The 131,307-nt window shown below is 45.7% G+C and overlaps 2 protein-coding genes, 1 non-coding gene and 1 pseudogene across 4 annotated transcripts; 3 read left to right on the top strand and 1 right to left on the bottom strand.

Moving 5' to 3' along the window:
- The first annotated feature begins 33,824 nt into the window (after positions 1-33,824).
- Positions 33,825-89,316, top strand: SMARCAL1 (SWI/SNF related, matrix associated, actin dependent regulator of chromatin, subfamily a like 1). Of its 2 annotated transcripts, XR_004350681.1 has the most exons (19): positions 33,826-34,044; positions 35,147-35,183; positions 35,578-36,446; positions 37,030-37,080; positions 40,200-40,445; positions 42,796-42,846; positions 47,364-47,550; positions 51,112-51,262; positions 52,884-53,042; positions 54,769-54,834; positions 61,229-61,369; positions 67,021-67,239; positions 72,964-73,034; positions 76,284-76,386; positions 79,527-79,709; positions 80,835-80,935; positions 81,900-81,996; positions 85,354-85,702; positions 88,207-89,316. XR_004350681.1 is itself a non-coding variant. In XM_032637136.1 (18 exons), the coding sequence occupies exons 3-18, from the start codon at positions 35,636-35,638 to the stop codon at positions 85,570-85,572; spliced, it is 2,856 nt and encodes a 951-aa protein (XP_032493027.1). In that variant the 5' UTR covers positions 33,825-34,044; positions 35,147-35,183; positions 35,578-35,635; the 3' UTR covers positions 85,573-86,227. The 2 variants fall into 2 exon arrangements, 1 of the variants encoding a protein (XP_032493027.1); XM_032637136.1 differs by lacking the exon at positions 88,207-89,316 and having other exon boundaries at positions 33,825-34,044; positions 85,354-86,227.
- Positions 62,555-65,617, bottom strand: LOC116756555 (annotated as a pseudogene).
- A 14,657-nt stretch (positions 89,317-103,973) lies between the features above and the next one.
- Positions 103,974-106,428, top strand: RPL37A (ribosomal protein L37a). The gene is made up of 4 exons (XM_032638541.1): positions 103,974-104,054; positions 104,452-104,580; positions 105,154-105,236; positions 106,302-106,428. Exons 1-4 carry the CDS (start codon positions 104,052-104,054, stop codon positions 106,363-106,365), a joined length of 279 nt encoding a protein of 92 aa, XP_032494432.1. The 5' UTR covers positions 103,974-104,051; the 3' UTR covers positions 106,366-106,428.
- Positions 106,429-122,570: 16,142 nt separating this feature from the next.
- Positions 122,571-122,643, top strand: TRNAE-CUC. Its single transcript has one exon. It is a non-coding gene; the product is annotated as a tRNA-Glu (tRNA).
- The last annotated feature ends 8,664 nt before the right edge of the window (positions 122,644-131,307 follow it).

Genomic DNA, 131,307 nt, shown 5'->3' with positions numbered 1-131,307 from the left:
CCAGCACTTGGCTCCGGCTTGGTCCTCGCGACCCCCCCAAAACCATATATAAATATATCTCTTATAAAAGGCGAGAGGAAGCAAATCAGATTCCAGGCTGCTGCCAGGTGTTGTCTTCCGCCGTTGCTCAGCACCCGCCCGCCGCGACTGCTGCCCCCCTACACACACCCCGGCTCAGTTCCCAAAGGGGTGGTGCTGGAAGGGAGGTGGCAGGCGGTGGGCTGACCGTCCGAGGTCTGGAAACAGGGTTCCTGGAGCAGAGAAGGCTTCAGCTACCTCCGCCGCCGCAGCCGCCGCCGTGCATTCAGCACCCCGGGCGAGTGGACAGCTCCCACCCAGACCCTGAGCGTCACGCAAGTGGGGGCCTGACGCAGACGCCGGGGAGGGATTGAGGGAAAGAGGCGAGAGGGAGAGGGCTATAGAGGAGGAGGGAAAAACTGTTCGAGGCAAGGAGATGGGGAGAGATCAAGCGAAAGGGAAGGAAGGAGAAGGAGGGATTTAGGAAGGAAGGGAGGAGGGAGCAAAGTGGTGAAAGAGCGAGAAAGGCAAGCGGGGTAGAGAGGAGCGTTCGTGTACGAACTCGTGCATTTCCCCCCGCTGGAGAGTCTCCGTGTGGACGGGACCGCTGTAGAATTTCTTCCCTCTGTACACTTCCACGGCCCCCCTCAACGCACATACACAGAGACGTCTACGTCTCAACCAGAGTCTGTTTCCCTGCTCATAGAAACATTTTAAGCAGATATCAGTCTGCGAGCTTTGAAAGAGATACATTTTTGTGACTCTTGCACTGATGCTGGAACTTGATGGAGACTAAGTCCCTCATGACTAGGAACTCATGAGAAGAAAATATTTCTAACAGGGAGAGGGATGCTAACACATTTTTGCCAGTTTCTTCTAGAATTTAAGCTCCAAAGGACGGGATTTTTTTTTTTTTTTTTTTTTTGTCTATTTAAATCTTATGTGCCTAGGTCAGAGGTAGCATGTGGCAGGTACTTAATACATATTTTTTGAATGGATTATGATCACCATCACCAAAGTCATCATTACTCCAAGCCATAGACCTCTTTCAATTTTAGTCATAAGAATCCAGAGCAATATTACAGGCTCATCTTAACGAACATCTCCAACCTCCCCTCTATTTGAGACTTTCACTGAGCCACTGATAAGAGGTAATTTGAAATGGATGTTAATTTCCTCTCTTATTTCTACTTCTGACTCATGTCATCCTACTCCATCCTTCTCAGTGAGTTGCTAGTGAATAGAAAAGTGTCCCTAAATGTGAAGAAAAAGAAAATTTAAAGTGGTCTGTACAAAATACTCACTATTTGCAGCTGTAGACCAGCTGTAGACTGGCCATTTAAAACTTAGGATTTCTTTCTTGCCTTTCCTCATAACTGCTCCCCCAACACCCCCCCACATACACACACCTCCAAGGCCATAGACTTGGATAAGCTATCCCAATGAGTCATCTACACTCCTTTAAAAATGTTGGAGCCATAGACAGAGTAGCCTGCAAAAATGTCTGCTCCAAAATATCATTGGCATGAAGTTCAGCCCTATGAATCATAAGAACACTACCCCTTTGCGGCCATCTCCTTCAATGATTCATTCCTACAAGATCTAAGGAGTAAGGACTTAAGTGTGGGTCTTGGTTAACCCAGGGTGTTTGCTTGTTTGAACCATGCCTCAGCACCCACCATGGATGCTGACACCTGGCCCAAGGTGAGTGGTTGGAAAAGGATGGTGATGCTGTTAATAACTACAAAATAATATGTATTTTATTGATATGAGTATGACCACTGTGTTGCAAAACTTTTTTCTTTGCTTAAAAATAGTCCATCTGCTCTCAAAGAAAATTCTCTGTGCTCCACATTACCCTGTGCTTGCCGAGGGAACTGTGTGAATTACACTCTGTAATAATGATCTCATTATATATGCATCTCCCTTCACATGACTCAGAGCTCCTTGAAGGCAAGAATCAGTATTTATATCTGAATCATCAGCACATAATATAGCGCCAAAATCTGGTGGATGATCGAGAAAATGAACACTGAATGAATGAATGGCCTTTTTATTTCAATGAAGCTACTGTATTTCTCTTCTTCATCTTAGACACACACATGTGAATGCTCTCATACGTGACTGAATATCTGCTTTACCTAAAATTGAGTTTCAGGGTTTTATGCCAATAAAATACTAGTTCCAAGTGTGTCATGCAAGTAAATTGGGGCAGGAGATAGAAAAGCCATATGAAGCTTGTGTTCAGAGTCACTGAAAGGGGTGATATCCATAAGAAGACTATTTTTTTCCAACCCTTCCACTGAGAGCAAAAAGATTTCTAGAAATAGAAAGTTGCTAAGGATGGGAAGCAACAACAGGACTGTCTTCAAAAAACCTGGAAAGCTTGAAATTTCTGTTTTGAATATAATGTAAATCTTGAAAAGTGCCTCACTGAGTCAGATTCCTCTTATCCTGATGATAAAACAGTTGTTGTGAGCCCCCAAGAATAAAAGTCAGAGATCAATGGGTCTCCATTTAAGCATTCAAAAAATATTTACTAAACCCCAATCACAGGCAAGGAGTTGTATTGGAAGATGTGGGGAACACAAAAACAAATTGGTTGGAATTGCATCCTGTAGGATCTAGTACTATAAATATGTACACAATCATAATATAAGTTATAAAATAATAAATGTTACAAAGGTAGTAAAAGTTTTGGAGTGTTTAGAATAAGGAGATAATTAATGCTTACACCTTGGCAGCAATTAGGAAATGTGGGAGGAGGTGGAGATGCCAGAGCTCCAGGAAAGCCTTTTCTAAGAAGTGACATTTGGGACTTCCCGGGTGGTGCAGTGGTTAAGAGTCTGCCTGCCTGCCTGCCAATGCAGGGGACACGGGTTTGATCCCTGGTCCGGTAAGATCCCACATGCCGCAGAGCAACTAAGCCTGTCCTCCACAACTACTGAGCCTGTGCTCTAGAGCCCGCGAGCCACGACTACTGAGCCTGTGCGCCACAACTACTGAAGCCCTCGCGCCTATAGCCGGTTCTCCACAAGAGAAGCCACCACAATGAGAAGCCCGCGCACCGCAACGAAGAGTAGCCCCCGCTCACCGCAACTAGAGAAAGCCTGCGCGCAGCAGCAAAGACCCGACGCAGCCAAAACATAAAATAAATAAAATAAAATAAGAAGAAGTGACATTTGAACTGAGTTAATATGTAGCATTCAGAGGAGGGAAGTATATTTCTGGCAATGGGAGTGCTGAATACTTTAGTTCTTCCATTTGTCTAGAGTGGAAGGTGCTTGAAGGTAAGTAGCTGGAGGTAAGGTCAGAAAGGTAGGCTGAAACCAGATTACAGAAGGCGCTGAACTACTCTGGGAGAAGATTTATTCATTGACCAGGCACTTGTTTTAATGGTTTTAAAGATTTGGAGCTGAAGGTGAATGGCAGAAATAAACTTTATCTCTGAGCAGGTTAATTAACTGGATGGGATTTCACTGCTAACAGGTGAGAAGCAATCAATATTTTTCATTTCACGCCAGAAAGTTCTCAGCTCCTTAACAGATTTATTCTTTTAAATGAGGTTGTTTTCAGATATATTTCATTACCTAGAGATGCTGGGGTCATATGAATTAGAAGAGTAGAAGAATCAGGGGGTCCAAGGAATAGTCTTCAGGAGGAAATATTAGGAGATGCGGAGTTTCAGAAAAGACTCATTATGGAGGCCATTGCACTTGTTTCACCACCCAGGGGAGCCCTAAACGGATCCCATCTAGTAGTTACTGTTTCTTTTCCTAGACAGAGAGTACTCAGGGTAGAAGGCATTTTACAGAGGCTGGGGGGGGAAAGAGAAATCCAGAAAGATTAGGTGACTCTGTGCCTAAGATTCCATAGCAAAGTAATCGTCAGACAAGGACTACAGAACTTATACATCTTCTAATCCTCAATACAGTTTGCTTTCCACTAATTCACAGTTGACTCTGTTTTTGCGGTACGCGGGCCTCTCACTGTTGTGGCCTCTTCCGTTGCGGAACACTGGCTCAGCGGCCATGGCTCACGGGCCCAGCCACTCCGCAGCATGTGGGATCCTCCTGGGCCGGGGCACGAACCCGCATCCCCTGCATCTTCAGGCGGACTCTCAACCACTGCGCCACCAGGGAAGCCCCACAGCTGACTCTCTTTAAGCATATAGTTCCTCAAGAATACTTGCAGAATTACTGTCGTCATGCAGATTACTAATAGCTACCATATACTGAGCCACACACATTTGCATACGTACTTATTAAAAATAACAATTCTTATGTGCCACTCCAAGTCTACTGAATATGAATTTCTTAGGGAGCAACCCGAGAATCTTCATTTTAACAAGCATCTTGCCCGAGTGATTTTTTTGATCCTCAAAACTCCTTAAGTGGTAGGTATTTTCCACATTTTTTGGACGAGAAAATCGAGGCTCAGTGAAATTAAGTCTAAAGTTAAATACAGTTGGTGAACACCAAAGCTGAGATTCTAACAGAGGCCTCTCTCAACCCAAAGTGCATGCTCTTCTTATGCTGGAACTCTGCCTTTTAAATTAAATTCCCGGGTGCCACACAGAATTCCCACACAGTTATTATCTGTCTGTCATACTGTGTCCCATGTCAAAAATAGTTCAAAACTCAGGCTAAGGTGTGGTAGGCAGCTTCTAAAAGGGGTTCTAATGCTCCCCGCCTTCTGGTATTCATGCCCTTGTATAAATGCCTCCTTTGGAGTGTGGGCTGGACTTAGTGACTTGTTTCTAATAAATAGAATACAGTCAAAGTGATGGGATGTCACTGCAGAGATCAGGTTACAAACGACTGTGACTTCCATCTTGCTCTCATTCTCCCTCTGGCTCTTCTCACCTGCTCACTCTGATGGAAATCAGATGCTGTGTTGTGAGCTGCACTACGGAGAGGCCCACGTGGCAAGGAACTGAGGGCAGACGGCCTCCAGCCAACGGCCAGCAAGGAACCAAGGCCCTTAGTCCAACAGCCCACGAGGAACTGATTGCCAACAATCACATGAGTGGGCTTGGAATCAAATCCTTCCCCAGTTGAGCCTTGAGCTTGGCTGGCATCTTATTTGCAGCCTCATGAAAGAACCTGAGCCGGAGGACCCAGCTGAGCTGTGCCTGGATTCCTGACCTATGGAACTGTGAGATAAATGTAGTTGTTTTAAGCCCTCTGTACGTTATCACAACCCTCACTCCCAGCACATATATAGAGACATCTACCTCTCAACCACAGTCCATTTCTCTGCGTGTAAGCATTTTGAGTCAATTGTCACCTTCAAGCCTTGGGAACGATAAAGTTTGGGGAATCTCTCATTGAACCTGGGGACTTGGCGGAGACTAAATCTCTCACGACTAAGAACTCACGCGAAGGAAATGCTTCCAACAGGGAGTGACATGCTAGCATCATGTCCTTCCGTTTCCTCTTCTAGAATTTAAGCTCCGTGGGGCAGGGGTTTTTTGCTTTGTTTAGTTTTGGTCCATTTTGATCCCATGGGACGGCACGTAGTAGGTGCTCAATACATATTTGCCAAATGAATTATGACCACCCCCACCATGAACATAGTCACTGTTACTGCAAGCTCTTTCAGTTGTGGACTGTAAGAATCTAGAGCAATATTACAGCCCCATCTTAACCAATATCCCAGCCTCCTTATCCAAACTTTCACTGAGACACTATTAAGGAATAATTCGAAATGGATTTTAATTTCCTCTCTTATTTCTGCTCCTGACTCATGTCACTTTACCCTATTCCTCTCAAGGAGTTTCTAGTGAGCAGAAAAGTGTCCCCAAATGTGAGAAACAGATTAAGTTTTGGAGTAATTTGTTACACAGCAACTGGTAACTCATACATAGGGCACTGAGAACATCAGTCACTGTGCCTGTGTTTCTGTGCCCCGAGGCACTCTGCTCTGACCTCAGATGAAGAGTTTGATCATTCACAGGACAATGCAAGTGTACACGTGAGAGGTCGCCAGGCAAAAGAAGTACTTTGGCGTGCTTAATTTGTGGGCTGAACTTAAGACCTAGGAGAGTTCCTCTCAAGCCTTAGTGTGCCTTAAAGATCAGCTTGGGTGGTTGTTTAAAGTGCAGATTTCCTGGGTAGACTCTCATTTCCAGAGATTCTAACTTAGTATGTCTAGTATGGCACTTGGGATATGCCTTTTTGTCTAGTTCCTCTTGAGCTCCATTGCGGAGAATACTGGCTTAGAAGACAAAGCTCAGAGCCAGGACTTCACCCTCCCACCATCAGCCGTCACATGAGCAGAGCTGGCCATTCCCCTGCTCTGAGTTGATATTCTTCTCCAGACAGGAGTGAGTAAAGAGCAAGTTCCAAATCAATTTCAGAAAGAGGCAACACAGTGATATGGAAAAGGTGCTGAGAAGAGATTTGCGCATTTACCCCTGGAGTCTGGACCATTCCTGGTGACGGGAATTCAGTAGGAAGCAAGACAGATGAAGGTTTTGCTCTCACAATGTCCACATCCTAGTGTGGAAAACAGATAAGTAGGCAAATAAATAAAACAGGTAATTTCGTATGGTGATAAGTGCTATAACGAAACTAAACAGGTTAATGTGACAGGGAATGATGCACTAGCACGTGTATTGACTGGAGGGAAATAGATGGTGAGGGCAGGGAAGACTTCCTGAATTTAGACCAAAGAGGTGAAAAGGAACTAATGATGTAAAGATCTGTGGTAGAATATTCCAATCAGAGAAGTCAGCAAGCAGAGAGCTTCAGGTGGAAATGATGTAGCGTGTTAGGGGAGCAGAGAGAAGGCCAGTGTGACCGGAGACTAGGGAATGCGGGGAGGGGTGATGGAAAATGAAATCGGAGAGGAGGACAAGAATCATAGCATGTAGAGTCCTGTAACAATGGTGAAAGAGACTGAATTTAATTCTAAGTGAGTTGGGACGCCACTGAAGGATTTTAAGTAATGGATGTCTATTTTTTAAAAGGTCACTCTGGTTGCTGAGTAGGGAGTGGATTGGAGGTCTACCATTTCTTGAACACTTACAATAGGCCAGACACTGTGCCAAAAATTTTATAGACTTTATCTCATTTGATCTGCACAACAAACTTATGGGTTAGATACTACAGTTTTTCTTATTTTATAGAAGAGGGAACTGAGGCTCAGACAGTTAAGTAACTTGCCCAAGGTCAAACAGCTAGTATGTGGCTATGGTGGCTAACACCAGTGGTCACCAAGATTTCCGATTCTCCTGACTGAGGGATCAAAACCAAGTCTTCCTGAACCACAAGTCAGTATCCTTAACTACTGGGCAATACTGCTTCTCCCTACCTCATTATCCATGAAGACCTCTTAGATAAAGTTATGACCTTGAAAAGATGAGAGAAAGAGGATCTAAGAAAAAAATGTAATCCTTATGAGGACAATTACTAGAGGAATAAAAGTAGAAAATCATGCCTGTCTTTCCTTTTCTTACTATGTCAATTTAAAAAAATAAAGAGGAGAATTTCTTAGAAAAATATTTATAGTTAGGGTATCCAGGTTTTTTGCTCATGACCAGGGAATTAATTGTGGCTACTCCTCATTGAAAATAATTTTGCAGCCCATCTCTAGGGAAGCATAAATGGAAATGCTCTCTACTTTGGAATAAAGGCTCCAAGCTATGGCCCTTCTAATTGCAAGCAGGACAGAATCTCCATTTGGGCCACTGTCCCCTGTGTGGTCTCTTTCTTGCTTCAGTAAAGACCATTTGTTAATTTAAGACTGTTTATTAATCTAAACCACCTTCCCTTTCAGCTTTCCATCACCCATCATTCTCAAATCCCAAGGATTGACAGTCTCTGTATCTAAGTTAGGAAAGAACCCACGTAATGAGGCCAGTGTCCCCATATCTAAAGGCGATTGTGTAATAAATTATAGTCTCCCACGGTTACTAGGAAACCTGAGTTTAAAGAGATTACATTGGTAACCAAGATGCTAAAATGACCCCATTTTCTTGACTTAAAAATATAATACTTTCTATCAGAAAAATAAAGGGAAAAGAAAAAAGGATTGACCAAGAAGATAGCAGCTATTACCCACATATTCATATACCTATGGATGAGAACACAGAGTGTCCGGTCTTATCCACATTCCCAAACATGTCTACAAACTGGGAACAGCTATGAGAGGATTTGCTAATTAGCCTCATGTTTACACATTTTTGGTCAACTGTAATTACTTGTTTATTAGAACAGAGGCTTCCGTGTTTATTGCAGTCATTATAGTCTGTCAGTAAGAGGTAATGTTCCTGAATTTCACAAGTACGTGTGAATTGTACAAATCTCGCCAGCCCTAGCTAGGACTCACTCTCAATGATCAGCTCAGAGAAGATAATTCTCAAGGAGGCACAGAATTTTATTTCAGCTAATAAGGAGTTATCTTGCCCAACAGAACTGCAAACATTCCCCTAAGCAAGGAATCTGCAGCAAGCGCCTTCTTACTTGGCACTAATCCATTCATCTCTTCAACAATGTTAGGCACTTACTTCACAAGCCTATAATGTAGGGATCAGTGGTCCCATTTTCTAGATAAGGAAACTAAGACCCAGAGAGGTCAGGTCACTTGCACTGAGGGGCATGCCTAAGATCCATATCCAGGCCTTTCCGTCTACAAAGTCCATGTTTTGTTCATTCTCCACACACACGTACCACTCATGTGGACTAGGTGAGTTTTTCTGGGGTACATAACTGCAGGGGTGTATATAAAAGGAATTGCTGGATGACAGGACCAGGACCAGCAGGTAGTCTTGAGACTAGAAAAGGAGAGGTATGACAGCATGTTAAGGTAGGGGAGCTGGTGTTGGGAAGAGGTTGTATTGTTTGCTGAGGAAGTTAGAAAACACAATGAGTAGCTGGGAATTTGGAAGACCGAACTTCATTTGTCTGGCTGTTGTCGATGAGGGTTGGACAACCAGGACATTAATTAGGTCTTTGATCACATTTAATCCTTTTTACTTTTGCAGATGCTTGGGGAGGGACAGAGTTGCTGCTTTGCACTGAGTGGCCTCTGGCTGTGTCAGCACAAGGTGTTGGGATCATTGCAATCATAATGGGAATAGTCAACTGTTGCTGAGAGTTGATTCTGTGGAGACACCATGTGAAATGATTTACCTTCATTTTCTCATTTAACCTTTATACCACTTCTCAAGGTTAGTTCTATTTTTGTTTGCGGATGAGGAAACAGGCACAGAGAGGTTAAGTGGCCATGATCACACGACTTCCAGAATCAGGACTCAGTGTCCCACCGCTATCTGGACCAACAGAATTCTTAGACACATCCATGCACTACATATCTTCCATCGCTCTAGCCCCAGTTTATGAGAACGCATGCTGGATTTCAAGAGGCAACTTTGTGTTTTCATACTTTTTTATACTGAGGTATTTACTTTTTTTTTTTTTTTTTTTTTTTTTTTTTTTTTTTCGGTACGCGGGCCTCTCACTGCTGTGGCCTCTCCCGCTGCGGAGCACAGGCTCCGGACGCACAGGCTCAGCGGCCATGGCTCACGGGTCCAGCCGCTCCGCGGCATGTGGGATCCTCCCGGACCGGGGCACGAACCCGTGTCCCCTGCATCGGCAGGCGGACTCTCAACCACTGCGCCACCAGGGAAGCCCTGAGGTATTTACTTATACACACTCAAGTGCACAAATCTTAAGTGGATAGTAAATACGGTTCCTGAACCCAATTCCAACATGTGTGTGTGAGTTTGTGTGTGTGAGTGTGTGTGTCTAGGTTTCCCCATACCAACAAGTGATTCTCTGACACCAATAGGGTGTCTGAGAATACAACTCAATTTTAACATTATCTACCCAAAGATGGCATCAGATGTCACAGGTGAAGGGCTCAGTCCCACAAGACAGCCTTCAGATGCCAGTCACAAGTCCAGGTTGTTACCTGTACTTTTGACCAACTGGCAATAAATCAGAGGTTCCCACAATCCCCTCCTCAGGTTCAATTAATTTGCCAGTGTTGTTCAGAGAGCTCAGGAAAACCCATTTACTCACTAGATTACCAGTTTATTGTAAAAGGATATTAAAGGATACGAATCAATGGCCAAAGATGCACAGAGTGAGGTATGTGGGAAGGGGCATGCAGCTCCCATGCCCTCTTCGAGAGCACCACTCCCCCAATATCTCCATCTGTTCACCAGCCTGGAAGCTCTCCAAACGCTGTCTTTTTTGGGTCTTAATGGCGGCTTCATAACAAAATCATGATTGACTAAATCATTGGCCAGTGGCAATCGATTCAACCTCAAGGTCCTCTCCCCTACCCAGAAATCAGGGGATGGGACTAAAAGTTCCAACCCTCTAATCACTTGGTTTGTTCTCCAGGCAACCAGCTCCCACACTTGGATGAGATCCAAAAGTCACGTTTTCTGAAGTGTTTTCAGGAACTGCGGACAAGAGACCAAATACTATCCCCTTGCTCTTATCACTCAGGAAATTCCAAGGGTTTGGGGAGCTGTGAGCCAGGAAATGTAGATGATGACCAAATACCTGTGAGAAATATCTCATATTTCATATCTCATCTGAATGCCCAAACATATATTTTTCCTATAAATCACAATATCGCAGATAGCTTAAGGGAGTTTGACGCAGTTAGATACCCATGTAACAACGTTCTATGTCAATAAACGCATCTGATCTGAAAATGCAGCAATGATAAATATTGCAGGATGTGCAGGTACGAGTTTTTTTAACTCCAGATGACATTATTTAGAACATAATATTGTAGCATGCACATGGATGGTTTTACATTACATCTTCTTGCTATGATTTATAGAACTCAAGTCTCCTTTATTTTGGAAGGTATGTGAATCCAGATGTTCAAGGTATATGAGGTACAAGGTGACATAAACCAGGATGCCATGGGGGGCTTTCTATGTGTTTATATTAATTCCACTTCACACGATATTACAGATAAACTTTTGTGCTATCCACATAGGGGAGACTTGACATGTCCTGTGAATTCCCCAGGAGAAAGAAGGTATATAAATTCAAGGTTTTATTATTGCTACATATGTATCTAAAAAATCAATATTTCTATCTGTTTAGCCATCGATCTACATGTACACAACGAGTAGCCATTTAAAACAGGCTTTTTGAAAGCCACGTTGCATTAAGTGGGCTCTCTGTTAAAATAGGTTACATGTATGTACATGGCTAAAGGTTACAGGGTGTGGGTATCATTGTACACTATAAACTGGGAGAGTTTGTGGTATAAATATAGATTATTTTTCTATTTAGGACTGTGTATGTATCTGTACGTCTCAGATGCCCATAGCTCCATGCATAATCACATGTCACTCGAACGAGATGATATGTTACCAAAGAGGATTGGTCAGTGGAGGATTTTGTCCACATGAAGAACAAAAGCCCTCATGTTCTGGAGCCAGATGTGGGGTGGACACATCAGAGGCAGATCCAGAGGATCCTGGGGGATCTTCGGCTGAGACCACCTCTCCCTTTGTCTCAGCCTAGCTCTGAGCCGGCAACTGCCCTCTCAGGACAACTGAGAAGATTCCGTCTATCATGTCCACTGCCTCACTGCAGACTTCTTGAATATTTAATAATACCATTTGCCTTCCTAGAAAAAGAGCTCAGAGAAGCCTGTGCAGTCATGGGTACCAGCAGTGGGCAGCGAGGCTGTGGCTGACACGGAGCAGGGTGGCTATTCATTCCCCTCCAGGAGCATCTCCAAATTGAAAACCCCGACAGATGGCTCTGGATTGAGGATGTGGCAGAGAGGAGAGACCACGTGGGTGGTGTCAGGCGCCAGTCAGGAGCCTTGGAAAGGAGGAGGAAGTGCTGAGTTAGTATCAAGTGACCGGGGCATATGCAGTGAGAGGGAAACCATCAAGTGACCAGGGCATATGCAGTTGAGAGGGAAACCAGAGACTTATTTTCCACTCACCCATAAAAACCTGGCTCAAATTCAGGCTACCACAGAGTATTTCATAGAATGGTAAACCAGAATGAACCACCTTGCTCTTCCGATCCCAAGCAAACATTTTACAGACTGGGAAACTGAGGCCCAGATTGTAACCAATCTCTGAAGTCATCTAGCTGATTAGTGGCCAAGCTGTTTATATAATCCAAGACTCTGCTTCCATTTTTGGAATGATTAGGTTATGCTGCGATAACAAACAGCACCACGTTTTCAGTTTCTTAACACACTGGAAGTTTATTTGATCTTCTCTCCAAGTCAGTACCAGTCCTGGTGACTCTGCAGGGCAGCTGCCTTCATGTAGTGGCTCAGCGGTCTAGGCTGCTTTAGTCTCATGGCACCCCCATGTCAACACGTGCTCCCGTGATTGAAGCGGCAGAGGAATCGGGCACTGAACACAGCATGCCAGCTCTAAAACGTGTCAGCGCAGGAGTACCTTGTCACTTGCAGTCACAATCCATTGGCAACCCTATCCACAAGACCCTGCCCGATTGCAAAGAGAGATGGTGGATATAGTTTTCCATATATCCAGGAAGGGGAAAAGAATCAGAAATCTTGGTGACCACTGGTATTAGCCACCATAGCCACATACCAGCTGTTTGACCTTGGGCAAGTTACTTAACTGTCTGAGCCTCACTTCCCTCTTTTTTAAAACGGGAAAAATAGTATCTAACCCATGAGTTTGTTGTGCAGATAAATGAGATAAAGCACATAAAGTGTTTGGCACAGTGTCTGGCATACTATAAGTGTTCAAGAAATGGTAGGCACACACAGACCTACTGGAGAACGGACTTGAGGATATGGGGAGGGGGAAGGGTGAGCTGTGACAAAGCGAGAGAGAGGCATGGACATATATGCAATAACAAACGTAAGGTAGATAGCTAGTGGGAAGCAGCCGCATAGCACAGGGAGATCAGCTCGGTGCTTTGTGACCACCTGGAGGGGTGGGAAAGGGAGAGTGGGAGGGAGGGAGATGCAAGAGGGAAGAGATATGGGGACATATGTATATGTATAGCTGATTCACTTTGTTATAAAGCAGAAACTAACACACCATTGTAAAGCAATTATACCCCAATAAAGATGTTTAAAAAAAAAGAAAAGAAATGGTAGGCACCGTTAAAAATATTGCATGGTTAGCACACTTTCTACTTGCTTAGACAAGAGGGTAAAGAGGTTGGCAGAGATTGGGAGGAGAGAGGGAGAATAACTCTTAAATCCATCATTTTAACAATTAGGCTTCCCAATAAGGCTAGGTCCTAAGGAACAGGTGTGAGTGGCTATTCTTTAGGCTCACAGAATATCAGGTGTGATCCAGGCACAGCACACCCTGGTGTGACCACCTGGCATGAGTGGATCTTGCACCTGCCACCTGCCTGTTATAACAGGTTCCTTGGGAGGTCAGGACAGCACACTCAGAGACTTTCTAATGAAGATACTATATACAGATGTGTAGGTGAGATTAAGGGAACCAGTGGGGAGTGTTGAGTCACCTTTAGGCCTGAGGACACAGGGAGGGAATAGTGTTATGGAGTCTAAATGAATGTGCACCGTGGAAGGGGAACCACCCAACAGAAGCGCTAGTGGGAGATAAACACTCCCAGACCATGACAAAACCGGGAGAAATCAGGAGGAATAAATAACCAAATCTCTCTCTCTTCCCTCCTTTTCGTCTCCTGAAGTCACCAGTCATTGACCAAAGCCAATTGGAAGCCAGAGGACAAGGGTGCCTGGTGGTCCACAGGGCTCAGCTCCAGGGCAGAGAAGTCATCCAGGGTTGGGGACGCACAGCACTCCTGTACCCCAGCTCTCCCTCTCTCCGCACCAATCTTAACTGCGGCCTCCTCCTCTCCCTTTCCCCTTCTCTGCTCTCTTGCTTTCACTTTGCCAGGTTGACTGAGCATTTCCTTAGGTGAAAAGTGCTGCTTGGATGGAGGTCATTAAAGCCACAGGACTTCTAACCACAACATGGAATAAGCAGTTCACAGGAGCCAGCCCAGAGTGTTCCTAGACGGTCCCATTATAGCAGCCTACTGCGGCTACTGCTATTTTGAGTCAAAGTACAAACACAATTCTTGCCTCTCTAGTCTGTCAGTGAGAGGAATGGCGTAGTGGACAGCTGGGGTTTTGTTTGTTTGTTTTGTTTTTGCTGCCTAGCTTCTACTCATCTCATCTTGATTACCATTCCCAGTTCTCTCTGGGGTGTTACCCTTTCTTCCCCCAGTCTCAGCTCACGTCTTCAGGTAGAGCTGACTTGTTCCTGGCTCAGAGGTGGAACATGTGACCTAGACTTCAACCAATCACTGCATCTAATTCTCCCATACACAGTAACTGGTTCAGGGATGGACAAGTAATGCAGTCAGAACAATAAGATATAGTAAGATTTTGTTAGAAATGCTGGAACTAAGACTGTTGATGAATTCCAGATAGAACACTGTAGAAGATATTATGGTTGACTCTCCAGTAGCCATTGCACCCAAGATGATTTTCTAAGCAAGAGTTTCTCAACCTTAGCACCACTGACGTTTTGGACCAGATAGTTCTTTGTTGTGGGGAGCTGCATCAAAGATGATTAGCAGGGCTTCCCTGGTGGCGGAGTGGTTGAGAGTCCGCCTGCCGATGCAGCGGACACGGGTTCATGCCCTGGTCCGGGAGGATCCCGCATGCCGTGGAGCGGCTGGGCCCGTGAGCCATGGCCGCTGAGCCTGCGCGTCCGGAGCCTGCACGTCGGAGCCTGCGCGTCCGGAGCCTGTGCTCCGCAACGGGAGAGGCCACAACAGTGAGAGGCCCGCGTACCGCAAAAAAAAAAAAAAAAAAAAAAAAAGATGATTAGCAGCATCCCTGTCCTCCGCCCACTAGATGCCAGTAGCACGCCTCACTTTATTTATGACAACCAAAAATGTCTTTGGATATTGTCAAATGGCCAATGTGATACATCTTCCCAGGTTGAAAACCACTGACCTAAGCTAACATGGTAATTTTATTCCATGTGTCAGTGGTTGGTTGAGGAATGGGCAAGTGAAGCAATTCTGCACCATAACACAGGAGAAGAAGTCTTCTAGGGGACATTTCTTCTTTCTGAAGAAAGAGCTGTAGGAAGAGGTAGTTTTCCTTCTTTTCCTGCACCTTGTAATGTCTAATTATGACACTTGAAATTTCAATAGCCATTATGTGACCATGAGGGCTCTTCTTCTAGAAAAAGAATTGATACTAGAAATGAAGGAGTAGAAAAAACTTGGCTCCTTGATGACATTGTTGAGGCAATTAGTTAACCAATCTGGATCTCACTACATCTTTGGGTTTCTTATTGTGTGAGGTGAAAACTTTTCTTATTGATTACACTAACTTGAGTCAGATTTTCTGTTGTTTGCAACTCAAGTTATCTTAAGTGACATAGACTTCAGAATGGATGTACGCAACCTTGGGAGCTTCTAGATGTTCTCCTGTGATCACGGAGGGAGATCCTACTTAAGACTTGAGAAAATACAGAGAATGCAGGACTGAGAAGAGAGAAAAGAAATGTAATTTAGTGACAATGGTTTGGACATATCAGAAAATACATTTTCTTGGCTTTAGTCCATTAGAGTTGGGTTTTCCGGGGACTTCCCTGGCGATCCAGTGCTTAAGACTCAGCGTTTCCACGGCAGGGGGCACAGGTTCCATCCCTGGTCAGGGAACTAAGGTCCCTTGTGACAGGGCCAAAAAAAAAAAAAAAAAAAAAAGTTGGGTTTTCCGTCCCTTGCAATAAAAAGTGATCTAACTGATACAGATGGAATAAGAATAGAGCCTCCAGCATCAGAAAATCACCTCAGAGCAGATGAGAGATTAAGTACTTCGGATGCCAGTCCCCCCAAATTAATCCAAACCCTTTAGCTGTGTCTACACCAGCAAAGAAAGGAGAGTGAGGTACTACCCAACCTCTCCCAGCCCACTTTCCCAAATCCAACAAAATACCTATGCTTAAAATATTAATAAAATTAAGGAAAGTATGAGTCTCGAATATGGACACGTCACAATTTCAAATTCCACTGACTCACTATAGATTTTGCCTGGATGATCTGTATAGATATTTGATCATCTGGGGTGATACTGTATTCATAAAAAGGAAACTTAGATACATCCTATCTGACTTTCTCATTTTTCAGAGGAGGAAACTGAGGCCCAGAGAGCAGAAATGATTACCAAGGTCATGTGGTTACCGAGTGGCAGAGCCAAGACTAGAAGCCACGCCTCTTGACAATTCCACTCTTCTTCATTCTCCCTCACCTCACTTACCTGATATTGGGTTCTGTTTTCTTTTTTCATATATAAATTTATTTATTTATTATTTATTTTTGGTTGCGTTGGGTCTTTGTTGCTGCGCGTGGACTTTCTCTGGTTGCGGCAAGTGGGGTCTAGTCTTCGTTGCGGTGCGTGGGCTTCTCATTGCGGTGGCTTCTCCTGTTGTGGAGCACGGGCTCTAGAGCGCAGGCTCAGTTGTTGTGGTGCACGGGCTTCGTTGCTCCGCGGCATGTGAGATCTTCCCGGACCAGGGCTTGAACCCGTGTGCCCTGCATTGGCAGGCGGATTCTTAACCACTGCGCCACCAGGGAAGCCCCTGGGTTCTGTTTTCTGAAACGGTCCATGCAGACACTGGGGACTTGGCCTGGCTTTCCTGCAGTGGGAGAAGTTACTCTACCAGGATCCATATCTAATTAGTGGCACCCACAGGAACATAGGTTGTAAAATCTTTCTAGGGCAGCTGCATCAGCAGCCCTGGGAAGCCCTGGGATGGGAGGGACCCTCACCCTCAGCTGGGACAGATGGCCAGTCTGGCAAGGCTGGTCTGGCCGCCTGTTCTTCTTCAGGCAGAGTTGGAGCCAGCTGGATGCTGGAAGATGGAATAACCAGAGACAGCAGAGTGGGAGAATGGGCCCTCCCAATGGCAGGAGGCACCGAATCTTTTGTGCCACCAAAAATTCGGTCCAAATTTAAAGCCGACACACAAGTGGAGTGGGCGGGCCTCTGTGATTTGATGGGTTCTCCGAGGCTCTGGCTGCCTAAAAATATCCCCTCTACCCACCAGCCTAGGACATCCTCCCTTCTTATCGGGCCTGCAATTCCTACCATTAGAGTCACGAAGGTTTTAGATGACAAAGAATGGAGCACGTTTCCCAGCAGGTCACCATTAAAGCAGGCTTCCTGGCAGTGGAAGGGGGGCCCTTGCGTCTGCTCCTTTTAGCACAAAGAGCTAATACTGCCAGGAGCTCAGGGAAGACAAGAGTGGCCTACTTAACAGTTTTCGTCCAACTGAGACCGCAGTCACTCGATTCATTCATGCTCCTTTGACCAGGGCCTTGAGAAAATGATCAGGCTTTAGAGAAAATAAGGCAATGAGGCCTCCAAGCAAAGCATCATTTTCCGTCTCTCCTTGGCACTCACATTTGGGCTGTCTCCCCGTGGGGATCTGGGTCCAAGTTGGAGAACTTTTTCAAGTGCTTGCTGCAGCCAGAATTCGGGAGCTTCCAGAGCTCTGCAGGGCTCTCCAATGACTGTTGTTGTTTCCCCCTAAATTCCTTCCTACTTCCTCTTGCCGCCACTTTCCCGTGGCCAATCCCAAGGAATAAAAGGTCTTTAATCCTGGCATGCTCTTTAGAAGTAGAGGGGTGAAATGGCGGGGGGACAAAGCAAGGCAGTGGGAGAGATTCTCGCCGCTGATTCATTTTGTCCATCCCGTGCTGCCGGTGTGAACCACCCTCTGCTCTGCTCTGTCAGGGCTGGGGCCAGGGAGAGAGGTTGACAGGGAGGGTCAGAGGGAACAGTTGCTGACAGAAAGGGCCTGGCAGGCAGCAAAGTGATTAATGATCTTGGGGTTAGGAAACGGACAACAGCCAAAGGAGAGGAGGCTGGTATTCACGGGATTGAGAGTTGGGCTTAGAATTTACAGCCTCTGCCTTGAAGGGGAAACTCTCTGAATACTTAAAAAGATGCTTGGTGTAAGCGCTTATTGGTTGGAATCGGGGTGGGTACCTTGGTTTGGGTCAGGTCGTTCATTCATTCATTAACGAGATGCCCATGGATAAGACCGGAGAAGCCAAATGAAAGAATGGACTAATGTGACCATTCCTGTGATTGCCAGACACACCCTTGTGAGGGAAGAGAAGAGGGCTTGTCCTTGAAGCAAAAGGATACTCTCATTGTCATTCCTCCTGGCACAAATTTAACTGGATGCTCGCCCTAAGGATATAAGGAGGAGGGACTTATATTAGAAAGAAAAAAAAAAGTATCTGTTCTCCCCTGAGTAGAATATCTCCTCAGCTGGCACCCCAAGAACAGCCCCGGAACATTTCTGGTGTGAGTGTGTTTTGGGGCAGGCGGAAGAGGGCTGCCCTTTGTCAGTGGAGCCAAGCCAGAAGCGAAGCAAGGAAATAGATCTGAAGGATGAGCAGGAGATTTTGATAATTCTCAGATTTCCTAACTTCTTCCATTAATCCCAGACTTAGGGAAAAGTCTCCCTAAGGTTTACAGCCTGATCTCAGGGATGCTGTAGTGGCTGAAGGAAGAGGCTGATACCTGCTTGGGACCCAGCAGCAGAGCAGTGAGCATCATCTCCTCTCCTGAGGTCAGAGAAGCAGCTGGAACTGTGGTAGTTGGAGGGCAGTGGTACCCAGTAGGAATGTCATGGAGCTCAGTGGCTGAGGCAGTGTCTCGGGGATGAGGCACAGTGAAATAACCTCATGGTCTTTTTCCTGGACGTCGGTAAGGCAGCACCCTGGAAAGCACTCCAAGGTGGTCTGAGGGTCTCAGAAGGCTGGGGTCTCAGCTGAGGTCACTGTAATTTGAGGCACAAACATGTCTCAAGGGGCCCGGCGTTGTGTTGGGCTGCAGGGATACAGGGATGAATTAGACAAGATCCCTCCCCTTAGGACCTGCTGCCTAAGTGACTTTACTCCATCCCTCCAGGTGTCTGGAGCCAGAGGACCCTGGGTAGGAAAAGTCATGCTGAATCCCTGGCTCAGGGAGACCACTTTGTTACCTTTGTATTGTCCATGTTGCCAGGCCCATGGTTCAACTTTAAGAACCACAGCCTTACAAGATCTGGAAGAGAGGTTGGAGAGTGTCTGGCCCGGCCCTCTGATTTTACAGACTCAGAGACATCTAAACGGCAGGATCTGGTGGGGGAGAAGGCATCCAGACCTGTCCCTTGGCAAACGGGCACTTTGATATCAGAGCATTGCCCTCACTCCAAGGCAGAGAAGAATAGGTAAGTCCTGTGGCCAAGTGCGCAGACTCAGACACAAGTATTCAAATCCTAGTTCTAGCTCTGTAACCACGGGTATATTATTGACCCTCTCGAAGCCTCCATATCCTGATGTGGAAAGTGGGGACAATAATGACAGCTACTCACAGGGAGTCTGTTGAGGATTAAACGAGGAAAAATCTGTGGCAAGGGCTTAGTGCTCCGTAGGGTACATTAAAAATGCTCCATGGTTTTCAATTATTTAAGAAAAGGGTTTTTTTCTCAAAATATGCTTGGGTTGGGATTGATGTGCCTTTTTCTTTTCTGTTCAAAGTACATGTCAGCTGTAAACCTTGCTGCTTTTAATATCATTACTCATTACCCACTGATGAGAATACTCTTGTTGAAGCTCTTGCCTCTTCCATTTTCCTGCAACTCCAGGATTTTTCTGTACCTCACAGCTTCTGTTATAAACCCCAGGCAAGAGGTAATGTTCCAGTTATCTACTGTTGCATGACAAACTACCCTACAATTTAGTGCCTTAAAAGGACAACCGTATATGTCATATCTCATGAGTTTATAAATCAAGAACTTGGGCAGGGCTTGGCTGGGTGATTCTTCTGCTCCATTTAGTGTTGACAGAGGTTACTTGGAGATACCTGCTTTGCATTTGTGCAAATGGCTGGAATTCTGGGCTCAGCTGGGATGGTCAAGTGTTCGGATGTAACCTCTTCTGCATGGTGGCTTAAGGTAATCGGACTTCTTTACATGGAGACTCAAGACTCCATTAGCCTGTGCAACAAGAGTGCAACCTAGCTTCAGAATTCCCAGGATATTAGTTCTACCACATTCTGTTGGTTAATCAAGTCACTAAAGCCACCTTGGAGAATTAGACTCCACGTCTCAAAAGTAAGAGCAGCAACGAGTTTGCAATCATATTTAATCTACCAGAGGTAATGAGAGCATATATATCAACATTTTTATGTAAAAATACAAAGCACTGGGGAAAAAATAAAAAGCAATATACATGATTGTTTATCCCTTCTATGGATGGAGAAACTCTCTAAGCATAAAAGAATTGAAAGAAACCAGAAAGGAGAATTAGAGTTCAAACTTCTGTATTTCAAAAGAATTGTAGCGTTTCCCTGGTGGTGCGGTGGTTAAGAATCTCCCTGCCAATGCAGGGGACATGGGTTTGAGCCCTGGTCTGGGCAGATCCCGCATGCCGTGGAGCAACTAAGCCTGTGAGCCACAGCTTGTGAGCTCACGCACCGCATCTACTGGAGCCCGCATGCTCTTAGAACCCGTGCTCCTCAGCAAGAGAAGCCACCGCAATGAGAAGCCCGTGCACCACAACGAAGACCCAACACAGCCAAAAATAATAAATAAAAATAAATAAATTTACTTAAAAAAAGAATTGTACACAAAATAAAAATAAACTGAAGCCACAAAAAAATAGCTACAATATGTAATAGATTAATATCTCTAAGGTAGAAAGTTAATACAAATCAATAAGAAAAAAAGCCCAATAGAAAATTAAGAAAAGTAAATGAATAGACAATTCCTCCCAATAAGAAATGCACATGACTAATAAATACGCAGAAAAAAAATTCAATCTCACATAGAAATTAAAACCACTATAAGATATTTTGCAATCTCTTTGACTTTGGCTGACCAAAAATACTCTCTTGGATGCTGGCAAAGATATTGGGAGACAGTCACTCTCAACAAAACTCCTGGAAATCAGCTTCCAGGAATTATCGGAAAGAAATAATTATCAGCGTGCACAAAGATTTAGAGACAAAGATATTCACTGCAGTATTGTACAAAATAACAAAAAATTGGAGGAAATCTAACAACAAAGGATTGCTTAAATAAATTATGATGTATTCACATAGTGTAATACTATGTAACCATTAAAAGCAAGGTAAAGTATGCTATCACAAGAGAAAAAGACAAGTGATTTGCCACTTTCAACTGCATCCTTCTTTGCAGGGTTTGTCTAAATATAACCACATTGAAGAATCAAATAATTCTCCAGTTCTGACTTCCAAGGGACCTAATCTATGGTAGTCAATCTTTTTTTTTTTTTTTACATCTTTATTGGAGTATAATTGCTTTACAATGGTGTGTTAGTTTCTGCTTTATAACAAAGTGAATCAGTTATACATATACATATGTTCCCATATCTCTTCCCTCTTGCATCTCCCTCCCACCCTCCCTATCCCACCCTTCTAGGTGGTCACAAAGCACCGAACTGATCTCCCTGTGCTATGCGGCTGCTTCCCACTAGCTATCTATTTTACGTTTGGTAATGTATATATGTCCATGCCACTCTCTCACTTTGTCACAGCTTACCCTTCCCCCTCCCCATATCCTCAAGTCCATTCTCTAGTAGGTCTGTGTCTTTATTCCTGTCTTATATGGTAGTCAATCTTTAATCTGTAAATCCTCTCCTGATATGGAATTTGTCTCCAGGATGAAAGAATCTTACTAAGATTCTTTAGCGGTAAATAGCAGGCATCGATTTTAGCTGGCTTGAGCACAAAGAGATGGAATTTGGGGGAAGGATTCCATGGTGTCCCATAGAAACCATGGGAGGACTGAATTGCCAAACCCAAAGAAGGGCAGGAAACAAGGTGGTTCTGGAGGCCCGAGTACTTGAAGTCTATGGGGCTTCTCTGGGAGCACTATTAATGCCAACAACCCTCACACCCCAGGCTCCCAGGTCAAGGTGCCAGGTTCCTGTGAAGGAGCATCTGATTGGGTCAGGTGTACCCACCCCGACCTAGACCAGTCACCTGGGTTGGGGGGCGTGGCGTGGGAGCAGTTTACGTTACAAACGAGGGCTCACCTTGAATACCGTATGGAGGACGTTCCCAGAGAAGAATGAGTTTTGTGAGTTGAGCAGCCACTCCAGGAACTATTTTCTATAAAGCTCTTAGACATATTGTACTCAGGTGGTCACCACTGAAATTTCCATTTTTGCATTATTGTATGCACGTCTGTCGTTTTACATAAAATTATTTTTTTATCATACCAAGCAAAATGAACAAAAATTCTTTCATCTCATTTAATATCCAGCTCAAAATTTCTCAGTTGTCTCAGGTGACTTTTTTTTTTTTTTTTTTAATATTTGTTTATTTGCCTGCGCAGGGTCTTAGTTGTGGCACACGGGATCTTCGCTGTCACGTGTGGGATCTTTGTTGAGGCATGCGGGATCGTTAGTTGCAGCATGTGGGACCCAGTTCCCTGACCAGGGATCCAAACCCGGGCCCCCTGCATTGGGAGTATGGAGTGTTAGCCACTGGACCACGAGGAAAGTCCCTCAAGGTGTTTTTTTTACATTTAAAACGTCTTGATTGTCTTTTAAATTTTGTTACATTTAATTTAATTTGATTCACATTTTAATTTTTAGCCTAGCATAGGATCACCCCCCTAGGGGGTACTTTGGAAAAGTGTGGAGTGATTTGGCTTGCCCCAAAGATGGGTAGAGGTCCCGCTCCTGGCAAGCAGAGCCTGGGACCCCAGCAGCTTCATTGATTGCAACTTGTGAAACAATTCTACACATACCTCACGCCACGCTCCACACAACTTTCAAATGTCCCACTAGATTTTTTTTTTTTTTATTCGTAGCTTATTTTATTTTTAATTTTTGGCTGCATTGGGTCCTTGTTGCTGTGCGTGGGCTTTTCTCCGGTTGAGGTGAGTGGAGGCCACTCTTTGTTGTGGTGCACAGGCTTCTCACTGCGGTGGCTTCTCTTGTTGCAGAGCATGGGCTCCAGGCGCGCGGGCTTCAGTAGTTGTGGCACGTAAGCTCTGGACCGCAGGCTCAGTAGTTGTGGCACACAGGCTTAGTTGCTCTGTGGCATGTGGGATCCTCCCGGGCCAGGACTCGAACCTGTGTCCCCTGCATCGGCAGGCAGATTCTCAACCACTGCACCACCAGGGAAGCCCCCCACTAGATATTTACAGAGCTGGAAACTCATTTATAATCATCTGAGCTTTAGAATGTAACTTCATTTTATATGTAAACAGAAAGACTTTTTAAAGGCTTTTAATATACACTAAGTATACCCTAAGAATGGAACTACTATGTAAACTGCAGGAAGATTATACTTTATATTTTGTTCAGTGCTTTACCAGGAGTTGTTCACCAATTTGGAAGTCACATCACTGACAGCAAAGCGGCTTGTGGTAATTGAGACTTCAATATCCCTGTATTAGTCTTCATTCGTAGCTGTCACGTTTGTGGTGATTTTACTTTTAGGGACTAGCGTCTATTTCACTACATCATCTAGTGGAGTCCTCGCTGAGCTGTCACCTATTGAAATACACCCCTAAGTTCCATTTCTAGCCCCTTTCAACTCTAAGCCTTTCCCAGCCCCTCTTCTTATCATGCCCAAACCAGACACGGAAGGCTTCTGCTGCATTTCCCTTAGGATAATGCCTGACATCCAGGTTTGGAGGGGGTAGGAGTGAGAGGAGGGCATGGATTTCCTGAGCTCCCTGACTTTTGGGGGAGAGGACCGGGGAATGCCATTGTGTATCACAACAGAAAGAGAACCAGCTGGGACTTGCTTACCAGAGGACGACTTTCGTTGCCTCACTCCTGCCACAGCTGATACTGCCTTCAGAACAAAGCTCCTAATTTACAGGCTTCAGATTCAACTTACATTTCCTGAGCACCTCTGCTACGCCCGCCATTGTGCCAGGTGTCTCACAAGCACTGAGGTAGATGTTATTGCCCCCACTTTACAGGTAGGGAAACTAAGTCTCTAAAGTATGAAAACGATCCCAAGAAATCCTCCTGAAACCCCCTCCCTGCTTCCAGGAAGGGTTGGACAGTTCTTCCCACATTCCATCCCCTTTGTCCCTTTCTATGCCTACGCAGGCTCGGAGGAGAAGGGGGCCAGGAGGAGTCCTGGCCAGATGGCAGGGTAATAAATGACTCTGATTTAATCATTTGTTGCTCTCTTCTTAATTAAAAAGCTTTTCCCTGAATGACTTGCTGATCACACTGTTTGGGTGAGGACTGGAGGGCCAAGGGAAATCTAGATTGAGTGGAGGAGTTGGCAAAAGAGGTGTCAGATGGGTAGAAGAAGCCCACCCTACACATGCTGTGGGGAGACAGTTTCAGGGGCTCTCTCTTTAGGTCTGAAACATGTTCAGTCCAATGACAGAGCCTTAGGGAACTGGTTCTTCTCCGGGTCCTGTGTTTATCCGGAAGCTGACTCAGCCATAGGGCTCTTGAATTTCTGAGATCGAGATGTAAGATTCATTTTATCTAATACGTGGCTTGGCACTCAGTTTCCCCGAAGCCCCATCTGGCCTTGGGGAATGGTTAGATGACCTATGGGCCATTTTGCACATGTAATGTTACTTATACACTTGATACACAGGGGAGGAGGTGAAGCAGGGGAGGGGGGATATGGTTGGGGGCTCCCGTTGTTCCGAGCGTTGTCAGGATCTGCGGTTGCAATCAAATGACATGATTTCATAATCTCTCTACGTCTTCTGTACAAGTACAATGTATGAGTCCCTGTGACTAAAATCCACTTCACAGCAATTATCATACAGAGCCATGTTTTCAAAACCTCAAATGTAATTAGAACATGTTATCGACAAAGCGTTAGCTAAAGATTTAAACTTTGAATCTGTCCGTGAGGGATTTGTCTTGTGAACATTGAGACTCCCCCCGCCCCCCCACTTCAATTGCGGTTGAGAGTTAGATTGAGATGCCAAATTCAATCCAAGCCCACCTAACACCCCCTACCGAGGGACTCCTGGCCCTCCCTTACTCATTCAGACTTGCCAAAAGGACCCCAAAGATTGTGTCCTTCAGGGAAACGTCCTGTCAATCTATAACTCTCTCTCTTAAAAGTTATTTCATTTAATTAACCAAATTTTCCTCAGCATTTGTGATTCTGTCAGATCCAATCATCCTTGGAGCTACCACTTTTCCTGGTTATTTCTGGATGTCAAATTCCTACTTGTCCTTCAAAGGCCAGTTCAGGTACCACTCCATCTACTTTGCCTTCCTTGTCCTGTGGGCCCTCTGCACCCACCATCACATTTTTAAAAATAATTTATATATATATATATATATATACACATATATATATATTTTTTTTGGTTTAATTTTTGGCTGTGTTGGGTCTTAGCTGCAGCACGCAGGATCTTCATTGCGGCATGTGGGATGTATTTTTGACATACATCTCCTCTCTTCCCCTAGACTATAAGAGACAAACATTTTCTTTTTAGCGTTTGTATTCCAATCGTGGACAATGGCATCTTGCAGACAAATAATAAAGAGTTGCGGAGGCTTCTTACTTTGTTTCATCTGTCGTTATGTTATCAGCCCCACCACTGTTTGCATTAGCATAGCTTTGTAGCACGCTTTAAATTTTAACTCTAGAATAATAGCTTAATATATTGATCACTTCCTATGTTCCAGGCAATGGGCTAAGAACTCTACCTGATCTCATTTAATCCTAACAGGAGGTCTCTGGGATAAGCCCAATTTTTCCATTTTATAATGGAGGAAGCCAAAATAGGAAGAAATTAACTTACTTCAGTACAAATGCAAAGATCAAAGTGCAGAACCATGTGACTAGCATGTTACCCTGTATAGAAAAAGGAATGAGGGATAAATATGGTTTTATTTACATGTACATAAAATATATCCAGAAAAATATGCAAGAAAATGATGACATTTGTTGCCTGTTGGGCAAGGGATGGGTGGCTAAAAAACAGGGAAGCAGGCAGATGCAGATGCAAGTCTTGGAGGTACTGAAGCTTATACAACTTGGGAGGGGGCAGCTTTTTTTATTTTATTTTATTTATTTTTGGCTGCGTTAGGTCTTTGTTGCTGCGCGCGGTCTTTTTCTAGTTGCGACGAGTGGGGGCTACTCTTCAATGCGGTGCGCGGACTTCTCATTGCGGTGGCTTCTCTTGCGTAGCACAGGCTCTAGTCCTACCGGCTTCAGTGGTTGCAGTGCACGGGCTTCAGTAGTTGCAGCACACAGGCTCAGTAGTTGTGGCGCACGGGCTTAGCTGCTCCGTGGCATGTGGGATCTTCCCGGACCAGGGATTGAACCCATGTCCCCTGCATTGGCAAGCAATTCTTAACTACTGCGCCACCAGGGAAGTCCCAGGACAGGGCAGCTTTTCAAGAAAAAATAATACAAAATGAATATAGAATTAGGTACAGGACCTTAGAAGAGGCCTATTGCAAATGAGGGTCCCTGAAGTCGAAGCTTACATAACTTCATGTTAAATCTGCTTCCAGCTGGAAGAAAACATTTCACTGTATGTGTTTTTACATGTGTACAGAGTTTGAATCATGTGAATGTATTGCTTATTCAAAAAATATATGGTTTTTTGATTAATATTTTTAAATGCTATCTCTTCAACTGATAGCATGACACAGGACTTTTAAATTGTGAGAAAAGCAAGTAACTAAGTATTTTCATTTGTTTACAAGCAGAGAAGGAGGTGCGTGTAGCAAGCTAGAGAGGGTGCTGAGAAGGAATTCTGGAGTTGTCTGTTTACTGGAAACTGAGGGGTAGTGGAAGGTGGGGATTTACCTCCATCATTTCAAAGTACAGACTCATGCTGGGACTCTGAAAGGCTTGAGTATGTTATACTTACAGGACTACACATCACTTGCTGTACAAGTAGGGTTAAGGAGAGAGTCCCTGCTCTTTCAGAAGCTTACAAGAGGAAAATAAAAACTCAAATAATATTGAACTGATTGCTAAGAGGGAGGTTGATTTCCTGGAAACAAGGGCTGGAGGACCAAGGAGGTGAGTGGACTGGATGCTAATGCGCTTTCCCAAATGGATCTGATAGTCCGTGGTTTTCTATTATTGCAGCCAGGAGAAAGAGGTCCTTTACTGTAAACTACCTAGAAAGCATTCATTCTCTTAACCGCTCAATTAGGATAATTTACCCTTGTGATAAATGGGACTGTTCCTCCTCTGTGATTTAGTCTGAGCGGGCCTCCTTCTAATGCAGGTGGAAATAGCTCTGTTCTCAGCAGACGTCCAACCTGTGTCCTCACCACCTAATGCCTCAACCTGCAGCTTGCAGCGTGGCTCTGCAGAAGGGATTGATCGCAAGCCCCCAGGTCAGTGGGAACATAAAATAGATAGCAGCTGCCTCCATATATCCCTCTCCCATAGACAGAACAAATTTGAACATGCAGAGAATCTGGAGTGGACACTAAGGAGAATCTTCTGACAGTTAAGACACATGAAATACTGGAGTAAGGGAAGGAAGGAGCAGCATGTCTCTCAGACCCAGAGGAACCCCGCACTTTGCATGGTTATTTAGATGCTGTCTTAGTTACGGTGGAGACAGCATGCAGCCCTCAAGGCCACTTAAATTTCCCTCTACTTTTTTTTTTTTTTTTTGCGGTACGCGGGCCTCTCAGCTGTTGTGGCCTCTCCCGTTGCGGAGCACGGGCTCCGGACTCGCAGGCTCAGCGGCCATGGCTCACGGGCCCAGCCGCTCTGCGACATGTGGGATCTTCCCGGACCGGGTCATGAACCCGTGTTCCCTGCATCGGCAGGCGGACCCCCAACCACTGCACCACCAGGGAAGCCCTCCCTCTACTTTTGAAATTCCTTGACGATTGAACGACCTTTTGTTTGTGTGATGTTTTATTTGAGTCAGGAGTGGATCCCCTTTCTTTCTCTATTGAAGGGGGGAAGGCAATTGATGGCCACAGAAGTAAAAATCAAACAAATGCGAGCGGGGAATGTCTAGGGGAGGGTAATATAAAGTGTTACCCTTACAGTCTTTGAGAACTGAAAACCAGGAGAAATTCAACACATGCAACAAACTACTAAAAATAAGTTTTAGTTCCGTGATGTGGGCAGGCTGGTTATGGAGTTAGAGGAGCGGAAGGGGGGAAAGGGAAGAATAAAAAGGTAATAAATGTAGTATAAGATGAAAAAGAAAGAAAGAAGAAGAGATAAACATAGAGAACCAAGGAGTAAAGAGGAGCCCAGACAGAGTGATGGGAAGCAGTAACGCGGGCTAGGATCATGGACTATTATTCGCCCCCTGGTGGCCTTCAGGGGTATTGCACCAAGCCAGCGACTTCTAATTGAATGTTAAATTTTCACATCTGTGAGCACAAATGGGGGGCTGCCAAGGGGGCAATTTCCCATGGGATGGATTACCTATTCTATATCAAGAGTAGAATATTAAGCAAAGTCTGATGGCTCTTCCCTTGTTGTAGCACCTAGGGAGCTGCGTACTGGATGAAGAGTAGGAGGTAGGACATCTGAGAGTTTGAGTTCCAGTGTTATCTGTATCATTGAACAAGCTACTTGTCTCCTCTTTGCCTCCATTTTCCTTTAATAATCATGAAAGAACGCAATTTTTCCAATTCATATCTCTGTAAAGAAGCTGCCTAGTATACAGAAAAAAATACAGCAGTCCGTAGAAAGTTCCATCTACTACCCCAGCTTTCTAAGCAACTTCACATCCCCCGCCGCAGTGGGAGGTGAGCAAGGGGGCGCTCTTTGAGTGCTGTGTGCTGTACTCAGACATTCAGGCTCCCTGAGAAGGAGACGTGGTGCCAGAGTCTCCCTCCAAGGAGCTTTCCAAAGCGACCATCTCACCAGGCCACCGGGCTTCCTGGTCTGGACTCCTGCTTGGCTTCCTAAAAGGCCTTCCTGTTGGCACTCTTGCCTTCCTCCAGGGAAACCTCCAGTCAGCGGCAAGAACAATCTTCTTAACACACGCACCATATCGCACTACTCCAGGGTGAATCCTTGAGGTAGTTCCCCACCGCGCACAGAACAAAATCCAAACATCTTTCTGGGCCTTGCAGGACCCTGACAGTATCTGTCCTACTTGCCTCTCCAGCCTCACCGTGTGCCCCTCGCCTTCCCTCTCACTGTCCTGTGGCCATACTTGCCTTCTTTCAGCTCCCCTAACATGCCCAGATCTTTCTTGCCTGGGAGCCTCTGGCTGAGGACCCTCCTCCCTATGACATTTACATGGCTGCCTCCCCTCCTCCTTCTGGTCTCAGCTTCAAGGCCTTCCCTCAGAGAGTTCTCTCTCGGGCTTCCCTGGTGGCGCAGTGGTTGAGAGTCCGCTTGCCGATGCAAGGGACGTGGGTTCATGCCCCGGTCCGTGGAGGATCCCACATGCCGCCGAGCGGCTGGGCCCGTGAGCTATGGCCGCGGAGCCTGAGGCCGCAACAGTGACAGTCCCGCATACCGCAAAAAAAAAAAAAAAAAAATAGAGGGAGTCCTTTCCTAACCACCATGAAGTAGTTCCTTCTGTAGTCTCTCCTTGGGCCCTCTGCTCATGTCCCTCAAGCACTTATCATTTAGTTTGTTTCCTTGTGTGTGTCTGTGTGTGTGTCTGTGTGTGCCTCCCCAACCCGACTGTAAACTTTAAGAAGAAAGGGTGACATCTTTGGGTTTTTATTGACTGTTGCAACCCCAGGGCCTTTGCCCAGTGTATGGCCCATAGCGGGTCCTTGAATTGTTGCTAAATGAATATATGAATATCCATTCATATGGTGAATAAAGTGGAGTTTGTGATTTTGGAGAAACAGGAAAAGTGAAACTTCACAGGTTTAAGAAAACTGGAGCAGGGTGTCAAAGGGGGGGGGTGCTTTTGGCAAAACCATCCCAGCAGAAAAGGTGCCAGATTTGAGGGAGAGGCTTGTGAATTAATCACAGCCACCAAGACCAGAAAGTTTGAGAAATTAAGATGCTTAGAGAACCCTCACACCAAACTGTGGGATGCATGGTGTAGAAATAATACTGAGTTTCTGTCTTTATAATACATTTAGAGGTTTTGGGGGGAGGAGCGATGGGGATGCAGATGAGAGAAGGGAGAAAAACTGAACTGTCAGACTCAAAGCATTTAAGTCCATCAGAACGGAACAACCAGCTAAGGAAGGTGAATTTCTTGGCTTGTAAACCTTCACATGGCCCCTCTGTGCTTTGGATACACAAATGTCTTTACCAACTGGTGGCACCCGAGGAAGGAACAGCCTCTTTATCCACCCAAAGTCTTGCACCTGCTCCGGAATTTTATCACAGCGCTCTAGGTGTAATTAACCTGAGTGATGACATGCCCTTGAGGTGCCTGTCAGAAACTCCCTTCCCAAAGGGCCGTCAAGCCCTCTCTAGGGGATCAGAAACAGAGGGAAGAGGGAAGCCCAGGGCCTGCATCACTAGCATGTAAGCTCCAGGAAGAGGACTGCAGTAGGTACTCAGACGTATACTGTCAGGCAACTGCAAGCACGCAACAATTATCTGTATGTTTAATTAGTGTCAGAAAGTGTCCTACAGTGGAAATGATGTTCCCCGTTCCAGCCCAGCCTCTGCCTGGTCAGGCACAGCTAATGCCTCTGGGTGTGGTTTTACAACACACAAAGGTGCTGTCTGAACTAGCAGCTGATCTGGCCTCTGTTTCCTCACATATAAAACCACATAGTCCGTTCTAGCTTTAAAATTCAACGTATCAAAAAAAAAAAAAAAAAAAATTCAACGTATCAATATATCTGTGAATCATCTATCTATCAAGGCATATTTGTTCACTGCTCACTGATACAGTAGGAGTGGACTGGTTTTATGGTTGTCAGATAAAATATAGGACCCTCAGTTAAATTTAAATTTCAGATAAGTAATACCTTTTAAATATAAGTACGTGCATGCAATGTTGGGGACAATTATTTGGGACATTTGCTACATCTCACAGTTTCAGCTATTTGTCTTCTATCCTCCAAATACTGTAATCTTTTGGAGGAACACGAACAGGATCTTATTCATCTTTGGAATCCCTTGCAATTGTGTCTGCCAGATTTTTGGATTTCACAGACTAAATATAATTGGATATTTTTGAAAGAAAAACTACTTTTAATTTTGGTAAATAAAGACATTTATGACATTCATCACTTTACTAAAGAAAAGTCAGTTAAACTTTAAAAAACTACTAGATGAACTCTCAAGCCTTTTTTTTTTTTTTTTTTTTTGCGGTACGCGGGCCTCTCACTGTTGTGGCCTCTCCCGTTGCGGAGCACAGGCTCCGGACGCGCAGGCTCAGCGGCCATGGCTCACGGGCCCAGCCGCTCTGCGGCATGTGGGATCTTCCCGGACCGGGGCACGAACCGGTGTCCCCTGCATCGGCAGGCGGACTCTCAACCACTGCGCCACCAGGGAAGCCCTCAAGCCATTTTTATGTAATTTTACATAATTATATAAATCTTTTTAAAAATTAACTTTACAAGATGCCTATCACATTGTCCTTTTGTTTGTGTGCGTCTAAGGCAATCAGGTGACACTTCAAACCAGTTGGCACCGCCCAGCTGACCTGCATTTGGGAGCTTCAGCTGTACGGTGTTTATTTGAAGGCCTTGCACGATGTTTTCACTTTTTTGCTTTAGCTGCCAGGAAGCCCTGAGTTAGTTTGGAGCTCAGCTGCTATAACTAGGCTCTTCTCTCCCTGCATTCCTTGGCTCCAGGCGCTTTCCTCCAGGCCTTTAAACCTTTTCAATGAAAGAATTTTTACTATAAGTTGCCTGAAGAACTTTGGAAGTATAGAAATTTAAATTTAAAAAGCCGTGCATATAACAGTACTCAATAAACGGTGCTGTTGACAAAGCAGGTATGAACAATGAGTGGTATTTGATTAGTTTACTTTCTGAAGACAAGGTTTTTTTTTAACTGAATTTTTTTTAACATCTTTATTGGAGTATAATTCTAATTTCACATTCTTAGAATTTTTGAATGTTTGAGCTAGAAAGGTAAGTACAACTTTTAGTTCAAATCCAGACTTCCCAAATTGGGATTTTGATCCCATGAATCCATAGGAATACTACAATCCAAGCTCCACTGGTCCACATGCCTTCTTAGCACACATCAAAGGGCAATATGTCATTCTACAGGTGAGCCAGTTGAGCACAGCCAAGGGCAGTGACTGTCGTATGAATTGGTAGCAGATGTGGGTGAAGTGCCCAGCACCGAGCTTTCTTAGCAAATTAACTGAGTCTGCTGGGGAATAGAAAGGGCAGGGAAAGATGTGCATTCATTTCTGTTCACACTATATAGTAAGAAATGGCTGCTGGGTGTAGAGAAATGAAGGACCTGAGAAGATTGACCTCAAATAATAGGAACATCCCTCTCCCATCTGTTCTGGGATTTCACAGTTCACTAAGTGCTTCTCCCGTATTTTCTCAATTTGATCCTCACCACAACAAGGAGATTTAGCAAGGTAGTACTGTTTTCTCGTCCTAACTTTACAGATGAGAACTTAGAGGCATGGTCGTGTGTTGATGTGGCCAATAAAAGGGGTGGAGCTGAGATTTGAACACTATCTAGTGCTGAACTTCACTCAAGGCCTGTAGCCAGGTCAATGTTTTTGTCATTTAAAACCAACCCGATTTACTTTTTCAAAAGTCACACAACTTCTATATGATTATTATAAGAAAATTCAAATAATTCAGAAAAGTATAGATTAAAAAGGAGAGGAGTGTATCCCATCCTCCCCTGTTCCTGAACTATGAGTTTACATGCATTTATAGGTAGGATTTTTATTTTTAATGCATCAAACTATACACATTGATGTGCTTTGTTTTTCTTAACAATACATCTTGGCCATTTTTCCAAATCCTTAAGTAGAGATCTACCTCTTTGTTTTTAAATGAGCCATGTTTGAAAATAGAATAGCAACGTTTATGTGAATACTGATGACAGGGAAATATTATATTTACCACCAATATTTAATGGTGGAGTTGATTATGGAATGGAAAGGGTGTTGGTGCTCAGAAATGGGGTAAACTGACTCTGATAGTGTCAGCTTACTAATTTTCTCTCAAAAGTGTGGGTTCCAGAGTCAGAATCACAAATAGGCTAATAAGGCTTTGAAAAAGTTATCCAATAGCTGCTCAGTTTTCCTATCTGTAAAAGGGGGATACAAATACTGTGTGTTCCTTGAGGTTGTAGTGAGGATTAAATGAGATAATTCACATTAAATGCTCAACACAATGACTGATGAAGACAATGGTGATGACAACAATGACAGTGACGACAATGCTAATTCTCTTTTGATCCAAGAAGGTCAGGTCGGGGTTGGAACAGCAGGTGGTGCTTAAATTGCAAGGTTATCAAATCAGGAATGGATACCCCTGGGGATACTTTTGTTAAGAGCTACCAAATCCGTCTGCCCGTCTCTCCGTATTACTATGAGATTACCCACAGTTGCACTATCTTTGGCTTGTCAAATCAAACTCTGTGTTACTACGATGTTGTACATTTTGCACAGCTCATATTGCTTCCTTCCTGGGTGCTAATAAAAATAAGGAAGAGCATGTAAAACAAAAACCTCCGACAACTCCTGACAGCGTGACTCCAGCTTTGGAAACAACAACCCAGGCTTTCACGGTCTGGGGCTTGCTGAAACCTTTGAGGGACTCGAGGACTACAATTCCCAGGGTGCACCATTTCAACCCCGCCCACGACGTTGCGTCTCCTAATTCTCGCCAGGCCCCGAGTTCAAACTACAAATCCCAGAAGGCCCTGCAGCACCGCTCGGGTCTCCCGTCTGAGGTCTTTCAGTTTTTAAAGCGTAACTGGGGCCGCGTTGCCCTCTGGGAAGTGTAGTTCCTCGGGGAGCGACCACCACCACCAGCACTACATCTGAGGCCTGGCTGCTGAAATAAGGCGAGCAAACTGGCAGCGCTCGAGTAACTGGGCCTAACCGGCCACCCGGAAGAGTGACCTGGCTCGGGGCGGCCCTGGAGACGCGCCTGGGTTCGGGGTCGGACGCTAACGTGGCTCACGTTCTAGGCTTCACCGAGTGAGAAGGTAAACTGGGAGGAAGGCGGCGGTGGCGGACGAGACCAGATGCCACCCTGGAGCAGGGAGTGGGCTAACGGAAAGGGTGAATCCAAGTGGAGATGATAGGGGTGGGAGTGGCGCTCCCATACTGCCAGGTCGGGGAGAGGCGCGCCCCCAAAATGGGGTGGAACACAGGTCTCAGCACAAAGAAGAGGGGTGTCCATGTAGTGGGATGGCTTTATGGTTTGGGGCTGATCAATGGGACTTCATCCCATGGCGTCGTCTCCCCTGGCTAGTGGAGGCAGCGCACCTGGCCTTGGACCTGGAGAGTCTGGGGGCGCAGCGGAGCGCTGATTGGAAAGTTAGGCTGGAGTGTTTTACCCGGGGAGCCTGAGAACTGCAGCCGAGCTCGGGAACGATGCCTTTCCCTAACCCCTTCTTAACTGCTGGTGGTTGGAGGAAGTGGAAGGTCTCTAGGGATCGATGTTTGGAGTTTTGGTCAAAGAGAGTCCCAGCAAGAAGGAAACCTTTTTACCCTCGGGCGCTTCTCAGAGGCCCCCCCCCCCCACCTTGTCATATTATAAACATTGCGTGGCGTTACATTGGGTAGCGGCTCTTCAGTTCGAATCAAGCCAGAGAAATTGGTGTCCAGCGCCTGGGTCTAGAATATTGTAAAAGTGGCTCAGCTCATAGAAGAATGGTCTAAGTAAGTTAATTGGAAAAAAGAAATCGGGATAGGGATACAAAACAGAACATATATAATGATCCTATTTTGTAATAAATTATCTGTCTTCCAAGATAATACATGACCTGTATCTATGGATATGGATAGAAAAAAATCAGAATTATACTGTACTCCAAACTATGAACAGTGGTTATTGATGGATACTGAGATTACACATTAATTTTACTCTTTTCTGTACATCTTTATGTAGCGTCTGAATTTGTACAATGAGTGTATTACTTTTTTTTTTTCCTTATTTTTCCAGAAGAGTCAGTCACTCGTTGCTCTATGGTGGTGGGTTTACCACCTGCAGGTTGACTTGCCAGGAATGATAAAACGATGGTATTCGAGGGGTGAATTTTGTGTGCAGTGTATGTGATGCTAATGCTTTTTTCCTTCTTCCAGGTTGGAAAGAGGCTGTTTTAGCAAGTGTCACGCCATGGTATGTGTTTGTTTTGGTCTATGTCAATCTAGTCCATTATCCTTTCTAGTTTGAAATGTCGCCCTTCTCATTATCTGACGGATTTAGGTTGCATTGTATAACTTTTTGGGATCTGATAACTCATGTTGGCTGGTGGATGAGAGGGAGAAAAATATTGCAGTTGAAATACCTTTTTGGCTTTGGATTTGATCGACCTTGCTTTTTACTTTTTGTCAGAGTCATGGTTTTGGGCATATGCTACCTACTATCTGTGTGGGTATGTGTTTGATTATAAAAGAAACTTTCATATATCCTTTGGCTCCTTGTGCATTTCCTGGGACAAAAGCTTGTTAAAATCAAGGTAAGCAAATACATACATTTAATGTTTATTTCAATATTGTTTTTTCCTTCTCAGCTTTTGCCAAGTTTCCGATTAAAGATTGACATTCCTGCATGAACATTTCCCTGTTAAAATGTCCTTGCCTCTTACAGAGGAGCAGAGGAAAAAAATTGAAGAGAATCGGCAAAAGGCTCTGGCCCGTAGAGCTGAGAAATTATTAGCAGGACAGCATCAGAACACAGTCTCGGGCTCCTGCATTGCTGCCAAACCTTCCCAGTCCGAGCAGGGCCCTTCCACACACCTCCACCAGGATCCTTCTAAGTCAGGGAGCCATGGTGCCGTTTTCAAGCAACAGAATCCCAGGAGTTCATCTGATGCTGATCAGAGACCTCAAAATTCCCACAGTTTTCAACTCAGCACCTCAGAGCAGGCAAAGGGGATATGGCAGAGGCAAGAAGAGATGCCCACAGCCTGCCCGAGCCACCGTCCACCAAATCAAGTGACTCTCGCTGGGATCTCCCCTCCCTTGGCAAACAGTCCTCCAGCGGTCTCCAGCGAACAGCTCTGGGTTTATGGGTTAGAGCAAGGTCAGATTCAGGCTTCACACAAGACCAAATCGACACCCTTTGCTAACACTACTCATGAGCCTTTGGCCAGAGCAAAGAATTTCCAGGAGACGACAGCTTCTTCCTCTGGACAGCCTCCCAGGGATCCTGAATTAGAGGCCAGGATGGCAAGACCCTCCACCTCTGGGCAGAACGTTTCAGGGAGTGTGATGCCCAGGCCAGAAGAAAGACTACAACAGAAATCAGGGACCCCACTCCACAAAGCAGCAGGCTCCCAGCAGGGAACATGCATAAAAATCGGTGATCGTTTCCAGGTGAAGATTGGGTACAATGAAGAGCTCATTGCAGTGTTTAAGAGTCTGCCCAGCAGACGTTACGGTAATGAGTCTTCCATCTAGTTCTTCCAGATGTTTTTTCCTACTTCTAGAGTCTCTTTAAATCTAACAGTTTCTCATAAATATGAAGAGAGTGCATTGGCACATTATATCCATCCAGTTGTTAAAAATTTTCTGTTTTATTTAGCTCACATTTCCTATTATAATAGACGTTCCTTCAAACAGCTGCCATGCTTGGGGGCTGCCACATGGCCACATGGAGAATGGCTGAATAGTTCCCCTGCCAGGTGCTTTGTATGCAGTGTAGCACTTAAGCCTAAAACAGTTTTTTGTGAGAAGTAGGTGTTATTTGCATTTTAAAGGCGATGGAGCTGGCTCAGCCAGGTGACATGGCACGCTCAGGTTTGTTCTCCCAGAAGGGCAGAGCCAAAGCATTATCCTCATTTATATTTGCTGTTTGTCCTCTACGGGGATTTTGTACATCAGTAGGGGCTTTTCAGTCAACTGTTTTGAACTTAGCATTCATTCATTCATTTAACAAACCCTTATTGGATGTCCAAGTACAGCTCATACCAGCAGTCATCCACCTTACTGTGGGCAAACCAGGTACTTCTGTTTCATTTCAGATCCTGCCACCAAGATGTGGAACTTCAGCATGACCGACTACGGTGCCCTGAGTAAGTAGGCGTGTGGTCACCCCCTCATGCAGGGGGACGCTGGTATTGAAAAGTTCCTCGAGTAGCAGATACAGTCTAGCTTGTGGTTCAGATGACTTTGGGGACGCCATCCCAGTGCTCTCCTTCCTTCTCCCCATGGCCAGCCTAATGAGGCAGGTCCTTGGGAGGAGGGCACCGGTCATATTAACAAAAGCTAGCACTTACAGAACCTGCTACATGCTAGGCTGTTCTAAGGCCCTTATCTATGCTAACTCTTTCATTCCTTATAACACCATTTTACAGATGGGAAAACTGAGGTCCAGAGAGGCTCTGTAAGTAACATAGGGTCACACAGCCAATCGGTTGTACAACTGGGGTTCAAACCCAAGCCACTGACTTCAGAGTATATGTTCCCACTGGACTGCAGGCTCCAGCCATGCCAGGAAGCTGTGCAGGCCCTGCTCCCAGGAACGGTAACAGTTCAGCAGACAACACAAACCCGAGAGTGCGGAGAGCGGGTGTTGCCCAGGCTGGCTCCAGCCTGTGTCATGTCTGGTGGTGGTCAGGGCCCCTGGGTGCGCACCACTCTGTCTTCTGAGACTTTGTTTACTGTCCTACACCAAGGTTTTTGTCACCTTGTCCTAGTTCCTGAAGCCTGAACCTCTGTTAGAGTCAGCCCTGAGTGTCCCCATCTCCCGCTCTACTCTTCCCTCCCAGCAGCCATTTCTATGCTCTTTCTGTCCCCACCCGGTTCAAAATGGGGAGAGTGGAGGATGCATGGTGAGGTTACTCCTCCACAGATTTGGGGCACGAGGTGGAATTCTCTGACATCACCAGTACAGTTTCTGGGGGTAATGGGACAGCTCCCTGCAGAACTTCCTGTTTCTCTCCTTGTCCTCTACCTTTTGAAATGTTTGACACTAGGTTTGGGGGAGCTTGCTTCTCCCATTATTTTAATCCATTTATTAGGTGTTGGGGGGAGGAGAGCCAGTGCTCTGGGTTAACATTGTAGGTCTTGATACCTGGTGTTGTGTTATTACTCATGTTAGACCAGTGATTTCCACTGTTACGAAGTTTTTTTCATGTCATGTCAATTTTTTTTTTTTTTGCTTTTCTTATACTTTTATATATGTAATCAAAAGTAACCTACAGAGACTGTTTAAAAGTCTCTGTTTTGTTTTGTCCTCTTTTTACTCCTGTCCTCTGACCACAATGCATGGTGACTCAGATGACTGATGCTTTTGCACATTCATGTAGGTTTTCTGTGCAGTATGGTCGTTTTTGGTAATGCTCCACGTATTTTTTTTAACAGTTCATTGGGCACAAGATTCTGTCTATAGCTTTCAGGTGAATTTTGCTGATTAGGAGTTGTTGAGCTGCTGTGTATCCTTCTCAGTGTTTTGCGTACTCAGTCTGCTCTCTACCAAGATATACCTGGGACACTCTCCCAACAACCGTGGATTTGTGCCTTAACCCTTGTTTCTTAATTTTCGGATAGTTGATGATTGCTGTGTCAATCTTAGTACATTTTACTTTTTATTAATGCAACATATGAAGACTTTCAGTCTTTCTGTTATTTGTTTGGGTCCACCTCTGAATTTTGCCTTTCTAACCCTACCACACACCCACTGAAGGTCATGTGGAAAGTATGTCAATGTGCAAAGAGAAACCAGCCATCCTCCCCCACCCCCGTCTGTCCCCACTCACTTAACCGCTGTCAGCATTTTAGTTTTGTTCCTTCCAGCCTTTTTTTCCTATGCATTAGCATATACAGTGTTTTCTATATGTAATGTAATCTGTATCTTGCCTTTTTCACTTAATGTTCCTGCATAAAGCACTTTTATTTTAATGGTGCATGTTAAACAGTTAATTCTGGGTGATGAAAATGTGCGTGTCCATTATTGAACCACTTTGACCTCCAAAAACATGATTTCGTACTTAATAGCGTCTTTTGTCTTTTCCAAAATTTCTTCCAAAAAACAAACAAACTCATGGCTATGTAACATTCTCCATTTTAAGAATGTGTGATAGGGACTTCCCTGGTGGTCCAGTGGTTGAGACTCTGCCTTCCAATGCAGGGGGCATGGGTTGGATCCCTGGTCAGGGAACTAAGATCCCACATGCTGCGTGGTGCAACCAAGGAAAAAAAAAAAAAGTGTCATATACTGGGTAAATCATTTTCTTTTTGTTTAATATTAATTTGCTCCTTGTTTCCCCAGTATCAAAGCTGTAAGGAACACCTTGGTCTATAAATTTGTGGGTTTTCAACTTGTGTTAGTTGAGATAGATTCCTAGAAGTTGAACCATTATGCTCACTTTTTAGGGCTCCTGCTGTATATTGCCAAATTGTTTTCCAAAACGTTTTATTCCTATCTGATATCTATTTTTCTAATCCTGCAAGTGCGATAAGTTAAAAATGGCTTTTTATTACTCTGATTGTTTGCGGAGTTGCACGTTTCTCCAAATGTCTATTAGTCATTTTCCTCCTTTTGAATTGGTTGCCTAACATCTTATCTTATATGGTCTTAGCATTTTGTTTTTTAAAGTATGAGCTCTGTTCGTATTTCTTGCAAATATCTTTATTCACTAGTTTTGCCTTTCATTTCAGTTTGTGTTTTTTGACAGTTCTATGTCGTCAAATCTATTAATCTATAAAATGCCTCAGTAATAGAGAAGATAAGGGTCAACACTGTACATCTGTGGCCTGATGATCCTGTGTCTCCTTCCTTGTCCTCCCAGCGGTGGACAGAACAGTGACCTGGGAACAGGGTTAAGGGGGTGATTTCTGGTGTGTTGACGTCCTTCGGTGGCTTCTCTGACATGGCCACAGAAATTATCTGATAAGTTTACTCATCCTGGTGAGATCCCTGTCCCCCCTGTTCATTTCTGAATTCAAAGTTTTTTTAAACTGGGAAACCTACGGAATAGAAGAGTTACATTCAGGAAATCCTGAAATACCTGAAGCCCCAATTAAAGCACACCTGCACACCTTCCGCATCTGCCTACGCTTTTTCTCTCCCGCCTGCCCAGCGAACCTCCTCCTCACCCTGCGCCTGCCCTCCTCCTGTGCCTGCCTTAGCATGCCAGGGCCACCTAAAAGTCGCTCGGGTTGTCACCTCTGTCCTTTTCTTCTTCGGCAGTGAAAGCAGCCCAGCACCTCCAGGCTGTCACCCTGCAGCCTTTGGAAGGGGCCGAAGGCCACGTGGAGTCACCCTCTACCAGCAGCAGCAGCAGAATTGCAGCCCAGACCTGCCTTCCTGTAGCTCCCTCCCTTGCCTTTGTCAAAGGGCAGTGCATACTCATCTCCCGGGCCCGCTTTGAGGCAGACATCAGCTATTCAGAAGACCTGATTGCGCTGTTTAAACAGATGGATTCCAGAAAATACGGCAAGTAGTTGGCCTCCGCCTGATTTCCAGGATGCAGAGTGGCCTGTGACCTCAGACTAGGCTGTTTTCCTCTCTTTAAATGTTCAGAAATAACTTTCTTGGTAGAGCCTTTCTAACCTTCTCCTCTTCCTGTAGAAAGATGCTCCCTAAATTGTTCCAGATTGTTGAACACATAGTGGGGCCTGCTCTGTCTTTAAAGGCCTCGCAAAGAGAAGACTCCTTCCCCAGTCACCTGGGCAGTGTCTTCTTGGTAGAAGCAGGTCAGTTCCTGCTTCAGCCACTTAAACCCATTTAGTTTTATTTTGTCCTTAGTAGAGCTTGAAAAATAGGCATTTGCCATAAAAATAAATGCCTTTGGGTAGACTAAGCCAGTGGTTTTCAAACTTGAACATGCCTCCGAACCACCTGGAGGGGTGGGTAAATCACAGATTGCCGACCCCCATGCCCAGAATAAAAGCCGGTGCCTGGTTCCCACCCAGAGCTACTGATTTAATTGGCTTGAGGTGGGGCCTGGGCATTGGCATTTTAAAAAAATCTTCAGGTGAGTCTAATCATCAGCCAGGATTGAAAACCACCAGCTAAAGCAAAGCAGTTTTGCTTTATTTTTTGTGAGGTTCTTCAAAAGCTGCCACATCGGAATAGAGAGCAGAAGGATTCTGAACACCTGGGTTTCATTCTTAGCTCGGGCCGTGTTGTTTTACAAAACATTGTGGCTTTTATGGATTTGTATTCCCATTCTTGAAACGGTTTTAGCTTTCCCTAGGCAAGTAGAAAGCAGACCTTTAAAACCTCCTGCCTTTGAGACATTACGTGCAGGCGGCATCATGGAGGAAGCCTCTGTGGAATGACTTGCCCAGTGAGCTTTCATCAAGGTCGGGGTTCCTTCAGGAGCGGGTGATGCTGGCTGTTGCATTTTTATCCCTTAGATGGAGAGAGTTTTGACTGGTGAGAGCAGGCTGGTGAGTAGGGTTTAGACACAATGTGCAGGGCCCAGCCTCAGTCCAGAGGGCATTGCCTCCCCTGGCCCCTCAGGTGTTCGGCTTCCGCTTGGGGTGGCCCTCAAAGGGCAAGTACCGATGACCTGTGTCTTCTGACCTGTGGCCTTTGAAATCACACTCCTGACATGATCTGCTGTTTGGGGAGGAATGAGAACAGTGAAAATATTCACACCCAACCCTGCCCCGGCCCCTAGACATAAAAACACCATCATTGGATTTTTTTTTTTTTTTTTTTTTTTTTTTTTTTGCCATAGCACTTATTCACAGACTTTCCCATTTGCTGCCCTGCCACTGTCAGGATCAAGCTATTGTCAGAAAGGGTCTCCTGCACTATTCCCACATCGAGAGTAGTCGGTCTGCTTTTGGTCTTTCTGTCAGATTACACCTGGGCCACCTTGCTTCTTTCCTGAAGTGGACTCAAAGTATCCATGATGCCTTTTGCCTAACTGCCTTGCTTCTTCAATGACCAGACAGAGAAGCATTCATTTTTGCTGCCCAGAAAGCACTTACTGAGTTGAAGCTTGCTTGATTTTCTCAGAAGGTCGATTGGTAGGAGAACCTAAGTGATTAGTCAATGTTGGGTACCCAGATGCTCACCCTTCGTTAGTATTATGTGTAGTTTGTGCTACGCCGTACTAATCAGAGGATGGCAGAATAATAATAACTTATCATTGTTTACCTTTGTTTTGAGTGCGTTGTTTGCCAGAAACTCTTTCACAAGCATTTTACATTTAGATGTTATGTAATGCTCACAAGAGCCCTGTGAGGCAGGGGCTATAGGATGCTCCTTTTTCACATGTGGAACTGAGGCACAGGGAAGTTGCATAACTTGCCCAAAGTCACACATCCAGGAAGCAGCAGACCTGGGATTTGAACATAGACTGTTAGACCACACTGACCACATGTAGCTTGTTTTCCATGTACAACATGGAGCTAATAATGGTGCCCAGCTTATAGCGAATTGAGGAAGTGATGAGATGGTGCATACGAGTCTCTTGCACTGTGCCTGGCTTAAGGTAAGCAGTGAATAAGTGCAAGCTACAATATTATCCCCACCTTGGAGATTCAGAGTGTTTCTGACTGTCCCCAGTCCTGTGTCCCCATAGCTCCCTTTATCACCACGCTTACAGCCCAGTGCTATCTTCATGTCTGCTTGTCTTTGCTCCCTGAATTTTGTGAAAGTCTCGATTACTGGTACTCTCGATCTCTGTGTCCTCAGTGCCCAGCACAAGATCAGCCACATCACCTGAGATTCCTGGGGGTTTGTGAAAGCAGGGAATGAATGAGTAAGTCTGGTGACATTGCAGGAGGGCAGGGTGTCACATTTGCCTATTTGTTTCTTGTCATTGCAGATGTCAAGACCAGGAAGTGGAACTTTCTCCTGGAAGAGTACAGTAAACTAAGTGAGCTGACCACCTTGCTTGCTTTATATTATGCTGTTGTTAAGCCTTAATTATGTGCCTTAAATTTAATGTATTTTGAAAGAATCACCTCCTTCCTCCCCTCCACCGTGGTAACTTCGCATGCTTGTGTACAGGACTGGTAAAGGTGAAGTTGGTCTCGGGCAGCCATGACCCTGTGCTCTGGGACGGTGGCTTTACAGCAGCCCAAGCAGATGCAGGGTCTCATCTTCCATCAGGGTGAGGCGCTACTAGTCAAATTCTTGAGGCCTGTGAAACCTCACACCCATCACAGAAGTATTAGAAGTGAGGGTTTGTGGATTTGGGGAATCAGAGGCAAGCTAGGATTGCCGAGCTTAGATGGAAGCTACTTTAGATTCCCTCTAAGAACAGGCTCTCTCAGCTTACTTCTAGAACCAGATGGTCTGTGAAAACTGGAGAGCCGTAGTGGTTACAGGCTTCATCATGGGCTGAGCCCTGCCAGAGGCAGAAGCCAAGACCAGGGCGCATCAGCGTTTAATAAGCGCTTTGGAGTCTCACCAAGGGAAGGGCCATGTGTACAGATGTAACTACAAGAAGGGGAAGCCAGTTTGGGCTTATCATTTTTCTTCTCTGCTCTGCTTGGGTGGGGCAGTGAATGAATTCCAGTATGCCAGAGAAAGGGGGTGGGGTGTGGTCATAGCTCAGCCTGTCCTGGAATACCAGTCTGTTACCCATCTTCCAGACCGTCGATGTTCTGCAGTGGGTGTGCAGCCAGCACAATGGAGGTTCCTCCTGCCTGACCCCCTGAGAACTTTCTGGTACCAGGGTTCGGCCGGGAGAGACATGCTCCAGCTCAGTGGGGCTGGGAGTGGGAATCCACATCATTGGCTGTCTTGCCCACCAGGCTAGGGCTTTAAGGAAGAGGGTCTCTTCCCTCTGTCTCCTCCTTATGTGACTTACCATGCGGCGTCAGGTAGGTAATTCAATATTCTGGGTCCCATGTGTCCCTTCAGTAAAAAATGGGCTGTTTAATCCATATTTGCCCTACTGACAGAAATTAAATATAAGGGAAGAGCTTTTGATTCCTTGAGGAAAGACTTGCTGCGAACTCGAGGTTAAGTTTGAATATGATGAGTTATTTAGTGTCGGCACCACTAGCTGAAGCAGGAGGATGGCTGACGTTGATCTGAGACCCCTCGGGTCTGCTATTTGGAACTCGTGACTTAGAGCAGATTATTTGGCCAAAGCTGAATTTTTGATGAACGGTAGGAGTGAGTTTGTCCCTCTCACCCCTTTGTCTTTCAACCACAGAAAGACATATAAATATGTGAGCTATAAAGGCTTTGACTTTTATGGAGCAACAAAAAGCAGGATATTTACAGCACTAGCAGATGGATGTAACGTTGAAAAACCATGACTTGCAACTTCCATAGCGTTATGTAATGGTTCCAAGTCTTGAGGGCCGTAGATTCCTTGAAGCCTCTGCTGAAAACAATGGATTCCTCACCCAGAAAAATGCACATAACAGCCACACGTAAGATTTTGCCTTTGATATGAATAATTCCATGGGTGTAGAGTTAAGAATTCTAGAGTCAGGGGTTCATAGAATGTAAGACTGATTCTCCCCCTTTCATAGATTGGGAAAAATTTGGACCCAGAGAAGGAAAACAGTTGTTTTCCTTGTCGGGAGCCTTGTTAGGGTCACAATGAAGTCTGACTAAAATTGCAGTTTTGAGTTTGTGATGTGACCCACTAGGAAACTTAGAAGCCCAGGTCTACGAACTAAGAAGCCGAGGTGAAGAGGTGCTACAGGACACTGCAGTTCCCAGTTTAGTTCCAATTCCACTGTTAACAGATTGTAAACCTGGGGAACTTGCACCTCTCTCCTCACCCCTAGGTGTCGTATGTGAAATCAGATTATTGACCTGAGCTAGTGACCACGTGCGCATGAAACTAATTAAGAAATGACGGTGGGAACTGAGTGTGTGAGCGCTCACTGCTAACGTGGTGACTGCAGTCTCCAGGTCAGGCCAGTCGCAGAGCGATCCTCTTCCCTCTTTTCTAAGTGACTTGCTTCCTCGTGCCCACAGAGAAGTTGGCATAAAGCCTTCTGTTTTCCCCGCACCTGTCAACAGTCCAGAAGGGTTCTTCGTCCCCCTCAATGATCTTGTCAGCTGCTATTTGAAAACGTTAACATCTCTCTGCTGTGTGGCCCGGTACCGTTCTGCCAGAGAGCTATTTTACAGAAACACTTCTCTGTGACTCATGAAGCCAGACTGCACATTCCTGTCGTCTTCCAGCACAGGGAAGGGATAGCAGTGAGTCGTTGACAGCGAATAGAGGCTGTCTCAGAAACACACTCAGTTGACTGAACCAGCAGAGGATCTGGGGAGCTAGTCGTCGATAGGAAGCAGAGTAGAAAGTGGTTTTTGTTCCTCTTGAGTGGCTGAAAGGACATAATGCTTACAAAGCACTGTGTTTCACAGCAGCCGGATCCTTAGCCCTTTCTTAGCTTTCATCAGGTATTTGATTGCTGAAGATCACTAGAATTAAAATGAAAGCACGTGGAGTGCTTAGTCTCTTGAAGTGTGCAGAAATCAGCACGCTCAGATTTAATTTGGAAGCACGCGGTGTATTTCTGCATCAATATGGGCACTCTTTTATATTAAGCCATCAACCTTACCTGATTTCTTATCATGGTGATTCTATTCATGCAAACTGTTTCCAGAAATAACTGATACTTATATTTAGGGAAAGAGAGAGATGGATTTAAATATACTGAAAAGGCAAGACAATTTAAGGTGGCGGTAGATGGCTCAGCCCTCCGTATTCACATCAGTATTTGCAATTGCCAATTGATGGCTGTGGCAGAAGACTTTTCGAATACCTTGTGACCATATGGAGTAGAGAATTGACAACCTTAGAATTTCAAGTAATATTGGGAAGAAGTGAAATAGGCACAAGTTCTCTATTTGATTCCTTCTGGATTCCTGGAGAACTCAGCCCCTTGGTGGGTTACTATGACTATCTCAGGGTGCCCCGAAAAGGTAAAAGGTAAAGAGCAGTCAGGGATCTGTAAACAATGGTCACCCTCCTAACTCTGCTAGTTAGATTTTTCAAAGGAAATGTTGAAAGGGAAGAACATCTTGAAAGCTACAACTGTAGGACAGCAGACTGTGATTAGAAGTTTAATGATAATTCTACTACCAGGGATTTCTAGGTCTATCCTCTTTTCTCTAACTTTTTAATTTTTAACTTGTCTTCTCCTGCCATCCCCCGCCCCCCAGAATTATGTTTTATTTATATCTCTGGTTTTTTTCTTCTTTTTCTGTTTCTCTATTGAATAAAGGGCTTTTCTTTTTCCTCTTAATTTTAAAATCAGGTGAAGCTAAATTCCTTCAAAGAGAAAAATCAGTGAAATTGATTTTCTTTTATTTCCGTGTAGACCCAAGGTCATTTATTTTTCCCACCTGGGTTAAAGACTCTGACTAGAAGAGATTTCCCCATCCATTATATTGGGGTCTGGAACCAGCACACATGGAAGGAAAGTAAAGACCCCTAAATATAAGCTTTAATTGAAAGAGAGTCATGGTCACCCTTAGTAATAGTTTAGACTCTAAGCTTAGCGGGGGTTGGTAAACTTTTTTTGTAAAGGGCCAGATAGTAAACATTTTAGGCTTTGTGGGCCATGCGGTCTCTGTCCCAGCGACTCAGGTCCACCGTTACGGCATGAAAGCGGTAAACGACAGTCCATAAACAAATAGGCACCACTGTGTTCCAGTGAAACTTTATTCACCAGAACAGGTAATAGACTGTTTTTCCCACAGGCCTTAGCTTGCCAATACCTGTAAAACTCACCTCTCTCAAGAGGAGCTGCTTATTCTCTTACGGAAAAGGTCAGAAGTGTGCAGGGCCATGTGCAGTTGTCAGTTGGTGGCCTTTGCCTGGACTCTGCCCTTTGTTGTTGTTTGTAAATAGCACTACTGTCCTACTGATCTTTCTTGGAAATACCTGACAGCTTCTCTGCATAGACCACAGTGCTTCCTTGCCTGGTGACAGCATATAGCTTAAAGTTCTCCATCTTCTCAGACATTGAAACCAAAATACAACATAAGGAGAATGGAAACAAGACAAGATTTATTCATTTTAGGCCTTGCTTTTCCTGGGCTGATTTTTGAAGAATATGGGTCCTTATTTATTGAATGGGAATACTAAGATAATTTTTTAAATGACTTGAGGTTAAAAATAGATAGGTCACAAGAACACTTTAGTTCTTTCTGGTGTTTGTGTAGTGTAGTGAAGATCAATTTTGCATTACTGAGTGCCCTCTTGTTTGCAGATGCTAGGAATAGAGAGGGAAAACTGGTTCTCTGCGATGCACCTGTCTGCACCCAGTTTTCTCTCCAGTTACTTTTCGGAGAAGATGGCATGCAGCAGAATTCCAGCCATTGAACTTTGTATCTCAAAGCCCCTTCTTTTTCCCCCAGAAATCCTGGACATTAACACTCCAATTCACACACCTCTGTTCTCCTTTCTAGTGGAAAGGGTGCGCTGCCTTCCACAAGTTCAGCTGGATCCTCTGCCCAAGACCCTCACCCTGGCTTTCGCCGCTCAGCTCCAGAAGACGTCTCTGTGTCCCGTGGCAGACATCCCCAAGGCAGACCTGTCCAAAGTGGATTCCAAGCTGGTGTCGAGCCTGCTGCCCTTTCAGAGAGCTGGCGTCAAGTAGGTTCTTCATCTGTCTTTCTCTTGCTCTCTCCTGCTCAGATTTGTATCGCTCACCACGGACTGGCTTCAGATGCTCCCTCTTGCATGATGCACCTCTTTCACAGCTGTCTAGAGGCATCTGGGTATTAGCATTAAACAGCCCAGGTGCACTGTCACCAAAGCCTGATTGTACCCACTGATTTCAAATTGCATAAGTTAATTAGGACTCTGTATTGCAAGTGTACAGAAACCCAACTCAAAGTAGTGGAAGAAAAGAGATTTCTCATTGCATGTAATAGAAAGCCCAGGGTCTCTAAAGAGCTCATCGGGACTCTGTACCCCTCTCAGCTCTGCTTTCTTCTTAGTTTGCTTTGTCCTCAGCCAGGTGCTCCTCAAGTGTGGCAGCGGGGGCAGCCAGGGGCTTCCGTTTTGCACCCATCGGTTCTGCAGCCCAGCGGAAGCAACTCTTTTCTAGCGGGTCCCACACCGAAATATCTGAAATTTGGTGCTGACGCTTGAACTGGTCAGTCACTGTGTCCTGGGGGGCTCGGAGGTCTTACCGGTAAGACCGGGTGACAGGCCCATCCCTGGAGCGGAAGGGTAGGGGCTGCCTCACCCCAGTTACTTGGACTGAGAGTGTAAGGTGGCGGTTTTCCAAAGGAAAGTGCTCTTCTTATATTGATGGAAAGAAAAAAAGATAAGCCCGTGTCCTGACCTGTCCCTTTTTCTGCAGTTTCTTAGGAGAAACAAAATGACAGGTGTGCCCCAAGTAGATAGATGGGAGGTGGAGGAGAGGGCAGAGGCTCCACGTAGAAATAATAAGAGCTAGATCTGATGTCAGGTCGTGTGGTTGGAGATAGAGCCCCATGCAAAGGAAGGACCTACATTGTCAGTGGACGTGGCCCACAAAGGCAGCCTGCCCGCGTGCAGCCCACTTGTGGTGGTTTGGTTAAAGCTTGGCTGCTGTCTCTGTAGGATTTTGTTCTCCGGGTGCAGTTTGGGCACAGTGGGACCTCACTGCATCCCCACGGTCCCAGCTCTGCCCACACCCTTTTCTTCCTTTGCCTTCCAGCTGCCACCTCTCTTAGATAACGCACTTTGCCGTTTCTTTCATCTGTTGAGATGTTCTTTGGGCCTTGTTTTACCCAGGCTCAAGGTGGGTTTTCCCTTTCATCTTTCTTCCTCCGTCTCCTTCATTAATGCTGAGAGAGGTTGCCCACCCCCAGCTCCTGGGCAGCCCCCATCTTCAGAATCCAGGTTCTTCACGGCTCCCCTGGAGATCCCTGGGCACATGCGGTGCACGCTGAGAGGTGGTGGGTGCGAGGCACCCCAGGGTATGTACATCAGAGCCAGAGCACAGCCAGCTGTTTCTGTCTTTTTCTCTATGGCTCTGAAACTGCTAATGGTACTTGCAGCCTTTCTTCAAAACTTTGCATTAATTCCAGATTTTAACTTTCATTCCCTGAAGTGGAGGAGTTTGGTATTAAGGGAAGGGCTGTCAATTCCATGTTTTTGTTTTGTTTTTTACCTAAGTACTACAACTGGAAACTCATTTAAATGTACGGAGCAAAATCTCTTAGATAGATATCAGCCTGCTCTAATATCTAAACGGTTCCTTTTAATAGAGGAGTGAGTTGAGACCAAGGAGGGCAGTCCTCTGTCTAAAGCTGCTCAGTTTCCAAAAGTGGAATTGGGGCTGAAATCCTATCTTCTGATGATGAGTGCAGTGTTTTTTGTGTAAAACCAAACTGCGGCATTCAGCTGTGCGATTGTCTCTCTATTATCCAGGCGACATCTTTGTTCTCAGTTGTGATCACTTTGTTCCTTAGTTGGACTACCTCGAGGCAGAGTAAAAGGAAAGGCTATGAAATCCAAGGGTCTGTTCTGCTTTGGGAATGACCAGGTGGATGAAGCCGTGCAGACATTGTAAATGGTTGCGACGCCTCGGAGACTGAAACAAAAGGCCCTCCCTTGTTTGTTGCATAGGTGCCCCTGGCCATCCTGACCACCAGTTTTGTAAATCAGAAAGTAATGTAAAAAAATAAGTCTTTTATAACTTGTCTCTCTGCATGCGTCTGTCTGAGTTGATCCCGGAAATGGTCCGGAAGATTTCACCGAGGTCGGCATGACAAGGGGAGGGTGGGCTCCCTTCCCGCCCATTGCAGGAGTCTGGTGGCCACGGCCAAGGGGGAGGGGAGGGGGCACCACCTCTCACCAGGTGGGCCGTGTGGCAGCTGGGAGGACAGAGAAGTGCCAGGACCACGACAGGACGCTCGTTGTCTGCTGAGCCTGGGTGTCCTGGGCTCACGCCCCCCGCAGACCCGCTGCTCACTTTCCCACCTTCGTCGGGCACTGGCTTCTGAAGGGCGGAAACGCCGTTTCCAGGCAATTCAGAAAGGCCGTGTGCAGCCCGGAATTCTCGTGGGCCGTAGCAGCTGCTGGTCAGAAGAGGGGCCGTTCTCTGTCTTTTCTGGGTGAGAAGGAAAGGAGAAGAGCTAGTCGACTGGCTTATCATCAGGTTCCTGAGCCAGTGATCAGTTCTTCAGGAATTCCGATGAAAGAGGAGCGGTGTTTGCGCAGACCAGGCATCTGGCGCTGGGGACCCTTTTAGCTTTTCTCTGATTCATATGCCAGTCGAGCAAGTCACCATCGCTGTTTGTGTCTTGGTTATTTTTCTCCTTTGGGGGAATAATTGTTATAAGGGAAGCACTTCCCCAGCACTTATGACGGCACCAAGCGCTGTTTTAAGTGCTTTAAACATCATGAAGCCCCGTAACACTCTCTGGGGTAGGCCTCGTCGTTATCCCACGTTACAGCGGAGGCACGAGGAGGTCAGATAACTTGCGTGAAGGCACACGGTGCCCAGGTGGTGGAATTGGGATTCCAACCCAGGCCAGTCGGGCTCCGAAGGAGTGGAATAATAATTCCATGCTTTATTCACAAACTGAAAGCAAGGGCTGCTGCCCTGGAGGGCTTGGGGACCCTGGAGGCTGCTAGGTAATGAGACACGTGGCTGAGGTTGGTGCCCCTCTTAGACAAACGCTCTTGCTCCATCCTTCTCTCTGGCCATCCTCCTTTTCTCCAGCGTTTTCTGTCTTTGGCAGCTTTATGCGTACAGAGTCCTCTCTGATCTTGAGAAAGCCGTTTTTCCACCCCACCGTCTCTTCTTTCTTCCCTTCCCGGCAGATCCCTCATGTGATAAGCGTGCCCCTCCCAGCCCCTCGTTAGGGACTGTTTCCCACGCTCTTCCTTTATATCCCCTGGGCCTCGCCTGCGCCGGGCAGAGGGTGACTCCTCTTACTGGAAACTCCCTCCCTCGGCTTCCGCGACCTAATTGTCTTCTAGAGCTTCTCCCTCCCCTTCGACTACATTTCACGTTGTCCCTGTCTGTAGTCTTTCCTTGATTATTATTACTCTGCCCCCTGTTTGGCCCCTGGCTTCCCTCCCGGCGGAGCAGGTCTCTTGCGAGCCGGTAGCCCACACCGAGCAGCCGTGTGGCTTCACGCGGCAGCTCGATGGTGGGTTAACCGACGCCCTGGGAAGTGCGCCGTGCTCTGTCCTGACCGTGTCTGCTTTCAGTTTTGCCATAGCGAAAAGAGGCCGCCTGCTGCTTGCTGATGACATGGGCCTGGGGAAGACCATCCAAGCCATCTGCATAGCCGCCTATTACCGGAAGGAATGGCCGCTCCTGGTGGTGGTACCGTCCTCTGTGCGCTTCACCTGGGAGCAGGTCAGCTCTCCTGGTGCCGTGATTTTAACGAGGAGGCCTTTCCTCAGTGTCAGAGTCATCAAATGACAGTTTGGGGACAGGACCTGGGGAGCCCGAAAGATCTGTCTCAGCTGGAGGAGGAAGGGAGCCTGCTGAGGCCAGGCTCCTGGGTTTCTGAGTTAGAATCAGGCTAGGCCTTTCGGGAGGAAGGGCAAGGCCTTACCAAGCTCAGACTTGCTTCCGTCTGTCAGTAGACGCTTCCTGAGCACCTTCGGTGCCCCTGCAAAGAACACCTTTCACCTCTACCCCACTTAAGTTTCAAAATAGTTTTACTTCCTTTATTTCCCTTAATCCTTAAACAGCTGTGTTCAGCAGACACGAGATATTAACCCCATTGACAGATGAGAAAACTGCGTCTCCAAGAGGTTAAGCCCCATGCTTGCTGCTAGCGAGGAACGGTTCCGGGGCCTTGAGGTCGCACCTCCTGTCTTTGGGCTCAGGGCCCACGCCGGTAGCAGGTGGTGTGGGCAGGATGTTCACAGTCTACCGGGCACCTTTATGGCAGAGAAACCCGACATGACCATTGTATTATCACTCAGCTGTGAGCTTTGTCTCCCGTAAATCCAGGGATCAGCGTGGTCCCATGAAATGAATGAAACGCTACGTAAGCAAGCATGGTGAGGATGGAAGATGTGGTTCATTGTCCGTAGCTTTTCCCAGCTTCGTGCTCCTCGAGGTGGCTGTCGGCTTCCTCATGCCGAGGCTGTTACTAAGCCCCCGTGAGCTGCTCCTGGGGAAGAGGCAGCTCTGCCTGCAGCCACGGGGCCTGACGCCCAGACATGCCCTTCCAACCCAGGAGAAAGCAAAACTTTAAAAAAGTACATATCGAAACAGTACCTCACTCTCTTCTGGTGCTTGTGATCTGAACTGTGCCAGAGCCTCTAGGAGCTAACAGTTCAACACACGTTAGATTCCCACAGCACCCTCGGAAATTCTAGGGAAGAATAGATGGTCAGAGGCTTATAAGCAGGACAGAGCCTGGCCTCGCGCTCCCGGAATCAGAATGGTGTCAGCCCAGGCTCACTGGGAGCACCCAGACTCCCGACCAATGACAGAGGCACCTGGTAGCCGTCCACTAGCTCCAGGTACTGGCTTTGGCTAGAGATGGCAAGATTTCTGGGGAAAGGAGGTGCCTTTGTAGAAAGCACTGAAATTTTCATCATCATCAGTGCCTTTGGTGTACCAGGCTCTGCTAAAAATTCCTTTATAAAATTCCTCTTTAAGAGAGTTGCATTCTTTCCTCGCAGAAACTTGTCATCTTGCTAGAGGTCACAGAAGTGGAATCCACAGACACCCCAAAGCGACTGCTAACAAGGGCTTGCTTACCGAGGAGAGAAGTGTCCCGTTAGTGGAAAGGGAAGGGGTGTGGGTGGGTGGGAGGAACAGGGAGGCGACGGTTGTTCGTGGGGACAAGGTTATGCTGAATGCAGGAGGGCGGGAAGGGGAAGAGACCGAGTTTGTCTTCAGGGGGCGTTAACGTTGCTCCGCGTGGAGAGAGGCGGTGGGTGGGTTAGCGGGGCCACAGCTGGCACCTGCCAGGCTGAATCACCACTTGGGTTTTGTTCTCTCCTGTCACCCCCAGGCCTTTCGTCAGTGGCTGCCGTCTCTGAGCCCAGACCACATCAACGTCGTGGTGACTGGGAAGGACCGCCTGACAGCTGGCTTGGTCAACATTGTCAGTTTCGATCTTCTGAGCAAGTTAGAAAAGCAGCTAAAACCCCCTTTTAGAGTTGTCATCATTGTAAGTGACTTGGCAGAGTGTTTAAGTACTTTATCTCTGGGGAAACTTTCTGCTCGAAAGCTCCAAGAACGTCCATATCTGTAATCTCATGGAGCCTCACTAGGTTTCTAGGAGAGTAGAAATCACTGGCTTTGTTTTGTAGGGAAGTAATCTTTCATTTCTCTCAAATAGCGCTTCTCGACCCTGCCTACGTATTAGGATCTTCTGGGTCAGGGGCGGGCGCTTTTTGAAAAATTGTGGTTTACTAGGTCTGTGCTGGGGGTTTCTAGCCCACCTCTCCCCACGGGGGGTCACGTTGGAGGCGAGCACGTGAACCCCCGATAGCCCGGGGCTCCGGGAGCTACAGCCTGGACAGCATGGACCTGTGCCTCCATCTGGTGCCCTCCTGTCGGCGTGACTCAGACGTGCAGTTCAAACAGTTAGTAGATTTTCTTCCAGATGATATAAGGACGCTCCCTTCCTACCAAAGAAAAGCACTTTTTACCCTAGTTGTTTTTTTTTTAAAGGAGGCTTTAGAGTTTAGAGTCCTGCTCCCAGATGTGATGGTACATCTTTTAGCTGCCGCTTTCCTTCTTCTAACTCCTTTCGTACTCCAGAAGGAAAGTCTAGAGATGCTGGCTTCCGGCCTCCTCTGTCAGTACTCAGTGTGTCTACATGGCTCACAAATACAGCCCTGAAGACGTGTGAGTTTCTCGCATCCCCACTCCCGTCCAGCCCGCTACCACCCCTAGTCCAGGTGACAGACGTCCCGGGGCGAAGCCTGCGGTGGATGGTTTCCAGGGGGAGCTTATCCTCGCTTTTCCTCTTGGCAGAACAGGGAAACCCAGTGCCTCTGGGTAACACGAAAGGTTTTTTATTCAAACGCGTGACTTGAAAAAGCCAGTGGTGTTTTCCTCCTCTAAAAATAGGATTCTCTACCTACAGTGGCCTCCCAGATCTTGCTGCGCGTCTTGTCTAGTGCACATCTCATCTAGGAGGAGCTAAAGAAAGGGCTTTTAGAAAACTCTTTGAGGACCTCTGAGTCACTCATGTCAACAAGACTGCAGTGGGGACTCTGCCTCGGGTTTCCCGGCAGCGGGCTGACTGCGAGGGAGGCGCCTTCGTCCATTGGCTCAGCTAGCCAGAGGTCGCAGGCAGCTCTGTGCCCTGCCCAGGGCTGTGTGCCGCGGGTGTGGAGGGAGCGGTCAGCCCCTGGTCTCCGGGGAGCCGCAGTCCAGTAAGACAGACCGACACACACGCAGATCGTTACAGTCCGTTCCAGGGCCTTCGGAGACGCGGGAGCCAGAGCCTGTGGGAGCTCAGGGAAAGCGGGCGAGAAGGCGTGGGCTGGGCTGCAGAGCCTTGAGCCAGCTCGGGGCACACACGGGTCTTCAGCACACGGCGTTAGTGCTGTGCAGGGGGGTGGTGCAATCTTACAAGCCAGCAGAGCACCTTTCAGGAGTTTGTCCCATGCCATGTGCGAGGTGGGCAGGGCAGGGGAGTCGCCAGCCCCACTTTGCAAGTGGAAAACTGTCCCTGAGAGATGAAGCGACTTGCTCACAATGTCATAGAGAAGATGCCCCAGAGCCTGGTCCTCGTCCAGGCCCCCAGCCGTCTCCTTGAAGGAGAAAGCACTAAGAGAGGCAGCCTCAGTGCGACGCTGTACCAGGGTCAAGCTTGACGTGGGCTCTCTCTCCATCTGCTCAGGATTTGGCCTTGTTCACTTAACATGACTGTTTCTTTTCAGGATGAATCTCACTTCCTCAAAAACATTAAGACTGCCCGCTGTCGTACAGCTGTGCCCCTCCTCAAGGTGAGAGCTGCTGAGGACGGGCTTGGTGCCTGAGCCCACTCGGCACTGAGATCTGCTGTATTTTGCTCGGGCTGGACTGGTGTCCGAGGGGAGCAGGGGCCGCAAGTCCAGGGCTGCGGGCCGTGGATGTGACTTAGCATTGACTCAGGGCATCTCTACTTAGGACTTTGGTACCAGATTCGTTTTTCTTCCTAACATCCTGCTGAGGAACTAGTGGTCAGTGCAGTCGTCTGTCTCTCAAAGATGAAGACCTGTTGAAGGACACAGGCCAGGTGGGAACTCACTCTGGACTGTCCTCGGGCTCCTCCCGGACAAGGCAGAGGGACAGCCTCCAGCAGCGGGTCCTCTAAACAGCCCAGGAGGAGCTGCCTGTCTTCCACGTGGCTTGCGGGGCAAAGCTCTCATGGTGCAGGCTCAGAACCAGGCCGTGGGCATCAGCAAGACGCACCACAAAGCGGAGGCCTGCTTTATAGATAAGATGGTAGCCTTTTCTGGGGCTGCCCCAAGGCTGTTGTGTTAGCAGGAAGGTCAGCCGTCCACACCCTTTTCTGGGGTGGTCTAACATATGCTGACTCTTTGGCTGCCTGAGTCCTGGTTTCAGAGCAGAAGGGGTGTGGGTGTGTGTGTGTCTGTGTGTGTGTGTACAGCGCAGCTTTGAATCTTTATCCAAAGGCATTGTATTCTGACCTGCAGTATAAGCTCCATGCTTTGTGTGGTACACACTTCAGTGTCTATATTTTGTGTCCCAGCCCCTCCATCCCTACCAGAGGGAAGGCCCCCAAATTTCCTTCCATCTATTTGGGGTGAGCTTTTTCCTACTTCAGGGAAAAAAGTTGTACAATTAGAAAAGTAGTCTTTTCTCTCATAACAAGGTAGAAATATCTCACAGGTGACTTTGGGGGAATCTCCTTTGGTTTGTATGAACTGAGCAAACGAAAGCGCGTGTTCATCTTGGGCTCTTGGGTTGCACCTGATTTTAAAACTGCACCTTTTATTGCTTAAAAGAAGCTTTAAGTTGTACCTAAGCTAGGGAAGACAAATATGCTAAATGTTGGTGAAACTTAATAGCATTTGAAAATTAATTTTTTCCAACTCCCCACAAAACACAGTTGAGTGTCTGCTCATTTCAAGTTGGTTTTGTGTTCGGAGTAACAGGTAATATGATGACATCTTCCAAAGCAGGATTATGTCATTCCCTCCAAACCTGAAGGTCCTTTACTTAAAAACCTTGATTCTCTGCCCAAATTACCTATAAATGTTTATAGGTTGAGAGCCATTTATGGGCACACGTAAATGTTTTTCCCAGAGTGGTGACCCTTCTTTTGAGGAATTTTCATATGTTTTCTTTTGAAAAATGTTAATAGACCCTGGTACTGTGGTTCCAATTTTACAGCCATAACTAAAATTAAATCTGTATACCCCTGATTGTTTAGACAAAAGAAACTGCACAGTAGATAGATATCATTAAAGATATAATAGGAAAGCTTCTTAGCAACTGTCTTGTTAATGCACTCATTGCCTGGTCAGGCAAGCTGGACTTAAATATTGATTTCTGAAATATGTGCTTCTGAGACCTTTTAAAGCAGTGTCTGTGTTTTTCAGATCTTGGGTATATTTCAGAGTGACACATTTAAAACAAAATTTTAACTGCTAACTAGTATGTATTACTCTGCATTGGCCGTAGAACTCGGATGAATTAATGTTTCAGAACAGGACCCGTGAATATAGCCTGTTCCTGGGTGTCTCGAAGCCACTGTCATCCATGACATTGACTTCACGTGTGCTGGACTGTTGGCACAGTTGAGGAGGATGAGGCGTCCTGTGTTATTCTGTTCATCAAACCTCCCACCTCTCTGCTGTATTTCCGTCGAGACCAGAGTTCCTCAACCTTGGCACTGTTGACATTTGGGGCTGGATAATTCGTTGTTATCCACAGGGCTGTCCTGGGCATCGTAGGACATTTAGCTGCATCCTTGGCCTCTACTCACTGAATGCCACTGGCGCCTTCAGTTGTGACAACCAGAATTGTCTTGGCAGGTCTTGCCAAGCGTCCCTGGGGAGGAGGGGGGAATTACCCCTCCCCATTTCTGTTGAGAACCACTGATCAGATACTCTAAGGAAATGAGTGAATCTAGGTATTTTGGGAATAAGAGGAGAGTTGGGAAGAAGGAAAATAATGCCTTTGAAGAGCCAAAGAAGGGCCGAATTTAATACCACTTGACTGTTCCTCTAACTTGTGCATCTCTTAGAACTATATTCTGATAATTAATATGTCAAAATATTTTCAGCAGATGTTCATGATGAGGTGATTAGGTTATATCCTACTGTCTGTGAGATAGGCCACATCATGTGGGTTTCCTGAATGGAAACAGCAGCTGCATGCAGAGGACGTTTTGCTTAGGTTGTAAGAAACTAGTGGTGGTGTCCCCTGGGAAATGTGACATCTTTCTTCCCCTACAGCACCGTTTTCCTGGGCTGCAAAGTGAGGTGGTTCTGTTTTCATCTGCAGTTGACCCTTGAGCAGCGGGGGTTTAACGTGCCTTTAACTTATATTTAGCTGGCCCTCCATATCTGAGGTTCCTCCACATCCTGAGATGCATCCAACCTCAGGCAGTATAGGACTGTAGTATTTACTATTGAAAACATCTGCCTAAGTGGACCTGTACAGTTCAAACCCGTGTTGTTCAAGGGTCAACTGTGTGAAAGCAGGCAAGACAGAAAGCTATAAAGAACAAAACTGAAATCACGTTTAATCCCTCCAACACAGAAAAACCACTGTTAACAGTTTGGTTATTTTTCTAACATGTCAGCTGTAGGGCAAGATCTTTTTTTTTTTTTTTTGCGGTACGCGGACCTCTCACTGTTGTGGCCTCTCCCGCTGCAGAGCACAGGCTCCGGACGCACAGGCTCAGCGGCCATGGCTCACGGGCCCAGCTGCTCCACGGCATATGGGATCCCCCCGGACCGGGACACGAACCCGCGTCCCCCGCATCAGCAGGCGGACTCTCAACCACTGCGCCACCAGGGAGGCCCCCAAGATCATTTTTAATGGTTTGGGAGCGTTCTGTGGTATGGACACATCCCATGATTTAACCCTTAGTGTTGGACACTGTTTAGCTATTATACATAATTCTGCAAGTGAACGTCATCCGTATGTTCATAGCTTGTATACTTTGTCCTCTTAGGACGAATTCTTCCACTCAGAATTTCTGGGTCATAGTTTTACCTTTTGATAGTTGCCTCTGAAATCCAGTCTGGCCACGCATCACCACCTTCACTCCTGCTCAGGCCAAATCACATGGTCTTTGCTCCACATGACTCCAGCCCTGAAGGGTATCTGACTTTTCCATTGTGAGCAGTGAGGTGTGTTTGAGTTTCCTTTAGTGGGTTTTTTTTTTAATTTATAGTGCTTTTTATTGTTAAACCAGTTAGATTATTTCTTTAGAAGAAGAAAGGCCCTCAGAATCCCACCATCCTTCCCTAAGAAACAGCTGTTTCTCTTTTTGTGGGAGTGGAGTCCTTTTATGTCTGTCGATTGGCTAGATCAGATGAGCATAGTGGTCTAAGGTGTCTGAGCTTTTTCTTTTCCTTTTTCATTGAAGTAGTTTAACTAGGTGATATATTTAAAGAGTACAGAAAGGTGTACAGTGAAAAATAACTCTTTCTCCCCCCTCTGGATCCCGTAGTCCCTTGATCTCTCTCCTCGAAGACAGCCACAGTTACTGGATTTTGGGGTTTAGTTGTAAAAATTAGTCTGTGCCCATGTCAGTACGTTCAACGTGTGTTTCCTTTCTCCCTCCCTAGAGTGTTCTACAACCAGTTTTGCACCTTCCTTTTTTCCCTTAATGGCGTATCTTGGTAATCATGCCACCTCATTCCCAATAACTGGACCTCATTCTTACAAATAGTAGTCTATTGTATAAATCTGTCAGAATGTGTATCATCTGATCCCTTTTGTTGGATTTGTAACCAGGTTTTGGATGTTTTGTACAGTACTACAATGGCAGTACTTGTGATATACAAGCAGGGAGTCGAAAACCCAGTTCCTCTGCACCTAGAACAGAAAACCCAGTCCCTCTGCGTTTGGAGAGATGGCTCTTTGCCTCTTCAGGCCAGAGCGGGGGTGGTGTCCGCTGGAGGGTCTGCTCTCACCCCCAGTGTGATCAGGCAGACTGCAGGAAGAGTCCCCTGCTCGTGTGAATCAACTGACTTCTCTCTGACACTAAATAGAAATCGTTTTTTTGCATTGTTCCATTGTGGGTTTCTTGGGTGCTAGAAGGGTTACCTGTAAGGCGTTCAATTTAGGGTTGATTTATGTAGTTTTATGCATTTATATTTTCCTAAACTGGAAGTTCTCAAGGGTAGAGGGTGGCATATAAACCACGTGAAACCGGGCACAATTAAAGGCCTTACAGATGACAGTGATGACAATAAACGTGTCGGGGCTGAGCAGGCTAAGTCATTCCATAATAGATGAGACGCCGTATTGGTTTCTTTTCAAAGCTGGCCTTTTTTCTCTTTCCATAATGCTGCCTCTGCTTTTTTAACACCCACAAGCATCCATTTTCAACGGTCCCATCACCACCCTAGTCTGGACAGTATATGGGAGGTCTGACTCCATGTTAACTCCATCCTATAAATATCGGGCAGAGAACCCTGGAGTTAATTTCCAGCACCTGATCTGTGAGCTGCTGCCCAGGCTCCATCCCCAGGCTACAGCAGTGATGATGTGGGGAATAGGTTTGGATGGTGAACTGATTTTCTCTTACTGATAAGACTTCTCATTTTCCCCGTTTCATTGAAATGGTCTCGAGCCAAGGCAAGTGGTGCAACAGGCGTCCTTCAAGAAGCTCACTGTTATTTTAATGAGTCTGCATTAAACCATGTAGGAAGTTAGAAGGCCCAGGTAATTGAACTGTGGAAAATTATAGCTGCAGGAATTCATAGCTCTCCTGTCATAATGGAATTAGGTCTTGGCAGCTGCTGAGCGGGCAAAAGTGCATCTCAGGAACGGTATATACATTGTATATTTATAAAGAATCATTTTCCTTCCCTCTGCTGCACCTGTATTTATTTTTATGAGGCCGTGTATCTATCTGAAAACCTGATTTCCTCCCCTAGGTGACTGACTGCATGCGATTGCCTTACGCTGCCATCATTAACTCGAGGTCACAGTGGTTAACAAGCTGTTTCTAGACAACTGAGCCCCCCAGTAGGGTCCCTTCCCAGAGCTGAAATGGATTTTACCGCCAGTGATCTCTGGCCGCTCCATGTTCTAGTACAGTAGGGAAGTGTCTGCTTTTTTATCTCACCCTCTTTCTCATCTAAGTAAGAGGTAGGATTTGGGGTCTGGTCTTCTTGGGTCAGGTTGGTGTCATGATAAGGAGGAACCCGAAGTCTGTCATTGGAATTGACCAGCTGTTTATGCGCATCCTGCCCTCATCTGAGCAGGCTTGCTGCAGGCCTGGGCTGGGTGTAGGGTAGATGGATCCGGGTCCCACCTTTTCAAGTCCTTACTAACTACCAGATGAGCTTGAATCAGGGACCTCTAGGCTCAAAGCATTGTGCAGCTGAGTTAGTGACAGGCTTTTTTTCTTTTTTTTTTTCTCCTCTAAAGAAAACAAATAGAGGCTTATACACAGGCCCTGGCTGATGCTTTCTCCTGGGATTGAGAAAGGGCTGGTCCTAGGTGTCATTATCTAATCATAGGTTCAGCTTGGGTGTCAGAAATCCATCCTGGAAAAAGTTCGGACCTGCTGCTGTCTCCCCTACTTCCCCTTCCTCTAACCACGCTGGATTCTCTGAGTTTACTCCGCGTTCCGTAGGACGCCAGTTAGCTTCCTGGTGAATATTTTTAGGCATACAGTGAATATTGATTGATTGCTTACTTTGTGCCAGCCACTGTTCTACGAAAACAGAGGTGGACACAGCCCAGTCCTTGATCTCAAGAAGCTTGCAGTCTAGTGAGGGAGACAGACAAGATAGAATTCAGTGTAAGGGACTAAGTGCTGCTGTACATGCAGGCAGAGGGTGTGGCCAAGGCAGCCTAGGAGATGACGCCCAGCCTCTTACACGGGTCACACCGTGAGGTTCTTGGAGCACACATGCTCTTTTTCTCTGGTCATGGTACCTTCGCTTAGCGTTCCCAGGTTGTGGCCACCCAGAGCTCTGGAGTGAGGCCAGCCGGAGTGTCTTTGGAATCTAGATCTACCTTGGATCTAAGATGCATGAACTTGAGAAGTGCCTGCAGTCAGAGTGCGAGGAAGTGAAGGTGTTCGTGCAAGATTCCGGGGGTGTACTGTTCCGGGGGCCTTGGCTCCGACTCCTGGGGGTGCTGGGGACATCCCTTGCACGTCCTCTGTGTGTCTCAGCATCTTGGGCTTTTGTGTTCTAGGTTGCCAAGAGGGTGATCTTACTGTCGGGCACCCCAGCCATGTCCCGGCCGGCAGAGCTCTACACGCAGATCCTCGCCGTCAGGCCAACTTTCTTCCCTCAGTTCCACGCCTTTGGACTTCGCTACTGTGGCGCCAAGCGGGTATTTGTTCTTTATTCCCCCTCTTCCCCGCCCACCCCCACCCTGATTTTCACACTTCCCTTTCCATTCCTTCTTTTTGGCTGTGGTGTGATCAGAAGAGCACTGGCCATAGAGCTGGATTCAGATTTTAGCTCTGCTTTGCCCCTAACTCTGACCTTGGAGTGTCCTCTAGGGTAAGATAAGAGCAGCCCCTCTGAGTTCTAACGCTTGTGGTGATTCCACGTTAGTGTTTTCCAGTAGAGCGACCAGTGGCCGATGCGTAGGTGCCTGGAGCTCTGAAAGCCAACAGCTCTTGCCTCAGAGAAGGGCACTGAGGTGAGCTCCAGGTGAGGCCGAGGCCCTACATACTCTGCGCAAAAAGGACAGAGGAAGCCTTTGAACAGGTGGAGGGGGAAGCATGATCTCAGGCTCCCCTGGTGGGCTCTCATCAGTGGGCCTTTGCTTATAAAGGTCGATTATAGTGAATCGTGCCCGGTCAGCAGGCCGGAAGCCTCTGACCTGCAAATTATCTCTATGAATACGGTGCCAATGGAGCAGCTGCCCCTGAAGCTACAGTCTGCACAGCTTCCGTTCTCCAAAAATGGCAGAGGAAGCCTTGTAAACAAATGCCGTTGCAATCAAAATCATGATTTCTGGACTTCCCTGGTGACGCAGTGGTTAAGAATCTGCCTGCCAGTGCAGGAGACACGGGTTCAGTCCTTAGCCCGGGAAGATCCCACATGCCGCAGAGCAGCTAAGCCCGTGAGCCACAACTACTCAGCCTGCGCTTTAGAGCCCACGAGCCACAACTACTGAAGCCCACACGCCTAGGGCCCTTGCTCCACACGAGAAGCCACCGCAATGTGAAGTCTGTGCACCACAATGAAGAGTAGCCCCCGCTCACCGCAACTAGAGAAAGCCCGTGTGCAGCAGCAAGACCCAACGCAGCCAAAATAATAAAAAAATTTTAAAAATCACGATTTCTAAAACCTGTTTTTTTAAATAGATTTATTTAATTAATTAATTAATTAATTTTTTGGCTGCGTTGGGTCTTCCATGGCTTTGTGCGGGCTTTCTCTGGTTGCTGAGGGTTTCTCATTGTGGTGGCTTCTCCAGGCGGGCTCCAGGCGTGTGGGCTTCAGTAGTTGCGGCACACAGGCTCGGTAGTTGTGGCACACGGGCTTAGTTCCTCCACGGCATGTGGGATCTTCCTGGACTAGGGCTCGAACCCGTGTCCCCTGCGTTGGCAGGCTGATTCTTAACCACTGCGCCACCAGGAAAGCCCCCTCAGTGTTTTTTCACTGAAGAAAAAAAGTTTATTTAATGACATGGGGAAACAAAAGAGTGGAAAAAAGTAGGATGCGAAACTTTCCCTATAGTTCATTATTCATTCTTTGTCTCCCTCTCTTCCCCCCGCCTCCTTCACCCCGCTCTGTGTCTCTCTCATGTATGACTGGAAGATAAGGTATGCCAAAATGGATTACTTTCGTAAATGAGAAAGTCAACATTTTTAAAAATATTTAAATTACATTAGTCACAAATGCGAATTCCTCCTGACTGGCCATTGACTCCATTAGCAGTCACCAGTCTGGCCATCTGGCTGAGCGTGGGACTCCATCTTCCTTAGCGGTGCCTTTCTGCCAAAGCCCCACTTTCAGAAGGATGACCTTGCCAGACAAAGGGCCACTGCTGGAGGATGAATTCATCACTGGGCTTTCCTCTGGATGCCCCAGTACCTCACTTTCGAATACACATCAAGAAAATTCTAGCTGCCACCACCATCTCTCTTGCAAACCAGAGGAAAAGAGTCAGGAGGTGGAGAGCAGAGGGAGGGGTAGAGGGCAACGTTTTTGTCTTTTCTCACCAATCTCCTTGTCAGCTGATGTATTACAGGGCACATGTGTAGCGTGTGTGATCTCCACACTTGGCAGCTGAACTTGGCTGAGATTCCCTGTGCTGGGTCCCTCCAGACATGGCATAGGCCTCAACTGGTAACATGCCCACCTGTGCGGTTTGGGGGCTGAGTCAGTGAACAAAGCAACACGGGTCGAATGAGCCTGCTGCCGGTGCCGGCGGGCCTGGGCGTGGTTCTTCTGTAGACTGATCATTACTGACATCCTGTCACCCTCAGCAGTAATAATGTTGCCAAGTGCCTTTTCAAAGTATGCCTGAGCTGCGTTCAACCTGCGGATGGCCAAGGAGGCCCTGCCCCAAGCAACACGTGGTCCTTCTCTGAGACTGGTAATCCCCAGACGCCTTCCTTATGTAGTTCTTTCACTCCTTCGTGTTCCCTCTGCCTCTTCAGGTTGAAGCAGGCCTCTGTGTCTTGGTTCGGCAGGAGCCAGGCCACCCCCAGAGTGTGGCGGAGCACAACCAGAGCTTCCAGGATTTCCTCGCTCTCCTTGTCTGCGGCCGTGTCTCCCTTGTAGCTCAGCAGCGCGTTCTTGGTGGACACAGCATGTTTCCTGGCCTGAGCTGGGGGGTCTCTCAGTGTCAGGTAGCCATAGCCAGGTTGGCCAAAGCCTGTGCCCATTTCCAGTGTTCTTCCCCAGAATAACCCGAGACAGGATGGCACACAGAATTAGCTCCTTGTTTGCTTAGGAGTTCGTTGTTTTTTCCTTAATCAGTTGAGCTGTTTTCTTCAGGCACTGGGCTGTTCTCTTTTCAGGAAGAGACACAGTCTGTGGCCTTCTCCTTCTTGGCCTCTGTGCCCTCTTCACTCTCTCCAGACCCACCAGTGGGATACAGTCTCATCTGTTCGCTGGTGTGCTGGGGCCTTGGTGTGCTGTGATGGGTGGAGCAGAAGTCCCAGTTGGTGTCATTGCTGACAGGTGGGAGGTGATGGGGCTGGTTCGAACCTTCTTCCTGAGCCCCGAGTAGTTCTTTCTGATCCAGGCTCCAGAACATCCACGATCTGAAAACCAGAAAGGGAGAGTCATTCACTTCTCTTTCTAATCTCTACTTTCAAAACTGTGGCCAGGGTGATGGATTTATCCTTCAACAGTCGTCCTTTGTCCAGCAAGGTAGACTTCTCAGATGCCTAAACCCTGTTCCCGTGAGGTTCCAGTAGCACTGAATTAGAATGGCAGGTGTGGCCCCTCTCTCAAAGGCAAATCACTTCTCATTTTCCCCACTTGTTCTACTGTAACCTTGAAGCCACAACTCCAGCTCACCCTGGCTTCTTTCCTGCGGGCAGCGTCCCTGTGCAGAGGCTCTAACTGGACTCTAAAGCCTCATTACTTCAGACCTTAAGGATTCCTGTCTTGTGATCAAGTCACAAATATGCCGAGCTGCTGTCTGCATCGAAGACACTGACGCTTGGAGAAACGGCTGCCCCTCACTCATCACCCATGCCACCTGGGAGAGAAAAGCCTTGCCATGCAAGTTAGTGATGTTAATAAGATCATCTGCCTTATTTTAAAATACTTTTGAAAAAGAAAAGACAGCTTTTCAAGTACTTTAAAAATATCCACTTACATTCAGAGTACTTATAATGTAACTTGTGGTGCTTGGCAAAGTTAATGGCAAACCGTTTTTAGCTGGTTATTGAGGCAGGAGATTTCTGTTATTAAATGTATTTAAAGCCATACATGCCTTTGACAAAGTTTCCCCATGGATCAGTCCAGGTTAGGTTGTGTGTAGTTGTGTTGATCCCTCAAGACCGCTTGATTTCTGAAAAGGATCTTATTATCTTCCTTGACTGTCTAGGCGCATGGTGTCGTGTTTAGCCAGGGGTCGGGGGGGTGGAGGGCTGAGGGCAGAGCCATTCCCTGCCTTTACTGCTGCACTGTCCCTCCCTGGGTTCCCAGTCTCCGGCCACCGTCTCCGCAGTCATTCAAGCCATCCTCAGATTCGCCCTTGTCCTCCTCCTGCTGCCACTGCCCCAGCATCCAAGAAAACATAGTCAGACGCTGCCTTCCCCATCTTTGTATCCTTCCTTTCACCTAGCCCAATGCCTGCTCCATGATAAGTTTTCAATAAAAGCTTGTTGGATTGTAATTACGGTATTACGCATTTAAAACCTTTGGTATTATTGGGTTTTAACCTGCAAGGTTAAGAGTTGATAATATTAGAAGGTAGGAACATTATACCTAAATTAATTACGATATCCATTTGTTCCTAGCATGATTTTTATATAATGCAGCCAGTAGGCCAGGGCTACTTTTTTTTTTAATTAATTAATTTATTATTTTTGGCTGCATTGGGTCTTCGTTGCTGCGCACAGGCTTCCTCTAGTTGTGGCGAGTGGAGGCTACTCTTCATCATGATGCGCAGGCTTCTTATTGCGGTGCCTTCTCTTGTTGCGGAGCACAGTCTCTAGGCGCATGGGCTTCAGTAGTTGTGGCACAAGGGCTCAGTAGTTGTGGCTCGTGGGCTCTAGAGTGCAGGCTCAGTAGTTGTGGTGCATGGGCTTAGCTGCTCCGTGGCATGTGGGATCTTCCCGGACCAGGGATCGAACCTGTGTCCCCTGCATTGGCAGGCGGATTCTCAACCACTGCACCACCAGGGAAAGTCCCTACTTTTTTTTTTTCTTTTAACTGTGGCCAGATTCTTGCATTAAGAGAAGCCACTGAAAAGAATGCCCCATGCTGAGCTCATTTTCGACCCTATACCGTGAAGGCATTTGCTGAGAACATCCAGTTGATTTCAGAGTGTATTTTTTTAAAAGAAGAAGCAGTTTTTGATCATTTTATTGCTCCACCTTTGGCTGTCTCTTCCTGCTCTCAATCTAGCAGAGGTTTATAGGACACCTGTCACATCTCCAGCATTATACTAGGTCCGCTGGCCCTCAAAAATGATCAAGCCTAGCCCCTGCCCTCGGTGGTTCACAGTCCAGGGTGGGGTGAGGCATGAGGGAAAATGAGCAGCTGAAACCCTAAGGCAGCAGATACCCTGGCTCCCTGATTTTCTACAGGACCGTAAAAGTCAGTCCTGTTTCCAGTAAGATTGTTAGTGAAGGGCAGGGTTTTTATTTTAATCGGTAGCATCTTGTCTACCTGTGTGGTAGGAAGTAGACATTCTTGCTCATTGCCTCCTTGAGCTGCTAAATGAAGGAACCATTTTTATGAAGGACTGCCTGGGCGCTCTAAAACCCACCTCTGGTTTCAGCAAGACTGCAGCACCTGTGTTCTGGGTTCTTCCCTTCAGCCGCCTCCACCATGGCCACCGCGATGGCATTCACCAGGTCCCGCATGGTGAGGCCCACGCTGGGGAAGAGCAGCTTCGTAATCCCTGTAACCCTCATCAAATAAAGATATTACAGCATCATCTGTCACCTTGTGCAACAGGCTCAGTTGGGTAAGCCCTAGGGAAACTTTCTGCATTTAGTGTATGGGAAGAGTCTGACAAGCTGCGTGTCTCGTTTGTTCTTGAATGTAACAGGCACCAAACCACTTGACAGCTTGCCTTTGCTGCTGGAAAGGTTAGCGCCAAACTGTGGGACGCCATGATACACGTTTTTGTTTCTCTCATTCCTGACTTTCTTTCTTCCTTTTCCTTCCTGTTTCTCATTTGTATTCTGTGAGATTTTATTCATCCCTTAAAGCCACTTGAAGTTCTCTGAACAAAGCCAAGGGAAGAGAGGGTTGCGAGAAGGCCATTCCCGGAGGTGACAGCTCCAGTCCTGGGCCCTGGGGACTCTCACGAGCTGTGTCTCGGTTCTGCCTCCACAGCTGCCCTGGGGATGGGATTATTCAGGCTCCTCCAACCTGGGGGAGCTGAAGCTCCTGCTGGAGGAGACGGTCATGCTGCGGCGCCTCAAGGGCGACGTCCTCTGCCAGCTCCCAGCCAAACAGCGCAAGATGGTGGTGGTCGCCCCAGGCCGGGTCAGCGCCAGGACCAGAGCTGCCCTGGATGCCGCGGCCAAGGAGATGACCACCAAGGAGAGCACTGTGAGTCCGGGGCTGGAGATGGGGATTGGGAAGGTCCCCTTGTGCACAGCTGTTCCTCCCTGGAGGGGCACTGCAGAGCTGACCCAGAGTCCCCCGACCTTGTCTTCCCGTAACCTCTCTCCCTCGCCCCGGGCAGGATGGTGAGCCCGCTTCATTTCTCAGCCTACCTAGTCTACTTCCAAAATCTCGTATTAATTTGCAGTTTTCTACTTGTGTAGATCACTGTTGATGGACAGTCATAGAGATAAACCCCAGGGCAACCACAGGATGGTGATATGTATTCTGAATCCCTCAAAGAAAGTTGGAGTTTATGTTTAGTGTATTTTGAGAATACTTCCTTTAGTAACGGTCATTAGAAATTAGTCCTAAGTGTATTTGTTATATATGTTAACGCTCTAATCATCTCATGTCTTTTGCTTTAGTCAAAAAAACAAATTGACATTTATATAGCAAAGAGTTTTCAAACTCTTTTAACTTTTAATCCTTATTACGGTCATTTATGGTTGGCAACAAGTTGGCACCCCCATTTTATAGAGGGGGAAACTGAAGCTCACAGAGAGTGGGATTTGCCCAAGGTCTTATGGCTACTCCATGGCAGAGCTGAGGCTATAACCAAGCCTGATAGCCCTATATATTAGGGTTCTTTCCACTATGGTGACTGTCTTTTCAAAACACTTTCGTTTCATGTCTGTCTTTAGTGTCATACTGTGCTAAGTGCTATACAGTAATCTATACCAGACCCGTTTCTGTCCTCTTGGGATAAAAACCTTGCAATTTTCATTCCCAAGAAAATGACAGTCATTGACATTTTCTGACATTATCATAAAGCATTATCTGGGCTTGATATTACCCTGTATATGGAAACTTAGATCTACATGAGATACTAGCCTTCTGGGAGAGTACAAAATAAATAAGATGACAGGAGGCAGAATGTGTGATTTTTTTTTTTTAATGTTATTTTACCATGTGATGAACAAGACTGGCTAGTAATTTTTAAGAAACAGTGTAGGGTAGAGGATGCACTGGTAACTTGTCTAGCAGTATTTAATTTATGCTGTATTATACATAATAATCGGGATGGCCTGGAGGAAGTGAGCAGGCGTAATCTCTTTGCCGTGGAGCTTTCAAGTGAAGTTCCTTAACGTTGACGTGGACATACAGACCAGTGGTTCTCAAATTATATTTCAGTGGAACCACGAGCAGAACCGGGGTGTTCTGTTGATAAAATCAGCATTGGTGTCTTTTTCTGATTTCTAGAGAAAAAAAGGCAGTGAATTAAAATATTTTCTCAATTTTAGTTTTTTCTTAGAACTTTCTTAAACCTTTAATGTCTACTAACTTTTGCCCGCCAGTGAACTCCACCAGACAAGAAAACCAAGGAACATGTATAGCATATGTAATACTAGTGGGAAAAATTCAGATGTATGATCTTTTTAGATGCAGAGGTCTGAATGTTTATAAAATGCTGTGCTTTAGTTCCTTGTGTGTGTGATGGAAGAAGGTCTATTAGTATTTCGTGGGAGTCCCCGGAGGACACCCTCACCTGTACCCAATCCATCTCCTGAACCAGGTGGTGGAGAGCGGCCAGTGTAGACAACTGACAAAACGGTCTGTGGGCATTAGAATTGAAGAGGAAAGTCACGTTAAGTGGTCAAGAGGCAGTATGGCCAAAAAGACGTATGGGAATTTTGAACTTAGTGCAGCAAGGTTTGAAAGCATTTTTTAAACTTTCCGCCAATGTACACAGTTAGGTAAGTGGCTCTTTCCAAAGATGATTTCATATGTAACCTGCAAGTTTGATTTCTGAGTTTATCGACAGTGATGTGAAATTGACTAGGCTGAGCCATGGAAATCAGGAATATTGGGTGTTTATAACTCCCCGTAGCTATGTAAGTCCCTTAAATTCTTTGGGATTTGTAGATACTTTCTTCCCTAAAAAGGGGAGCCACGACCTACCTCATAGGCTTGGTGCTGGAAGAGTATGAAGGACTTGGGACAGTTGCTCTGAGTCCTACCTGTTGTGTGTGATTGTTGTCTCTGCGTCTTCAGCCCAGAGTCTTAACACTATTTTGCAGATTGTGAAAACAAACCCTAAAACGCAGTGTAATTCTTCAAGAATCCAGTGGAGAAGGGGCCTTGAGTTCTTCCCAGTCCAGTGCTTGAGAATTGCTATGTTGCTTCCTTGGTGTCTTGGGAAATTTAGGTTTGTCCCTAAGAGAGAGAAATTGAAGAGATACAGGTTGCCTTCAGCACGATGCTCAAGCCATATGCTTAATTCTTTTAAATAATAAGACAAATTCTTGAAAATTTGGTTTTCTTTTGTATTCTTTAATGTAAATTAATTTTTATAATGGAAAATCCAAGTAGCAAATGAATTTATGAGCATGACCCTTTAGAACATCAGAACCTTTCTTACTGTAAAGCCCCAGATTTGATGCATCTACAAACCGTGGATCTGACTGGGAGCACCCTCCTGCCAACTTAACCCAGGAAGGGGAGCCAGTGTCAGCCGGGGCTTGGGCCAGATGGCCATCAACATGCCTTCCAAGCCCTGACTGGCTGTGAAATCCTGAATTGAAAGTGTTAAAATGGAGAATCATGGTTTTGTGGTTTTAGTCTGTGAATCTACAGAAAGGACCCCACCACCACCATTTTTATAGTGACTCTGTAGCCCCAAGTTTCCCTGCAATTTTACACATTATGGTGGTTCCAGCAAAGCACTGCTAGCCTGTCAAAAAGTGATTTCTTTCTTTGTTCCCTCACACCTTCCCATCTGGAGGAAGACAGTTTTTAAAAAGCTTTAAATCACAGAAGCCAAGGTGAAGCAGCCAATTTATAAAACATAATATACAGTGAAATCTTTTTCTCATTTTCAGCCAAAATAATAGATAGCTGTTCACAGGCTAAGAAAAGCTGACTCTAATCATCTTTTGTCTAAAGCCGTTTTTTTGATCAGCAAGACCAGGAACAGGAAAATGGAACTGGTCCATGCAGACTTCCTGGTGACAGTATCAACTCACCTTTCTGCCGTTTGACAATCCACTTAGATTCCAACGTAGAAAAATAAATTCAGAACCCAGTGGATCTAATTTAATAAAAATCTAAGAGGCAGGAACAAAGGATGCAGGTTATTTAAAATTTCCCAGTCCATGGCTGACAAAAGAAGTAATAAGATAGTTAATGGGCTAGTATTATGTCTATCAGTTCGGGGAGCTTTTTTTTTTTAAGATAAAACTATTGATTTCTCCCACATTAAAAATACAATAGAGGGCTTCCCTGGTGGCGCAGTGGTTGAGAGTCCATCTGCCGATGCAGGGGACACGGGTTCGTGCCCCGGTCCGGGAAGATCCCACGTGCCGCTGGGCCTGCGCATCCGGAGCCTGTGCTCCGCAGCGGGAGAGGCCACAGCAGTGAGAGGCCCATGTACCGCAAAAAAAAAAAAAAAAAAAAAGATTAACCCATCTATTTATATTACATAATTTTGGCATATATCATTTTGGTATTTTTTCTTTAAAATTTATGTGTTTTTTGCTTTAAAATATATATTATTTATCTCTATATATATTATAACTATGTACATAATAAGCAACATATGTATTTTAAAAGCAGAAATTGGGATCTTATAAAGATCCATCAAGTGGGGAAGAAAGCAAGTTACAAAACTATATCTGTACCCTTTTCCATGTTGTTGTATGTTCTTCTAAAACATAATATTTGAAGACTGCATGATGTTTTCTCACCTGGCTGTATTGTAATTTTGCCAGTCATTTGTAGTTGGACATTTAAGTTATTTCAATTGTTCACTATGCTAAGTAACACTACACTGCAAAAGTAGTTTACATCTGAATTTGTGTACCTCCAATTCTATCCTGAGGGTAAATTTTAGGAGTGCGTTGCTGCATCACAGGGCATGGGCATATTTTGAAGACTTTTGGTACCTACTGATAACAGCCCCAAAAGGGTTATTAGCCCAGGGTACCATCTCCCAAGCTGTGTGTAATAATGATGTTTGTTTTCTCACACCCACATTGGCTCTGCGTGTTAAATCTTGGGGCAGGGTTCCTGAAAGTGCTTTTTACCATCTCTCCATCTGTTTTGCCCTCTCCCTTTCTAAGAGCAAGTGTGGCCTGAGTATGGGTGGGAGGGAAGGACCTGACAAGAGTCTCTGAAGGAACAGGAGTTTACCTGTGGACTGAGAACGGGTGGGGTGCAGTCTCCTTGAGGTGTACACGCTGCGGGTGAGGTCGTCAGATGGGAGCCTGACACTGTCCCTTCAGCATATCCTACTAGGGATGCGTTCGGTGGTTGGAGGGCCTAACCTACTGCAGGGGACCCTTTGAGAGACACAAATGGACTCCATGTGAGTTCATGGGCCACACGCGAAAAGTGTGTGTGTCCAGAGCCTCGTCAGAATCCTGACTGGGCCTGGGGCCGAGAAACAAATTAAGACACACACACAGAATCACATCTTCAATGTGAGTTCCCAGGAGGTTAGAGTTGTTTAATTGAACTGCTGCCACAAAATAGGAGGGACGGTGCCCACCACTGCCACGACTCATGTAGAAAAGGAAGCGGATCCACTACCCTATCAGTGCCCCTACGGATTCCTGTGGTTCCTGGGTCTCTTTCTTCTTTCTTGTCAAGGCCTAGAGGAGAGATGCTGTTTAAAGCCAAAAAACGATTTTGACCAGGTAGCTTTTCTCACCATCTGTGGTGTCTGTAATTTAAGTTACAGTCCAGCTGTGGCTGCTTTCCTGAGTTATTAATGAGTTCAGGGCCATAGGTGTTTTTACTGTTGGGTCACCTCTTTGTTCCATGAGGAAGCTGCCATGTCAATCACTGGCCTCACAGGGCCCAGGCCCAAAATGTAGGAGCATCTATAAACCCATGCTGGCTAGTGGAAGGGGATGGCTGCCCTACCAAGGATGGTAAGAGTATCTGTGCTCTCTGGGAACCCAAGAGTAATGGTAAATGTTATCTCATATTGTTGTGAAACTGGTTAAGCACCTCCTGGGTTAGCATTCTTTATTGGGATTTATTTAGATGCAAACTATAAAGAAAATACCGTTTCCTCTTGAGGGAAGTCAATTACCTTCTGTGCACACAGGCCAGAAACATGTGAGTAACATTTTGAGATGATACTAGAATAGACTAGTTGAGGTCAGTTGGAAATGATTCAGTAAGTCTTAGAGGTGAGCTTAGTCAGTTGGGTATGGACACAAGTTAGCAGAAGGAAAGGGGTGGGGGAACATTGTGGGCCATTGTCATGTGTAAGTTGTCACCAGGCTGTAATACCTATAGTAAATAGGTGTGCTTAGCAGGGCTGCCTTCCCGCTGAGCACATGAGCTTGGCATGGGTGGTGAAGCGCTACCTGCAGTGCCCTTCCAAAGAGCTTGCATGTTCCTTGCCTCATTGGATTCTCACAACAGTTCTTGAAGGGTGACAGAACATCTGTAATGCTACTTTGTCTCCCAGTACAAAACCAGAGTGCAGACAGTTCCTGTGGCGTGGCTAAAGCGAGTGGGTAAGTCGGGGCCTCTTGGTACAAAACCAGAGTGTAGATGGTTCCTGTGGCGTGGCTAAAGCGAGTGGATAAGTCAGGGCCTCTCGGCTCTGGCGATGGATGTTGGGATTTGTGAAGCTCTTGGTGGTGATGATTATGTCAGCGTGTCACGGAGTTCTCAGAGTGGGAGACTTCAAACCCTCAATTTCTCCTTCCACAGAAACAGCAGCAGAAAGAAGCCCTTATTCTCTTCTTCAACAGAACAGCTGAAGCTAAAATCCCATCTGTCATGTAAGTGGACACCAAGTGTCGACTTCTCTCTCTCTCTTTTTTAAAAAGAAATACCTGTTATCTTAGTCCGTCAGGATGGTTTTATTGCTCCGTAAGAAATGATTAGAGATTTGAATGGTAGTTGCTTTGAATATAAAGTTTAGGGCACCATCACCCAGGAGGCATAAGTAGGCTTGTCGCTGGAGCCCTGCCTGGATGTGCTTGGGGTCCCTGCCAGATCCCGTCTTAACCCGAGTGAGCTGGAGCTGTAGCCACTTACGAGCAGGGTTGGGTGACCCAAACACTGAAGGGAAGTTTTCCTCTTGCTAAGAGAACTGTGGCCACTTGCCTGTAGGAAAAAAATTAGGGGTTTCACAGAAGACCAGGAAGCTGCCTTACGGAGACTCTCTGGTCATCTCCAAAGACATCATGTTTCAGCTGTCATTTACCTAAATAAGAAAGAAGGTGAATACCATCGTTTGTTCGAAAGATACGGGCAAGTGGCTGTTGTCACACTTGGTCTCCTTCTGTCTTCTCAGCTAAAGCTGGTGTAATAATTTCTGTTCTTAAAGTTATTCACTGACTTGAAAGAAAAAAATCTCAATTGTCTGCCTTGGCTAAAGAAAGAAAAACCCACTGCTCTTCACATATCACTGAGATAGAAACTTGAAGCAAGTCTAATGGCATGCAGCTTGCCTAATTTTTTTACTGTTTAACGTTCGTGTGAGACTCGGGCAGGATAATGGTCCAAGTGATTCAATTACAATGAAATGAATTTAGCGTGGGGTTGAGCGGTCCCAGATTGGCTTTGGGGACCGAGATCCATGGATAAATGGAGACCCACAGCCTGCCCTGCCCTCTCACTCAGCCTCTGCATCTCCCAGCCTCACCGGCCTCTCCCTCTGCACCCTTAAATGTGGTTGGAGAGTGAGTTCGCTGCATTGTTCAAATCACAGACTCTCCACAAAGACTCCTGAATGTCGGGCAGCTCTCCTTCACCCTCTGGGCACTGCCCTCTTCATTTATGATACTGTTTAAGAGACCAGTGAACTCCAGATGTGGTTTTTATGGCCTGGAAACCTCTCTCAGACACTAATCTGAATTGCCTCCACCGACATTTTTCATGTGCTGCTGAATAACACATGGCATGGGTGTGAGCCCCTTCCCTCGCTCTCTCAGCTTGTGACCTACAAAATCCAGGGTCCATTGAGTGCTGGGCCCAGAGCCATCCATTTCCCTAAGGAATTTTAAATCTAACCATTTTCCACCTTATAAATAAACTTCGGTAATACCTTGTCTTAGTCCATTCGTGCTGCTATGACAAAAATATCGTAGGCCGTGCACCTTAAACAACAAACATGTATTTCTCACAGTCCTAGAGGCTGGGAATTCCAAGTTCAAGGCACTGGCAGATTCAGAGTCTGGTGACAGTTCTCTTCCTGGCTCGTAGACAGCCATCTTCTCGCTGTGTCCTTGCATGGTGGAAGGGGAAGGGTGCTTTCTGGGGTCTCTTTTATAAGAACATTAACTCCATCTCCTCCCATAGGCCCCACGTTGGGGGTTCGGATTTCAGCATATGAACTGGGGGGCAGGGACACAAACATTCAAATCATAACATACCTTATACATACTTTTTCAAAATTCCATGATAAATTATATAGTGATTTATAGTTTGCAACAGTTTTGACATCTGTTAACTCATGTCACATTTATAGACTCCTCGTGAGATCAGTAGAATAAAGTTAAAATGCAGAAACTGAGTAAATCTAACGTAAATCTCTAAACTTAAGAATCATACAGCTAGTAAGTGGAAATTAGATTATAAATCTTAAAAACCCCAGTTTCCTCTGATAGTTGCTTTTCTTCCCATTTTTGCTGTTGTTCGTTTTCATTTTAATGGACATTTTTCAATATAAAGCCAAGGTTATTGTGGTCGGCAGATATTTCCAGCTCGGTAGCTCAGGGACGTGAGGAAGGGCAGAGCAGCAATGCCACGTCTGAGATGTAGAGGGATGAGAGGCATTAGGAAAACTGGGGGCCGTGGTGTTTATGGGCTGGCCAAGTTGATTTTATGGCTTTGTGACTTTCTGATGCTGTAGCAGTTAACTTTTTTGCTTATATCATGGCAAATTTTATGTCTCTCAAACTAATTAAAGTAGATTCTATTAGTACCAACAATTCACAAATTGAACTCAAATCCATACCGTAGTTGGTCATGGTATTGTTTGAAAAAATTCTTAGACGTTTAGAAGAGAGTCCACTTCCCTTTTTCCCACCTGCCTGTACTGTAATAGGAAACCTTGGAGATTTGTCCTTCTCCAAGGAGAGCAATGTCTGTTCTTTGCCCAGACACACACCCATGTGTGGGGATGCCCTCAGGCAGAGCGAGGGCTCCTTGTGTCCTGTCCGAGGAATCTGACCTTCCCGCCACCCGTGCAGAAGCCACCGGTGACCTGTACTGGGACTGGGAACCCTCTGCAGGGCGCGAGTGCCAGGGCAAGCTTGGGATCTGCCAACTGGCTGACTCTCCTCTCTACAGCTCCTGGGGGTCGCTGCCTTCCTTTAAGGCCACAGCTAAAGATAAGGAGCAGAAAGTCAAGAAAAAACACAGTGGATGGAGGAGAGAAGTAAATTAAAAGCAGAATGAAGACCGTGTAAACAAGGCCTTTTCACCCATATTCCTTGGCCTTGGAAAAAAGAATTCACTTATACCACTGCCTTAACTGCTGGCCCTGTGGTTTGCAGTCTGATGTGGGAGGGAGCTGGAGGGCGATCCCTGACGTCTCTTCAGTATTATTACTTACATCTCAATACTACATTGCCAGAAATTTATTACTGTCAAGAATCCCTCAGTCCCTGCCCAGGCATTTTCAGATCTGTAAACAACACTTCAATTTTTATTGAAAACACATTATAATGATAGTAGCAGCCAAAGTGCAAACTGTTAATTATCTTGTATGATCCCAGGTAGTAATAAGAATGTTTCAGTAACCTATCAGAGACACGTAAAACATAAGGATACTTTGATTTATTTGTGTTTGGGAGATGACTAAAAAGTATGGAAGAACTCTTTCTGCATATGGCGGAAGATGACTTCCCCACAGTTCCTGAGGGCAAGGGGGAGAGGTCAGCTCTCAGAGGAGGGAGGGAATGAGCTGGGGAAGCAGGTACCCAGAAGGTATCTGCTACAGATGCAGTCACTTTTCGGTAATTAATCTCAGCTGGATTGCGTATGTGTTTAATTTATTGAGTTGTCATTGTCAAATGCAGTGAATATATCCTGGACCTGCTGGAAAGTGGAAGAGAGAAGTTTCTAGTGTTTGCACACCATAAGGTGGTTTTGGATGCAGTCACTAATGCGCTTGAGAGGAAGGTAAGCTCCCCTTGAAATTCAGCACAGGGTGCTTTTCTTGTTTGTGTGTCGACTGCTAAGCAGGCCAAGGTCAGATCTGAGCAAAGAAATGAGGTGAAGGTTTCCGGAAACATTTCTGTCGACTTTCCGAATAATTTTTCTTCCTTGTAGAACCATGAACAGGTTTGTTTTAACCCATCTTTTATTTTTTTTTTTTTTAATTTTTTATTTATTTTGCGGTACGTGGGCCTCTCACTGTTGTGGCCTCTCCCGTTGCGGAGCACAGGCCCCGGACATGCAGGCTCAGCGGCCATGGCTCACGGGCCCAGGCGCTCCGCGGCATGTGGGATCTTCCCGGACCGGGGCACGAACCCGGCGTCCCCTGCATCGGCAGGCGGACTCCCAACCCCTGCGCCACCAGGGAAGCCCCCCAACCCCTCTTTTAAAATGTTTTATCTTAATAGCTTTATTGAGATAATAACTGCACGTATTTGAAGTATGCAGTTGAGCAAGACTGGAGGTAGTTGTTGCACAGAGGAACAAAAAGTGCCCACTGAACTGAGAAGGTATCTTGAGACCTAAAAACAAGGCAGGCAGCTCCGTACCATCAGTGGATCCATTTATTAAAGGGTACCTTACATGGAGGGTAGGCCTGGGTAGATGGTGATCCAGAGCATTTGCAGCCGCACTCTGCAATGCTGAGGAGCCACTGGAACAATCTTGCAGTTAACCTAGAGTACAGGGGTATGTGCCTGGAGACAGGAAGTACATTCCTAAGTCCAGATTTGTGATGGGTTACTAGTCTCCTGAGCATCAGGAACACGTCAGTGAAGGTTGTCATCATTGGAGACTAACCGAGCGTACAGGCCACCTGGACCTAATGATCATTAAACAGTATCTATTAACTACGAAGCCCTAGATGACAAAGAAGAGATTTACTACAGGACAGTACAGTGTACTACAGTACAGCCCTAGGTAAGGTCGCTGGAAGGACAGGAGGAACCGCACGGGCCCAAGATGGCGCCAGTTTTGCTAACAGCCATACAGTAGTGAATATATCCGTCAGCCCCAGAAGTTTCCTCCTGTCCTTTGTAATCCCCGTTTCTCCCCATCCTCGCATCTCCAGGCCACCACTGATCTGCTCTCTGTCACTGTAGATTTGTTCGCATTTTTGGAGCCTTATGTAAATGTGGAATCATAAAGGATCATACAGTGTGTACTCCTTTTTTTTTTAATCTGATTTCTCTCACTCAACATATTTTGAGATTCATACATGTTAATGCATGTATCAACAGTTCATTCCTTTCTATTGCTGAGTAATATTCCATTGTATGCATGTACCACACTTTATCCACTCATCTGTTGGTGGACATTTGCCAGCCCATCCTTTTTTTTTTTTTTTTACTTTATTTATTTTGGCTGCGTTAGGTCTTAGTTGCAGCATGCGAGATCTTTGTTGCGGCATGTGGGATCTTTTAGTTGCAGCATGCGGACTTCTTAGTTGAGACATGCAGACAGCCCATCCTTTTTCAGTGACAAGTAGAAACCCACCCAAATGTGAGGAAATAGATAACTGGTTAAAGTATACTATTGTTGCATAATGAACTGTGACACAGCCATTAAAAATCATGTTTTAGAAAGCATTTTAATAATTTAGTTTATTTACAATATAATGTTTATCAGAGAAAAGCAAGATATAGAACTTTTTATTTAAAAGATGTAGCAAACACATTGAGAAAAGAGTGATGGGAGAAAATAGATCGGTAATTTATTTTCCTCATAATGTCTGTCTTTATCATTGAGAAACAATAAATGCCACTTAAAATAAGCTGATCTCAGGAACCTAATCCTGTGTTTCCCCAGGGGAAATTATCCAGGATTTGCTAATTCAGATTTTATAATAATGACTATATAGAACATAACTACTGTGAATAACAAGACATAACTACATAAGGTTATAAGGCATTTTATATATATATATTAAAATTAAATTTTTAATTGCAGATAAAAAAATTGTTTTTTTAAAGAAAATAAGCTGAGCTAAGCATGCAACTATCAGATACAACTCAGCAGTTGATTTCAGGGCAGTTGTCCCAGAGGAGTGAAAAGTTACATTCACTTGTACACCAATGTTCAGGGCAGCTTTATTTGTAGTAGTGCAAAGCTGGAACCAACCCACATGTCCTGCCCAAGGTGAATAGGTAACCATGGTACACCCCTGCCACAGAACACTGCTCAGCAATGAGAAGGAATGAGCTACGGGTGTGTGTGAACCGACTGTACGTGCAACGACAGGGGTGACTCTCTGGGCAGTGATGCTGAGTGAAAAGAGCCCAGCCCCAAAGGTTGCACAGTGTTTGACTCCATTTATAAATGTTCCTGAAATGGAACATTTTAGAAATGCAGGACAGGGCTTCCCTGGTGGCGCAGTGGTTGAGAGTCCGCCTGCCGATGCAGGGGACGCAGGTTCGTGTCCCGGTCCGGGAAGATCCCACATGCCGCAGAGCGGCTGGGCCCGTGAGCCATGGCCGCTGAGCCTGTGCGTCCGGAGCCTGTGCTCCGCAACAGGAGAGGCCACAGCAGTGAGAGGCCCGCGTACCGCAAAAAAAAAAATAATAATAAGACAGATTAGTAGGGACTGGGTGGGTGAGGGGGAAGCAGGAGGGAGGCGGGCAGGGCTCTAAATGGGCTACAGAGCATCCCTGTGCGGTTAGAACTGTTCACTGTCTCAACTGTGAAGGCAGATACATGAAAACCCAGGTTCGAGATAAAGTTGTATAGAACACACACACCCAGGAGTTTAAGTAAAACTGGGGAAATCTGGATAAGGTCAGTGGATTGTATCAAAGTCAGTATCCTGGGTGTGATATTATGCTATAGTTTTACCAGTATTCCCAGTGGAGGAAACTGGGCAAATCACATGAGGAATCCTTCTCTGTATTACTGCTTAAACGACATGCGAGCCTACAGTTATCTCAACACAAGTTCCAATTATGAAAGGAAAGGAAAGACCAGGAAAGAAGCTCGGAAAGCAGTACAGAGTGGCGAGCCTGATGCTCCACCCGGCTTGGAGCCAGAGCAGCGCGGGGCTGTGTCCCTAGAGCCGTGCCGCCGAGGCCCCGCACCTGCGCCCACCTTGCTTCCCTCTCCTGTTCCCGCAGCGTGTGAAGCACATCCGCATCGATGGCTCCACCTCCTCGGCCGACCGTGAGGACCTGTGCCAGCAGTTCCAGCTGTCGGAGGGGCCCGCCGTGGCCGTGCTGTCCATCACCGCCGCCAACATGGGCCTCACCTTCTCCTCGGCTGACCTGGTGGTGTTCGCGGAGCTGTTTTGGAACCCAGGGGTGAGGGGCTTACTCCTGGCTGCTGGCAGAAAGAGCCAGTGGCGCGGGGTGGGGGGGTGGGGGGGGGCTTCTGTGCGCTGTCCCTGGTGCCTGCGTCATCTTCCCTCTGTTTCTGTTAGGCCTGGTAAACACGCTCATACTTTGCACATCCATTGGCCAGGTATTAGGTCTTCACAACAACCTGCTAAGTAGTAGGCTTATCGACCATCTTATTACCAACGGGAAGATTGAAGTTTTCGAAGGAGTCTCATGATCCATGTCTCCATGAAGAAATTGGAGCACAGAGAGCTCGAGAGCATAGCTGTCACTTAAGGGGAGCACATGGCAGCCCTGGCCTGAGGCCTCTGGCTTCCCAGCCTGAGCCCCTTTTTATCAGCCGCCCCTGGGAGCCACTTTACCAGTGGCGCCACAACAGGGCGACTGCGGTGGGTATTCCTTGGAACATGCGCAGGGTGCCCACTGGCCTTATCTGATCAGCTGTGGCAGCAGATGGAAGACATTTGTTTGGACTCAAAGTTTTCTCCCCAACTCCAGAAAGAAGTTCTTTCCCTTCCGATGTTCTGACCAGTGTGGCTCTCATCGACCACACGTCGGCGACGGCTGTAACGATGGCTGGGCTTAGAGCGTGAAGGCATTTTATAATGGAAACCATGTTCTTGGTTTTCATTATTCGTTGTAGGGTTTTTCCACCGTATAAAAAAGCCACCCTACCCCCTGATCATATATGGCCTCTCCCTGGGCGCGGTATCTCTGTCTGTTTAGAAGATAACTTTTCATTCCATGGAGGAAGAGTGGCAGTGTGCCGGGTCTCCTTCGTCACAGCTGGTGGCAGAGCTGAAGCTGGCTCTCCCTCTGCAGCGCCCAGCAGCTGGCCCGGCCCTGAAGGGTCATCCACAGCTTCCCAGCTGCAGATCGAGGTCCCCCCTGCTGACCAGGATTGTGCTTGCTTCTCCCTTTTGTCAGATGACAGACCGTTTGTGGACAGAGGCTTGCAGGCCCCCTGCCACGTGACACGCAGTGAGGAGGAAGGGTTGTGGTGAGGCTCCGGGGCAAGAGGCCACCTGCTGCGGTGGGCTGAGCAGCTTCCAGCCTTGACCGACATGCGTCCCGATCCCCGCCCCGCAGGTGCTGATGCAGGCCGAGGACCGGGTGCACCGCATCGGGCAGTCGAGCTCTGTGGGCATCCACTACCTGGTGGCAAGAGGCACGGCTGATGACTACCTTTGGTGAGGCCCCTGGCTGGCCCGGCAGTTGGGTCGACACCAATGACGTATTTCCTTTGCTCCCTAAGAGCCTCTGCTTTGGGGCAGGTCTCCAGGGATCCACACAGAAGACCTGCTAGTAGTGCGCTCCCCCTTTCCTCATGACCCTGTTTGACCTCCTGCATAGTGTTAACTGGTGGCTGCAGGAGGCATGAGGAAATCCTGTAGGAATAAGGGGATGTGGCTCCTTCCCACTGACCTGAGATGAGGGAGGAGAACGTATTGGGATGCAATGTAGGTGGAATTTTGTTTGTAAAGCACTCTGTTCCCGGAAGTGAAGGCGTTTGCTGAGTCTGGGAGACTGCCCCCCTGGCCCCTTGGGAGGTGCGCTGGTTCCGTAAGGCCACGCCTCACAGAGCTGCTGCTGGGCCAGCGGGGGAAGGTGGCTCTCCCTGGGCCGTGTAGTGCTTCCTTAGCAGAGATGGGGTCAGATTTTTAACTCTGGGGTTTCATGTCCATCACTTAGGCAAAGACTCCCCACATGCTCCCTCCCCAGTTCCATTTCCTCCTTCCTCATATTGTTTCTTGATTATCTTATTAGTTTCCACTACCTATCTCTGTTTCCAGCATTATGACTAAGGCATCTTACCTTTATTTTGCGTGTGGGTTGCCCCTACTTCCCTTTCTGTTCATGGATTTGTTAACTGAGCAGCTCATAACAGTGCCAGGTTCAAATTTTTGTTGCAGTAGCATTTATTTCCTACACATCTTCCAGTAGAAAGAATTTTGAGCCTGACGATGTGAGCCCTGACTTGGTCGGTTTACAATAGAGAGGAGGTCAGTATTTCAGGATGGGCGTTTGTGCCTGAAGAGATGGAGAGATGTGAAACAGTGAGCGTGTCTCACAAGAACAGGGGCTGGTCTCGCTATAATCAGTCTGCTGGTTCTGTGCAGGTTGTTTCCACTGCAGCTCATTTCTCCCCAACAGGCCCCTGATTCAAGAGAAGATTAAAGTTCTGGGTGAAGCCGGGCTTTCTGAGACCAATTTTTCAGAAATGACAGAAGCCGCAGATTATTTCTACAAGGTAACACCAGCATGTGGCCCTCTGCCACTGGGGTGTCCAGAGGTCCTGAGCGGGAAGGTGTGAATCACTCCTGGGGACCTCCCCCAGCTGGGGAGCTAAAATGATGGTTGCATTCGTTCTCGGGTCAATCTGTGTGTGTGCGTCTGTTTATGGAGAAGTGCTGGCATTAACTCCTGCTGCTTCTGACATGCCCTCCTCAAAAACCAGGGCCTCCAAATGCTGCCTTTTCCATCAGGCCATTAGAAACTGACAGAAAACGCCCCATGGCAACAGCTGAATTGTTGCAAAAAGTACATAGCAACGCCACCCAAACACATCCCCAGCAAAGAATGGGGAGTGTTTCACATGGGGTGTTGCTTCTGTGTAGCATACTTGCCCCTCTGTTGCTGCACCTTACTCTCAGTGACTCCCCATTTTATAAAGGGGTGAGCAGAGACTTGCGGAGCAGCAAGACTCTCCCGCAGCCATGGGTCACTTGAAGCCAGCCCAGGCGGAAGGCTTCCAGACTCAGCCAGCATTCCCTGTGCGACAGCCCCTCTTACTGTCAAGGAGAGTAAGAGGCTGGTGAACATCCTTCCGTGACCAGGTGGGGCCTTGTCAGAGGTGCTGAGAGGAGGCCTGTTTGCCTCTGGAGAGGGCAGCCCAGGGCCCAGCAGGCCTGCCCTGGCCTAGCTCTCCAGCCCCATGGCTGCCACAGCTCTTCCCCCTCCATTTCAGTGAAACAAGGTAGAGGAGCCAGAGGTGCAAAGACTCCCAAATGCTGGTCTTCTTTCACCTGCTCGGGTGGTTGACAAGGAAGGTGATAACTCGAGAGGTCCTGCCTGATGGAGGGCGACCCCTGGGGGGTTATTTCTAATGAGAGCATGGACAGAGGTCTGAGCCTCGTGTAGAAAGGCGGCCCTGCGCTTCAGGAAGCTGACATGCCGCCTCCTTCCTGTGGAATTGCCGAGCATCAGAAGCTGTCAGGTCGCCACGATCTTGTAGGTGATGCTAAGACTTGTCTGAGGAGATAATCTTTCATTTACATTTGCTTGCAACTAAATTCTTTCTTCGTAATGTAATTATTGGGATAAATAAGACTCAGGGGAGATCATATTTTTAAACACAGGGTATAAACTATCCTTATAATTAATAAGCCAAGTTTAAGACAACCTTCCTTTTAAACTTTTTGAAGAACTGTCTAATTCAGTTGAATGGTGACTGTTTTGACAGAGCCTTGGTTGTTATGTGCCCTTTGAAAAGAAAGAGCCTAATTTTTAAAGGCTTCTCAACTAATGAGAATAGGTTTATTTATAACTCATTTATTTATACTGGCCTGACCCTCAGTTGCTTTGAATTAGTTAAGAATTTCTGCCTAGGGACTTCCCTGGTGGCGCAGAATCCGCCTGCCAGTGCAGGGGACACGGGTTCGAGCCCTGGTCCGGGAGGATCCCACATGCTGCAGAGCAGCTAAGCCCATGCGCCACAACTACTGAGCTTGTGCTCTACAGCCCGCGAGCCCCAACTACTGAGCCTGTGCTCTAGAGCCCGCGAGCCGCAACTCCTGAAGCCTGTGCGCCTAGAGCCCGTGCTCCACCACAAGGGAAGCCACCGCAACGAGAAGCCCACGCACCACAACAAAGAGTAGCCCCCGCTCTCCGCGACTAGAGAAAGCCCATGCACAGCAACAAAGACCCGATGCAGCCAAAAATAAATTAATAAAAAAAAAAGAAATTCTGCCTAAAGTACAAATGGAGTTTATCAATATTTATTTTGATTAATAATTATATCACTTAAAAAAATTAAAATAGGGCTGAAAACTGTATCAACTATTAGGAAAAGAAAGTGTTGCCTCCTGTATAGGAGCCAAAAGCAAAAGCAGAAGAGGTCATGTCTGCCTGCCTGCTGGGAAGGGAAGTGAAATACTGTCTGATCTTGGAACTTGCTTCCCTTTAATTATGCGTGCTCCAAGTTAGCACATAGCGTTGCCATCACGTCCTCAAATGCACGTGGACAGCTGTTTCTACCTGGAGTAGGCTGCCTTGTGGGCGGCATTTCCTCGACCTTGCAGTTGCTCAGACAAAAGCTGATATCACGGTGGAGGACATGCGGCTGGTGTGGGGATGACCTTAATGACCCTTAATGTCACTTCCCATCTGAATGGCTAGGATCCTGAAAGGCGAGAGAATGTAGGGTACAGATTATTGAATAATCTAGAGTCCTTGCAGGATCAGTTTTCAAGAACTTCGCTAGTGTGGAGGGCTTCTGTGAAAGCAAAGAAATAGTGGCCAGTTAGGCTGAGACCTGACTCCAAAGGGCCTGGAAAGCCAGGGAAGCAGCATTAGACTTGATGAGGTAGGCACAGGGGTGCCCAATGATGTGACAGGAAAATCTTGTTAGAGGATAGTCTGTAGGGAGAAATTAGCCTGGAAAAGACCGGTTTGACATGGGAAGAGGCCTGAGGTGGGAAGTGCAGTGAAGCCATTGCAGATTCAGGCAGGTACAAAGCAATGTGGCCCAAGGAAAGAGCCTGCCTACTAAGTATCTGGGAGGGAACAGACGGAGAAACCAACCTGATGCAGTTTGGTGGGTGAGATCCGGAGTCAGGATGCCCTGGTGATTGCAAGCTAGGGGTACTATGAGAATAGTGCGAGACCATCAAGACTAGGGAACAGGACCTGCTTTGGGGATGTAGGAGTGAGATGACAGATGGTTGTGGTTTTTAGACAGGTTTAGTTTATGGACCTGTGGGAGGTCAGTGGAGATACTGAATATGTGCCTCTGGGTTGAATGATGGCCAGGGTTAGGAATTTAGACAGAGGAGAGATCAGCAAAGGGGTGAGAGCAAGCCCGTCATCTGCTGTGCTCATAACAGCTGGGTGTGATTTTAGCACCACACCATCGTTGTCAATGCATAGATGCAGTTGGAGGGCATTTTGATCATTTGTAACTTTAGGGTAGTCAGAATCAGGGACACGTATCTACTTATCAATATGTTAAGTGTGTGTTTTATAACCACTCAGAGAATTAGGTATAAGCCACGGCTGAACACACCAATTCGGGAGTTGAATTACAGCCTAACTAACCTCTTAGTGGAGAAAGGCTTGGGAGCTGTTTCAATATTGAAATACTGATTTGTAAAGTTAGAAGGGAGAAAACATTCCCAACATAAATTAGCGTGAGAGCAGGTCCTGTGTCGCTTTCACAACCGTTCGTTTTCCCTTCTTTACCCAGCAAAGAAGCTAAGAAGCCAGACAGAAAGACAGTGAGGCTGATCGAGTGATAAACAGTTTCCTGAGCTGGTCCCACAGTGGTGGGGGGAGGGTCAGTGTTGGTGCCTGGGTGCTGATGTCTTTGTCTTGTCTTCCTCTGGTGAAGGACCCAAAGCAGCAGAAGATCTATGACTTTTTCCAGAAGTCCTTTGAGGAAGACGGAAGCGATATGGAGCTCCTGGAGGCAGCAGAGTCATTTGACCCAGGAAGTGGTTCCCAGGACACGGGAGACACACTGGATGAGAGCACATTGACAGGCAGTCCGCTGAAGAAGAGCAGATTAGAATTTTTTGATAACTGGGACAGCTTCACCTCTCCTCTGTAAGAGGGGCCAAAGATGCATTCAAAATCATGGAATTTATTAAAACAAAATGAGGCACTTTTCTGGAAAGGCTGTGCTCCTCTGGTCGTTGCCACAGTGTTGGTCTCTGTCTCCAAGCCCGACGGGTTACCAGGCATGTGTCAGCATTTCCCTTCATTATGTGTGGGTTTGCTTGGGTCTTAATTAACCTTAGCTTAACCTACTGAGAAACAGACAGTAGGCTGTAGTAGTGGTGATTCATGTTCTTTAATTAACGAGGTGCTTCCTACACAGGACCCGAAATCTAGATTTGTAAAATGTATTGATTCAACAAATATTTATAGAGCGCCTAATGTGTGCCAGGCACTGTTCTCTAGGTGCTGGCAGGAATTCACCAAAGAAGAGAAGAAAGTACACGCCTTTGCCAAAGTTATCACGTAACAGGAGAGGCAATAGTTCTATGTTCTATAAAGAAAATACAGTAAGCTGAGGGTTTAGAGCAGGGGTTGACAAGCTTTTTCTATAAATAGCCAGATAGTAATTACTTTTGGCTTTATGAGCCAGGATGTCTGTGTTGGAACTGCTCAGCTCTGCTTCTGTGGTGCAAAATCAACCATTAGATAATCCGGAACAAGTGACTGTGGCTCTTTTCCAATAAAATTCTGTTACGGACACTGAATTTTGAGCTTCTCATAATTTTCATGTGTCGCAAATGACTATTATTTTCAACCATTTAAAAACATAAAAACTGTACTTGGCTCACAGGCCATACAAAAACAGGCGGAGAGCAGGATTTGGCCCACAGATCATAGTTTGCTAACCCCTGGCTTACAGCAGCACCGTCCAATAGAAATGTAACACAGGGCACATATGTGTTGTATTAGTATTACTAATTTGATCCTTCTTATTTCCAAAGAGTATTTTTAAAAATGAAGGATCAGGGCTTCCCTGGTGGCGCAGTGGTTGAGAGTCCGCCTGCCGATGCAGGGGACACGGGTTCGTGCCCCAGTCCGGGAAGATCCCACATGCCGTGGAGCGGCTGGGCCCGTGAGCCATGGCCGCTGAGCCTGCGCGTCCGGAGCCTGTGCTCCGCAAGGGGAGAGGCCACGACAGTGAGAGGCCCGTGTACCGCAAACGAGAAAAAAAAAAAAAAAAAGATCAAATTAATAATACGTTTTTAACCCAATATATTCAAAATACTGTCATTTCAACATAATCACTATTTAAAAAGTTATTGAGAAACTTTTTATTCTCTTTTTCATACCAAGTCTTCAAAATCCAGTGTGTATTTGACACTAACTGCACATCTCAGTCTGAACTAGCCATGTTTCAAGTGCCCGGGGGCCCCTATGTTGCCAGCGCAGGTTTAGAGAGGGGTGAGGGGAGTGGTGCATCACGTGGGAAGAGTAAGGTGATGACACTGAAGAGAGAGATGGGCCAGATGATGTAGCGCTCCTGGGTCACGGCAAGGATTCGGATTTCATTCTGAACATGAATGGAAGCCATTGACTGGTTTTGAGCAGGGGTCTGAGGCAATCTGATTATAGTTTTAAAAGATCACCCAGTTTGTGTATAGGAAAGAGATCAAGAAGGATGAGCGAGGGACTGGTTGGGTAGGAGGGCCTACTGAGCTCTTGCAGCTGACCACAGGGGCAGTGCTGGGGTGGGCCGGGCCAGGGAGCAGTGTGAAGGAGGTGGGAAGTGGTTGGAATCCGGATATGTCTTGGATGTGAAGCTGAAAGCATTTGCAGATGGATTGCCCGTGGGCATTTGAGGAAGAGTCAATACTGAGACGTGGGGTTTTGCCTCAGCAAATTGATAGTGCTTTTGGCCACTTTGAGATTAAAAAAAAAAACAGGGGAGAAGAAGTTGCGGGGGGGCGAAATCAAGGGCCAGGTGTAAGTGGGGGCTTGGAGTGAGACCAGTGTTCTTGGCGTCAGTGAAAGCTGCCGAGTTGTGCTGGTGTGATGGTATGTGGATTATTTGTTAAGCCTGAATGGCTTTGCACTGTGTAGTAGGTGCGGGGCACTGGCCAGGATGAGCACCTTTCGCATACTGACTTAACGAACCCCACCTCGGAGGAAGGTGGTTAAATTTTCATGGTGCAGATGCAGAAACTGAGCTGAGGGCATCTCAGCTGGGAAGAAGCAGAGTGGCCTCTGCAGCCTGGCCGTCCCCCGAGAGCCCACTCTAGGCGTCAGTGTGCTGTTCTGCCGGGGCCGGAGGCCCACAGTGCTTTGGGGGATCCTGTGAGCAGTTTGTTACACAGCCCCCTCCCGAGGGACTCGGCCCTGGCTGTGAACCTGTGCTGGCTTCCCTGCAGGCCCCTGGCCGCCTTGCCACTCTGATCAACAAACCAGAACAAGACCCTGGAATGCACCCCTTTCTCATCCCTTTGAATGCCCCTTCCTGGGCTCCCAGACAGCTCCGGTTGAGAGAGGGGATCTTTGGGGGCCACCCAACCCCCCTCACTGTTGTTCAGGCTTACTGACCTCTCAGCACAGTCTGGACTGGGGGTCATGTCCTCTGTAAACGCCAGCCTCAGGAAATACCTAGGAAGATGCTGACCTTTCTGCTTTCCTCTGTCAACCTTGGTTTTTGGTGATTGTGCTTCCTATTAATCACCGTGTTGATCCATTGCTCCTGGCTTCCCTGCAGGGTCACAGCTCTTTGGAAAGTTCAGCCTGAACACCTAAGTCTAAGGAGCATGAGTTGCTTTTTCTGTCTTTCCGAGAAGGATTGTGGAGATTAGCAGCTGAGCCTACATCCGCCAGCTTATCCTGCCATGAAAAGCCCTGCTGGGGCCCCAGATCTCCATAAATGATTGGGACTTTGGTATCCTCATCACCCGCTGACATGAGAACTACCCACGGTTGTCTGGAGAAAATTCAGGGCCAAAGGCTTGGGAGAGAATGCTTGTCTGGGCTCTCCTTTGGGCCACCTGAAGTTGTCTCACTCCCAACTCTGTATTTATTTTTTAATTTTGTGAGCTGTCAACATGTTTGTCTATAACACGACCAGTCTTGCTGGAAGCTTCCAGAGGACAAATGATTGTCTATCTAAATTTTACTATAGAGAGGGAAGACAACAGAAGAAAAAAGAATTACAATTCTGCAGCCTGTGGAAAGAAAACCACATTCACAGAAAGATAGACAAAATGAAAAGGCAGAGGACTTTGTACCAGATGAAGGAACAAGATAAAACTTCAGGAAAAACAACTAAATGAAGTAGAGATAGGCAACCTTCCAGAAATTCAGAATAATGATAGTGAAGATGACCCAGGACCTTGGAAAAAGAGTGGAGGCAAAGATCAAGAAGATGCAAGAAATGTTTAACAAAGACCTAGAAGAATTACAGAACAAACACCTAGAAGAATTAAAGAACAGAGATGAACAATACAATAACTGAAATAAAAAATACACTAGAAGGAATCAATAGCAGAATAACTGAGGCAGAAGAACAGATAAGTTACCTGGAAGACAGAATGGTGGAATTCACTGCCGCAGAACAAAATAAAGAAAAAAGGATGAAAAGAAATGAAGACAGCCTAAGAGACCCCTGGGACAACATTAAGCGCAACAACACTCGCATTATAGGGTTCCCAGAAGGAGAAGAGAGAGAGAAAGGACCTGAGAAAATATTTGAAGAGATTATAGTTGAAAACTTCCCAAACATGGGAAAGGAAATAGCCACCCAAGTCCAGGAAGGGCAGACAGTCCCAGGCAGGATAAACCCAAGGAGAAACACGCTGAGACACACAGTAATCAAACTGACAAAAATTAAAGACAAAGAAAAATTATTGAAAGCAAAAAGGGAAAAACGACAAATAACGTACAAGGGAACTCCCATAAGGTTAACAGCTGATTTCTCAGCAGAAGCTCTACAAGCCAGAAGGGAGTGGCATGATATATGTAAAGTGATGAAAGGGAAGAACCTACAACCGAGATTACTCTACCCGGCAAGGATCTCAATCAGATTTGATGGAGAAATCAAAAGCTTTACAGACAAGCAAAAGCTAAGAGAATTCAGCACCACCAAACCAGCTCTACAACAAATGCTAAAGGAACTTCTCTAAGTCGGAAACACAAGAGAAGAAAAGGACTTACAAAAACAAACCCATAACAATTAATAAATGGTAATAGGGAGATATATATTGATAATTACCTTAAATGTGAATGGATTCAATGCTCCAACCAAAAGACACAGGCTCGCTGAATGGATACAAAAACAAGACCCATATATATGCTGTCTACAGGAGACCCACTTCAGAACTAGGGACACATACAGACTGAAAGTGAGGGGATGGAAAAAGATTTTCCATGCAAGTGGAAATCAAAAGAAAGCTGGAGTAGCAACACTCATATCAGATAAAATAGACTTTAAAATAAAGAATGTTACAAGAGACAAGGAAAGACACTACATAATGATCAAGGGATCAATCCAAGAAGAAGATATAACAATTATAAATATATATGCACTCAACATAGGAGCACCTCAATACATAAGGCAACTGCTAACAGCTCTAAAAGAGGAAATCGACAGTAACACAATAATAGTGGGGGACTTTTAACACCTCACTTACACCAATGGACAGATCATCCAGACAGAAAATTAACAAAACACAAGCTTTAAATGACACAATAGACCAGATAGATTTAATTGATATTTATAGGACATTCCATCCACAAACAGCAGATTACACTTTCTTCTCAAGTGCACATGGAACATTCTCCAGGATAGATCACATAGTGGGTCACAAATCAAGTCTCGGTAAATTTAAGAAAACTGAAATCATTTCAAGCATCTTTTCCGACCACAACGCTATGAGATTAGCAATCAATTATAGGGAAAAAAACGTAAAAAACACAAACACATGGAGGCTAAACAATACGTTACTAAATAACCAAGACATCACTGAAGAAATCAAAGAGGAAATCAAAAAATACCTAGAGACAAGTTACAATGAAAACACACTGATCCAAAACCTGTGGGATGCAGCAAAGGCAGTTCTAAGAGGGACGTTTATAGCAATACAAGCCTACCTCAACAAACAAGAAAAATCTCAAACAATCTAGCCTTACACCTAAAGGAACTAGAGAAAGAAGAACAAACAAAACCCAAAGTTAGTAGAAGGAAAGAAATCATAAAGGTCAGAGCAGAAATAAATGAAATAAAAACAAAGAAAACAATAGCCAAGATCAGTAAAACTAAAAGCTGGTTCTTTGAGAAGATAAACAAAATTGGTAAACCTTTAGCCAGACTCATCAAGAAAGAGGAGAGGACTCAAATCAATAAAATTAGAAATGAAAAAGGAGAAGTTGCAATGGACACCGCAGAAATACAAAGCATCCTAAGAGTCTACTACAAGCAACTCTATGCCAATAAAATGGACAACCTGGAAGAAACGGACAAATTCTTAGAAAGGTATAATCTTCCAAGACTGAACCAAGAAGAAATAGAAAATATAAACAGACCAGTCGCAAGTAATGAAATTGAAACTGTGATTAAAAATCTTCCAACAAACAAAAGTCCAGGATCAGATGGCTTCCCAGGTGAATTCTATCAAACATTTAGCGAAGGGCTAACACCCATCCTTCTCAAACTCTTCCAAAAAATTGCAGAGGAAGGAACACTCCCAAACTCATTCTATGAGGCCACCATCACCCTGATACCAAAACCAGACAAAGATACTACAAAAAATGAAAATTACAGACCAATATTACTGATAAATATAGATGCAAAAAATCCTCAACAAAATACTAGCAAACAGAATCCAACAACACATCAAAAAAATCATACACCATGATCAAGTGGGATTTATCTCAGGGATGCAAGGATTCTTCAGTATACACAAATCAATCAATGTGATACACCGTATTAACAAATTGAAGAATAAAACCATATGATCATCTCAATAGATGCAGAAAAAGCTTTTGACAAAATTCAACACCCATTTATGACAAAAACTCTCCAGAAAGTGGGCATAGAGGGAACCTATCTCAACATAATAAAGGCCATATATGACAAACCCACAGCAAACATTTCATCTAAGATGAGGAACAAGATAAGGATGTCCACTCTTGCCACTATTTTCTTTCTTTTGGCTGTGTTGGGTCTTCGTTGCAGTGCGCGGGCTTCTCACTGTGGTGGCTTCTCTTGTTGTGGAGCATGGGCTCTAGGCACGCGGACTTCAGTAGCTGTGGCACATGGGCTCAGCAGTTGTGGCTCACAGGCTCTAGAGCGCAGGCTCAGTAGTTGTGGCACACAGGCTTAGTTGCTCCATGGCATGTGGGATGTTCCTGGACTAGGGCTCGAACCTGTGTCCCTGCATTGGCAGGTGGATTCTTAACCACTGTGCCACCAGGGAAGTACCCTCGCCACTATTATTCAACATAGTTTTGGAAGTCCTAGCCATGGCAATCAGAGAAGAAAAAGAAATAAAAGGAATCCAAATTGGAAAAGAAGGAATAAAATTGTCACTGTCTGCAGATGACATGATACTATACATAGAGAATCCTAAAGATGTCACCAGAAAACTACTAGAGCTAATCAATGAATTTGGTAAAGTTGCAGGATACAAAATTTTTAATGCACAGAAATCTCTTGCATTCCTATACACTAACAACGAAAGATCAGAAAGAGAAATTAAGGAAACAATCCCATTCACCATTGCAACAAAAGGAATAAAATACCTAGGAATAAAATACCTAGGAATAAAATACCTACCTAAGGAGACAAAAGACCTGTACTCAGAAAACTATAAGACAGCGATGAAAGAAATCAAAGATGACACAAACAGATGGAGAGATATACCATGTTCTTGGATTGGAAGAATCAACATTGTGAAAATGACTATACTACCCAAAGCAACCTACAGATTCAATGCAATCCCTATCAAATTACCAGTGGCATTTTTTACAGAACTAGAACAAAAAATCTTAAAATTTGTATGGAAACACAAAAGACCCCGAATAGGCAAAGAAGTCTTAAGGGGAAAAAAACGGAGCTGGAGGAATCAAACTCTCTGACTTCAGACTATACTACAAAGTTACACTAATCAAGACAATATGGTACTGGCACAAAAACAGAAATATAGATCAATGGAACAGGATAGAAAGGCCAGAGATAAACCCACACACATATGGTCAACTACTCTATGACAAAGGAGGCAAGGATATACAATGGAGAAAAGACAGTCTCTTCAATAAGTGGTGCTGGGAAAACTGGACAGCTACATGTAAAAGAATGAAATTAGAACACTCCCTAACACCATACAGAAAACTAAACTCAAAATGGATTAGAGACCTAAATGTAAGACTGGACACTATAAAACTCTTAGAGGAAAACATAGGAAGAACACTCTTTGACATAAATCCCAGCAATATCTTTTTTGATCCACCTCCTAGAGTAATGGAAATAAAAACAAAAATAAACAAATGGGACCTAATGAAACTTAGAAGCTTTTGCAAAGCAAACTACAAACAAGATGAGAAAACAACCCTCAGAATGGGAGGAAATATTTGCAAATGAATCAACAGACAAAGGACTAATCTCCAAAATATATAAACAGCTCATGCAGCTCAATATTAAAAAAAAACAACCCAATCCAAAGATGGGCAGAAGACCTAAATAGACATTTCTCCAAAGAAGACATACAGATGGCCAAGAAGCACGTGAAAAGCTGCTCAACATCACTAATTATTAGAGAAATGCAAATCAAAACTACAATGAGGTATCACCTCACACCAGTTAGAATGGGCATCATCAGAAAATCTACAAACAACAAGTGCTGGAGAGGGTGTGGAGGAAAGGGAACCGTCTTGCACTGTTGGTGGGAATGTAAATTGATACAGCCACTATGAAGAACAGTATGGAGGTTCCTTAAGAAACTAAAAATAGGGCTTCCCTGGTGGCGCAGTGGTTGAGAGTCCGCCTGCCGATGCAGGGGACACGGGTTCATGCCCTGGTCCGGGAGGATCCCACATGCCGCGGAGTGGCTGGGCCCGTGAACCATGACTGCTGAGCCTGTGCGTCCGGAGCCTGTGCTCCGCAACGGGAGAGGCCACAGCGCTGAGAGGCCCGCATACCGCAGGGAAAAAAAAAAAAGAACAATCCCTCTCCTGTGAGTCTGTGGACATCTGCAGAGATGCTGCCTCCTGCCTGCTGTTCCCTCCACCCTTATCAGAGCCTCTGGGGAGTGTGGGTACAGCTTCTCCATGGGCTCCACTGGCAGCATTTGGTCAAGTTCTTTAATTACTTAGGATCTCATTTCCTACTTCTATTAATAGTCTCTCCTTACTCCAGGGATATGGCTAGGATACAAGGGGTACAATTCAAAGGAAAAATGAATGTGTAGGTGATTTTGAGACATACCGTGCCACTTAGAAAAATCACTTCTAAGTTAAATTAACAGATAACCTGCTGCATTCACCCCGGGCCTGCCACACAGAGTGGCCTCCCATGTTTTCTGGAAGCGTCAGTTGGATTGAAGAAAATCTGGGGGCATCTCATACCACTCCTCTCCCCGCCATCAATGTTCCCCTTAAAGGCCCACTGCAGCTGCTTTGCCTCTGCTCACCGGGTCAGCAAGTGAAGTCTTGCTCCCTGAATGACCCTGGTTAATTTCTGCCTCTAGGGTCGGCGTCAGGAAGACTCCAAAAGGCAGCCTGTTAGCCTTGATCCGCTTGTGCTTGAATTAATCATGTCTTTTCCGTCTTGGCTTCCCACGAGCCTTTTTCTAGGTCAGAGGGAGAACTGAGAAACAGACCTGGAGGTGCCCTCCCCTCCTTCCCGGCTCCTGGGTTTTGCCTTATCTGTGCATTCTTGTCTATGGGAAACAATGTTTTCTGAAGCTCTTTTTAACTGAAGTTTAAACTGCAAAGGGGATGAAAAGAAGTCTATCCTTATTTTTTTTACCCTATCCTGTGACTTCTTACCAAGTTCAGGATTACAATGTAAAAAAATGCTTAGAAGCTTAAAGAGGATTCACTGGCTCAGTTTCTCATACCTATGTTTTTTTTTTTTTTTTTTTCCTGCGGTACGCGGGCCTCTCACCGTTGTGGCCTCTCGCGTTGCGGAGCACAGGCTCGGGACGCGCAGGCTCAGCGGCCATGGCTCAGGGGCCCAGCCGCTCCGCGGCACGTGGGATCTTCCCGGACCGGGGCCCGAACCCACGTCCCCTGCATTGGCAGGTGGATTCTTAATCACTGCGCCATGAGGGAAGCCCCAAGATAAGTTGCTGTTGTTTTTGTTGTTGTTGTTTTGCGGTACGTGGGCCTCTCACCGTTGTGGCGTCTCCCATTGCGGAGCACAGGCTCGGGACGCGCAGGCTCAGCGGCCATGGCTCACGGGCCCAGGCGCTCCGCGGCATGTGGGATCTTCCCGGACCGGGGCCCGAACCCGCGTCCCCTGCATCGGCAGGCGGACTCTCAACCACTGCGCCACCAGGGAAGCCCCCATACCTATGTTTTATTTTGGTGCTGCGTCTTCCGGGGGGGCGGGTCTCAGCGAAAGAAATGGATTCCTCATCATAGCAGAAAGCATTGAGAAGCCTGTGAGTCACGGTCTTTGGGGTATTATGACAGCTAACAGTTATCTGATTTTGTGACACCCTCTGCCCACATCCCCCCCCCCCCCCCGCAACCCATTCAACAGATACATTGAGTACCAAGCACTCTTCCTCTTCCTTTTAACCCCTCTTTTGGGGGATGAAACAGAACATACAAAAGAGTTCATGAAACAAATTTACAGCTTAACAAAATATTATAAAATAATTATAATATCATTAAATATTATTAAAATATTTATAAAATAAAAACCTGTGTAACCATGACCCCAAAGTTATGAATATATTACCTTCTAGAAGCTTTATTGTTCTGCTTTTAATGTTTAGATGTACAATCCAACTGGAGTTTATTTTTGCACATGGAGTGAGATAAGGTCAAGGTTAATATTTTTCCATATGAATATGCAGTTATCTCAGCACCATTTATTGAAAAGCCTGTCCCTTCAGCCACTGCTCTATTCACTACTATAAATTTTATAGAAAAATAAACTAATCTAGAAATGCCTAAATAAAAAAATGAAAGTCCTACATCCTCATCCCTCCTACTCCAAGCCCTATTTCCTAGAGGTAATAACTAATATAAACAATTTGGGATGAAGCCATTGGTAACTTATTCCCTTTGTATACAAATCTGTGTAAATATACAGAGAATTTGCTTTTATAAAAATTGTATCAAATGCTTCATACTGACAATGGCTCATTTTACATAATACATTTGGCCATTGTTTCATATTGCTTTCCCTTATCCCTTTTAAGAGGTGCCAAGTAACTCCCACCCTGATGGATTTAACTGCCTGTGTCAATTCTCTATGAAATGTCCATTCAAAAAAACGACCAACCACTAGAATGAATTTAAAGTAAATTTGTAGAGAGAAGAGAGGAAGCAAGGAATCCACGCGCTGAATCCAGTTCAGACAGATGATTCTTTCCAGGTGTCCAGGCCTTGGCCTTGGCAGCCTCTCCCTCCTCTTGCTGAGTCAGCTCTTCCCAGCGGAGCCTGGCTTACAGTACTCTGACAGTTCTATGCAGACTTTGCTCTTGTCTGTGGCCATCAGAGAAGGGAGAGCAAGAGCTCTTCAGGCACAAAGTGAAGAAACAACATGGGCCCCGGGACCCCGGGATAAGCCCTTTCTGTCTCCAGCATGAGATGAATGTATCATGATGCTTGCACCTCAGATTTCTTTCAAGAATAAAATGTTCCATATGCCCCCAAGAGGACTGGTCAATGCAGCAGCTACAAGAACTCTTCTCTGGAGGCGACTTTTAACTTATTTATTTTTCTAAAGGCAAAAAGTGAATTTTGAGGGCTCCTGTGGAGGAGGAGTGCCTCAGCAGAGCTTTTGTTTTGTTTTGTTTTGTTTTGCGGTACGCGGGGCTCTCACTGTTGTGGCCTCTCCCGTTGCGGAGCACAGGCTCCAGATGCGCAGGCTCAGCGGCCATGGCTTATGTGCCCAGCCGCTCCGCGGCATGTGGGATCTTCCCGGACCGGGGCACGAACCCGTGTCCCCTGCATCGGCAGGCGGACTCTCAACCCCTGCGCCACCAGAGAAGCCCTCAGCAGAGGTTTTGACTGAGACTTTTATGGGCACACATCACAGTTAACAACTTCTACACCTGATGATCCTCTAATGGGGGTGGAGATTTATTAGCCCACAGGTAGGACAAATTGAGACTCCAGGCACAATTCTCTGGAGTCACTTAGGGCTGATTTCCTGAGAGTGCTACTTGTACATCCTCCAGCTTGCTATTTAAAGAGAAGTGTTGAGTTTTGAAAAAACTGCTCTGAACATGAACAATTTCCTCTTTTATTTATTTATTTTTGGCTGCCTTGGGTCTTCGTTGCTGCGCGCGGGCTTTCTCCAGTTCGGCGGGCAGGGGCTACTCTTCATTCGTTGTGGTGCGCGGGCTTCTCTCGTTGCGGAGCACGGGCTCTAGGCGTGCGGACTTCCGTAGTTGTGGCACACGTGCTCTAGAGCTCAGGCTCAGTAGTTGTGGCCCACGGTTCAGTTGCTCCACGGCATGTGGGATCTTCCCAGACCAGGAATCGAACCTGTGTCCCCTGCCTTGGCAGGCGGATTCTTAACCACTGCACCAACCAGGGGAGTCCCAACGACTTCCTCTTATAATGGAGTGTCTCATTTTCAGGCACTCTACTGCATTTCTACTCATGCATCCTCTCTTCTCTTGCTCTCTGTGTCCCTTTGAAGGCCAGAGACATAGGAGGCTATACAGGAGATGGGGTGGGCGATGGTAAATGTGCTAAAAGATGGTCTGAATTAGACTCTAGAGCCAGCCCAGGAGAGCTCACCTCAGCTCGGGCTGCCCTAGTGCGAGGCTGGCCGTGCTTACCCACCCACCCTGGACAAGTGAGCACCACTCCTGCCTGGCCTAGAGGCACAGACTGGAACAGGAGGGCCATGAGAGTGCTTGGGTTTGTTTTGTTTTTTTTTTTGGCTAAGCCACACGGCTTGCAGGATCTTAGTTCCCTGACCAGGGATTGAACCCACACCACCACAGTGAAAGTGCCGAGTCCCAACCACTGGACAACCAGGGAACTTTCAAGTGCTTGTTTCTCAACACTCCTTCACCAGTCCTGTTTGTTTGCACTAATACGTTTTAATTTAGTTTTCTGGAGACAGGGCATAGTTTGGGTGGAAAGGTTTCCAGAAATTGTCCCCCAAAGGCAGTGTGTTTCTCTTCTGGAGAAGACTTGCTCCCTTGGCCCCTTGCCGTCCTCCACCCTAAAGGGACAGAGAATGTGTGGGTGGAGCCTCTGGTGAAACTGAGGGACACTGAGTACACCCTACTCCATCGGCAGTGGCCATGTAGCCGGTGGCAGTAGCCATGACTATAATAGTCTCATTGTGCTCAAGCTAAAGAAATTAAGGAGACAAGAGGTGCGTATATTTTTAAGAAGAAGTAGAAAGGAGATATGTTGAAGTTCCCTGAGTGTGGCAGAACAGAAAATAGGATTGAAAAGGCATCAAGAGACATTGAAATCATGTATCATCATCACCATCTCAACAATAATAGCCATCATTTAGAAATGCCCACCAGGTACCTCACAGAAATTATTTAATTGTCCCAAGAACCTTAGAAGTTATGGTATGCTCATTTTGCAGCTGAGGAAACAGCTTGAATCTTGTGATATAGTAGAAAGAGCACTAGTCTGGAAGTCATTTATTGACTGTATGACCTTGGGCAAGTCATTTGACCTCGCTGGGCTTCAGTTTCCAGTTGGAGCTATGTTATCTCTAAAGCCTTTCTTTAGTTCTAACATAAGTGGATTGACCTTGTAAGGCAGAGAAGCCCAGATAAATAAAACCCATCGTCACCATTATACATTATGTCTAAGGTAACACTTCCCCACTCAATACATATCCATTACCACTGATGTGCCAGGCTCTGTGCTCAGTCCTGGGATGCAGAGGTGGACAGCTGAGGCCCTGTCTTCAGGGAGTTGACTTGTGGTGACCTTGGCTTGTTGCTTTTCAAATAGACTTTATTTTTAGAAAAGTTTTAGATTTATAAAGAAATTGAAGAGATAGTACAGACAGTTCCCATATACTTTCTCACCCAGGTCCCCCTGTTATTAACATCTTACATTAGTATGGTACATTCATTATAATCAATGAACCAATATTGATACATTATTATTACCTTAAATGTATAGTTTATTCAGAGCGCCTTAGTTTTTACCTAACGTCTTCTTCTGTTCCAGGATCTCATTTTTACATTTAGTCATCATGTCGCCTTAAGCTCCCCTTGGCTGTGACAGTTTCTCAGACTCTCTTGCTTTTTATGATCTTAACAGTTTAGGGGAGTGCCGGTCAAGTATTTTGTGGACACCCCACTATTGGAATTTGTCTGATTTTTTTTTTCGTGACTAGACTGGGGTTATGGGTTTGGGGGAGGAGGATCACAAAAATAAAGTGCCATTGTCACCACATCTAGCAGAAGGACATACTCTCTCCATGATTTACGACTGTTTGATATTGACCTTGACCTGTTTGGCAGTTTCTCCACTCTAAAGTTACTCTTTTTTTCCCCTTTTTTGTGCTCTTTGGAAGAAGTTACTCTGCACAGCCCACACTTAAGGAGTGAGGAGTTATATCCCCCTTCCTAGAGGGCACAGAATCCACAAAAATTGTCTAGAATTCTTCTGCAAGAGAGATTCTCCCCATTTATTTATTTATTTATTCAACCATTTATTTATATCAGCATGAACTCATGGACATTTATTTTCTACTTTGGGTTAAAAATCAATAAAACTTTATTTTTTGCTCAAAAATTTCCAGACTTATCCATTGGGAGTTCTTTCAATTGGTTCCCATGGCTCTTTGACGTAGCTCCATCACAGCAGGGTTTTTCTGCTTTTTGTGTTTTGAGCACTCCTTTACTTTCTGGCACTACAAGATGCTCCAGGCTCATCTTGTACATGTTCTGCCCCAGTCCTAGAATCAGTCATTTCTCCAAGGAGCCCTGGTTCCTTTCATCGTGTAACAGAATGATATTAGAAACCATGATGAGAGCTAGGTGTACTCACTGCTAATGGACTTAAAAAAATTTTTTTTCCAATTATAAATACATACTCATTATAAAAGATAATTAGAAAATGCAGAAATGTATAAAAACAAAACTCAATTTAAATATTCCCACTACCCACAACCACAGAAAAGTAGACTTTTTGCTTTTTCTCTGGAATTACATAGCCAGAGCTGGCATAACAGAACAGGGAGGGTAAAGAGAGAACTGCTTTTGTTCCACACAAAAAGTCTACAGGATGGTGAGAACACAAATTGCCCGGTCAGTCCTCTGTCCCAACAGCACTCAAAGTCTGGAAACTCTTCCTGGAATCACAGAACACATGAACTGGATGCGACCCTAGAGGTCATCTTGTCCAGCCCCTCATTGTAAAGATGGTAAGTGCTGGGAGGCAGGAGGTGGTTCTCCAGGCCATGCAGGGACCGTGGCTAACCCAAAGTCATACCACAAGGTAGTCAGAGAGCCTGCCCTGGACCAAGTGCCAGAGACCCGATTCCAAGTTAAGAACGTCTTCTGCTATGATTTAGTTCAGTGCACTAAATATTACAACTTGGAGTGGTATAAGCCAACAATTAACAGAACTTACTTTGGGGTCAGATAGATGTGGATTTCAGTTCTAGTTCCACCACACTGCTGTGTGCCCTTGGACAAAGTACTTAACTTCTCTGAGTGGTAGTCTCTCCATCTGAAATGATAACAGTAATAGTTAAAACTGTATAGTATTTACTATGTTCCAGGCACTGTGGCAAATGCTTGTCATGTGTTCAACTCACTGGCTCTTTACAACAACATCATGAGGTAGGTATTATAAGTATTCAGATTTTACAGTTGAGGAAACCGACACAGAGAAAAGTAAAACAACTCATCAGAGGTCTCACAAGGGGTAAATAGCAGAGCCCTGCTTTGAAACCAGACCTATGTTCCTTACCATAACATAAGACCTCCTCTCTTTATCCTAATGATGAAGATAATGATTCTTCCCATCTCAAAGGATCATAGTGAAAAGTAAATGTGAACATCCATGTAAAATACTCAGAACAGTGCCCACCATATGGTACCTTCCAGAACATGCCAGCTGGCATTACTGTTATCACTTCTGCTGCTTTGAGCCCCAGTGAGACAGGCTAGGACCTGGGGCCCTTCGCTGCAGTGCTTGCATCTGGACAACAAAATACAAAGAAACTATATGGTGCTAAAAATAACTGCGTGCATGCGCAGCTGGGGCAAATTCTGCACAAAAGATACAAAGAGACCAAAACACCCAGCTGCTACTTTTGAAGAGCCAGGAGCAAAAGCAGGGTACTGCACATACGCCCGCACACAACACCTTCTAAGCCACCCCTCCGCCGGGCCCCTGGACACACCCCTACCCACACCCCATAAGAGGAACCAGCTGGCTCCCACTCAGGGAGCAAGCAAGCAAGGGAACCTGTTGTTTCTTCTCCATCCCCCCTGCTGCAGCAGGGGCCCCAATAAAGCCTTGCCTGAATTCTTGTCTGGCCTCTGATCAATTTCTATTGCTTAAGGAGGCCAAGAACCCTGGTCGGTAACAACTCTACCGATCCTGTACTCAAATCTTGAAGGGTTGAAAGATCGCAACCGTATGAAATTCGAAGTATGTAACTGTCTGCAAGGTGTGTGGGGGTTTTCTTTTGTCAGGTAAGGTTTTACTGTGGCCCCTGCTGCAGCAAGGAGGAGTGAGAACTAACAACAGGTTTCCTTGCTTGCTCGGGAACTGCAGGGGTGGGGAGAGCAGGTTCCTTACGTGGGGCGAGGGCAGGGGTGTGTTGAGGGGTCGGACTGGAGGGGCGGCTTAGGTGTTTTGCCCACCCCTCTGGTGGTGTTGAGTGCAGGGGGCATGCTCAGTACCCTGCCTTTGCTCCCTTCACCCAGTTTTTGCTCCTGGCTCTTCAGAAATGGCAGTTGGGCTTTATTGGTCTTTTGTATCTTTTGTCCAGAATTTGCCCCACCTGGTCAGGCACGCAGTTATTTTTAGTCCCGTACGGTCTCTTTGTATTTTGTTGTTGGAGGAGAGGTGTGTCCAGGTGCAAGCGCGGCAGCGAAGGGTCCCAGGTCGCAGCCTGTCTCATTCCCCCGGAGAGATTCTACACCCCTATTCTTTTTTTTTTGCGGTACGCGGGCCTCTCACTGTTGTGGCCTCTCCCGTTGCGGAGCACAGGCTCCGGACGCGCAGGCTCAGAGGCCATGGCTCACGGGCCCAGCCGCTCCGCGGCATGTGGGATCTTCCCGGACTGGGGCACGAACCCGTGTCCCCTGCATCGGCAGGCAGACTCCCAACCACTGCGCCACCAGGGAAGCCCCTACACCCTTATTCTTAAGGGGGAAGGGGCCGCAGGTCTCTTCTTCTGAAACTTCTTCCTGCTGGACAGGGGCCGCCGACCGTAGCCTACCCTAGAGGTGTAGAAGTCCCTCGCTGACTGTTCCAAGGACCTGTGGGGACCTGGGCCACTATCTGCTGGAATGGGTTGAATACCTTGAGCCATAGTGAGCCTTACTTCAAACTGTTGGGAGCCTAGAAGACACTTAACCAAAAGGTTAAACAAACACGGGCCAAAATGAGAACAACAACAGCCTTAAAGAGTCTAGAAAGGGAAGGAACCAGGTTAACTTTGGGAGGGTTTCTTTAACTGTTGACCAGACGGGGAGGCGATGTCACCCCTACCAAGAAGCCATTCTTTCTGGGTGTACACTTTTGTTAATCTCAGGGTTAAAGTTTAACATGTTTCTCTATTATGAGAGTGGAAGGTCGGACCTGTTGGTCCCAGGTCTCCTTGGACAAAAAAGTCTTAGTCACAGGTTTACAACAGTAGGGAAAACCACGGAGTACTAGATGAAATACAGCATAAGTCAGTATGACTGTAAAGAAAAGGGTTATAAGAAAATGAAAACCTCCTACCAGGAAGTTTTTTATACCTTGTGGGATCCAAGAGAACAAACCAGAGAACCAGTTTTTAATTTCCCTGCCCATATTCAATAGCGAGGATTGGTGGTTAATTGTCTGCTGAAGCCAGGTGGCTTGTAGAATTTTAATATACCATGAGCCATGAACACATGCACAGTCATTTGTGAACTGAAGCCTTTTTTTTTTTTTTTTTTTTTTTGCGTTACGCGGGCCTCTCACTGTTGTGGCCTCTCCCGTTGTGGAGCACAGGCTCCGGACGCGCAGGCCCAGCGGCCATGGCTCACGGGCCCAGACGCTCCGGGGCATGTGGGATCCTCCCGAACCGGGGCATGAACCCGTGTCCCCTGCATCGGCAGGCCGACTCTCAACCACTGCACCACCAGGGAAGCCCGTGAAGCCAGTTTTTAACCTGAATTCTGACTGGAAACAAGGTCAAGTAATCCCACAATGCCTTTCGGCCCTCATGGTCTTTCTTAGCTCCTAAATCATGGATCCTCCCTTACACTTTTATTTCAAAATTCTCTGAGCTTCCTCTCCTCGGGCGTAACCATCTTCTGAGAAAAGGCAGCAAAACTTTCAAGAGCGTGTTCTACATGTTCCCAGCCTCTTTATTTGAACATACCCTTCAGTTCCTGGCCTTAACCAGAAACCTAGCTCTTCTCTGCTGACCCTTATGAAGGAGCTGGAAGGAAAGATAATAGATGTGGTTCAAGAGTGAGATGCTGGGGCTTAAGGTTTCAGGCAGGGACCAGCTGAGGATGGGGCCGTGGGAGTGGATTCTGAAATGAAGCGGGAGGTAGGCCATCAGAACTGAGATGGAGGGAGAAGCTGAAAGACTTACATGGTTCACTCCTCCCGAGCCTTCGGATCTGACTTTCCTCAGGGAACCCAAGGCTCTTCCGTTTTAGGAGTCGGTGGAACCATCTTCCTTCCTTCACAGCTCTGATCGGTTTTATAACTTGTTAATGTGGTCATATGGCTTCCTCTGGCTGGACTGTAACTTATGAGTGGAGCCTTGGTCTTTAGTCACCTCTGTGCCGGCCCCCTGCACAGGGCCTGCCGCTTTTAGAAGGCATACTGTAGAAAGCAATGAGATTTGGAATCATAAGATCTAAGCCCTTATCTAAGCCAAGCGCCAGTGAGCAAGTCACTTAAATTCTGAATCTTGTCCATAAAAATGACGGAAATCGTACCTGCTTTGCAGGATTTCGTGAGATATGTGTCAGATAATGTCGATGTGGGAAAGTGCTTCGGCTACACAGTTTGTTGCTACAACCTGTGAAAGAGTAAACCTGTCTCAGAAGCGTCCAGCCACACCCTCCGGGAGGCACCCGGAATGAGAAAAACCTCCGAACCATAGAGTTCAGTTCCTAGCTGGGCCTCCCAGCCCTCCACTTCCGCTTGACCGCCTAAAACCGCGCCTGCGCAGTTGGCCACTTCCTCTCTAGGCTTGGACTTGGTTGCTGCGTCATGGTGAGTGTTGCTCCCGGGTGAGGCCTAGATGTGTATCTGCTTGCATCTATCCTTTTTTTTGTTTGTTTCTTCGTCCTAACCTACCTCTCTTGCTCGCCCGCTCTGTGCCGTGTCCCCGGCCTCTGTACCCTCGCCGCTCCTTTCGGACGCGGCCTGGAGCGGATTGGCGGGGTGGGCTGGCGCGTCCGGCCGGGTTAACCGGGTGCCCTCGGAGCACCGGGCCCACCGTCGGTCCTGGTTTTACCGGGATGGGGTGGAATGGGGGGAGCTACGTGACAGGCGGGGGCTGGGTGGGTGGAAGAATGGCGTACGGAGGCCCCGGGACTTGGTGGAGGGGCGAAGTCAACGTTTCTTGGTCCTAATATCGCTGGTTTCTCTTTTATCTCATTCTTAACAGGCGAAACGCACCAAGAAGGTCGGAATCGTGGGCAAATACGGGACCCGTTATGGTGCCTCCCTGAGGAAAATGGTGAAGAAAATTGAAATCAGCCAGCACGCCAAGTACACTTGCTCCTTCTGTGGCAAGGTAAGATGGGCGCTGGGGCAGGGGGGGAGAGGGAGGGAAGGTTTCCTTCTGAAGTGAGCCCTCTCTTGAAGGAAGTTTATAAATGGTTTGCTGGTTCTAAGTTGTTGAGCGGTTAGAGTTGCACATACCATTGGTGACCCGTTATGAGATAAGAGTATTGTTTGTAATTTCAGGTTTTGTCAAACGCTTTTCATTTAAAGAAAACTATTTGGGAGCTAAAGGGGGAAAAATTATTTGGCAGCCCCAGCCGAAACCAAACCTGCTTTGTGGGACATGTTCTGTGTTTTGTCTACTGATGTTGCTAGAGATTTTTGTTATATATTTGTATTTATTGTGCGCAAAAGTACTGTTATGGCAATGCTTGTTTTGGGGGGAGGGAAGGGTCTTCCACATCCCTGGAAGTGTCACCATGGTGAATGCAAATTTTGCACCAGCGAACTTGAAATTAGAAAAAACATGAATAGCTACATAAAATACACCAGCTTTAGTTTTCTAGTGTAATTTAGACCCCTGGATGTTTATTATATAAAAGGCTCTTCTTTGGTCATAGGAAAAATTGATTGTCTTTTACAGACCAAGATGAAGAGACGAGCTGTGGGCATTTGGCACTGTGGTTCCTGCATGAAAACAGTAGCTGGTGGTGCGTGGACCTACAAGTGAGTCCATTTCTTTATGGTATTTGGAAGTGTTTGGAGCATGTCGAAATTCCAGGTTTGTTGCTGGATGGGCTAGTTTGTTTAACAGGTCTGTTAGTTGGGCTGACTGCTGAACACTTGTGTGGCAGGCTGTTTTTATAAAAACTAAGAGGTCAGTTAGCTTATTACTGTATGTGTATTGAGGCCGTCTGGGCCACCACGCCTTTGCCACTCTAAACAGTATTGGTTGGACTTTTTCAGCTTTGTGACTGACAAGGGCCAGGTGATTTATTGCTGTGATAAACCTCTGTGCTGGTTATTGATTGTGTGGACTCCTGAGTTTATCCGTTCCTGGAAACTCAGGCCACTCTTGAAGGCCGCTAACCTTGGAGTTCATTGCTGACCCTGCAGGTTGACATGTTTTTCCTCTAGCTAGTGTGTGGACTTGCGCTGTCCAATACAATAGTCACTTACATACAGTTAAGGGACTTGGCTAGTGTAGTTGAAGTTGTTGATTTTTGTTAAATTTAAATTTAAAATGGAAACAGTGTAAAACGTTGGAAAATGTTGAAATGATAATGTGGATATACATAAAAGCACCTGTGGGAGTGTCTGTGAGGATGAAAGGGGAAGTGGGGAGTTGGTTGCTCTCTTGGCCCTGATGGTTAAATTAGCATTCATCTACCACGTGGGGGTGGGGTGGGTGTATGTTTTTCAGGTGCGGTTCCTGAGTGTTGTGGCAAAACATTCTTCTGTCATTTCCACAGTGTCCTGTAGTCTGCTTTACTACCTTAGTCATTGTTTTCTTGATATCTCACCGTACCATCTTACAATTTATTAGTTTCTTCGGACATTCTGTCCGTTCTCTTTTAATGAGTTCAGTCAGCCTCTTGTAGTCATTCCTTCATGTTAATTTCATGCTCCGCTGTCTGAGAAATCAGATGCATGAGATTCGGGTTCTGAAGACGTGGCTGTTAATAGATGCCATCATCGTCATTAAGATTGTAATGTAAAAATGAGGCACATTTCTCATTTGCCATTCTACATGTTAACTAGTTTTGGAACCAAATTTGTTTTTCTTTCCAGCACCACTTCTGCCGTCACAGTAAAGTCTGCCATCAGAAGACTGAAGGAATTGAAGGACCAGTAGAAGCACCACCATTTGATACGTTGCTAGCCTATAATAAATGGGTTAATTTATGTAACAAAATTACTTTGGTTTGTTGTTAATTCTGTTAGTTAGATGTTCTTATTTGCATTGCATTAACTTTCTAAAAAAGGACTTGGATACTAAAATTCTTTTAATTTTTGTTGGAAGAACATGCTCAGATGGGTTGTCATAATCCAGTTTTTTTTTCAATAGTCAGATGGTACATGACATAAAATATGAGCCTAAGTCTGTTCTTGCCAGTTAGATTTCTTTGAGATACATTGGTTCAAAAAATGCAAACTTTTAAAATCACAGTTAATGTATAGATTTTAATATTTTGAAGGTAGGATGACATACACTGCCTATGAACTTGGTGTTTTGTCTGACCACACATTGACCTTGTAGAAATGTTTGACACAGGCCTGCAGGAATGGGATTTTGGATCCACATAGGGAGTTGAATAACCATTAGGTGGCCGTGGTTAAGAAGCACCAACTCAGCCAAACTGCCTAGGTAGTTGTATGGTGTATGTTAAATTTCTTAACTTCTCTGTTTAGTTTTCCGCGTAATGCCTGGTAGTAGAATGGAGCATGTGATGGGAGCTGGGATTACTAATTTGGAGTCTTATTTGGAGGCTTTTGTGTTACTTTGCTTGGGAATTTGGGTGTGATTCTGTAGGCAATAGAGAATTACTAGAATTTTAAAAGTGGTGAGGTGACGTTTAACATTTGTTGAGCCTGGGTATTCTAAGCATAGAGTGTTATTTAATACCACAACAACTTCATGAAGTGGAGATAATCTCATTTACACATGACAAAGTTATATAACTTGTAAATGATGAAGCTGGGATTTCAACCCATGCATTCTTGGCTCCAGAACTGATACGCCTAAACATAGTTGTTTTTTTTATGATAGTTTAAGAGGAGTGGGTGGGGGGCATAGAGACCAATTAGAAGGTTGTTGAAATAGTAAGGTTTTTTTTTTTTTTCTCTCGGTACATGGTCTCTCACTGTCGTGACCTCTCCTGTTGGGGAGCACAGGTTCCGGACACGCAGGCTCAGCGGCCATGGCTCACGGGCCCAGCCGCTCCGCGGCACTTGGGATCTTCCCGGACTGGGGCACAAGCCCGTTTTCCCCTGCATCGGCAGGCGGACTCTAAACCACTGCGCCACCAGGGAAGCCCAGTAAATATTTTTGTGGCTAAAAAAATAGTGACTTTTCAGGCTTGCCTGGTGGCACAGTGGTTAAGGATCTGCCTGCCAATGCAGGGGATACGGGTTCGAGCCCTGGTCCGGGAAGATCCTACATGCCATGGAGCAAGTAAGCCCCTGTGCCACAACTACTGAGCCTGCGTGCCTAGAGCCCATGCTCTGCAACAAGAGAAGCCACTGCAATGAGAAGCCCATGCACCGCAGTGAAGAGTAGCCCCTGCTAGTTGCAACTAGGGAGAGCCCACACACAGCAACGAAGACTCAACACAGCCAAAAGTAAATAAATTCATAAGAAAAAAAATAGTGACTTTTCCAAGACTACAGGAGGTAACTGGTAGGGGTAGGGCTGGAAATTAGGTTTCTGACCCCTAATCCGTGCTTTCTCACTGTACTAGGCTGCCTTCTATTTTATGGGCTCAAGAGTGTGTGCCTTCGTAATCTGCTTCCCCGCCCTCTGGCTTGGTTTTACAGTGGTTTTCTGAACCTTTGTTTTTCTAAGCTGTTTAATTGACTTTGCATCAGGGTAAAAAGTAATGCCTGTGTTCCTCACTAGACTCTAAGCTTACAGGCCATCTCATTGTATTCTAAATATTTCCTAAGGATGTTACGGAAAACCCGAATGAACTTTTGGGCCAGCCCAATGCTATTTGTGTGTATACAGGTCACCAGAAAGCCCAAACAGGAACACATCTAATTGCAAGTTTTGTTTTGGGTGTGTAGGTGAGGGCTGGGGATACTTGAGCTTTGTTTCAAAGGATAATTAGCGAGAGATGAGGACTAGAGGCTGAATTTTGGGACCAAAAATGGGCTAAGAAGGAATTGTGGGAGGACTCGGTTAAGATTGGAAATAACATCAGCAGTTTGGGAATAGAACCAGAGCCAAGCAATCTGTACAGAGTTTTAAAAATTTCACTGTTAACGGTCTTCCTCTGGAAAACCAAAAGCCATTTTGTTGTTGATAGCACTTTGGGCCAGAATTCAACAACGGGGAAGGGAAACTTCGAGTATATGTTTTGGGATACGTGAGTCAAAATGAGTCAGGGGTCAAGTTACTATCATGCCACAGTCAGCTCTGTAAGCCAGGACCCTTGAGAAGGAGTATCGAGGAGTGTGGGAGGTATGGCTGACACCAGAGAACTTCAGGTATATTTGTGGGTTCAGCCAGTGAAGAAGGGGGTTAATTGAAGATAGAGACCGTACATTAAACCAGTGTGCATTGACCACTCCCTGAAATAAGGGCAAGATATGATCACTACTCTTTAAGTTTGCTAGCAGGGGTGAAACAGCTTGGCTCATTAAACATTTACAAACTCCTGGTTTATGTGATAAAAGTGTTTTAATTATATAAGGCAGTTTCAATCAAAATGCTAATTTTTTTTACCTGAAATCTGCAAAGTGTTCCCAAAATTTAATTTGGAAACAAAATTAGGACAAAAACAAGGAAATGTAGAATAGTGGTTAAAAACATGGATTCTAGAGTCAGAAGTAGGAGTTTAAATTTCTTACTAGCTAGTGACCTTGGACAAGTTTATTCTGTTTCTTCAATTTCCTCATTTGTAGAAAGGATATACTAGTTTCCCTCTCAAACAACAAATTAGGTAAAATTGGCTTTAGAACACTCAGTAACTGGATCTTGGAGAGGGAAAGAGTGCTAAGTTTGGAGATAGTGGTGCTGTATTTCAGTAGAAAGGAAGTGGAATCAGGAGGGAAACTGCTTGTGACAAGAGGATGAGTTACGATGTTGGGGAAGGAGGAAGAGATGTGAGGTTTGGGCTGAGAAGCTTTTATAAAGTACATTTTTGATCCCAGGGAAAAGAGCTAAAGCAAGACTTTTTGATACAGGAAGCTAATATGCCGTGTGTGTGTGTGTGTGTGTGTGTGTTTGTGTGTGTGTGTACGACCATATGACATACCCATAACCCATAATCCGGAGTACTCTACAGCTAAAATTCTTTGGGCTTGTGCTGTTCCTTGTAAGGAGAAGGTTTGTTTTACTCTGCTGCATCCCATCTGCTTGTGGTCTTATCTGTGAAGTTGTCACGTGGATCTGTCAAGGGTTACATTCTAGGATATTTTTGCTAAGGATCAAGAAATAATAACTTTTCCAGGTGTTTCACCTAGTATTTTATTCTAATTGTAGATTAGTCTTTCTTTAGCTTACTCCAGGCTGTGGAGAAAGTAAGTTATGGTTTGGCTGCTTTTTGCACATGAATCAAAAGAATTTCCCCAAGCACTATTAAAAAGGGATGGACAAATGATAGAGTAAATGGAACCAATCATCTATATATATATTTTTTGACCGTGCCTTGTGGCATGCAGGATCTTAGCTCCCCAACCAGGGATGGAACCTGGGCACTTGGCAGTGAGAGCAAAGCGTCCTAACCACTGGACTGCCAGGGAATTCCTCCAATCATTTCTTTTTAGAGAATTTGAATCAAATGACACAGATACACTAAGGTAAAGCACTAAGCTTTGGAAAACGTTCATGGACTCCTGCCAAGATCACAGAGCTGCCCCAATTCCTACCTGTTTCAGTTAGTTTTTTGGTTGCATGTAGGAGACTGACTCAGGCTAACTAAAGCAGAAGAGATATTTATTGGAGCATAATTGAGTGCTTCACAGGCTAGAAGAAAAAGACTAGGTTTGTAAGATGAAGAAACCAGGGCATCTTCACAGTTATCAATGGAGGAGCTGAGAGACAGTCCCCTTTATTTCTTTTTTTAATAAATGTATTTACGGCTGCATTGGGTCTTCGTTGCGCTGGCTTTCTTTAGTTGCATTGAGCGGTGGCTACTCTTCGTTGCAATGCGCAGGCTTCTCATTGCGGTGGCTTCTCGTTGCAGAGCACGGGCTCTAGGCGCACAGGCTTCAGTGGTTGTGGCTCGTGGGCTCTAGAGCACAGGCTGAGTAGTTGTGGCGCACGGGCTTTGTTGCTCTGCGGCATGTGGGATCTTCCCAGACCAGGGCTCGAACCCGTGTCCTCTGCATTGGCAGGCGGATTCTCAACCACTGCGCCACCAGGGAAGCCCCCTTTATTTCTTTTGGGCATTATTTTGGAGTCAAAAACCTGAAGAGAGGGTCCAATTGGCTTAGTTGAGGTTACATTTCTGTTCCTTGGCACCTTAGTCAACCGTCTCATCAAAACTACACATGACAAGAAAAATCTCCAAGAGGAAATCAGATTGGCTATAATTTTAGAAGGGCAAGTATCCATAACATAAAACTTATTACTGGAATTGTATTCTAAACTTACAAACCGTCTAGTTTAAAAGTAACACTTCTTGCATTTTGTCCTTCAAACCACCTTGCAAATTGCAAGTCACTGAAGAACATTACAACTAGGCTACAAGTATACACTGTAAATTGTGCCTCAGTTCTTCCGCATGGAAACCTGAGGCCATTGACTGTGATCAAAACAGGAGCTTACGGAAGTCAGGTGCTATCTTGGATTGAGTCATCAGTGGGTAGTGTGGAATGCTGCCTGCCATCCTGGGGTTTTTACCCCACTCCCAGAATGTAGAATGGGACTAGATAATACTTAGTAGCTGGTGAATTAACTTTCTTTCATCCCTTGGCCAACGGAGGGAAGGCTCTTAGTTTTGGAAAAGTCAAGCACAAACCTAGAATTGTACTCCTCTGCCTCCTCCCCTCCCCCTGCACCTAAAATATCTACCAAGATAGTAAACCAAAAGGAATCCCTGGGGAATCAGATTAATGGCACGACTGAACAACTGAAATTGTCATGAGCAATGGTCTTGGTCATAACCAATCTCGGTGTGATTCCAAATGTAGTTCTATATTGGAGGAAAGCAACGCCTCTGGCCCTGGCATGCTATTAACCTAACAAATGTTTCCACTCATCCCTATACGCAAAGCAATCAAAATTAGTTTGCCTTCACGTTACAGGGACAGCAGTATACTTTCATTGTTTTACTTCAGGGCCAGCAATTCACGTATTCTCTGTCATAATTCTGATGGATCTTGATCATGTCTCACAGAATATCAGTGATCCATTACACTGATGAAATAACTGGACCAAGTGAGATCAGGAAGTATTGTGAACCTTACGTGCCTTCGACATGCATACGGTGATTTAGGTCACCCTGCCTATCTAAAGTGACAGACAAGTTTCTTCACTTTAGACCACCCCTAATTAAGAAGGGGGCATGATATTTATTGGATCTGTTTGGATTTGGGGGACAAAACATCACATTTGGGTGTGCTTCTCTGTCCCATTTACTGAGTAACCTGTAAGGCAATCGGTTTTGAGTGGCGACTGGAGAAAGGACTTTGGAACAGGTCCAAGTCATAATCCAAGTTACTGCCATTTCATCTATGACCTAGCAAATCCCAATAGACTGGAAGTGTTAGTGGTAGAGGTGCTCTGTGATGCTCTAAAAGAAGAGTCACATGCACTAAGGGTTTGGAGTTAGAGGCTTCTAACATCTCTTATCCATTTGAAAAGTAGCTCTTGTTTGCTACTGGTAGAATGCCTGAACATAGAGTTTCTATGCATGTGAAACTGCCCATCTGTTACCTGGTCCATAAAATTATAAATTGTATAAATTGTAAAATTATAAATGTACAGCAACCTTCTAAAGTGGAATGTTCCCTTTGCTAGATTGTAGAGACTGAGTGGCAGAGTGACTTGAACTACAACTTAAACCTGCTCCAGAGTCTTAGACTTAACCAGCTGGAGTTGGAAAGAATAAGAATCAAAGGTTGGTGACAAGAATGGTGCAAGGACAAATTTGTCGACAATTCTTAGAATGAGTACAGAATTGATGATGTGTGTATCCCAGGTAAATGCCTACAAGAAAGCATCCATTATGGATATTGTTTTCACTAAGCAGAAAAATAAGATAACCCGTTCTGTGGATGTCAGTCAGCAATTTCCCCAGTCACTACCTCGGTGCTTGCTCAGTAGAGGCCCACGAACAAAACAAGCATGATAGTGGCGACTGAGCCTGTGTATGAGCTCAGAAAGAGGGGTCTCCCCTTACCAAGGATGACGCTGTTGCCTCTGCCGAGTGGTGAACTGCAAGAGGCCGGTGCTGAGCTAAAGTGACACCATTCCCTAGGGGGTGCCACTTGGCCAAGTGATTATATTAGATGCCTTCCATCACGCAAAGGATAGCAGTTTGTCTAATTAGGGATAGATGTGTATTACAGGTGTGGATTTGTCTTTCTTGCCTACAACATGTCTGCCAGCATCAATGTTCATGGACTTGCAGAACGCCTAATTCATCACTGTGATATCCCGTACAGTGATACGTGTCGTCTCTGACAGTGAAGGAAGTAAAGGAATTGCAGCAGTTGGCTCACACTCACGGAAATCAGTTGTTTTACCATGTGCCCCGTTATCCAGAGACAGTTAGCTTGGTGGACTTAATGGTTTGCCAAAGGCTCGGTTATAGGATCAGCTGGGCGGTAACTTTCTGTGAGGTTAGGTACCGTTTTAGGAGATACAGTATGTACCTTAAACCCAACAGTGCTTTCTCCCCCATAGGATGCACAGGTCAAGAAATCAAGGGATCGAAGTGGGACTTACACCACTGAGTATTATGCCAGTTGACCCACTGAAGGCATTTTTTGTTTCCCTTGCTTTGTGACCTTGAATTTGATGAGTTTAGAGGTCTCGGTGCCTAAGGAAGAAATGCTTCTTCCAGGGAACACAATCTTGGTTCTATTTAAATTGAAATCTTGAGGCAATTCTTTGATCATTTTGGGTTCTTTATGCCACTGAAGCAACACGCAGAAAAGGGAGTCTCTCCAGATACATCATCTTTACCACCCAGCTCTGCTCCAGGAGATTCTCTGCCTTGTATGGGCTGTAGCAATGTGTTTTCTTGTTCTCTGGCTTCTGGTTAGGTTCAGTAAATGGGAGGCACCAGCAGAAGACTTGGCAGATGAGAAGAAAGCAGAATCATGATATTTATTTCCTCTGTTCCTCCTTGGCAGAGTTGCTTCAGGTAGACCTTCTACTGAAGGCTTCCGCTCTCTTAGGTGGCTCTTTCCTGTATTTACAGCTGCTCTTTCTGAGATTTAGTAACCACTCTCCCCTTATTCCTGAAGACCTAGGGTGGTAATGACTTCCGATTGTTACTAGTCCTTGAAGGCTTCATCCATTGTTGACCTTAGTCCCTTTATTCAGCTCTCCTCAGTCACCCCATTTTAGTGTCCCATCTGTTTTCTGCTGGCACCCTGACCAAATCAGATGTTTCACAGAAACCTGTTTTGACATTTCTAGAGCTGAAATCATATTCTCCTCCAAATTCGTTCCCCATCTTTTGTGATCTCTGATTCCTTACTCTTTCTTATGTTCCATAATAAGACATTTTTGTCTCCCCAAATCTCTTCCTTTGAGCAACTTACCTTTTTCATTCCATTTGGTTATGGTGGGGCTACCAATAGCAGGATCCTTTCCCTTGGTCACATAATACAAACTGATACAATTGATCAAACAAATTATTCTTCTGGGAATTTATAAATTGGGCAGAGTCACACACAGAGAGAGCTGGTTAGCTGGAATTGAGTCTTTTAATGGAAATACCCTAAGAGACAGATCATGAATTTTTGCCTCTAAGATTCCCTGAAGTTGCCCAGGTTCTTGCCTGGATATTAGCTCTTCCTTTGATTTGGTGAGATCCCAGTATGGAGTAAAACACCTCCAGCAGGCTACACACCGGGAGTAGAAGTGAGCAAGAAATAAGTCCTCACTGGGACTGAAGATGAGTTCTGAATCATCTTAACCCATGATTGGATTTAGTTAATTTAGAATTCCTAGTGCCCTAGCTGCCTACAAGAAGCAAATGTAAATACTCTCTGGAAAAAGAAAAGATATTCTAAACTTCAATTATCTCTATACTTTTTAATATATGATATCTGGCACCCAAGTAAAAATAACCAAGTGTACAAGGAGACAAGATAGTTTGATTTTAAAAACCAAGAGAGGGGCTTCCCTGATGGCGCAGTGGTTGAGAGTCTCCCTGCCGATGCAGGGGACACGGGTTCGTGCCCCGGTCTGGGAAGATCCCACATGCCGCGGAGCGGCTGGGCCCGTGAGCCATGGCCGCTGAGCCTGCGCGTCCGGAGCCCGTGCTCTGCAATGGGAGAGGCCACAACAGTGAGAGGCCACGTACGGCAAAAAATAAAAAAAATTTTAAAAAAAACCAAGAGAAACAATAAACAATGGAAACAGATCCAGAGAGTATCCAAATAATATCAGACATTGACTTTAAAATAACTACATAATATGAACAAGGTAATAAAAGACAAGACTGAGAATTTTATTACCAAAAAACACACAAAACAATTGTTGTAGTAAAAAATTTAGTAGGTAAAATTAGAATTCCATGGATGAATTTAACAGCAAATTAGATGCAGATTAAGAGAGAATCTGTGTCTAGAAAGAGAAATCAAAAGAAAATATCCAGAAGCACAAAAAACAATGGAAAGGTATGAACAAGTGTAAGAAACATAGGAAATAAAGTGAAGAGTTCTAATAACAAGTGTGTAACGAGTTCTAGAAGGAGAAAGAGGAGGGGTGATAATGGGTAAGAATTTTCCCAAATCAATAAAGAAATACCAAGCCACATATTCAAGAATCTCCCTGTAAGCCTTAGGCAAAATAAGTACAAAGAAAATAACACCTAAGAATATCATAGTATTATGAATACCAGAGACAAAAGGAATATCTTAAAAGCAGCTAGTAGAATAAAAGGAGCAGCACTAAGGCGGTCAACTTCTTAACAATAGACTCTGTAAGACAATAGATTTATGTCTTCAAAGTTCTTCATATTCTGTACTCGGTGACCATATTCTTAAAACATGAAGGTGAAATAAAGACACTTTCAAACAAAACTATTATCGCAGGTCCACCTATTGGACAGAAAGTAACTAATCTAAGACTTGAAAATGCAGGAAGTAATGAAAGTCAACAAAAAAGGAGAAATAGGTAAGTACAAGTGAATATAGACTGTATAAATAGTAGCAATAATAAATTTGGGGGTAATACTAAAATGTATTATAGCAACAGCATATAGGTTGAGAAAGGGTAAATAGTTCTAAGGTTCTTGGATTGTTCTGGAAGAGGTCAAACTACAAATCAAGTATATGTTGTAATCTGTGGTAATCATTAAAAGAGTAGAAAATAATGTATAACAAATTAACGCAGTGGAAATAGAATTAAAAAACAATCAGAAGGGATAGGAAAAGAACTAGTAGGACAGTATGTAGTAAGATGGTAGATTTAAGCATATACATAAATACACACATATGTGTATGTATGTATCAGTAATAACATTACATACAAACAGACTAAAGGCTTCAGTTAAAAGATAAAGATCGTCAAATTGGATTACATACACAAAATATAAAGATTAAAGAAAGACCTAAAGAATCAGATACAGACACACTAAAAACAAAGATACAGAAAGATTTAAAGTAAAGGGATAAAAAATATAACCTGAAAACACTAATCCATGAAACAAAAGCAGTATTAATATTTAACAAAGTGGACTTCAAGGCAGAAAAGCATTGCTAGAAACAAATAGGGACGTTTATATTGTTAAACAGAAAAAATGTGTGCATGATTTTTTAGCATTTCTGGGCCATGATGAAGACAGGAAACACTACATAGGTAGGTGGGGATGGCTCTGAAGATGTTCTTGAGGAGCAAACTGAAGAATTAATAGAATTTAGAGGAAATAAGGAGAACTGATAAATTCTACAAAGTCAATGCCATTGAACAAGAAGGCCCAGCAAGCTGGAGTCATTATAAGCTAGAAAACATGTTAATTAAATTCTATGAAGTAAAAAAAACTAAAAAATATCAACTATTTCAGCAGCTCAAGATGTGATGGTAATAGATGCTAGTCATTAAAAGAAATTAACCGTTTTTTTTTTTTTTTTTAATATAGCTACTCCTGCTGTCTTTTTTTTTTTTTTTTTAATTTTTATTTATTTATTTATTTATTTATTTATTTATTTATATTTGGCTGTGTTGTGTCTTCGTTTCTGTGTGAGGGCTTTCTCCAGTTGCGGCAAGTGGGGGCCACTCTTCATCGCGGTGCGCGGGCCTCTCACTATTGTGGACACTCTTGTTGCATAGCACAGGCTCCAGACACGCAGGCTCAGTAGTTGTGGCTCACGGGCTCAGTTGCTCCGTGGCATGTGGGATCTTCCCAGACCAGGGCTCAAACCCATGTCCCCTGCATCGGCAGGCAGATTCTCAACCACTGCGCCACCAGGGAAGCCTAACCGTTTTTTTTGGGGTACGCGGGCCTCTCACTGTTGTGGCCTCTCCCGTTGCGGAGCACAGGCTCCGGACACGCAGGCCCAGCGGCCATGGCTCACGGGCCTAGTCGCTCCGCGGCATGTGGGATCTTTCAGAACCGGGGCACGAACCCTTGTCCCCTGCATCGGCAGGTGGACTCTCAACCACTGCACCACCAGGGAAGCCCAGAAATTAACCTTTTAAGTGGAACTAGAGCCATCTCTTTGTCTATGGTTTTGTTCTCTGTTACTGAAGCCTGCTGCTCCATTTTCCTGGATTGACATTAAACATTGATGTATCTCTAGAAATGTCAGCAGGGAAAAACAGAATAATCATTGTTGATTTTATAACACTATATTCACTATATGTTTTGTGCAGTGACATTGGAAAACAACTTTCATAAGGTATCATGGTATGGTCACTAGTTCTCTAGATGTTTTTGAAGATTTATATAGTGTACTTTGGCCTTGGAACCCAATGGATTTACATATATTCTTTGGAAACCTAATCTATAAATCAAGAAAGTACTTATCTACAGATATTATTCATTCCTTCAGTAAAGCAGAGATTTGACGTCATGTATTGGCTGCAAGCATCATATATAACGCTAGGGGGTGATACAGTATAACCACAAGAAAGGAACATAGCCTGGCAATGAAGTGGAAGGTATGGAAGATTCATCTTGAGGGCATATATAAAATGGTTAAGCGCTTGTGTAAAATTACAGTTTAGTAAGTATTAAGTTATTTTTAAATTTCCATAATGTCATCATGTGACCAAGCAGACCAAGTAAAGAAAGAGACCAAAGGATTTAATAATTACAGGTCTTTTGGGACAAACAACCCACTAATTATAATTAAGATGAACTTGGGTGTATTTTCTAGGGTTTGCTAGTTTGAAGAGAACGTTTTAATTTAGTATTTTCATTTTGTTAATAATACTAAAAACTATTCTTACCCGTTGTAAAAACCCGTTGACTTCTGTAGCAATAAAGCATTTAATTGAATAAGATTTTATTTATCAAGCATTTGTCAAACTCAGGGTGTTCAGGTCTCTAAGCACATTTTCAGAGTCTTCAAGAATTTTTTTTTCTCTTTCAGAAGGTCAGTACAGGAGGAAAGTATTAAATAAATACACTGTCAAAAGCACTGGGCTTTTCAATTGAGTAACTAGAGCAGTGAAGACACAGACCAGTGGGTGAACCTAAGTAGAGCATGGCCCCCCAGAAGTAGGTCAAAAGATTACACTGACGCAGGGAGATGCCCTAATGGCGCTACCACTGGGCAGAGCCAACAGGTTGCTGAGTGGAGGTATGGCTTGAAAGGGAGCCAGTAGGAGAGGGGCTTCTCTCTGTTGAGAGGGAGCTGCGTGTGTGTGTGTGTGTGTGTGTGTGCATGAGTGTGCACCCATGCACATGAAATGATGTAATTTGTTAAAATTCAAAGGCCAGTATTACAGGGTTGATGTGGGTCTTCACTTCTGTTTCCTGATGTTCTTTTTTCTAAGTCTTTTCTCCTTCAAGCAGCTATTCCTTAACTCATCGACTCAAGGCTGTTCTGCTCACAAATTTCCCTGCTTTCGTTTTAAGTCGTGATTAGCAGCGGGAGGGTTTTATCAGGAATACCTAACACATGCGCCTTGTGGGGAGCCTGACTGTGTTCTAAGGGCTTGACCCGTATAAACTCATGTAATCCTCACGACAGCCTGCACTGGCTGACTGTGGGACCATATTTTCCAACGCTCTTCATGACTTGACTCCTGTTTACCTTTCCAGTCTTATCTGTTTTCATGTTCTGTTTCCACTGTAAGCACCTAACTTGCTCCAGTTACTTGAACGCACTGTGCTTTAGGACCATAGCAAGTATTGACTGCGCTCTTTCTGTTGTCGATTCTCCTTTGCTCCTTCATTGTCACCCTTTCTCCTCACACCAGGCTCATGGGATGAATACAGTTGTTTCCTCCATTTTACAGACGAGGAAAAAGCTTAGGGAAGTTAAATGTTATGTTTAAGGTCACACACTTCAGAGAGAGGTGATAATGTGGAAAAAGGATGAACTTTGAACCTAGAAGTTCCGTTATCGAACTTTAACTCTGTTATTTTACTGGCTTCAACTTCAGAGAACATTTTCTTTTTACAGATAAAGAGACTGAGGTTTTTTGAGAGTGATATATTGTGAAGGATATATTGGTGATGGGAGGGCCAACCTAGGCATGAGACAAAGGCATAAAATTAGGGAAGGAACAGCAGAATGGAAAAGAAAGAAAGTTTTCAAGAAATAACGTTAACAAAGTGCAAACAGGACTCCACTGATTAAATTAGGGCACGAGCCCATTCTGCGCCCCAGGCTCAGGACCCTGGGCACTTTGTATTTGATACAGGAAGATGGGTGTAAGGAATGGACAGCAGAGGGAGCCCTGGATACGTTTTGCTCGTCAAGCCGGGCCTCAGAAGGACGAGAAAGTGCCGTTTTGTCTGGCGCTCCCTGCCCACGAGCTCATTTCTCCCCATTCTCATCTTTACTCAGTGCCTGTGTATCAGAGTGCCTATGCAGTGCTAGTATTGTGCCTCTCCGACCGAGGCCCCGTGGAGGTTTCTGCTTTACTCCTCTTCACTAGATGGGGAAACTAAGCCTCAAAGGAGTTGACTCACTGCCCCTAGTTCAGTTACACAAGGTTAAGTCATTGAGTCACGATTTCACTGCTTAGGGCTCTGCGCTTCTAAAGTCTATCCTCCTCATCCCAAAGTCACTTTTCTGTGCCCCTGAATCTTTTATGGGCCTGTATTCCCTCTCTGCAAATGCAGTCCTGGGTACTAACAGGGTTAAAAAGACATTCTCAGAGTAGCATAGTTGATTCATTTTAGCAGGGACATTTTAAAAACAGTGCTTTAACTCAAAGGAGTTACCCCATACCCAGCAAGCCTGTAGGAGAGAAGGGGGGGGGCGGTGGCAATGGTAGCACCAAGGGTGTCGATTTGAGGGCGTTAAACTCTGCTCATAATTTCCATTTGCCTCCTCTCTTTCTTATAAACAACTGACATTATCTCACTCTTATGTCTAAAACTTTGCAAATACTGATTCAAAACTCTACCCTGGCTGCCCCTTTCCCTAAGCTCCACCGTGGCAGCCTTTACCGGCAGTACTCAGACCTTCCTCCTGTGAGTGACGGTGGGTTAGCACACTTGGGGATGGACCCCCAAAAAGAATGAGCTCCATCTTTACATCTTTAGCTGCTACAAAATAAAGACTCCTGTCTTCTCCCCTTCCTTCTCTGGGACCCCACTGTGCAGCTCGGCATGGGACCAAGTCCCGGTAGGGAGTGGGGGAGAGGATCGGCAAAGACTTGGTGACAGGCTGATTGATGGGTTTCCCGCCTCTGCTTGCCCTCCTGCCCACTCCTGCAGACTCTGGCCCAGGTCCACCCTCCGGCCGCCTAAGGGGTCTGCTTTTCTTTGAATCAGCACCAATGAGTTAGGGCCCAGATCAGCTGGGGGTAGGGGGGAGTACTGCAGGACACTCCCCTGCAGGGGAGGGAGTAAGAATTTAGTTGCCCAAAGGAAGGCATGGTGAAGAGCATCTGAATGGGGGGCACTGGAGTTGTGGTCAGAGGAGCCTGAGCAGGGAGTTGATTTGCTGATGTCATTGACCATCAGCCGTTGGTAGAACTCTTTCTCGTAGAAAAACATGAGGGGTTACTCACGTCATATTGCTTAGGGCCCTAAAAAAATCCATCTTGTCCCTCTCATGCTTCAACTCTACTCTTAGGGATGCCAAAATGGAACCAAATCTCTGTGAACTCAGTCAGCTAACGGAAGATGAGAAGGCAGGTGAGTGAAATCCTCATAAACACCCCAACAGCAATTCTGCCGTGTCCTTTGCCAGAGCTGCTGAGGGTCAAAACAAAGTGGCTGATGACCTTTGGCGGCATCCATCTGTACTTCCCCTCCACAGGTTGTACACACTGGTAGTGGGGACAGGAGGAGAGTTAGATGTGGCTGGAAGGTGGGTAGAGGGACAGAAGTTAAGAGACACCAGTCTTCCAGTAACACTTAGGGAGGGTGGAGTGGATGGGAGGAGGTAAACCAATGATACCATTCTTGCTAATGGTCAGGCAAGACAGTTATGCCAACATGGTCCCAGAACCACAGACCCCATGGCATCCTGGAATCCTACTGCTGGGAGCATACTTAGAGGTTGTCTCGTCCAACTCCATCATTCACGGAGAAGGAGGTACAGATCCAGAGAAGTGAAGTGGCTTGCCCACAGTCATACAACTAGAAAATGACAGAGCCAGGAGTCTACTTCTGGGCTCTTTCCATGACAAGACCCCGGGATTGAATCTGCAAGAGCCTTGGAAGGAGTTCAGGATTGTTCTGGGGACAGGTTGATGGGTGAGAGCTTCATTACTGCCCTCTGGCTGAGAGACTCTGGAGGCCCTTAGTTTGGCATTTCTGTTCTTCTGAAGGAACCAGTTTCTTTTCACGTCAGTTGGACTCGAGCTCTTTTCAATCTCTAGAGCCAGGTCATCAAGAGAGAATGAAAGTGTCTTCTCAAAACAGCCTTTCTGCCTGACAGAAGAAGGGGGATGGATGCAGGTGCCTTGCAGGGTCTCACTGGGCTCAAGATATGGGAAGTCTGTGTGTGTTCCTCCAATGTCATTCTATGAAAGGAGTTGGGCTTCCACTAGGGAAAATTCTTATGCCTTGCTCCTTTCTTAGGGGGCTGAGGTGTGCCTGTTGTGAGGATTAGTAGGATAAAATGAACAAAATTCCCTGTGACCTGGGGCTGCAAACCCGAGTCCAGAGCCACACAATGAGGCCACACCTCCTCATCCCGGCCTCCCCCAGAGGAAGCCCCCGCCCTGGCTACCACTTCTCCAGTAAGTGATCTCCATCTCTATGTAAAAATCTGCCGGCAAGAGCAGGCAGGCTTTCTGCTTTGGTGGCACATTTCTCACACAGCAAGGCAGCAACTTTGGAGAGGAAAGTAACTGGAGCAGACCCTGCACCCAGGGGAGGCACATCCTCTGTGGCCTGGGACATCCCCTCCATTTCTCTGGTGGCTTCCTCCAAGATGTTCAAAGCACAGCACACATGATCTTCTTAAACCTGCAAGAGAAGGGCAGTGGTGGAAATGGGTCTTGGTTTCAAAATTGAAGACCCAGGGCAGTTGTTACCATATGGCAGTGTCACAGAGTCTTAGTGGGTCCCAGATGGACAGGATCTTAGAGATGACCCCACAGATACAGCACAGAAGTCAGGAGAATAGGCCCTGGTGCCAGATCATTTCATTCCGTCACTAATTCTTAGTATCTTTATTTCCTTGGGCAAGTTTCCTAACCTCTCCAGGCCTCTGTTCCCTTGTCTGTATAATGATAATGATAATAATAATGCCTACCTCATTGGGTTGTTGTAAGGATAAAATGAGATACTTTTTCTAAAGTACTCAGCCTGGGACTTCTCTGGCTGTCCAGTGGTTAAGACTCCACGCTTCCATGGCAGGGGGCGCGGGTTCAATCCCTGGTCAGGGAACTAAGATCCGGCATGCTGCACAGCCAAAAAAATAAATTAATTAAAAATAAAGTACTCAGCCTGACACATGATAAGCATTTAATTAACATTTGATATTATCATTATGTTACTATTCTTTCCCTTACTTTACAGACATGGAAACTGAGACCCACAGAGGTATATATTAAGAAATATATTTTATGGGAATTCCCTGGCAGTCCAGTGGTTAGGACTTGGCACTCTCACTGCCGGGGGCCCAGGTTCGATCCCTGGTTGGGGAACTAAGATCCCACATGCCACGCAGCATGGCCAAAAAAAAAAAGAAATATGTTTCTTAAAATTACAAAACGAGCTAGTTGTGTGTGAACATTTTCATTGATTAAAAAAAGGGGACGTGTGGGTATCTGGACACGAGCCAAGAAACGCCAGGTTATGTGGCAGTAACAAATCCTAAATGCCAGGGCTTATAGCAAAAAAATGTTCATTTCTTGCCCACACTCTATGTCCATTGTGGGTCAGTTGGGGCTCTGCTCCTATCATTATCTTTGTCCTGGGACCTGGGCATCTAAAGCCTAAAATTACTCTTACAGCCTCATCTGGAGGTGCTTCTGTTCACTTCTGCCCACAATACTTGGCCAAAGTAAGTCACATGGCCATATGGAGTTCAACAATGTGGGTAAGCATGATCCCCTTACAGGAGGTAACCACATGGGTGAAAAGTAATACAATTTATGACAATTTGCTACATAAACAAATATAACCTTAGTGTGAGTGATCCTCTGATAGGAGCTAATTGAAACAGCTGCTTCAAGATGTCAAAATTAGTGTGAAAAACTGACACACTTCCACAGCATTAAAAGGAGCATCTCTTGATGTCTACTCCTTGAAATAATTTCTCAAAACCCCCAAACCACAGACAAGATAAAAAATCTCCAGTCCTTGAAAACAACGACACAGAGTCATATGGCTCATTCTAGGAGGAGAGGGTCCTTGTACTAGAACATCACAGAGGGTTCTCATCCCTCTTCCATCCCAAAGTGTTTATCACCTGTCCCGTCCCATTCCATACCCTTTGTGGTTCATTTCATTAACGACTGCTGATTTAGTGCTGATCACCAGTCTAGATTGTGGAAACACAAAAGAGAAGGGGACACAGCACTTGTCCTCAGGGAAGGGGGCAAACTTTTTGCTAGTGGGGGGAAGATTAACAGTTAAGTTGACAACTAGAATATAAGGTAAGTGCTGGTCTGGTCTGGGAGCTGTGGAACCACAACGGAGGGCCACTTAATCCAGCCTGGGGGTGTCAGAAAAGTTCACTACAGGAAAACTGACGTGGCTGGAATTTCATTCTTAAGGAGGGGTGGGAATTATGCAACTGGTTGAAGTTGTGAAATGATACTGGGGACAAAGTGTTACGTCTTTTAAGAAGCAAGTGTTCAGACTTCCTGGTGTTTCTTGTTTATTAGCAAGCATCATTTCTGAGTGTTGGGCACTGACGATATTCTGGGTAGTTAAATGACACAGTCTGTGCCCTTTGGGACTTAACTAAACCGATGCAGAGGGTCTGAAAGAATGGGTCTGGGGTCACCCATTGTGAGGCTCACCCCAGAGTCTCTAGGTATGGAACCCAGAAGCTGGCATTTTAAATAAGTGACTGATATTTTTATCACACTCAGGTTACTATTTACAAGGCAGTCATAATATTGATAAATGTGGAGAGGACCCAGGGAAAGCGGGATGAGTGTATTGAACGAAGAAATACATTGGAGTAAAAAATATTTGTGTTACCTGTGAGTCAGGGGCCAATGCCCTTTGAGGTGTGGTGCAAAGGTTAGAGAACTCGGCATTTCCTCGTCAAGGCTGCTGCTGACTTCAGTCCAGGACTGTCTGCTCTCTTCTGCTAACCTTTTCTTCAGTTTGTGTTGCCTTTTTATCTCTTCCAATAAAACAATTTAATGGCAGATTATGGTACTCACTTTGTGTACAACAGCCAATTAGGGGTAAAGGTGATTAGTGAATGAGGAATAATGACATCTCTCTGTTGGCTTAGAGTCGACAAAGAACTTAGATTATCTCATTTGATCTTCACCCAATCCTAAGGAGGTAGGTCTCTTCTAGCCTCATTTTGCAGTTGAGGAAACTGAGTTTGGAGAGGATAGGCCATCTGTCCAAGATCACATAAGGCAACTGGTAAGTTAGCTGTGCTGAAAAATGATGAACTTCTTTGAGAATTTAGTCTTTGGGATTATTCCTTTGACTCTGAAGACCCTGGTGAATAGTTTGCCTCATTAACAACCAGACTGCCTCTGACTTTCCTTCAAGAAAGCCCCATGAACCCCACCCTGATCACCTGAACCCCCTCTTGAATCCTGGCACGCTTTAACACCACCAGATCAACAAGTATGAGTGTGAGGGAGAGAGAGCAGAAGAGAAGATCAAAGAGAAGACAGAGGCCTCCTTCTCCCAGTCCCTGAATCAGCAGTCTGTCTGCAGTGCGCTGGACCAACTTTGGCAAAACTCTAAAGGAGTTTTCTATGACTTATGGGCCCCACCCCCCTTCTGCTGTCTCCTTTACCCGTCACCTTGCCTCACTTTTAGCTCGGTGGGCTCCTTTCTGTCGCAAAGGGATTGTGAACTCTCTCAACATGAAAGAATTAGGAAGCTACTGTGTTACTCTCCCCTGGGGCACACTGGTGCTTTGAGCATAAGACCAGTTTGGGGAACTGCATAACCCGAAGGAACAGATAAGGGGAGAGTCTTAACTGGGAAGGAATCACCGTTGTCAGTCATCCTGGAGAATCCCAGAGAGCTATTTTCTGACCTCTGGTGAGAGGAGGACAAGCCATAGACCCAAGGACCCTAGAGAGTCTCCTTCCCTTCTTCATCATGACCTTGAGATGTAGTACCAGCAATGGGAGGTGGCTTTGGCTCTAGAAAACTGGGCTAGAATTCCAACTGTACCAAATGCTTGCAGTGACCTTTGACAAGTCTCTCCATCCCTGTTATGCCCAGTTCCCTGTGTTGTGTGGGGATAAAAGGCCTGCCCTGCCCACCTCATAGGGGGGCTGTGAGACTCAAAGGAGAGAGGGTATGCAAAGCCAAGCTAGTGCCGGCTGCATGGTAGGAAAGTGCCATGGGGGAGTGAGGTGGAGTTAGAGTGGAGACATGGAGCCCCTGAGAACAGGTGCTTCAGGAGTGACCACTCTGAGGCCAGTAGAGGTTTTCTTTAAACTTTTATTATTTATTTATGGCTGCGTTGGGTCTTCGTTGCTGTGCGCGGGTTCTCATTGCGGTGGCTTCTGTTGTTGCGGAGCACGGGCTCTAGGCGCATGGGCTTCAGTAGCTGTGGCTCGAAGGCTCTAGGGCACAGGCTCAGTAGTCGTGGCGCACGGGCTTAGTTGCTCCGTGGCATGTGGGATCTTCCCAGACCAGGGCTCGAACCCGTGTCTCCTGCATTGGCGGGCAGACTCTCAACCACTGCGCCACCAGGGAAGCCCCAGCAGAGGGTTTTTAATCTTAGCCTGTAGTGAGCATGAGCACAGGTCACCAGCAAACCTGAAATAACAGTCAGAAGTCAGTTAATGAGGCCGTGAAGGGGACTGATTCAGAGAGTGGCTTGAGCCAGACTACCTGGGTTTTTCTTACCCTAGCTAATTGGCTCTTGGAAGATATTTAATTTCTCCAAACCTCAGTTTTCCCACCTGTAAAATAGAGATAATGACGATCCCTATCTCAGTGTGGTACTCTGAGATTTAAATGAGATATGAATGGAGTGCTTAGCAAAATTCCATTCTTGTGGAATGGCACAAGAAAAAAGCCCATGAGTTTTAGCTGTTAATGTTATTATATTTGCATGGACTAAGCTAAGACCAGTGCTTTCTGGGACCTCACGGGGCCTGTGTTGGAGGGACGCAGGCTAAGCACTGAGCAAGTACAGGATTTAGTTAAGTGGATAAAAGATGCGGGTGATGAATAATGCATTGACACTTGTACATACCAAGGACAATAAATGCATATCTAATTCGGTGCCTCTGTCTCCTGTGTGCTTTTTGAGGTGTAGGAGTAGGGGCAGTTACATAGCAGTCCCTGGGCTGCCACATCCTGTTAAAACAGACAGATTCAGAGCTTGCCTGGTGGCACAGTGGTTGAGAGTCCGCCTGCCGATGCAGGGGATATGGGTTCGTGCCCCGGTCTGGGAGGATCCCGCATGCCGCAGAGCGGCTGGGCCCGGGAGCCATGGCCGCTGAACCTGCACATCCGGAGCCTGTGCTCCGCAACCGGAGAGGCCACAACAGTGGGAGGACCGTACCGCAAAAACAGAAACAAACAAACAAAAAAAACAGACACATTCAGACTCTTTGTGTTGCCCTGCAGTCATCTCTTGGGTCCCTAAAGAGAATAGAAGTTGTGACTCTGTGCCCGGGGAGCTTTTCATCCTGGTCATCTGGATGCTTCCAGCCTTGACTCATCTTCATTTGTATGTATATTGTCAGCACCAAACCCCACTCCAAAGGTCTCCCCCTTCTCCACACCCCCCCCCACCCAACTTCAAATGGAAATGAAAAAGAGGCAGCCTGAGAACTCTGTTATTGAAAACAAAACCTGGTAGGCATCAGCTTGCAGTCCCCAGCTTACATTCTTGGTTTCTTTCTCCTCATGCCTGGGTCAACCTCTAAGAAGCACCACCCTTCCCTTTTTTTTTTTTTTTTTTTTTTACTTAATAGTGATTCTTTCTGGGAAATCTTGTAAGAGAATTTTGTGCAGAGCCTTGATGATTTATGGAGTTGCCGGAAGGGCTGATGGGAGGGAGGTGCTGAAAGAGGGAGGGACAGCCCCTTCCACAGCAGGTTATTTCAGGAGTGGGGGCGGGGGGGATAGACCCCCTGGGCTCCCATCACCTCCACTGTTAGCAGCATCCGTGTAGGTGGGAGTGGGTAGGAGACGGACTCTGTTTGTCAGTGCCAGTGATGGGAGTTCTCCCTTTGAAAGACTGGTGTTCTCAGAGGGTACAGTGGTTTGGGAGGTAGTGGGAGTGGGTTCCTACCTCTGCTGCCACCGGCTCACAATGCCTGTTACTTAGGACCTTTGCAGGCATTAGGAAACTTTTAAGTCATGAACAAAGATGATACCAAAGGAAATTGCAAGATCAAAGTTAATATACGTTTAATTAAAACTTCTCCTTATGTCACCTTCATTAACTATGAAATTTAGATTTAGAATGTTCCTAGGAAAACAACTTTTATTGAGGTTTTCGTTTTTTGCTGGAATCCCAGGGAACACAGTTATTCAAATACTCAGGAATCATAAGCAACCATAAATTTTACATTACTAAGAGTCAAACCATGGCTTCCCTGGTGGCACAGTGGTTAAGAATCCGCCTGCCAATGCGGGGGACACAGCTTCGAGCCCTGGTCCTGGAAGATCCCACATGCCGCGGAGCAATGAAGCCCACGAGCCACAGCTACTGAGCCCACGTGCCACAACTACTGAAGCCCGTGCGCCTAGAGCCCGTGATCTGCAACAAGAGAAGCCACCGCAATGAGAAGCCCACGCACCGCAACGAAGAGTAGCCCCCGCTTGCTGCAACTAGAGAAAGCCCGCGCGCAGCAACGAAGACCCAACGCAGCCAAAAATAAATAATAAAAATGTAAAAAAAGAATAAAAAAAAATAAAAGAGTCAAACCACTTCAAAAGCAAAATTAGAATTATGCTTTAGAGATTATACGAACAACATTTATTCAATGCAGGTGCATTTAGACATGCTTGCTGGGAGATAGAGCCTCCAAAAGAACAAGGGCCCAGGGCTTAGGGACGTCTTAGTCCTGCCAACGAGTCTTGACAAGCCTTGAGCCTTCCATCCCCAACAATTTTTGTTTGGTGAGGGCGCTGAGTTAGAAGCTGTCTCAGCTTCTTCTCCATCTAAAAATCTGTGAATTGTCTTGCTGGTTTTTTTTCTTCTCTTACCACTTTATGTTCAGCCCATAAGATTTAAAGGGTGATCAATAATCAATCAGTCTGTTACTAGGAAGCAGACCAAGGCACAATTGGCAGGCTGCTGACAGAGTGGGGCAGAGCTTCTCTGTGCCAGTCGTTTGCACAGGACCTTCATGACTGCTGTCATATCCACATTTCACCTCGATAGTATTTGAGTTAATAATTTTCTGTAAATCAACTCCTTTTGTTCATTTTTCAATTTATTTTTTGAATGAGTACTACCTTTACATGATTCAAAAAGTTAAAAGGGGCTTCCCTGGTGGTGCAGTGGTTGAGAATCTGCCTGCCAATGCAGGGGACACGGGTTCGAGCCCTGGTCTGGGAAGATCCCACATGCCGCGGAGCGGCTAGGCCCGTGAGCCACAACTACTGAGCCTGCGCGTCTGGAGCCTGTGCCCCGCAACAGGAGAGGCCGCGACAAGTGAGAGGCCCGCGCACCGCGATGAAGAGTGGCCCCCGCTCCCTGCAACTAGAGAAAGCCCTCGCACAGAAACGAAGACCCAACACAGCCAAAAATAAAAAAAAAACCAAACAAACAAAAACAAAAAAAAGTTAAAAGGTTGGGGGGAGGGAGGGAAAATTCAAAGGCAATAGAAAAAGACATACGGTTACAATTCTGCCCCCTGCCCTGCCCCCATCACACCGTTTCCACTCCCTTCTCATTGCCAAACGATCCCATATAGCTCAACTATCTGAGTTTTATGAGGGCTTCTCTGTCTTTTTAAGGTTTTGATACAGGCACTAGGGTTGAGCCTTGTGATTCACGGCCAGAGCTAAATGATGAATCCTGTGCTGAAGTGCAGCACCTGTGAAGCAGGTACAGAGAGAAGCAATGAAGGTGGGTAGTGCTTTGAGATCACTTGGTCCAGCTTCTCCACTGTAGTTTCACTCAACCCCTGAGACCCAAGGATGAAAAAAAAAAAAAATCTTACCCAGGGGCATATCACTCATTAAAAGGCAGAGCTGGGTCTAGAAGAATTTTTGATGGCTGGTCCAGCGCTCTTTCAGCTGCTATATAAGGGTTCAATTAAGACTTTTTTTTTCCTCAAAATTCCCTGGTGGTCCAGTGGTTAGGACTCAGCCTCCTCACTGCAGGAGGCCCGGGTTCAATCCCTGGTCAGGGAACTAAGATCCCACAAACCGCATGGCCAAAAAGAAAAAAAAAAGACTTTTTTTCTTCGCCCTGCTGTACCCACTCAGGCACCCAACCGCACGCCGTGGAGGTAGCCCCGTTTTTCAAAGATGCACATGTTTTAGAACCAGTGAGACCTGCATGGAAAGCCTAGCTTCACCTCTTAACAGCCATTTGATCAGGCAAACTCGGAGATTCTCATTTTCCTTATCTGTAAAATGGGTGTAAGGATGCCTGGGCCACAGGAGTGTTTTGAGGCTTAAGTAAAAGCATGGATGTGAAAGTACTTGGAGCATGCCAAATATACAACTGGCACTCAGCATTTGTACAGGGATTTGAATTTGCCCGGATTGTTCTGTAGCTTCTCCATCTGGTGCATCCGTATCCTGAAACAAATAGAACGCTCCTCCGTTACGTTTACTTCCTTCATATCTCTACAGACGTGGACATAGCTCATGCTCAACTATCCCGTTGAATGAAGGAGGGCCACAGAGAGCAAAATCTGCTCTTTGGAACTCGCCCCCCAGGGGGGCAATGGAAGGGCAGAGGGTGTTGTAGACTCCCCCAGAGCGGTTATGCAGCGTGAAGGAGAGGCCTGCTTTTCACAGGTGTGTGGGTCAGGTTGGGGATAGAGCAGTCAGGCCAAGCTCTCATTTCACGGAATAGGCTGAGGCTCCCCAGAGAGGTGCCTCCGAGCTGGGCCTCTATCCTCCTCCAGGGTGGGAGCCAGCTGAAATGTGGTGAGGCACGGAGCCCCTGTGCTTTCATCGGTTCTGGCCCGCCTGTCCCTGCTTGGAGCCTGGGCACGTTCACAGCTGAACAAGATGTGGCAGGAAACCGCGAATCAAGGGGGCGAAGGTATTAAAGAAGTCGGGCTGACTTCTGTGTCTAAATCCCTTTCCCACTCCTTCCAGGCTTGCTCCGGCCTGTCCCTGCCTGGCAGAGTCCAGACGCTGCCCCCAGCTCTGCCTTTCGAATTGCACCGGGAGCTGGTGATAGCTGTGACAACCCAGAGCTGGCTTGGCATAGGGAAAGGCAGAATCTAGGACCAATGTTGATAGCTGCAATGTTGATAGCTGCAGGAGCCGGTGCCCTTTCTATAACGGTACTTTTGTGGAAAGGGATGTTTTCTTTGCAGGAAGTTTATCTTTAAGAGGTGGCATGGCATTGAGTAGGGGTCAGCAAACTCTTTCCGTAAAGATCCAGGTAGTAGATAGTTAACCTTTAAAGGACACATAGTCTCTCCTGAAAATACTCCAACACTGCTGTTATAGCACAAAAGCAGCCAGACAGTACATACATGAAATGATGTAGTTGTATTCTAATAAAGTTTTATTTATGGACACAGAAATTGGAATCATATAATTTTCATGTGTCAAAATACGTCTCCTTTTGATTTTTTCCCCAACTATTTAAAAGTGTAAAAACGCTTCTTTGCTTGATGGCCGTATAGAAACAGGCACAGGGCCAGACAGTGGGAGGGGGTTTTTCAGCCCCTGAGCTTAGACCATGGACTTGGGAGTCAGACAGCCTTGGGGTCAAACCCCGGCTCAGATGTACACTTGCCATCTGACCTTTGGCAGATGATGTAATCTCTTGGAGCCTCAGTTTCCTTTCCCTCAAATAGGGATAATGATGCCTAGCTCAGTGAACATGACATGAGGTAGAGGGTGTGAAGAACTTGATGCGGACTACTTGAAGTCCTCTGTAGGTGGAGGTTACCATTATTGTGTTTATCACTCATAAGAAAACTAGTCATGAGAGTCGTGAGTGTGAACTAAAATATCGCCTGCCGTATCAGTAAACAAAGGATGTTGCA

The sequence above is a fragment of the Phocoena sinus genome, chromosome 7 (genome assembly GCF_008692025.1).
Source record: "Phocoena sinus isolate mPhoSin1 chromosome 7, mPhoSin1.pri, whole genome shotgun sequence".
NCBI lineage: Eukaryota > Metazoa > Chordata > Mammalia > Artiodactyla > Phocoenidae > Phocoena > Phocoena sinus.
This window is presented reverse-complemented; position numbering and strand designations above follow the sequence as displayed.

Bases quoted from the DNA above. Each gene is read 5' to 3' on its own strand.
- RPL37A (XM_032638541.1), top strand. The intron at 104,581-105,153 runs GTAAGATGGGCG...TGTCTTTTACAG, and splicing joins CTTGCTCCTTCTGTGGCAAG to ACCAAGATGAAGAGACGAGC. The intron at 105,237-106,301 runs GTGAGTCCATTT...TTTTCTTTCCAG, and splicing joins GGTGGTGCGTGGACCTACAA to CACCACTTCTGCCGTCACAG.
- SMARCAL1 (XM_032637136.1), top strand. From the start codon at position 35,636: ATGTCCTTGCCTCTTACAGAGGAGCAGAGGAAAAAAATTGAAGAGAAT. The intron at 54,835-61,228 runs GTGAGAGCTGCT...TTTGTGTTCTAG, and splicing joins CAGCTGTGCCCCTCCTCAAG to GTTGCCAAGAGGGTGATCTT. The intron at 76,387-79,526 runs GTAAGCTCCCCT...CTGTTCCCGCAG, and splicing joins CTAATGCGCTTGAGAGGAAG to CGTGTGAAGCACATCCGCAT.